General features: G+C 42.0%; 14 protein-coding genes across 38 annotated transcripts; 8 read left to right on the plus strand and 6 right to left on the minus strand.

The window, feature by feature from the left end:
* Positions 1–13,463: 13,463 nt before the first annotated feature.
* LOC124188988 lies at positions 13,464–14,125 on the plus strand. Its single transcript, XM_046582041.1, has 3 exons — positions 13,464–13,713; positions 13,778–13,896; positions 13,961–14,125. The coding sequence occupies exons 1-3, from the start codon at positions 13,572–13,574 to the stop codon at positions 14,066–14,068; spliced, it is 369 nt and encodes a 122-aa protein (XP_046437997.1). The 5' UTR covers positions 13,464–13,571; the 3' UTR covers positions 14,069–14,125.
* A 1,701-nt stretch (positions 14,126–15,826) lies between these two features.
* LOC124203529 (dehydrogenase/reductase SDR family member 12-like) lies at positions 15,827–17,879 on the plus strand. Its single transcript, XM_046600598.1, has 9 exons — positions 15,827–16,104; positions 16,206–16,428; positions 16,497–16,592; positions 16,682–16,806; positions 16,884–17,019; positions 17,080–17,154; positions 17,273–17,368; positions 17,464–17,512; positions 17,623–17,879. The coding sequence occupies exons 1-9, from the start codon at positions 16,049–16,051 to the stop codon at positions 17,736–17,738; spliced, it is 972 nt and encodes a 323-aa protein (XP_046456554.1). The 5' UTR covers positions 15,827–16,048; the 3' UTR covers positions 17,739–17,879.
* LOC124202742 (putative pre-mRNA-splicing factor ATP-dependent RNA helicase PRP1) lies at positions 17,779–21,696 on the minus strand. The gene is made up of 15 exons (XM_046599532.1): positions 21,524–21,696; positions 21,301–21,342; positions 21,080–21,187; positions 20,876–21,016; positions 20,738–20,812; positions 20,572–20,676; positions 20,130–20,508; positions 19,795–20,049; positions 19,472–19,730; positions 19,221–19,412; positions 18,727–18,866; positions 18,490–18,663; positions 18,266–18,428; positions 18,081–18,207; positions 17,779–18,022 (listed from the first exon to the last, which is right to left on the minus strand). Exons 1-14 carry the CDS (start codon positions 21,568–21,570, stop codon positions 18,086–18,088), a joined length of 2,202 nt encoding a protein of 733 aa, XP_046455488.1. The 5' UTR covers positions 21,571–21,696; the 3' UTR covers positions 17,779–18,022; positions 18,081–18,085.
* A 685-nt stretch (positions 21,697–22,381) lies between these two features.
* LOC124188551 (quinone oxidoreductase-like) lies at positions 22,382–25,313 on the plus strand. Of its 4 annotated transcripts, none has more exons than XM_046581277.1 (9): positions 22,382–22,536; positions 23,162–23,260; positions 23,320–23,472; positions 23,592–23,752; positions 23,843–23,931; positions 24,132–24,216; positions 24,391–24,520; positions 24,600–24,695; positions 24,790–25,313. In XM_046581277.1, exons 2-9 carry the CDS (start codon positions 23,171–23,173, stop codon positions 24,955–24,957), a joined length of 972 nt encoding a protein of 323 aa, XP_046437233.1. In that variant the 5' UTR covers positions 22,382–22,536; positions 23,162–23,170; the 3' UTR covers positions 24,958–25,313. The 4 variants fall into 4 exon arrangements, with proteins under 4 accessions (XP_046437233.1, XP_046437242.1, XP_046437230.1 ...); XM_046581286.1 differs by lacking the exon at positions 22,382–22,536 and adding an exon at positions 22,816–22,961; XM_046581274.1 differs by lacking the exon at positions 22,382–22,536 and adding an exon at positions 22,981–23,081.
* Positions 25,314–25,863: 550 nt separating this feature from the next.
* LOC124188525 (laminin subunit gamma-1-like) lies at positions 25,864–41,895 on the plus strand. Of its 2 annotated transcripts, XM_046581218.1 has the most exons (14): positions 25,864–26,249; positions 28,938–29,214; positions 31,915–32,032; positions 32,103–32,286; positions 32,358–32,488; positions 32,644–32,825; positions 36,606–36,791; positions 36,939–39,076; positions 39,150–39,960; positions 40,024–40,223; positions 40,282–40,440; positions 40,510–40,627; positions 40,690–40,802; positions 40,866–41,895. In XM_046581218.1, the coding sequence occupies exons 1-14, from the start codon at positions 26,106–26,108 to the stop codon at positions 40,986–40,988; spliced, it is 4,884 nt and encodes a 1,627-aa protein (XP_046437174.1). In that variant the 5' UTR covers positions 25,864–26,105; the 3' UTR covers positions 40,989–41,895. The 2 variants fall into 2 exon arrangements, with proteins under 2 accessions (XP_046437174.1, XP_046437182.1); XM_046581226.1 differs by lacking the exons at positions 25,864–26,249; positions 28,938–29,214; positions 31,915–32,032; ... (1 more) ...; positions 32,358–32,488; positions 32,644–32,825 and adding an exon at positions 33,495–35,476.
* LOC124188569 (NPC1-like intracellular cholesterol transporter 1) lies at positions 41,678–43,692 on the minus strand. The gene is made up of 3 exons (XM_046581299.1): positions 42,862–43,692; positions 42,183–42,789; positions 41,678–42,097 (listed from the first exon to the last, which is right to left on the minus strand). Exons 2-3 carry the CDS (start codon positions 42,739–42,741, stop codon positions 42,009–42,011), a joined length of 648 nt encoding a protein of 215 aa, XP_046437255.1. The 5' UTR covers positions 42,742–42,789; positions 42,862–43,692; the 3' UTR covers positions 41,678–42,008.
* A 145-nt stretch (positions 43,693–43,837) lies between these two features.
* On the plus strand, positions 43,838–52,789 carry LOC124188536 (uridine phosphorylase 1-like). Of its 3 annotated transcripts, XM_046581240.1 has the most exons (12): positions 43,838–43,950; positions 44,228–44,320; positions 44,404–44,728; positions 44,782–45,005; positions 45,095–45,388; positions 50,160–50,250; positions 50,326–50,358; positions 50,510–50,671; positions 50,743–50,928; positions 50,994–51,132; positions 51,223–51,416; positions 51,496–52,789. In XM_046581240.1, the coding sequence occupies exons 2-12, from the start codon at positions 44,232–44,234 to the stop codon at positions 51,679–51,681; spliced, it is 1,923 nt and encodes a 640-aa protein (XP_046437196.1). In that variant the 5' UTR covers positions 43,838–43,950; positions 44,228–44,231; the 3' UTR covers positions 51,682–52,789. The 3 variants fall into 3 exon arrangements, with proteins under 3 accessions (XP_046437196.1, XP_046437195.1, XP_046437206.1); XM_046581239.1 differs by lacking the exon at positions 43,838–43,950 and having other exon boundaries at positions 44,088–44,320; XM_046581250.1 differs by lacking the exons at positions 43,838–43,950; positions 44,228–44,320; positions 44,404–44,728; positions 44,782–45,005; positions 45,095–45,388 and adding an exon at positions 49,198–50,073.
* Positions 45,118–46,483, minus strand: LOC124188578. Its single transcript, XM_046581310.1, has 5 exons — positions 46,263–46,483; positions 45,919–46,178; positions 45,811–45,824; positions 45,654–45,734; positions 45,118–45,583 (listed from the first exon to the last, which is right to left on the minus strand). The coding sequence occupies exons 1-5, from the start codon at positions 46,303–46,305 to the stop codon at positions 45,475–45,477; spliced, it is 507 nt and encodes a 168-aa protein (XP_046437266.1). The 5' UTR covers positions 46,306–46,483; the 3' UTR covers positions 45,118–45,474.
* Positions 52,790–53,235: 446 nt separating the features above from the next.
* On the minus strand, positions 53,236–56,496 carry LOC124188586 (U-scoloptoxin(01)-Er1a-like). Its single transcript, XM_046581323.1, has 5 exons — positions 56,127–56,496; positions 54,712–54,788; positions 54,506–54,543; positions 54,160–54,383; positions 53,236–54,069 (listed from the first exon to the last, which is right to left on the minus strand). Exons 2-5 carry the CDS (start codon positions 54,749–54,751, stop codon positions 54,012–54,014), a joined length of 360 nt encoding a protein of 119 aa, XP_046437279.1. The 5' UTR covers positions 54,752–54,788; positions 56,127–56,496; the 3' UTR covers positions 53,236–54,011.
* A 20,132-nt stretch (positions 56,497–76,628) lies between these two features.
* On the minus strand, positions 76,629–84,410 carry LOC124198396 (mucin-5AC-like). 10 transcript variants are annotated; one of them, XM_046594229.1, is made up of 9 exons: positions 83,981–84,410; positions 83,840–83,905; positions 81,166–81,409; positions 79,418–79,719; positions 79,196–79,329; positions 78,827–79,121; positions 77,605–78,372; positions 77,218–77,541; positions 76,629–77,140 (listed from the first exon to the last, which is right to left on the minus strand). In XM_046594229.1, exons 3-9 carry the CDS (start codon positions 81,203–81,205, stop codon positions 76,931–76,933), a joined length of 2,073 nt encoding a protein of 690 aa, XP_046450185.1. In that variant the 5' UTR covers positions 81,206–81,409; positions 83,840–83,905; positions 83,981–84,410; the 3' UTR covers positions 76,629–76,930. The 10 variants fall into 10 exon arrangements, with proteins under 10 accessions (XP_046450185.1, XP_046450204.1, XP_046450191.1 ...); XM_046594248.1 differs by having other exon boundaries at positions 81,166–81,406; positions 83,845–83,905; positions 83,981–84,387; XM_046594235.1 differs by having other exon boundaries at positions 83,845–83,905; positions 83,981–84,386.
* A 969-nt stretch (positions 84,411–85,379) lies between these two features.
* Positions 85,380–87,291, minus strand: LOC124188386 (RNA polymerase II degradation factor 1-like). Its single transcript, XM_046580983.1, has 2 exons — positions 87,124–87,291; positions 85,380–86,968 (listed from the first exon to the last, which is right to left on the minus strand). The coding sequence occupies exons 1-2, from the start codon at positions 87,148–87,150 to the stop codon at positions 85,673–85,675; spliced, it is 1,323 nt and encodes a 440-aa protein (XP_046436939.1). The 5' UTR covers positions 87,151–87,291; the 3' UTR covers positions 85,380–85,672.
* A 2,590-nt stretch (positions 87,292–89,881) lies between these two features.
* On the plus strand, positions 89,882–97,048 carry LOC124191400 (putative fatty acyl-CoA reductase CG5065). Of its 10 annotated transcripts, none has more exons than XM_046584706.1 (10): positions 90,200–91,174; positions 91,583–91,780; positions 92,734–93,053; positions 94,198–94,446; positions 94,514–94,659; positions 95,118–95,287; positions 95,365–95,497; positions 95,567–95,810; positions 95,874–96,124; positions 96,196–97,048. In XM_046584706.1, the coding sequence occupies exons 3-10, from the start codon at positions 92,853–92,855 to the stop codon at positions 96,302–96,304; spliced, it is 1,503 nt and encodes a 500-aa protein (XP_046440662.1). In that variant the 5' UTR covers positions 90,200–91,174; positions 91,583–91,780; positions 92,734–92,852; the 3' UTR covers positions 96,305–97,048. The 10 variants fall into 10 exon arrangements, with proteins under 10 accessions (XP_046441005.1, XP_046440662.1, XP_046440815.1 ...); XM_046584859.1 differs by having other exon boundaries at positions 90,217–90,760; XM_046584784.1 differs by having other exon boundaries at positions 90,237–90,760; positions 91,583–91,903.
* A 2,163-nt stretch (positions 97,049–99,211) lies between these two features.
* LOC124196475 (serine/threonine-protein kinase Nek7-like) lies at positions 99,212–103,386 on the plus strand. Its single transcript, XM_046591590.1, has 9 exons — positions 99,212–99,509; positions 99,595–99,717; positions 100,349–100,467; positions 100,728–100,834; positions 101,663–101,744; positions 101,910–101,957; positions 102,062–102,134; positions 102,461–102,574; positions 102,642–103,386. Exons 1-9 carry the CDS (start codon positions 99,357–99,359, stop codon positions 102,801–102,803), a joined length of 981 nt encoding a protein of 326 aa, XP_046447546.1. The 5' UTR covers positions 99,212–99,356; the 3' UTR covers positions 102,804–103,386.
* Positions 103,387–103,904: 518 nt separating this feature from the next.
* On the plus strand, positions 103,905–109,274 carry LOC124196465 (putative fatty acyl-CoA reductase CG5065). The gene is made up of 8 exons (XM_046591578.1): positions 103,905–104,927; positions 105,054–105,302; positions 105,401–105,546; positions 105,692–105,861; positions 107,529–107,661; positions 107,768–108,038; positions 108,201–108,454; positions 108,549–109,274. The coding sequence occupies exons 1-8, from the start codon at positions 104,733–104,735 to the stop codon at positions 108,766–108,768; spliced, it is 1,638 nt and encodes a 545-aa protein (XP_046447534.1). The 5' UTR covers positions 103,905–104,732; the 3' UTR covers positions 108,769–109,274.
* Positions 109,275–111,261: the final 1,987 nt, after the last annotated feature.

The raw sequence follows: 111,261 nt of genomic DNA on the forward strand, positions 1-111,261 counted from the left end.
CCATCGAAGGTTTCTCTTTAGTAGGAATCCTGAGGAGTCAGCACATTTCATAATAAAAACGCAGTTCCAAAAAAATCAAATTTAACTAACTCATCTGAGAATATTGATTCTATGTTGAATAATATTAGCTGATGATTCAACCGTTCATAGCAAATGCTACGAACCACATCTTTGAACTTCGAAGTAGAAGAGAAGGCAAGGCCAAGTTTGTAGTACGTTTCAGACAATGACCTAAACGAACAATAAATATTACAAGGGAAAATGTGGAAAAAATTGTTTTTTTTTGGGAACTTGGTACTACAGACTATATGTATTGGCTTTATCAAGCAACGGGAGTACAAGGGGGGTAAGAACCGGGTTGGAGAGCGTGCAGCAGAGAGCGAGAAGGAGAAGAAACGACGGTTTATATGAGGCGGGTATCGCCGGGTCAGCATATCTTAAGGTCGGTCTGGGCTGTCTTCATGGCCGGTCCGGGCTGGAGTGGCGGCTAGTCTGAGCGTAGGTGCGAGCTACTCTGCTGGAAGAGTGCTGACTCGGGGGTTGCTGAGTCCACTTGCTGTCTGGTGTGACGTCCTTGGTGGCGTCATCCTGATGTGGGATGGGCTACCGCCGGGGCATTACACTTTTGCAAATCTTCTATTGCTAAAGTAAAGTTGTTTGATAGAAGTTTTAATTCAGCCAAACGAATGGGAACGTGGGCAAGTTTTGCCTTAACAGGAAGATCTGTTAAAGCTTTCCTGGAAATATAAAACAATGATGAGTAAAAATTTTTAAGTAATAAAAAATAAAAAAATTACATTTGATAATTTTTTTGGCCTTTTCAAACACTTCCCTTGCCAACAGAAGGATACATCGCACTTAATTGCGTGTTGAGCTGGATCCATGCACCTAAAATTCCACCTGTTGCATAGAAATTGGGTAAATTTTAAGAGGTAGCAAATTGGGAGGTAGTCAGTGTCGGGTAGCCAGTGTCGGGGTAGCCATTGTCGGCTGTATGGGTAGCCAGTGTCGGGTAGCCAGTGTCGAGTTAGCCAGTGTCGATCCCCTGGGTAGCCAGTGTCGAGGATAGCAGGAGTCCCCATATGACACTAACCTTTCTGCGATCTTCATCTGTTTCACTCAAAAATGATACAACAGCTTCTGTATCCAAACCAATTCCTGTAGTTAATGAAGCTGCTTGGTTATGTGCATCGTAAATCCAGTTATAATCACGTTCTCTTTCATACATTTTCTACATAATTTTGTGGTCTACGTTATTCAATCCAAGTCCACCATCTGTGTAGCCTAAGCTAACTTAACAGCGTTAATGGTCTGATTTTCTTTTTGCCTTGGGGCATGCATTTGAATATTGTCACCCATAAATTTACAGGTTATCTAAATCAAAGCGCGCTTTGTAATCAAGGCACATTGCTGGAATATCCGATGGAATACAATGTGCAGCTACTCTTTTTGCATATAGAAAGCGATCTAATTGATCATAAGTTGCATCAGCAGTACTATCTACAGCTCCAATACGTTTTGCCCAAGGTCCTTCAAAAATTGAATCACCAAATAACCAAGGAGGTGAAAATCATGAATAATAACATCGCAAGTAAAATGAACTTTTTTTTAAGAAATTAATGATCTAGTTGGTCCTAAGTCCATATATGGAATGCCAAAGTGTCCGTTGCTCCAATAACTTAAGGCCGTGTCACGTGTCAGCCTTAATCATACTCGATCTTTCTTCTTCTGAAGAAATAATGTCTGAAACTTTTTTAATCTTTAGCCAATAGGCAGATCTGCCTATTACTGTCCGAGTGGCGTTGAATGCGCGAATGAATCGATTAATTCAACATTTTCTATGTCCACCAACAGCACCAACATGTCCTGGTCGTGTTTGTTTTCCATCACAAGGACCGTCTGTTTCCATTGAGTGGTACTGTTGATCGGTCAATATTTAGTCCGCTTTTCGAGAATTTTATTCAACCATTTATTCGCTGCCGTAAATAAAGTTGTTTGCCACTTTGAGGAACTTCATTTTTTGTCACTTTGGTGTTCCATGCCTTTCTTATTGACACATCAATTCAATTAATATTCTCCTTTTTACCTTTAAAAAGGAGGAAACAATATTCAGTGAAGATGGTGTTTTTGACCGGGCAAATAAAAAACCTATACATAGCAAAACAAAATGTACTAGGGGTGAACTGCTTTCACCAGTCATGGCAATGGTTTTAAAACACAGCCTAACAAAGTCTTGTCTTGACGATCTTTTAACAATCCTGAATTATATTACATTTATCCAACAAAGTACTATTTGGATAAACTATTTTTTTACTCTACTGACGACATAGTAATAAAGCATTTCTATTGCCCTGAATATTCTTCTTATTTTGGGGTGTCTCGTGACAACGAATTTTCTAGTTGGATTTGTGATTGGTGTAAAAAAACCAGCGACTTTGGACGACTGCATAGCCACAAATTCTTATTTCCTAGTTCTGCCTGTAGAAAAACAACTTAGGAATTTACTGGAAACCACTAAATTGTTTTCCTTCATCCAAGCAGGAAAAGAAACGCTTTTTCGGTCAATAATGAATTCAGTGACATTATCTCTGGTGAAAGCTATAGCAAAAAAGAGGTTCAAGAATTTCTAATGAGTAAACCTGATATTGCTTCTATGACTTTCAGCACAGATGGTATACAACCCCACAAATCTTCTCCCTTTTCAATTTGGCCAGTTGCCTTGACAATTAACGAATTAGGATATCGTTTAAAACACAAATTTCTCATTTACCACTCGCTTTACGCTGGTAATACCAAACCAACCAAACGCTATGTTAAATCGAGTTGTTATGGAAATGAAAAATCTTTTTACGATTGAATTTTACTGGATGAATAAGACGACAGGATCAATAATGCATTTTAAGGTAGTTTTTCCAATTTGCATAGCTGATGCTCCAGCTCGAGCCATGTTAAAATATTTTAAACAGTTTAATGGCTCTTCTGGATATTGCTTGCATGAAGGAATAAGTATACAGAAGGGATGGGGTTATTCATTGCTTTATCCGATGAAACATCCACTTCCGCAGAAAAGAACTCACTCTGAAAGTTTAAGTAATGCGATTGCCGTTGTTGAGCAAGGTCAATCAGAGATAAATGGGGTGAAAGGTCCTAGTTATCTTTATTTATTTCACTTCTTAATATAATATATGGAATGATTCTATATTCCATGCATTGTGTGTATTTAGGTGTAGTGAAGCAATTTTTAAATCTGTTGACGGAAAGTCCAGTTGGGTGCGAGTATCACATTGATGCTAAATGGAGCGATGCAATTTTACTTACTATCAAACCATCCTCAGATGTTTTACGCCTGATTAGATTAGATCATTTTCTCTCTTTGGAAAATATTGGAAAGCCAGTGAATAGAGGCTATTCACCTCGAAGTTTCGCGAGTCAATTGTTTCGATGTCCGCCATCTTAGGTGGTTGTTTTGGTTGTCTGTGTCGTCTGAAACTATGTTTTCCCAATACAAAGTGCATTTTGTGAATCAGTGTGTTATTTTTTAAAATTTTTGTTTGTGTCAGTTAATTGCTATGTATCTTGTTTAGTACATGTAGCAATTTGTGTCTCCAGATCACATTCTTTGTATTTTTAAAAAAATGTTTTCCCCTGTTGTTTACTTTTTTCGCGACCGAATCTACAGAGAATTGGCCCAAGGGAAGAAAAGGGAGAAAAGGAAAGTATGAAAAAAGGGGGGACCCATACTTCAATGTAGTTGGAGTCAAGTTTGTCCTAGGTTCCGTTTCCAGAGGCATTTCAATTTGAGATATTGGTGTATCCCTTTCTCCGGCTAGTACTTCTTCACCAACACGTCTAGCTGTGTCCAGGACTTACAGGACGAATAACTGGTTCTTCATCTGGTCCACGTATTACTTCATCGGGATCTAAATTTTCAACATACTCTTCTACTCGAGGTCGTTTTTCTTCATATTCTTCCTCTAAATCATCAGTTCTAGAATGTTTTTCACCCTGTCTTCAGGCTCCCACGGCTGACTCGCTATCAACTGTTTGGCGGGTTCCTCTGCTTCTTCCGCAGTTTTATAAGTTTCATATATTTTACGATGTCTAGGAGTAGGATTATCTAATTGTCTAGATGGATCTTCTAATGTGGACAAAAAATCCAAAATCAATAAATTGGCTCCCAATTAATTCCTTCGATTTTATGGTCTCTTGATTCTTTGCTTTTATGAATAGCATATGGAACGTTTGCTTTCGCAAGTTCTGACCACATCATAGTATTTGGATTTCGACCCCATGACCAAAGCATATTGGGTACACGTGCATCATGTATGAAATAAAAAGGCCAGATTTTACCATCTTCTCCGTGGTAATTCATAATAAATGTATCTGCAGATTTTATATATTGAAACATGAACATACCAGGAACCCATTTTTCTATACATGTTTCTCCCTCATACTTTTTAAATTCTTTGAAAGCTAGATGTCTAACATCTCCGTGTTTCCTAGCCTGTTCATTTCACCATTCTCGACGTCATCGAACGTGTATATTACGTCATTCACAGCAACGTTGTCTCTATAGTCTTTTCTATTCAAGCTAATCTTGTCTGTGCAAAGGTTTTATCTATCATATCATTTAAAGATACTAGAGGGCTGTGTTTCACATATCTGAGGTTATGAGACTCAGAAAATTGGGGGTTTTGAATGAACTGTTTGTAATCTATAAAGAAGTCGCGTAACACTGAAGGTAATAGAGCCTTTGTCCATGGGCTTTCACTGCCAACCGCAGCTTTCATTGCAAATATTCTTTGAATTAGAGCTACCATTTTTTGTTTTTCAAAATATGTAGGACCTGTCCATCCATCACTACCGTTTGCTTTTGACCAATTTTTTACCATTAATAGAAATTCTTTATCATCATCTTTTTCTAAAGAGTATGGTTTATTGGCGTGTACCAAGTCATGATATTGACATATTGCATCTAACTAGTTGTTGGTACCCAGTCCAAACTATTTTTTGTTCCACAGAAATTATAACCCGGAAATGTATAGCCGTGTGTTAGAAGAGGAGATATTCTTTTTTATTCATCGTGACGCTGTCCTTTTTATTTGTCTTCATGGCAATTTCTAATCCACTGTGAGTACACTTAAATTGCCGAAGGAGCAATTTCTGTCCAATTTGCATATTGACTTTCTTCCAAGTAAGTTAGAATTAAATTGGTCATTTAGCTCCAGTACATTTAAATCTATTATAGAGTGCTGACTGCGAACCAAAAAGTCTTGGATAATTGACTGTGATTTCTCCAAAACTTTTTGTTCGCCTTTTGTTTGTCAATGACAAATTTTATTCTATTTTACTTGGTTGATTCAAAGCAAATTGTATGAAATTAGCATATCATAATGGGCAGACATATGCAAAAGCCTTAGACTGTTTGTTACAGTCAATAATCAGCCGGCCACAACACACAAGGCCAGGGGAGTATTCTGTTTAAGTACCGTTTTCCAGGGGTAGCAAATCGGGGGTAGCCAGTGTCGGGTAGCCAGTGTCGTCCGTATGGGTAGCCAGTGTGGGGTAGCCAGTGTCGGGGTAGCCAGTGTCGGGGTAGCCAGTGTCGAAGGTAGCAGGTGTCGTTTTCGCCTGCAAATTAAAAAAAAATGTATTTAATGTTGATGTTTTAAAATAAAAGTTATCAAATTTTTACCAATTATAACGAAAGCCAATCTTTAAGGCACACATTTCCGTTTTTTCCTTCCCAACTGAAGTTCCGGGCAATCTTTTTGTTATGGCAAATTGCACAAATTTTGCGAAAAACTTCACCTACGTCTTTACGTCCGATTGAAACAAGGTGGTTTCTATGAAATGTTTAAGTAAAATTAGCGGTCAAATAATTTTGGTTTTTAAAGAAAAATCAGAAAAGAAATCCCCCTTTACCAGTTCTTTACGGCTTGATTTACTTAAAGTTTCCATGTTTGAAATTGGGAAATCTTCCTCCTCCTCCTCATCGGTGTGCATCATCGGCCTCATAGAAATGCAATATATTATTATTATTACTATTATTATCGGTGTCGTTGATTCTTAACGTTATCAATGTCTTCAGCATGTTCTCAAGTTTTTTTTGGAGGGGGGGGCTTGTTCTCAAGAAAGGGTGTTCTTTTGATTATGAACCAGCACATGCACATTTAAATTACATAAAAATATTAGTAGGAGCAGGTGGTAGGTGGTAGGTCTGTAGTTAATGGATGCTATTGTCCATCTGTGACATTCCAACCAAAATCACAAGGTTATTGTTTCCTTTCCATCCTTGAACTTGAAAATACGTTCTTAGACTGTGATACTTCGCAGCTGCAGCAGTGGGTGGGGGTAATTTTTTGGGGTTTACAAATGATTGAACAGTACCTAATTTCTTAAGATAAAAATTACAGCAAAATTTATCCAAATTTACATAATTTTTAAGTTGGAATGACGCTGAAATATCAGCAGAATCTCCACAAAGAAAGAAGTTCCTATTGAAATGAAAACGTGATGGAAAATCCAAAATTTCTTGTTTTTCTTGGTTGACTGAGAAGTAGTTACGTTATTGAAGGATGTTATTTTTTTTTAGTTACCTAAAGAATTTTACGTTTGCCAGAATATAGTTCTTTCTGCATTTACCGTGAACATATTGTCCTTATGAAGTAATAGGAATGCTGTCACCCCTCGTCAATATTGCTGAGTTTAATGAGATTGCACCCTTTTTACTCAGAACACGCAACATAGATAACTGATCAACAAACCATCTTGTTAAATACACGACGCCTTATGGAATGGCACGGGGTGATCCCATAATTATTGAGGGGACAGTATTTCAAGTTATTTTTTAAAATTTTCACGAATAATTGTTTTATTTTATAAATAAAATACAACCTGAAAAAACTAAGCTTTGGGTGTTTTTATTGAAAAATTCATTGGAAAATTCAAAGAAAAGTGCGTAAAAGTGCGACCCGATATTTACCCAGTAAATTTTTACCCGGGTTATTATTTTTATAACCTGCGACAAAAACGCGAAATTTTCTTGTGAACCTGTAGGCCTACACTTGTAATTAAAAGTACTTGAGGCGAAGGTTATGTGGTGTAATAAATGTACCCCAGTATTAATTGTGACATATATTGCCAAATATAAGTATTTGTGACGAAGCTTCTTTTACTAATGACCTGACCAAAGAGAAACATCCCACAACACAGCTGTGATGAAAAGATCTACAAGAACCATTATTTTTTGCCCTCACAGCTAGTGTCGTAGGTAAGCGAGAATTCTTTTTTTCGTTTGTTTTTTAAATACGGTTTTTTATGATAATTAGTGGGATAATTGAAATAATTAGTAAGAAACCATCAATAAGATTTGTGAGAGATCAATGTTAATAGATATGTAGCTTTGTAGCAATACAGATTGGTAGATTTCTTTCGTTTTACCCTTGAACTTTTGAGCGCAAAACTGTCCTGTTGAATTCAGAATATTTTCGAGGTCTTAAGTCAATAAGAACGGTCTTATCAAAGTGTTACCCATAAATGTATTACATATCGACATTCTAACGTAATTGGAAATATTTATGTCGAGGAAAAAAAGGTCAGGTTCCCTTAAAATATTATCCCGTAATATTCGTACTCCTACTTACCAAGTATAGCCAAGTTCCTCTTTTATGTAAACGGTCCGTCGACACTTAAAAATACCACAATTGCAGAGAATCACATCAACACCGAGAACCACCGGCCAATACAGTCGGTTCATTATCGTGTTAGTTAGAAAGAGCGAATAAAGGCCATTTGAAAGCAGGTTGACGAAATGCTTTAAGCTAGGATTATTGCCATGTTCTAGACCCTGGTCGGTACCAGTCACGCTACAAAAAAATGATGAACTACGATTCTGCATTATTGACTATCGATGATTGAATGCGATCGCTGACCTTGATGTGTATCCCCTACCTAGAATACACAACTTTTTTTATCACCTGGGACGAGGAGCAATTGTCTTTATTTGTTTTAGATTTCAAAAGTGGATACTGGCAGATCACGATAAATGACGAGAGTCGACAGAAAACTGCCTTCGTGACGCCGGACGGGTTTTATCAGAGTAAACGTCTACCCTTCGGCCTGTGTAACGGACCTTCTTCGTTCAACGAATTATGAATGAAGTAAAAACCGAGTCAAAGTGGACAGTCTGTCGTGTCTATTTAGATGATTTGGCCATCTGTGTCAAGACGTTCCAGGAACATAAGGACAATTTCGGTAACTGCCAAAGGCATATTACTCCAGATCCAGCCAAAATAGAGGCAAATGTGTACTTCCCATCTCCTGACAAGAGTGAACACAAGCAAAGACTTAATATATACAGTACCTACCAGAAGTTTGGAAACGCCCGAGAGAAGCTTATCTAGACAGTTGATTTTCGCGGCGTTCCCAAAAATCCAATTTTGCAATGGGAACATTTTTTAAGTAGCCATAATGATTGGTTACTTCCTGATTTTTTTCAGATTCTTAAAACTAAGGGGAGGGCAGTTAAAATGCATATAAAAATTTGGAAACATACTGTAGGGGCTTATTACAAATTGGCTACTTTGACGGTCTCTAAATAGGGTACAAATACACTTACAACGACGCGAAAAGTTGTGAAAAAAGAGCTTCGTAATAACACGCGTCGTTGTTTGATTTTTTCAAAACAAATTTAATATAATGAATTTGTAATTGAAAACGGGATTTATTATTTTATCCATTTAAAATCAAATGGATAAAATCAAATTTGTCGGCTGTTTTTGCTTCTTTGATGAGGCGTGAGAAAGTTGAAGTGAAATCTCACCTGCACTTCACGGCACCGCGCCCGACTTTTCCTCGGCCCCCTTTTCGATGATGTTTCCACGCGGAACCAATTTGACTGGCGTTCAATCTCTCCGCCTCGTCAAAAAAATGCATCATAAAAGAGGTAGCTGGGTTAAAGAAAAGGTCTCCGTGATTGAATGAGTCGGAATCGGGTAAAACGGCGGTACGCACACATGCACATTCCCGAGAAAAATTTTCAGCTGTTCATCGATAAATACATCAAAATATCAATGGCGGTGTAATATAAAAGAGGGGTGATGAAATTAAACAAAAGCTTAAGTTGGTATTTTATCTGATGTGGAACCCGCGACAAGCTCAGTCAATATATTTTCAAATGCATATGACAATGTTGGGTGTCTCATAGCAACCGCTTACTTCTCTAGCCAACAATTCGAATTTGAACAATATTTTATTTTATCGCCAGTCAACGAATTAAATTTCGCAGTTCATATTCCAAAACAATTCAATTGCCGTTGTAAAAACACGATTCATTCAAAATTATACGCTCATTCAAAGCAAATGGCCCAATGAAGGATTCCGGCAAACAGATCTCAGCATACAGTTGTAGCTATAGGGCCGTTCGACAACTTTTTTTTACATTTGTTGCCATCGCGGCAACGCAGCATTTTAGTCAAGATTGTCAACAGGCAGATTGTTGCAGGCTGCAATAGCCCGCCGCGCCTTGTCTGACCAATTAACGTAGGTCACATGGCGTCAGATTTTGTCCGACCAATTGTAGCAAACATCATCTTGACTCAAATGCTGCGTTGCCACGATGGCAACAAATGTCAAAACATTTAAATTGAACAGCCCTACATAGCATAGCAGCTGTCCTAGCGGGGATCGAGTGATCGGCTGCTGTGAGATTTAAACTATAAGAGCCTCAGGCATTGCCCCTCGCTTTGTCTGGGTGGATTTTTCAATGGAGGTAGGAATTGGATAGGTGAAGGCCTGAGGGGGGGTCAGAAAAGGTAGGGCGCTAATAATGTTTTATGTTTTGAAAATTATCCACATGTAGTGTTTTCGAGGTGGACTAGAAGTTTTGTTACATCCAATAATTTGCTTTAAGTGATCAATGGATAATTTTTCAATATTTAAATCTCTCAGACAAGGATATTCCGAGAGAACTCCATTTGCCAATTCTAGCTTCTTCTATTGAATTTCGATTAACGATCGATGTACGTACTTGTACGGCTTTCTTCTGCCTGATAGGGTATATACTTTGTCAACTGCTCGGGCCCCCGGTTGTGGGTTCCACTGTAAGTCGGCCAAAATCAAAATTCGATTACCTTCTCCGATTATCAACCTTATATATGAGGTTCAAACCAACTCCACCACAAGACAATTACAAAAGTAGAACCCATGAAGAGTAACTTCTTTTAACATTCTTTTACCAACTAAAACAATAAATATTGCCAGTGGTCCCTTTAGATGGCAGCTAAAATCCTCAACAATGACCACGTCATAGTCAGGGTCAAATGAATAGACCCTAATTTTAGCCACCACACCATCGGGACTGATTTAATCAAAGTGGACCTCTACTTCCACTTCCAGGCAGAGGTACTTTCATGGTTTTAAGTTCATGTAATGTAATTTAAAATATAATTATTCGGATCGGTACACAACATGGGGAGGTCAATAAACTGGAACATAGGAGGCTGTACGCTACTTAACGTTTTCGTGTGGACACATTTGTGACTTAAGTCATAAATCACATGGGGACTATACGCGTCATTAGTCTTAGTCATTAGAAGAAGTTCGTAGGGCTCTGGTCACTGACTATCAATTGGTGTTTTTGTGATTTTGCACTTTCTTTTTCATAGAATTGCGAAAAAATCTCGTTCCAGCATTTATACTAGTGGGTTTGGGTTTTATTAAGTCATAAAATGAAAATTATTTTAAATTTTGAAAACAACCTTTAAGCATTCCGCACAAATAATCGGCTACGGTGGGTTTTCTTGTGATCGTGTGATGCCTTCAACGTCAGTTGAGAGGTAATATAAAATCTTTTTTAAAAGAACATCCCCGGTAAATATGGTGATATTTTTCATTACACCTAATCTATGTTGGATATGGACACCAAAGGCCATGAAAACAACAGATGAAGGTTTTATACCTCCTCTTTGAAGGTGCCTCAAATTGTATACCTTGAATTAAAAATATTAAAAATTCCGTATAAAAATTACATTCCTTAATGCAACTATTTTAATTGGTTTACTGCACGCCGGATTTACCTGCGTTTGCTGAAAGACGAAATTCCCACCCGTTTTACAAGATATTAAGCGTTAAAGTTTGGGTAGTTTGAATTTTATCAGAAATGGGGCGGGTAGGCCTACTTTGCCATCGCTTTTCTGAAAAGTGGGGGACTAATTTTATAGAAAGGTTTATTGCTATCTCAACCACCAAAATCCAAAAGGAATTTTCTTTCTGGATTTTATTGGTTGAAACGTGACTAATTTTTAATTTCCAGGCAGACTCATTCAGTCCCTTTCCCTCTCTGCCTAGCAAAACGTTTTTTAGTTCCGTTTTATTAACATCTACTATTTTTCCCCCTACTGTCCCTTTTGACCCGGTGTCCCGGTATACTCCAGTCTCCCCTAAATGCATTTCGCTGAATTTCGCTTATTGTTGGGGAAAAATTTACAATTTCAGATTTAGCCACGGCAAGGATGCTTAACCAAAGATTCATTGAATTAGATCCTAGTTTATATGGACATGAGAATTCTAGCTACAACATACATATTCTTCAACATTTCATCGAACATGTTGAACGCTGGAGAGCTCCATTGTCCAGTTCATCCTTTATATTTGAACATGTCGGAGGCATGTTAAAAAATGAAATTCACGGTAAAACCTTCGTCAACCATAAAATATTTGGCCGTTTTTTAGCAAGAAGAAATTATAGAAATATTAGTAGAAAATTCATTCCTTTTGCAGCTGATGATCCTGACCCCGAGTTCTTGGAGTTCTTGTAGAGCCTCTAGCGGATAAAGGACTGTACTGCACTGAGGCTACGAAGGGTTTTGCCGACGAAGATTGTTTTCCTTCTGTCTTGGTAAAATTCTTTGCTGGCGTTTAATAGTCTTAGGTAATTTTGCCTTAACATTTTTTATTAAGAAGTCATATTTTATTTTATTTTCACGTTTTCTTATAATTGCAAAAGCAGAGAAATCAATTGAATCATTGCAACTGAATAGAATTAAGTAGAGTGAAGAGATGAAAACGTAGGCTACACTAGAGGGCAGGGCAAGTGATACGGGGTTGGAGAAATCGGAGGAAGGGTAGGACGAATGTTGGCGACAGTTGGCCATGTTAATTCTCTTAGAGAGAATAAACCAGTGGTCTTTATCTGTGCTTTATCTGTGGTTACTGCAGAGGTATGGAGGGGTGGTTCCCAATGACAGTGTTAAATTTCCCATAATGGGATTCGACGGGAAGCTACTTTTTTACTAACGACTTTTACATGGAGCCTCCATGTAAATGCCTCCATGATGGAGGCATAGGGAGGTCTCTTCGACGGTGGCGCCATCTAGGCTCTCGCGGCATATGGACATACCGAGAGACCTTTTAGTAAAAAAAGCGGACAACCCCTTATGGGAAATTTAACATGGAGACTGGAAACCATCGCTCCATGCCCATGGCATGGTGTATGGTGAGGGAACTTATGGTTGGAATCGGCTATCTCGAATGAAGCCAGTTTACGGACAGGAGGTGTGAAGGGCTACGACTGCGCTGTGATTGGTCAGTCGAGTCGCTACCCAAACATGCCCAAAAAATCACCACCAGATGTCTATAGCGTCGCCGTGATGACGAAATCTTCAAGTAAGATACTGACTGGGCAGATTTCCCACGATAAAATCTATTATGGGCAGATGATTAAGCTACAGAAAAGCGAATAGCAAAAGAGTCCGAATTTACGCTAGACCAAAGTTCCCCGGATTTGACCGGGGCTCAGGTTACTCGTTTGAAAATAATTTAAGCTGGAAAAAATTCTTAATTACTGAGGTTGACTCTTTTTTTACGATGTTATAGCTTACACAAGCAATGCGCAATCGGACTTAGAAAATTTTCAAAGCTCATAGGTCATAGCTCATAGTTCACCCAATTGTCCACCAGGCAACGCTGATCAGGTGCGACTACTGGCTTCAGCCGAGATAGCCGATTCCAACCATAAGTTCCCTCACCATAATAATACACTATTCCCATGGTTACTGCAGAGTTATAGATGTATGGTAGAACCATTTATATGGAAAGGCCTTCCATTGCCTTTTCCTCTTGGAAGTGTTCTGGCTGGAGACCTTAGTTACAGAGCCGCAGCGGGTGTGTTGGGAAACACATTTTTTTCCAAGCTTTCTACAAAGTTTCAGTAGATGGCCGCTGTTGGCGCTGACAATTAGGTCTAAATCGATACTTAAGCTCATTTTCCCACTTTCGATTCGCGATATTGGCTGCAACTTTAGAAAAATTTTACAGGCAGTGGTTCTACCATCATCTATAGCTCTGGTTACTGGTTACTGGTTGCTGCCTGGTTAGTGGATAATAAATTAAAGATTTCACGGAAAGAAAATCACCCACACCCCAAATTTGTGGGTGGGAAGGCAACGTTGCAACTCAAAATCTCAAATCAAAATAAATCGTCTGCTAGACTGTCCAAACGAAAAACGATTGATCGAAGTTTTTTTTTTATCTTGTTCCTTTCTAAATATTAATTTAAAAAGTCCCCAGTAATGCCGGCGATGACACCCCGTTTCACCGTTGGAATCGGTAGGGCGTTTGGTCGAAAGCCTTGCAAAGAACCGGTTCCATTTCAAGAAATTTTACCACTTAAATTGAAAGACTCAGTGTCCGGAAAGGGTGAAAAGACATCAGGTAATCAGATTTAGTAAAAATAAAAAAAATTTCTAAGTATTTCATTCTTTGAAAAAAACTACAGATGTTGCTTGCCTTCAAGATATGGCTGTGATGTTAGCTTGCTTCAAGAAACACGATTTTAATCAGGCTTTGTGTTCAAAGGAAATTTCTTCCTTTCAGTCATGTTATTCAAAATTTGTGGTAATTCCCTGTATATTTATACAAAGATAAACAAATTAACAACTATAAATTTGAAATTTTTTAGAATGATCGGGAGCAAGCCAAAAATATGGATAACACCTTGGTTGGTGCCAAATACAGATTGCCATATAAAACCCTAAACAAAATCTTGAAGAAATACCCATCTACTTGAACCATCAAAACTTAATGTAGAAGGCTTTCAGCATTGTAATAAATTCATTAAATTAAATTCATTAAATTGTTACTTCCTAGCTATATATCTTTAAAATAAGATAATTATATTTTCAGGCGAATTAAGGAAAATTAATTTATCTTTATTTAGATTCTCTTGTTAGAGGCTGCCTGCACATAGGCACGGACTGATGGATGTTTATTCTAAACAAAAATTTAGATAAATAGAAATTGAATTCACTTAAAGCTTATTATTTTTGGTAGAATCAGTCTCAATTTCTTGATATCAGAGGGATAGAAGAACTTAGGAAATCGAAAGGGTCTTTAACTCTTCATTGTTAATTTATATGTTCCAATAATTTGTTTTATATTAAAAATTATAATTTATATCATGTTAAGAGGAGATGGTGGAGTGTGGCAAAACTGTACTCACACTCAAATGCAATTAATTAAACTATTTAGGAATATACCCCTGGTTTTGCTTGATTTCGCACTGTGGTCTTTAACTTTGGACTGCAATAGGAAGTAAGAAAAATCTTGAGGTATTTATTCAAAGGTAATTAACAAAATACAGGAAAATGCTTTCGGTTTGGATTATTGGTATGATGATTAGTCTCGTCGGATTATTCGTTATTATTGTCTTAATACGGCTATTAACTAGTAATTGAACTTCACGTGCTATTTTGATTTTTTAAAACGAAACAAAAATTAGGAACAGCCCTATCGCATGCAGGTAGCTCCGTAGCTGACAATTTAAGCGCGTTCGTTCATTCGTTGCGTCTTCTTTGCGTCTTCAAGTGAATTCTTCCAAGATTCTACCGATAGATGGGGGCGTCCCTAAACTGCGAAAGCGAAACGCGAAACGCGAAACGCCTAAAATGCGAAACAGCTGTGCGAAACGGACCAAAATTTTGGGACCCTGTTTCGCATTTTAGTCTTTGGGTCCGTACTAAACTGCGAAATCGGTGTGTGCGAAACGTCGCAGTGTAAACGTCTTGGTAGCAGACGACAATGGACGCCGTCAACAAACAAATTGTTAAGAGTTTCAAATTTTCGAGACTTCGAGTTTCGCGCACCTTATGGCTGGTCCGCTGGTCTATTTGTGTGTTGACCATGAATACGAAATACCTTGAATGCAATATGCAATAGGTGTTTTTAATTAGAAGATTGGTATAAAAAAAATTAATGGAACTTCTCGTTTCCATGTATCAGTATCAATCAGATTAACATTCTTAATTTTAAGGAAAGTTTTAGCTGATTAAATTTTAGCTTGATTTGGAACATGGTAGCTTTGATTTTTAGCTTGATATAAGGCACTCATACTGTTATTGCCGATTCTTTCTTTGTGCACGTACCTACTGGTTGATTTAAATTATTTAATGTAACGTATAATCCCTGGGCCATTACCTAATATTTTATTATTTAAAAATATCACCATAACGTGCTGCTCTATGTCTTTCATTAGTTTAATAATCGTAAAATGCGCATGAAAACATACAGGGGTAGTGGCGAAGAAATCGAATTTGATTGCCCCCCTTCCTCCTTTAATGCCTCATCATAGCGGGAGACAATGAAAAATGGCGGCAATCTCCGTCAATTTGGACCTCTGTGGAGAAAAGGAAAACTTTTTGTTTCGCAAGATGTTTCGCTCTTTAGTATGCCCTCCGGCATTTGGTCCCGCGAAACGGTCCCAAAATTTTGGTCCGTTTCGCACAGCTTTTCCGCATTTTAGGCGTTTCGCGTTTCGCGTTTCGCTTTCGCAGTTTAGGGACGCCCGATAGATGGTAGTCCGCTTGTTTGTTGATATTTTACGTAATGGCATCGAATGCTGTTACGACGACGTGTTATCTTTAGTATGGTTTCAAGTTGTACTTTTGACACTTTACTTACACAATGCTCACAATCTAGACTCATTCTTTAGCAATTAGCTTCAACGGATCTTTACATTTTTCGATTAGCAACGAAAAAGAAACGAGCAGCAATGTCGTTCTACAGAAATATCGTTTGGTTTGCTAGAGGAATGAAGGATTATACCAAGTAAGTCTGTGCTTACTAAATGTGTATTGTAAATTTAACTAACTTAAGTCTTCGTATAATATCAAACTGAACATATGCTGTGAATCCTTCTTAAATTACAGGGGAGGATATGAGTCTGCTAGTAAGCATTTTAACCCAGCTGACCTTGACTTGAATGTTGACTGTTCAGAAAAGTCATACATGATAACAGGCGGCAATAGTGGAATTGGAAAATGTATTGCATTGGACATTGCTAAAAGAGGAGGAACAGTTCACCTTGTATGTCGTAACAAAAAATCAGCCCAAGAAGCTCAAACAGAAATTAAAAAAGCTTCAGGAAACAATGTAAAAATTAACAGTTTTGATCATAGAAAACCTAATCCTCCTTCATAATATTTTTTTTTTTTTTTCAGAATGTCCATGTTCATTCATTGGATCTTTCTGATTCTAAAGGTGTTGTAGAATTTAGTAGAAAGTTTGTTGAGAGTGGAACTCAGCTGAATGTATTAGTAAGTTCAAATCTTTTCAAAAACATTGTGATCTTTCATGAAATGGATTTAAATAATTTTATTTTTGCAAAATTTCTCTTATTAAATAGGTCAACAATGCAGGCTGTATGATAAACAACAGGGAAGTTGATGCCAATGGAAATGAAAAAAACTTTGCTACAAATACATTGGGGACCCATTTGCTTACTACATCTCTTATCCCTGTTTTGTCTAGGTATATAGAACTTCAAAATATTAACAATTCAATTGTGAGTACTTTAAAAATATGATTTTTAAATATCTCTTAATTAGGTCAAGTCAACCCAGAGTTATTATCGTTTCCAGTGGGGGCATGTTAGTTCAAAAGCTAAATGTAGATGATTGGCAATTGGAAAAGGAAAAGAAGTTTGATGGAACCATGGCGTATGCACAAAACAAGAGACAGCAGGTTTGATTAATGAGTGCTGAGGATGGAATAACACCCATAATAATTATGTCAAATCAATAGGTAGTAATGACGGAGCAGTATGCAAAAAAATATCCAAATATCCATTTTTCGGTTATGCACCCTGGATGGGCCGACGTATGTATTTCCTAAATTATTTTAGGCAGACAATAACCCACTCCCATACTAGAAAACTTTAATATTTTAAAGAAAAAATTTAACTCGATTATTTCAAATTAAATTTGTGAACCCGTAGACTCCGGCTGTTCGCTCTTCCATGCCGGAATTTTACGAGAAAATGAAAGACCGCCTTCGCACTGCCGAGCAGGGAGCTGATACAGCTAGTTGGCTGGTAAGCACCAGTTGCTATTTTGTTTTAATTTACATATAAACAAAACATTTAAATAACACATAACATAAATACATAAAAAATATATTTTTTGCTAGGCTATTTCAGAAGCAGCCTTAAAACAATCGTCTGGTTTGTTTTTTGAGGGTACGTCCATTGATGCACCAAACTATTTTGTGTTTAAAACTTATAAAACCTTTTATTAAACCGTCGGGGTTTCTTCAATAGACTACACCTAAACCTTGTCTTTCTTTTAGATCGCCGTTCAGTTTCAACCCACTTACCGTTGGCATGGACTCATTCGACTAAAGAGGAAGAAGCCAAATTCATGGCCAAGTTAGAAGCCCTAGCTGACGAATTCATGAAGAACTAATTTTCGATCATTACAAGTGTACATTGAAATTTCAGCTAAAATTGATGATACTCCATGTATTGTACCATCTCGAAATTTTCAATGTTGGACATTGATGCAACATGTGCACATTTTGTTAAAGATTACAATTGTAATATTCGACTGCTTGATTTCCGATTAAATGTAATATTTGAATAAGCTTTGATGTTTGCGAAAGAAGTCGGAATGTCTTCGCCTCGAATCAATTCATGGAAACTGATGATCGGTCGACTTTACAAAGTAAGTGTAAGAGGTGTTTTTAAGCCCTAAAAAAACAGTTTGACTCCTGATATCGAATAGAAACAAAGGATAACGTCAACTTACCGTTTTCAATTCCGATATTCTCGACTCTCTAGACGGTTGATTATCTGTTCAAGTTGTCTCTTTGCCGGTCCTTCTGGGAAATTGCTCATATCATAATAAGAAGGAGCAACTTTGATAAGCCATTCCGCTACAAAACAGAAGTGTGTTAATTTGGGGGATCAGAAAATCAGATTTTCATATTCTACGTTTGACATCGGTGCAAGTTCTGATGTAGTTTTTAGTGGTCAAAACAAATTCGTTGTAAATAACCCATTCCGGTTTGTGATCCAAGCAAGTCGAAGGGTGAAGTTGTACCACTTGGTTATCTTTAATAGTTTGATAGTGACCCGTTCGTTCTAAATGGGCAACCTGGAAGAACAACGCGAAGATGTACTTAAATACAAAGAGAAGAAATTATTTGTCTCTATACCTGCATAAAGAAACCGCTAATGAGTGCTTTACGAATATTAACATAGTAGTCCTTTGAGGTGAATTCGGTGGATGTGCGTTTTAAATTGAAGCGATCCATAATACGGGAAAGCTGTTGTCGCACATTGTCGGCCGATTTCATTGACCGGTAGTTGACAAAATTGTCATAACACCACTGTTTAAAAAGAAAAATGTGAGATTACCATCAACGAGCTCGTAGAAAAAGACGGGAGCATACCTGAGGATCTTCCATATTTTGTTTAAATGCGTGATAGACGTTCAGCATAGTCAAGTGATCACCGTCAATATGAGCAAAGCGCATCTTGGCCTCGTCAGCAGCCTTTTTGGCTTCCAGTGGACGCATAAAAACTTGTGGGACTGCATTCAGACGTTGCGGAAAAAATGGGAGGAGACAAAAAGAGAAAGAGACGGAAGTGGGGCCCCACATTTTTCAAGGAGACCAAAAAATGGGAAGCCCGCGCGTCCCGCCTTCATGTTTAGTTCTGTTCACCTATTAACAGGATACAATAGAACAGCCTATCGTTTCTACTATGATCTGTGCTCTCAAAGAAAGCACACCTTTTAAACCAGTTGATTAGCCGTTTTGCCATAACAAGTAAGAACTTTTAGATTAAACTACAAAGGCAAAACGTGGCAAATCACCCTAGCTATTTTTCAGATCCCACACAAAGACAACCAAATCAACCGAAATAGAAGTTAGGTGAAGCTTACCGGAAAGCATAGCCGTAATCGAAAGGATCTCATTGGAGCAGTTGAATTCCGTAGAAGCAATCAACATTTTGGCCAATTGAGGATCAAGGGGAAATTCAGCCATAATTGCTCCCAACTCGGTCATGTTACCATCGTCGTCTAAAGCACCGAGATAATTCAGCAACTCTAGAGCTCTCATCAAAGTCTCGGGAGCTGTAAAATAAAAAAAAAAATCAGCATGCGGTTTATTTATTTAAATGTTGATATGGTACCTGGAGGGTCCATGAAATCAAAATGAACAAGGTCGTCGATGCCTAATTTTTTAAGATTAATGACGACTGATCCCAAGTTGGAGCGAAGAATTTCAGGATATGTGTTGTCTTGCATCTCTTGTTTGTAGGCTTTTTCTGTGTAAAGACGAAAACATTTTCCTGGTCGCGTACGCCCGGCACGCCCAGCACGTTGCTGAGCTGATGCTTTGCTGATAGGAGAAACGAGTAAAGACTCGACGCGAATGCGAGGATTGTAAACCTGAAAACAGCAATTCCACAAATTTGAACCATGTAACTCACATTTGAAAATTCCTAAATGTTACCTTTTGTTTGGCAAAACCAGGGTCAATAACAAAAACAACACCATCAATAGTAAGCGAGGTCTCGGCGATGTTGGTACTAATAACCACTTTACGACCGATGGCTCCATTTGGTCTAACTGGGGGAGCAGCCTCAAAAATCCTCTGTTGCAAATTTGGTGGCAATGTGGAGTACAAAGGAATACACTTCATTTCTCCCACTTCAGGACCAAGGTTGTCGATTTCACGTTTCAACCTTTTGCAAGCTTCATCGATTTCCTATGTGTACATGAATAAGATAAACATGTTCAGAGAAATCTGAGAAATTCAATCAAATTTTACAAATATATAAAGCTAACCTCTTGACCAGTGAGGAAGAGAAGAACATCACCGACAATATCTTCACACATGTGAATTTGCATGACTGTGCGTATGGCTGCTTCAAGATAGTCACGCTCGGGTTCTGGGGTGTAAAAGATCTCCACAGGATGCGTCCGACCGGGCACGTTCATCAATGGTGCGTTATCAAAATAAGATTGAAACTTTCCCGCGTCAAGCGTGGCAGACATGATAATTAACTTTAGATCACGCCTTTGCTTAATGACTTCCTTTAAAACACCCATAAGAATGTCAGTAGCAAGTGTACGCTCGTGAGCTTCGTCCAATAAAACTAGCTGATACGAGTCTAACAGTGGATCTGACATGGCTTCACGCAACAACATACCGTCTGTCATGTACCTTTAAAAAATGAAATAGGGAATAGTTTTGATCGAATAAAACGTTTTACTCAAAAGAACATACTTGAGTACGGTTTTGGGGGAAGAACAGTCTTCGAAACGGATACTGTAACCCACTTCTTGACCAAGAACGACGTCCATTTCATCAGCTACACGTTGAGCCACAGACCTTACAAAAAAAAAACGGTTTTATATTAAGAGAAAATTAACTATTTGACTTAAAATATTACATAGCAGCAACTCGACGTGGTTGAGTACAAGCGACTCCTTTTTTAACTCCTAGTTTTCGCGCAAACTCAGCCGACCTGTCACAATAATAGCAAATTATCAACAAACTGCTCTACGATAAACTAAATATATTTCCTAACCATTGAGGAATTTGAGTAGTTTTTCCCGATCCAGTTTCTCCAACTAAAACTATTGCCTGGTTGTTTTCTAGAAGCTCAAAAAATTTCTCCCTGTATTCCCAAACTGGAAGGCCAATGCGCTTTCGATAAATGTCATAGTATCTAAAACAATATAAATGATCATTATCAACGAGTGTTTAAAAAAAAATAATATTTATGATGTACTTTTGTGTATAGGGCAATCCTGTAAGGGGATTTAATGTCAACCCTGGCTTTGATGGTGTTACTGGAATTGATGCAGATGAACCACCAGGTTTAGAATCAGTTACATTTCTGTAAAGTAATAAGACAAAGCATTATTTTAATCTTAAGACACTAATATGGGAATTTGTAAATCAAAAAGTGAAAATGAATTTAGAAAAATATTTATAACAATAGAAGCTTACTTTTCTTTATCTGCTTCACTCCCTTTGTCACCAGTTGCCCGGCTGTAAAGTAAAACAAATTAATTTTATTGCATAATAATTTAAAAAAAGAATGATGGTTTTTTGAAAAATCATTAACAATCTTATCGACCACGACATGTTTCACTACAGCATGCTCATGTGCATTACAAATGACACAATCGCGGGTTTATTTGTCTAATTTGAATAATTGCATTTTACTTACGATTTCTTGCTGAGCTTGTCATCAACTTCTATGCGTCTTTTCGACATAATAAGAGGTGAAAATATCTATTTTACGATATTTAAAAACGAACAGGACGTGGATACACGTTTTCCAACAGCACAGACAGGAACTTCGGCCACCAATTTCCACACTTGCAGACGCTACTTGTGAAATTCAAAGGAAGCACGCGTTTCATTTCAAATCGCTAGATGGCACATAGCCAATAAGCGGCGAACTGCGGAACTACTGGTTTATTGCCACAATTTAAGTTGACAATAACTCGTCTACAGATGCCGTATTTTTATGCGCGGCGCTGATCTATAAATGTATATGGCTTTGCTTCTAATTCGTTTCAGACCCTAGCTATATGGTATTTGCTAATTGAATAGTATAGTAATTATTTTACTGCTCGATCACAATTTCATGGTTGCCTCGTTTTGGTGGTTAGAAAGTTACAAGTTAGCCTAAATGAAAAAGTTGTTGATTTCTCAATTCGGAATATTTCCTCCGTTCAGTACCGTTATGTTTATATATTCCACGAGAATTCAGCATTGACGACGTCCTTATTATAAAAAACTTTGAATTCATTTCAAATAAATTAGTTTGAATATCCAATACGCATTGAAGGACTCAATTTGTCTTATTTCTATTAATCATGTGTTTGGTCTAATGAAATTAGGCCTAGGAAAAAATAGAAAATAAAAATCTATATGGGGAGAAGCTATTGTTTAAATGCATTGATGCTTCCCGGAATAATTCAATTTAAATTGTTCTTTATTAGTAGGGAAGTTGTAGAGAGAAAGTAGAACGCAGAGAACGGGCATGAAATCGTGAACTGAGCGGAACACATAGCAGTAAAGAAAAAAAGAAAGGCTAGGAAATTTGATGTCCTATTTCTTCTTTCTCGGTGCTCCCGACATTCACATCGCTACCTGCCGCCGAGGAATTAACAGGTCTTCCGTCCTACGTCCGTCCAGTTTACGTTTCCCTGTTACAATTCCCTTTGAAAATCCGTAAGACAATTTTTTGTTACCGTTAATTTTATCGCTATAGCTAAAAATCTGTAATATTACTTAACAAAATAATTGGAAATTTCGTGTGTGCTGTTAAATAACTTGATTTCAATGGCCGAAAAAGTGCCCGTACTTCGGGAGAAAATATTTCCAAAGAAACCCGATTTCCGTTACGCGCTCTCAGTATCTAGAGCATCGCATTTTGATTTAATATTTTCCTTCTAAAGAGACCAAAGACTACTTTTTTTATTTGCATTTCTGTTTATGATTTGCAAAAATTGCGATCGGACATTTTTTGAATTGGGAGCCTTCGCCCTCTATGTCGTCTGAACTTGTTGATGTTATTAACAGATATCTTATTGAATAAAACTAGAGGTGCTGCTTGATTAGATAAGAGAAAGCCAGCAAGCAGTTATCCAGTGAAGGTAAACTGTAAATTATCCAGTGAAGGTAAACTGTAAAATGAAAGATGCAACGAACTTTCGACCGAGCCCTTAACTAAATATGTGTCAATGAACTCGAGAAACTTCTTTGTATTAACTAGGGTATACAGAAAAATGGACAAAATCATGTAGAGATTATGAACATTAAAATAATGATTTTTTTATTGTTGTTTTATTTTCAGGGACTGGCAATGAAGGCTGTACGTGTGCACACATTTGGAGGACCAGAAGTCTTGAAAGTAGAGTCTGATGTTCCGATTCCTGTTCATTCTGAAACCCAGGTTTTTTATTTGTTCACTTGCTTCAATTGACACGACTGTTCTAAAGTTGCTATGTTTAGGTTTTGATTAGGGTTGGTTCAGCTGGTGTTAATCCAGTTGACACATACATTAGAATGGGATTATTTGCTCAATTGCCAACTCTGCCTTACATCCCTGGACGTGATGGTTCTGGAACTATTGAAAAAGTTGGCTCCAAAGTTGACACACTCAAGGTTAGTCGTCCTTTTTAAAATAATCTTCCAAAGGAACAGGTTCAATGATTTGAAATCATCCAAATACTCAAGAAATAGTTTGAAGAGAAAGTGCTACAATTTCTTCTTTTCTATTGCAGGAAGGTGATCGCGTTTTCTTTTCCGGAGCCAGCGGCTCTTACGCCGAGTACGTTGCTTGTGAATCGCATTCAGTGTTCCATCTGGCTGATCGCCTCTCCTTCGCCCAAGGGGCCGCTCTAGGTGTTCCTTACTTCACGGCTTATCGCGCTATATTTATCAAGTATATAAAAGACACTCTGCTTTCACATTTCCTTTATTTTCAATTCAATCTAATGGTTTTTATTCTTCTTCCCCCTCTTGTGTTGTGCAGAGGAAAGGCCAAGGCCGGCGATCGTGTTTTGGTTCATGGAGCCAGTGGAGCTGTTGGTTTAGCCGCTTGTCAAATCGCTAAAGCGCACGGTAATTAGCTATAATAAACCATCTTCTGTCGTAATGCTAGACGAAAAGACCACCTACAGCAATATCACTTGTGAAAACGTACTTAAAACAAAATGGCGTCGTTTTACAGCGATAGCACATTCTTCATGTCTAGCGATTTAAAAGTTACAACTTTTTTGTTTCGTTTGGTAATTTCACCCTTTTTTTCTTTTGTCTGTCAGGAATGACCGTCGTTGGAACAGCAGGTTCTCCCCAGGGGATGGAACTGGTGAAAAACAATGGAGCTCATCTGGTATTCAATCACAGGTATATACATGGACAACACTTAAGCATTTCCCTCCCCTATTCTCGACACTTGAATCGACTCATCTCTTGTCGGAACGCGCACCGATACCACTCCCCAATTTCCGGAATGTGCTCTTCCCTGCCCTGTCCTGAGGACCCAGCTTCCAATTCATCATCTTTTGTTTATATTCACAGGGAGAAGGGATATTTGGAACTAGCTGCCGAAGCGGTGGGCGGTGACGGTTTTGATGTTATTATCGAAAACGCATCAGACATCAATCTCGGCTCGGATTTGACCGTCATTGGTCCGGGCGCTCGTGTTGTGGTATAGACGTCATCTGGGGCGGAATTTCTGTTCACACACTTTATCTTTTCTCTTTTTCTCTTTCTCTTTTTTTATCTAGATTGTGGGCAATCGAGGCAACGTCGAAATCAGCCCTCGTTTCCTGATGACAGAGGAGGCCTCTATCGTCGGATGCGCCCTTTTCAGATCCACTCCGGTACATATGGATAAAGCTTCTTCCCCCCTCATATGAATGATGGGGCTCCTTTTCAATGGAAAAAAAATTTCTTAAATGTCTAAATCGTGTGCAGGAGGAGTGGCGTCAAACGGCCGCGTCGGTGGTGGCCGGCGTCGAGATGGGCTTCCTGACGCCGTTCATCGACAGAGAATACCCGATGGAGACGGTTCAAGAGGCTCACGCCCATGTTCTCAGTCACGAAGGAGGATCACGTGGCAAACTGGTCCTGACAATGACGTAGATGTCGTCAGCGAATGAAGACGGAACATACTTTTTTTCCCTCCTATATTTTTTGGTTGCAAGCTCTTTCTTGAATGAACGCTGCATTTTATGGACAGTCTGTCTGAGATTGCCACTGTTCTTCTCTCTTATTCTAAGGTGTAATGGATCTTCCTTATCTCTTTTTATTTTTTTTTCTAAAATGTATGATTCGGTCATGTGTGTGTGTATGAGCGCGTCTGAAGGCTTCGCCAAAGGAATGTCGCAGCGAAAGGAATTCACTACCGTGAATCGTGCAGCCCTTTCTTCCTCCCCCCTTACTACCCCACCTGACCTGCCTTATACGCGCACTCAAAATACATTAGACATTATAAGATATTCATTTTTTGTTGTCATTTCCAACGAATAAGGAGATGACCAAATGTCTTAACATTGACGCACTTTCCATTGTCAAGCCAAGAGAGATTTTCGGACTGTCGAATCAGACAGTTGAATGAGACTTTGGCGGTTTCAGGCTCCGATGGAGATGATAATGTCACGTGACAACGGGAAAAGAATAAAGAAACATAAACAGCACTCACGACCGGGATTAAAACTTTTGCCAGGTGTTTCACACGGACATTTTTTTCTTTTTTTTTTTTACATTTGCGTGATGTTTCGTCTCTTTTCTTCACGAGTGAAAAGACAAATGTTACGCAACATCAAAGAAGACTCGGGTTATAAAATGGCACGAAGTCATTTGTGTGTGTGTGTGTGGGAACAATTTTCAAATCCGATCGCGGGTGGGGGGGAGGAGCCCCCCCAAAAAATCCAAGAGGTTGATGGCCCGCGGGTTTTGAAACCAACGTGAACTAAACCCAGCGGATTGTGACTCGCTGCATGGGGGAGGAGGTAACGAAGAATAGAGAAAAGGGACAGGGACCAAATCGTCCAAGTCTTTCACTGGGCCGGCTAGAGGGCGGTTCAGTTGCTCTCCGACTCTCCGCTCCGACAGGTCTTCCCTTTAAAAATATACGTAAAATAAGATTTGCGTTTGACAAGAAGTTTGTTGTGGTTTTTTTTTAATAATAACTCCGGTCTTCCAGCACCAGCAGTGCGATTTTGTTTTTTTAGTGCGGGAGGAAGACGAATCTCTCCGGCCGCGGCGCACAGTGTTCTGTCGGCGTGAGGATGATGAGTGTCGTTTCTTTGCTGGCCTCGTTGCTCCTCGTGACCAGCCAGGCTGTGACCGCACAGTCTCAGCTGATTGGCAGCGATGACGGAACCAATCAACAATCTGGCAATCGTTGCATCGACGACGAACAGAATCCGCAGGTAAAAAACCAAAATTTAATCTCTCTTCTGTTCATTTTCAACCATTTGTCGATGGCAAACTTTTGTCTCCATGTCTTCTTTGAAGGAGATAACCATTTTCTCTGAACTGTGCTGGTGGGGTAAGAGGGGGGACAAGGGTCTTCATTAGTCGAGTGGCACTTGCACTATCACAGGGTTGGTTTCCCTTTTTTTTTGGAAAAAAAAAGTCTTGTATTTCTTGTCTATCCCCTCTGGTTGTCGCCCTTTTTGGTGGAGGGCATCTCCGCTTTCCTGAAGAAGTCCGCCAAATGCGAAATTGCCTCCCAGCAGCAGCAGCAGTTCAATCCCTCTGTGGGAAACACATGGCACCATTTAAAAGGCTCTCGTATTTTTTTCTTCGGCGACGTCTCTATGCTCAGGGGGTGAGAAAGACTCTAAATATATCTTATAAGAAAAAATTCCCTCCTCAAGTTCAAAGGTCGGAAGTTGTCCCTCTGTTACTACTCCAAATGATTTCCCTCTCCCCCGTCGTTATAGACACGCAAACACAAACCAACCCTCGACTCTCCTATATACTATGCCCAGCCCAAGACCCTGTGCATCGTTGGGTGTATATCTGAAACTCTGTGATGAGTTATTTACACAGATGTCTTCAATTGCGCCGAGGGACCCTATTTTTATGTCTCTTCTTTCTTTTACCCTCACCGTTTTTGTTGTTGTTATAAAAACCTTGTCGACAGTTTTTTTCTTTCTTGGGCTCATCTTCTGCGCCCAGTCCTCACCACCGGGGGTGTCGGTCGTCGTTGTCGTTGCCGGTAAAAATTCTAATCGATTTCCCACATAAATAACTCGGGAGGAAAGCCGCTCTTTTCGTCTATTTTCCACCATTAAAGAAGAAATAGGGGAGAAAGAGCCGGAAAGGTTGCACAGCACACACAAGAATCCCGAGTCAGAAAAAAGCCGCTATTTTATATCCATCGCCGACATGAACTGCGTGTGATCAGTGGAAACCATTTTTATATTTTTCTCTTATTTTTCCACATATAATCTACAAGGAGAAGGAAATATTTGGGGATATCTTTGAGAACTGACCTCTGAACTGGCTGGGTTCTTTTCGTGTTGATGCATCGGCAATCTCTAAAATAACAGCACGAAGACATTCAAGTGTCACTTTGGAGAGTTGAGCAGACGCAGAAGAAAAAAAGGAGGTTCATGTCTGGTTTTGATGAGAAGATCCAGTTACTCACAGAACGGCCTCACCAACGGAAGGGGGTAAATTATACCACACTAAAGATGAACACAAGTAATACCCTCGCCTGTCGACTGCACCAGAAGAGACTGCTGCTTCTTGGGTGGTTCATCACCAACACTTTTTTTATTTCATTCTTTCCCACAGCTATTTTGTAGTTTCCAGGATTTTTTCTTTGTGTGTGTGTGTGTAATTCTCATCTTTTTCTTTCCCCGCTGCTGGCAAAATGATAAACCGAAACCTGTCAGAGTTAACGAGACTCAATTTAACAAAAAGAAAGAAAAAAAAAGAGAGACGGGAGAAAAGAAAAACAAAAACCCACTCAAATAACTATCGAAATCAAGCTTTTATTTCGATTGGAATCCCTAAAAATATTTTACCGGTCTCTTCTAAAGGAGATTTCTCTCTATTGTAGCAGCTCCTTTCAATATTTTGTGCGTGAGCGATCACGAAAGTGGTTCCCGATAAATCAAAAGAAAATGAAGGGAGAAATAAAAAACTTGTTTTCGGATATCTGTATTTTTCACGCGCGCAAGAGCAAACAAATGTATAACGAAACACGCCATGTGTAATGCATTCCGGGAGAAGAGGAAAAAAAAAGAGATTGTTCCCGAAAAAATTATTCCCCCCCCCCCCATCTTACTTGTTTGTTATTTTTGTTATTTTTTTGATCGTGCTGGAGATTTTCCATGTCACGTTCGCCAGCAACTTTTTTCAGTCACGCATTCAGGAAAAGAAAAAAAAAATTTGAAGTCTAGAATTCTTATCAAAAGTCTGGTATACACATGTATAATAAGTACCGTTAGTGTGCGTAATAGCGCTCCAGTGATGTCAAGTTTCATCCGACACGATTTGATTTATAATTCAAATTTGAAAGCGGACGCATTTGGCGAATTGGAAAATGAACGATTATACAAGCCGTTAAAACCACACGATATTTCACATCGTGTTGTTTTTTGTTGTTATCTAACGAACCTAATAAAAAAAAAGGTAAAAAAAAAAAAACAAATTGGCATTTGTGCTGCGGGTTTTTTTGCTGGGTCGGGACGATCCATTCCGGAATTATAAAAGGGGACTCGACGAACAATAACCAGCACACTATATGCAAATGAAAGAGGGCCATCAAACCAAGGCGGCCCTTTCACTTTATTGCGGCGGCGCGAGCGCTGCTCACCATTCCGGGATTTTTTACAGAATTTCTTTTGGCCAAATTCAAATTTGTTTTTTTTTAATCGGACAATGTCCGCGTTGGACTGCAGTTAGCCATGTAGCTACGCCACAGGGTGATTGCATGTCCATCCTTGGACACACCAGCACTTCCCGGGCAGTTTAGACCCGTGATGATGATGTGATCCTTTCCAATATCCTTTTGTATGGAAAATTCTTTCATTTCTTTTTAATAATTTATGTCTTTTTGGTTTTGTTTTGTTTTGTTTTTCATTTCTTGGCGATTGTTGCAGCGATGCATTCCCGATTTCGTGAACGCGGCTTTCAACGGGCGAGTGGAAGCGACCAACACCTGCGGCCTGTACGGGCCGAGCGAGTTCTGCACGCAGACGGGAGCCAAAGGACCGGAGAAATCGTGCGACATTTGCGACGCCCGCGTTTCGCATTTGGCCCATCCGGCCGATTACCTGACCGACTTCAACAACAACGACAACATCACCTGGTGGCAGTCGGACACGATGCTGGAGGGCATCCAGTACCCGACTCAAGTCAACTTGACTCTCAATCTTCGTAAGTTATTATCTCCTATATGGTAATTGATTCGCCAAGACTACCCTCAGCTAATGCGTAATGAGTAACCGTCACTCGTTACGCCGCGCGGTGGTTCGTGCGTGCCTGTGTGTTTGGCTTTTTCTCGTCGGCTAATGAGTTTTTGGCGCCTCCTGGTAAGGGGCTAGAAAAAGACCGCCGACGTGCACACACACACGAGTAAAAAATATGAGAAAATCAACATGAGCGCTGCTGGCGACCTCCAAGAGTGAGCGGCTGACTGCTGCCCCGGCCAAATCAAATTTGCATCTATATGGAACGCAGAAACTCAGAGCTAACTCTATGGTTAGCTCTACAAACATATCAACGATGCTACACGCTCCATTTCTTTTCCCCCCCAAAGCTCCTCCCCGATTCCTTCCGGCTTTTGATATCTGGTCCCAGTCATCGGGTTTTGAAATGAGAACCGCACAAAATTCGATCTTTTTTTCTTCTTCTTCTTCTTCTCCTCAGCTTTTGGGTTGCTTTCTACATTCTCAAGAGCCCTGTGAAAATGGAAAACATTCGAACAATTTTTAACGACCCTCTCTCTAGTGGCGATCCTCCGAGAGCGGCGGGGCTCCGTTGATAGTCAGCAGGTCAAAAGTAATACGATCCGAAACACATGTGGCTCCACTCAACAAGCTATGCCATAGACTTTTATCTTTCCAAACTCCCCTACATATTCATTTTAAATCAGAATATAAGAAAGAAACCCCTTTTCAAGTTTGAAAAATATGAGGTTAATCAACGAAATTTCCGCTTCTTCACACACAGTAGCCTCGTGCGACTAAAACCTAAAACACTTCCGTATTTTTTAATCAAGTCGAGTTTTTTAGATCTCTCTCTCTCCTGCAGTGTTGGTTATATAGCCTTAGCACCCAGAAGAGTTCAAGAACTCGGCGAGAAAGTCTTTAAGGACACGGAGAAGGATGTCCAATAAAATATGCCAGTCCTCCCACTTTGTATGCACGGCGCTTCGTTCGTGCCGAGACGACGGCGGCGACTCCCGCGGTCGTCGTCTTGTCAACTGACACGGGAGGAATTTTTTTTTTCCTTCCCCCCATTCTCCGCCTTCGTAGAGAGCCAGCGAGAGTCATAATTTCCAGCTGCCACCGCTTTTTTTTATTTTTCTGAAAGAAAAGAAAATTATTCGTTTTCTTTTTCCTTTATTCTTTTCGGTGAACAATAACAGAAGTGACAAAGGATTAAAAGAAGCCAAAGGGGAGGGAAAATGACTGGAAAAGAATAGATGGAAAAAAGAACTATTAATTATATACTCGTAACTCTTGTAGGGTCTGCTTGATTAGTGTCGAATCACGACCGTGCACGCTCAAGAATGCGCGGGCATTCGTTTACAGGGCTTCGCGTGTGTCCCCCCTTCTTTGTTTAGCCCCTATATTCAGTTTTACCTTTAACCCTTTGTAGTCCTTCATCCTCATCTTGTTTCTCCCCATACACAAAAAAAGGAGATAACCATTATGAGATGCCAGACAGCCCAGGTGTCTGTCCGTGTGTTCAACATACAACAACAAAAAAATAAGCCGATCGTATAACACTGGAAATTCTTCTTCAACAAATCTCCCTTTTCTCTTTTTTTCTTTTTTTATCTGAAAAAAAAACAAAAGATATACGCCCCATAAAATCGCAAAAAGCAGGTCGTACCGTATAATAACTTCTCTGTTATTATTTTTTCCCCCTTTTTGGGTGGCCAGTTTGATGCCCGGTTCATCTTCTTGAGATTTCTGAGGGCCGTTCATTTTTTTGTTTCTTTCGCGCGTAACACTCGTTGACGAATTAAATGTTGCACGCATGAATTAAATGGCGGTCCCTTCAGCTTTCGAGACAGGAAATCTGCGACCCAGCGATGTGATTAGAACCAAAAGGAAACGATATTCTATATACCAACACATCAAGTGAAAAGGGACCCCGATTTTTTTTTTCTGTCGACGGATTTATTCGGCAGTATGTTTAGACACGAATAAATGTGTGTAATGCGAAAAAAAAAGAAGGAAAATAACAAGTTTTTGTAAAGAAATGCAGAGCCCTGCGGGAAAAACAGATGCTGTGGACGAGCCATAGCAGCAGCAGCAGCAGCAGAGCAAGAGCTGCTGCTCTCTATATGGGGGGGATTTGTTTATTAGTTTAGTCTACGGCCTTCGCCGTCTACTTCCATTAGAAAAATGTTTAGCTTTAAAACTCACTTCCTTGTCTTATCTACTCGGAAAGTCCGAATGTCTATCCGATGGTCAAACGTCTTCGGCTTGTTTTAAACGGAGCCGTAGAAATCGGTCGAGCGCGAGAAAAAACTAGAAAACTTTGACAGTGGGCGATCTGTTGAACATTTCTGAAAGGAGGCCGGCCGAAAACCATAAAAAGAACCCATTTTCGTTCGCCTTTTTTTATTTGTTTTTCTTTTCTAGAGTTGTTGGATGTAATCGACTGTTTGTCTGAGATAATGAGAGGCAGACAGAAATGAAGGGAAATGAAAACAAAAATTTATGGGCGGTGATAGCGATTAGTTGGCTCACAGTACTTGCCGTTAATCGCTCGCTGATAAAAGAGCGGGGCTTCCGGTGTCGCTTAATGTCTTATTTAGTATTCAGCTGTTAACAAATTTTTATTCGATTTTCATGGGACGAAATTGATTTTTTCTGTGACTTTTCATTCTTTTTTCAACAGGAAAGGCATTCGACATCACATACATTCGTGTCAAATTTCAATCTCCCCGCCCAGAGAGTTTCGCCCTCTACAAGCGAACGTCGGAAGATGGTCCTTGGTTGCCCTATCAGTTTTACAGGTTTGTCGCTAGATGGCTCGTCTATTCCCAAAACAAAAGTTTGGATTTGAACTGTTTTCTCTTTTCTCAGTGCTACATGTCGTGACACTTACGGACTGCCTGACAGCAACTTTGTTCGACGTGATGACGAAAAACGTGCCCTGTGCACGTCTGAATTTTCTGATATCTCACCGTTGACTGGAGGCAACGTGGCCTTCTCTACTTTGGAAGGACGACCATCTGCTTATAACTTTGACGAGAGCAAGGAACTCCAGGTATTTCATGAATTATATTTCCCACAAGTGAGTCGTTTAATAGTTTACATCAATATTTTTGTTTGTGACAGGATTTCGTAACTGCCACTGACATCAGGATCACTTTGGATCGTTTAAACACCTTTGGTGATGAAGTCTTTGGTGATCCCAAAGTGCTCAAGTCTTACTTTTACGCCATTTCTGATTTTGCTGTTGGTGGCAGGTAAGATATTATCACCACCTTCTTTCTTTTTGAATGACCGTGATTACTCTTCATTACCAAATGCATTTTTTACTTCACAAAGAGTAGCCGTTTGTGATGGCTGTTTAATAGAAGGTTCTTCATCTCTGTAATGTGTTTTCTCATTCGTCCGACAGATGCAAGTGTAACGGCCACGCCTCCGAGTGCGTGTCGAGTTCGTCGGAAGATGGCAGCTACTCGAACTTGGTGTGCCGTTGCGAGCACAGCACGGCCGGTCGAGACTGCCAAGAATGCCTCCCGTTTTATAATGACCGTCCGTGGGCCCGCGCCACCGCCGACGATGCCAATGAATGCCTTCGTAAGTCAAATGTGTTCATTTATCTCCTCGGCATTATGCGTCCGTCGTCGAAACAGTCTGCCCGTTTAGCATACCGCTTCTTTTATACCCTCACAGTTCCTCAGAGTCCTTAGAAACGGAGCTGCTCATTATACATTCAAAAAGGTTACAGGGGAATGTGGGGGGGGGGGCGTCCTTACAAAGGCTGTGATCACGAGACTGATGATACGTCTTCGTCACCCTTCGATGGAGCTGATTGTAACGGACGTAGCCCCGTGCTCGGAATTGAAAAGATGGGTCAACCATCTCGATAAGACGCATATTTTTTTCTCTCTCTCTCTCTCTCTCTTTCCTCGTAATTTATCCAGGGGAAAGAAACTTAAGTTTCACATCATTAATCCATAAGGCGTTGCCTTTTACAGGGCGTCTTCGCCACAGCCGGTGAAGAACACGAGAAAGAGGAGAGAAAAAGAGACAAGAAGTTGAAAGATTACCGCCGCCGCCAACGCCCATTTCATACGATTCCATTTTTTTTTTCAACCCCCTCCAGATAGGAAATTATATTTATATTATTATTTTTTGTTCCCTTTCGTTACACGTTTCTTGCTTTATATACAGTTTTGTTGATATCTCCCCGACTGCGAGCAGCACTGCTGACTTTATCAGAAGCTCCCGAAAGATTTCCCAGGTAGCCACTGCCGCTGGTTTTTATTTGAACCCTCGTCGAAACAAGTCGAGAGAAAAGGGTCAACATTTTTATGGAAACGATCGATTCTATTTTCCTATACGGTCAGATTCTTTGGAAATCCCAAAGGCAGGCCGACTCTATAAATCCTTCCTATAGGGGCCTCATTAAGTTTATATGATGGCAAACAGCAGCTGCGGTTTGTTTTGAGGGCCAATCTCCTGGACGTCGCTTGTGTGGATATATTTTTCATGCCGCCGACGACGACGACGACGACGCAATGCGACGGCGAAGAAAAGAAATCCCGTTTTGTTTTTTTCTCCTTTTCACGGTGCTGTTTTTGTCGTCTAGGTGTTGGATATATGTCCGTGATATTTCCAGCTATGACCAATTTTGGCGTCAATTGATTGGGTAGTGTTTCTTTTTCTTCGGACGTCGACAAAGTCAAACGACTGAGACTGACTGCGTACGCCTTTTTTCTTTCTTTCTTTCTTCCCGTCGTGGCTTTAAAGAAGCCATCAATTGACCAGCAAGAACTTTCGGGAATTCATACGAAATTGGAAGAGTAACGCTGAGGTCATCCCATTGTTGACTGAGGCATGGGCGGTTGCGTTTGTTTTGTCGTGCGCCGTCCAATAATCAAGACGCCAACTCACAATCAGCCGAGTCATGGGCCAACCTGCTCTTTTCATTTTTAGATTTAAAAAAATCGAGTTTCTGTAAAAAAGAGAGAGAAAACATTCCTGATTTTTATAAAAAGAAAGGTAGCTGTCAAATGAATTGAAATTTTTGCCTTTGACGGAGCGAGAATCTTCCAGCATGTGATGCGGTGGGGGTCAAGCTGCTTTTCTTACCTGACGTTGAAGAAAAGCTATTACGTAGCAATTTCCCGGTGTGCTTTCACTTGGGCGGACCTTGTCCACACTCCACCCGCTCTATGGAGTATAGGAAAGGTGGAAGATGGGCAGGAGGGGGGTTGTGTTGTTGCTGGATGTTTTACGCGACTTTTTAATGGCCATCCCCCCCTACGTCCAACCTCTTGGTACTTGTCAGTGTAAAAAAAGAGAAACCTCAAGGAAGAAGAGATAAGGTAACATTTAAATGTCCTCGGCCAAGAAGCAGCAGATTCCTTTCCTTGTTTTGACTTGTGATTTTGATTGATTCGGACCAATTATCTCAACTAGATCGACGGTAGTTGTGAGTTTCTACCTTTCGGTCTTTGATTATCCATCTCTCTTTGGTCCTCATCAGAACGCTGATGGAATGCTTTCCAGATTTCAAAGTTTGAATGACTGGAGACCACCTGGGGAAAGTGATGAATGGTATCCGGCCCTCCTCCTTTTCCCCCCTAAAAACCGAACAAGAGGAAAGAACTTCTCGTCAACAACAACCCCCCCTCTCAACCTTTTCTCTTTTTTCTTTCATTTCTTCTTTTTTTGAGCGAAACAAAACACGTTTAATGAACCGACTCGAATGACGCCATTGCAATCTGAACGCGCAACTCGTCGCGCAATTCTTTTCATTTCTCGTCCGTTCATCATTCGAGCCGACACTTGGGCTCTTTTTTTGTTTGGTTTGTTTGGAATAATACCCAGTGATCCGTGTGTACCCAAGATTCACCAGGTGGACTTGTATACAACGGTTATAAGTGGAAGCGGCCGGCAAGGTAGCGGCTTCAGTCGGGGACGAGACACCGTACGGGACGGACTTGTGACCATTTTCTTCTTCGACATTTCATTTGTTTGTGCGTTTTCCCCCATAAATTCTATCGAGAATTGCCAGTTTTTGATGGATTCGTGAGTCGTTGTTGTTTCTGCGGCTGAATTTTTCACAAAGGCAAATTACAAAAAAGGAATAAATTATTAATTGACCAAAATGGGCAGGCGCTCTTGTTTGATGGTTGCTGTCTGCTTGTCCGTGAGTTTAGTATTGCAAAGCGCTTCGGCGACATCGTGGGATGGCAAAACGCCATGGTTCACCGGTTCCTGTAAGCTATTATCCCGCCGTTCATTTTTAAAAAAGCTATAGCTGTCTGTCGCTATTTTTTGTTGTTGTTGTTTTTGGTTTTGAGTGCATAAGTAAGGCGCGGGCTCGTCGGGACGATTTTTTCTTGGGAAAGAGGCTCGAAATAAGTTGGCTCCCAATGTTGAATGGAGTCGTTTGTTTTTTCTTTTTCTTTTTTGGAACAGCAGAAGGAGGCTTCCATTTTGCTGTAGATTTTTGAGGCGCATCTTTTTCAAATGTTTGTAGCAGAAAAACCAATCAGAGAACAGTAAAGGGCGACCGTAAAAGCTCGTGTTTTACAGCCTCTTTTACGCCGTGTACACTCTGCAGAAGGGAGGACAGGCCCAAGGGCAGCTTCAATAAACTTTGACTAACCAAAACGACAATCTTCTCTCTCTCCCAAAGAATTTCTAATGGAATTTACACACACACACACACACACAGCCTGGAACAAAAAAAAAAGGAAGAAGAAATGGGCAAAGACAAAGAGAGACCAACTGTTGTTTTCTATTTTCTCCCCTTTTTTCTGCAATTTATTCCGTAGCTAGGGAACAAACAAAGAGTCTCTAAGTAGTTTTTCTATTTAACTATTTGGAAAAAAAAAGAAGAAGGATTTCCTCCGTTTTTCTTTTTTTCTTTGATTACACGCGCCGATGGAAAACAACATGACATATTCTTCTTGTTCGGGAAATCGTGCAAGGCGGAGACCAACAACACCCTACTCTCATTACCGATTCCGAAATGGTGTATTGTCTCCATAGAGCTCACGTTTGGAGAAGGAGGATGTTTCTTCTTGCGTACGCAACATTCGAATTTTTATACGGTCCTAGGGTGTACGTATGTGCGCGTTGAAACGGGCGGGACCCGCCTTGGCACGTCATTTCTTTTGATGGGAATGGTGCGTGTGTTTCGGCTAATTACTGTACTCTATTTCATGCTCCGTAGCCCCTTTTTTAGTATACTCGTCGTGTTGTTGTATAGGGTCGCTTCAATCAATGACATCATCCAGGTGTTGACCTCCGACTGTTTCGAACGAGGGGAAACTAAAATAAAACAAAATGATGTTTCAAATAGTCTACATGCATTGATTTCTCTGTTTGTTACATACTCAGCTTGCAACTGTAACGGATTCTCCAGCCGGTGTTACTTCGATCAGGCCTTGTTCGACGCTACCGGTCACGGCGGCCATTGCCTCGATTGCACGGCCAACCGCGACGGACCCAACTGTGAACGCTGCCGCGAACAGTTTTACCAGCGCGAAGATAATTACTGCGTACCCTGCAATTGTGACGAGACAGGTGAATCAATCATTTTACACTTCATTAGCACACCTTAATCCAATTATAAAACACATTCGGCTTGATCGTTACGAGGTAGCCAAATAAGGAAAAAAAAGGCGGTGTTTAACTTAATTGAGTTTTGGGTTGCTTTCTCCTCGATTAAAGGTTCACGGAGCTTGCAGTGTAACCGCGAAGGTAAATGCTCGTGCAAGCCGGGCGTGACTGGTGACAAATGTGACCGATGCGAAGAGAATTTCTACGATTTCGGACCGCAAGGGTGCCGCCCTTGCGGATGCAATGTGGCCGGCAGTCTGGGTGGGCAACCGCGCTGCGACTCGGAAACGGGCAGTTGCTCGTGCAAAGATCACGTCGAAGGCCAGCGCTGTGACCGCGCCAAGCCCGGCTACTTCAATTTGGACGCTGAAAATCTCTTCGGCGCCACTCCGTGTTTCTGCTACGGCCATTCGTCCGTCTGCAGGTCGGCCACCGGCTACGCCCGTGGATTAATCGAGAGCGTGTTCGCTCGTTCCGATGAGAAATGGTCGGCCCTGGAACAACCTGGAAATCGGCCAATCACGCTGGCCTATAATTCACTGTTGGGAAACATTGGAGTCAGTGCGCCCGGCCGTGACGCCGTCGTCTTCTCAGCCCCCGAACGTTACTTGAACGACCAGCGAACGAGTTACAACCAGCAGTTGCATTTCACGCTGCGAACCAACGAAGCTGGAGCCCGCGCTTCCATCGATGACGTCGTGTTGGAAGGATCCGGACTGACCATCTCGCAGCCCATCTTCGGCCAAGGCAACCAACTGCCATCGGCATCGAACCAAGTCTATTCGTTCAGACTGCACGAACATCCCGATTACGGCTGGAATCCGCGTCTGTCGTCCCGTGATTTCATCAGCGTTTTGGCCAACTTGACCGCCATCAGAATCCGTGGCACCTACACGCCCCGCGGTGCGGGTTACCTGGATGATGTCAAACTGGAGACGGCCCGTCGAGGCGGCAGCGGTTCACCTGCCAACTGGATTGAACGCTGCAATTGCCCTGAAGGTTACGTCGGCCAATTTTGCGAATCCTGCGCTCCGGGATTCCGTCACGAGCCCGCCAACGGCGGTCCGTTTGCCCGCTGCGTCCCTTGCAATTGCAACGGACACGCCGATATTTGCGACGCCGAAAGCGGCCGCTGCATTTGCCAGCACAACACGGCAGGCGACAACTGCGAGCGATGCGCCCGGGGATTTTACGGCAACGCTCTTCAAGGAACGCCCAACGATTGCAATCCTTGCCCGTGTCCCAACGGTGGCGCTTGTATCGAACTGGCCGACGAAACTGTCGTTTGCCTCGAATGTCCGGTCGGTTACGCCGGCCCGAGATGCGAATTGTGCAGCGATGGCTATTTCGGTGATCCCGAGGGCCGTTTCGGTACCCGACGACCTTGCCAGCCTTGCGATTGCAACGGAAATGTCGATCCCAACGCTGTGGGCAATTGCAACCGAACGACGGGCGAATGTCTCAAGTGTATCTACAACACTGCCGGATACCGTTGCGATTCCTGCCTGGCCGGATTCTTTGGCGACGCTCTGGCCCTTAATAAAGGCGATTGCCGGCCTTGTCAGTGCTTCCGCCGTGGAACTCTGCAGCTTCCTTCCGGTACCCTTCAATGTGATCAGGTCAGCGGACAGTGTGAATGTAAACCGAACGTGATGGGCAACAACTGCGACCGCTGCCTGGACGGATTCTTCGACTTGGAGAGCGGAAACGGATGTCAAACTTGCAACTGCGATCCTGTCGGCGCACTAAACAGGACCTGTAACGTTCGAAATGGGCAATGTTTCTGCCGGCCTGGCGTTGTCGGTCTACGATGCGATTCTTGTGCTCCCAACCAATTCGGATTCTCTTACGACGGATGCAAACCTTGCGAATGCGACACCATCGGATCCCTGTCGCTTCAGTGTGACGATCCTGATGGACAGTGTCGATGCCGAGACAATGTCGAAGGCCGTCGCTGCGACCGCTGTAAAGAAAACAAGCACGACCGTGAAGCTGGATGTAAGGATTGCCCGCCTTGTTACAATTTGGTACAGGAGGCCGTCGATCAGCACCGAGCCAAGATGGCCGATCTGGCAACGATTCTGCAACGCATCATCTCCAACCCGACCATCATCGCGGATCTTGATTTTGATAGAAAACTGGCCGAAGTCCAGGACCGTGTCGATCAACTCTGGGTAGACGCCAAGATGCAGAGTGGCGGTGACAAAAGCATAAGCATCCAGCTGGAAGAGTTGAAGAATAGATTAAAGGTTTGTTTGATTTTTTAAACTTGATTTAAAATTTTATTCTTTCGATTGACTAATTCTCAATAAATGATTACAGCAAGTTCAACAAATGACTGGAGAAATTGAAATGCGGACGCAGAGTTCAAGACGCGCCACTGCAGCCGGAGTTGGCAATTTAACCGTGGCCGAAGCCGCAGTGGAACGGGCCAGAGAATCCCTTAAATCTGCTCAACGTTATTTGGAGACGGAAGGATCGGATGCTCTACAACGGGCGATCCAGCGCTCGGAGAAATTTGGCCAACAGAGCGAGCGCATGTCACAAATTGCTCGCGATGCCCGCCAAGCGGCCGACACACTTGACGATGCTGCGGCGCTGATTGAATCCACAGCGCAGGAAGCCCTCAACACATCCAGCAGTGCTTACCAGTTGGCTCGAGAAGCTGTCGATCAGCAGAAGAACAGTACAGAAGAAATCGGTGGACTCCGCAAGGAGTTGACCATTACTGAACAGACCCTTGCCCGCACTCAGGCTATGGCCAAGGAGGCGCTCACTAATGCCCAATCGGCTTACACCGAAGCTCTTAGTCTTCTGGGTGACGCCTACAGTCTGGTGGTTCCCAATGTTGAGTGGCAATTTATGAAACGCCAAGCTGCCCAGCATTCGGAAGAATCGCGTCAAATCAAGGCAGAAGCCGATCAGCTGGCGGCGGAAAACGCCAACATGTTGGATGAAGTTAGTGACCAAATCATTGGCGCTGGTGATGTGTTGGCCAAAGGAGTGGCGCAGCAGCAAATCGCGGATGAATTACTCGCTGACGCCGATGTAGCCTTGGGAAGGTCTCAAGAAGCCGTCTCACTGGGCGAAAAAACCCTTGCCGAGGCCCAAAAGACGCTTGAAACACTCGAAGGTATTTTTTTAATGAAACGGCAATGACATTTCGTATAGGAATTTAAAAATGATTGGATCTTAGGTTTCGACTCGCTGGTGCAGGAAAGTAAAGAAAAAGCTCGCGATGCTCTTGGTCAAGCCGTCGAAATCACAAATTTGATTGAGCAAGCTGAAGAAAGAACGCGAGAAGCGCAAAATGCCCTGGCCGGTGCCGAGTCCGATGCCCGAGTGGCTCGTGATTCTGCAAAACAGGCTCAAGAACACGCGGAACAAGCCTCAAAGGTATTAAAATTAACATTCGTTCAAAAGAATTAGGCAAATCAAACATTTTCATTATAAGGACGCTGTAATGATTCGCCAAGGCGCTTCAGAGACGAGAGATAAAGCCGGTCAATTGAAAGATACGGCCGAAAGTCTCACTGCTAGTGTAGCTGATACGGCTAACCGAATGAGAACTTTGGAAGCTGAAGCTGCTGAAGATCAAGGACTCGCTAAAGAGGTCATTTGAAATTTAAAATGTGTTACTTTTCAGCAATCAAAATGTTTTGTTTTATCAATTCGAAATCAGGCTTTGGAGAAGGCTAATCAAGCCAAGAGCATTTCAGCGGATTCGACTGTTAAAGTCCGTGAAGCCATCAGCTCAGTGAATGAGATTCTCATATCTCTCAATAACATGGGAAATATTGGTATTTATCAAAACATTACCTCAGCCCATTAACGGTTAACTAAATTCTGTGGTGCTTAACAGATACTGCCGCTTTGGATGAACTGGAGCGAAAATTAATCATTGCCGAACGGGACTTTATCGAGTCTGATATCGAACGGCGCATTGAAGAGATGAGGACGGCTCGAGTCACTCAGGTACGACTGAGAAGGTTATTTTATTATCTGAATGTCGCAATTCAATTTTGTTTGTATATTTAGAATCAATGGGTAAGAGATTACGAAGAAGAATTGGCCCGTCTTCGACTAGAGGTCGATAACGTCGAGGCCATCAAGGAGGCTCTACCTGAGGGTTGTTGGAAGAGGCTGAAGTTGGAACCTTAATAACGGATGATTCCATATGTTTTGGGAGTTCCTTGGAACGCTCTTCGCCGTTAAATGAAAAAAAAATGTTTCAAAACCGTAAAAGTTTGACAGAAATCAATTTTCGTAAAGGAAAAAGATTTTAATAGGGGGGGGGGACAAAACTATCGCCTAGCTCGTTACGTATCTAAATCGACTGGGCACTTAGTCATAAAACATCATACAAACTATGTTGATTGAAGTTAAGAAGTTAGAGAGCTTAACACAAAAGTTCTGTTTGCACTACTCTAGTTTTTCTTAGTTGTTCCGACTCCATCACTTTCTTTACATCGACTCCCCCTTTGTTTGGGGTGTGTTATTCCGTTTATTTGTTTAATTCTTTTTTTTTTTCAATCTTTTCACATCACTGTGCCTTCCTCTCCAGAGTGCCGTTGATGTCGCAAGTGCCTGTTTGATACAATTATTTCGTCATGTGCCAAAATGATTCCTCCCTAACCTTTTTTTTCACCTTCCTTCACTGACAAATCAAATTGTGTTTAGACTCTTTTGTGCCCAGGATTTTAAATCGGAATTCTTTATCTGAGATTTTTTCAAAATGAATTAGTTAAAAATTGCATTAAGGGATTCTCTCTGATGAATGCCAAAGACGGACGTGCGTGTGTTTCCCACTCGTCATTTTCTTATAAACGTGACCGTTTGTTGTCGAACGCTGAAACTTCTTGTGGACCGAAAAGAATTCTGAATGGATCGATTATTCTAAATGTTTTTGGGGATAAGAAAAAATTACGTCTTAATTCCCATCTTTTTTTAAGCCCTCTCCCGTTCATGCGTTTCCTCTGAAACAAACTTCCTTTTTGTATAATACCTTTTTTGAAAATCCATGTTTGCACTCACTGCCGCTGTTTTGACTCAATACATGACCATTTAAACAAAGCAGTTTCTTTTATATTATCTATTATCGAAAAATATAGATAAATCGACAACATTTCCCGTCATAAAGTGATCTAGACAGGGTCGGAAGTGGCAGGATTAGTCGAGGAATTACCAACAAGCAGGTCTTTTTTCCTTTTCTTTGTCCTTGAGCTCATGATAAAAACCGTAGACGACCCACCAAAGGTACATACCTAGAGCTGTTATTTTAAGGGTAATACAATCAATTCATTCTCATTAAGTTAAATTTTTTTCTCGAATAATATTTAACTACAATACGCATACTTATCTTATCTGCATGACCATGGCAGTAACATAAAGCACGCCCAACCAGGTCGACGGAGGCCCGTTCGCCGCTTTCGGGAAAGTAGAGCCTCATGGCGTTGAAGTATTCCGACGGGTAAGAGTGTTCGTTCAAGTACCAATTGGGGTCAAAGTTTTGCTCCAGCTGGAAGATGCCCCAAATGTTGACGGAGACCAGGGCCGCTGTCATGATCATCACCAAGACCTTGACGGGCGTCCGCAGCAGAAACGGGCCGTAGAAGCGCTCGAAAAAGAGTTTGAGCAAATCGCGCTGGGAGCACGGGGCCGGCTGCCAGTTTTCCGTTTTAGGCTGGAAGCAGCAGCCGATCCGGTAGCGCTCTTTGCGGCGCTCGTCCAGCACAGTCAGCGCGACGAAGAAAGTCACTTCCAGGACGAAGAGCATCAAAATGCCCGACATGGCGTTGATGCAAAAGGATCGCAGGGCCGGCATGCTGGTCGTTGCTCCAATGGCGAATGCGGCGATGTCAGTGACGGACGTGACCGTGATTGACACTCCGGCGTGTTTCATGGCTCGAGCCATCCGTTCCGGAATCGGTAATTGCTTCTCTTCCTATAAATTATCTAGCGCCTAGCGATTTAAAAAAAGAAACAATACGTTAACTTGATATAACTAGATTAGACATTGAATAATAGGACCCACCTGGATGATGACGAACATGTCGTCAACTCCAATTCCGAGGAGCAAAAACGGAATAATCGGATGAATGGGTCCGTATTGAACGCCCTAGGGGCATAGACAATATTCTTTCAGTTTCGACTTTCGCGCCACGACATCATTTCGTGGCAATAGATCTAACCGCTAGAAAATAACACGAGTCGAAAAAACTGATTATCAAGAGAGCAGACGAAAAAAATATCTGCATTGCTTGGGGAAATATCAGATTTTTGGGGAAATAAATTCTGACATGGCGGAATATTCAAACAGTTTGTTAATTTTTTATTTGTTTTGTGCATCATTGGTACGTCCTAGCGACAAAGTAAGTCCTTAGATAAAGTGAAAAGTCAGTTCCAATAACAAAGGAAGCAATCCATTTTCCTAGCTAAGCCCAATATGATAAAAAAAAATACCAGTTATTGATTTGAGTATTGAACTTTGTGCGAAAATTAACTTTTTAGTAAAGCAGTAAATTACATTAGAACACTGAAACAATTCATGTTCATTTTAGCAATGGTTGCTTGAATAGAAAAAAAAAATGAGAACACGCATCAAAAACATAACCTGATGTGGAGGAGCCAAATACTATTCTGTACTACGCTCTGGTCTAGCTCTTTCTTGTTGGGACAACACCTGATCTTAGTAAACCTGAGGTTCAACTATATTCAGTTACATTGTTCAATCAAGCGGCTTGACTTAATGTCCTGACGATACAAACTTCGTCCGAAGACGAGTCGTCAATTCAACCTATGCCTGACTTCTCTGGCGGGACGCTTCGAATTCGGGAACGGAACGCGGATTGGACATTCACGTCGAATTATCGGAATCACAACGAACTCGTAACACATTGGATTCGAAGTCGCGAGTTATCAGACTTCAACCACTTAGACCATCCACATCAACTTACTTCGGTCGCCACCTGGCGGATTTCAGGAATAATATTATTTATCAAACGGGGAATCGAACTCGGGTCTCAAGATGGCATGCACATCAAGCGACGACTCATCCAACTCACCTACCCATTCCCTATCACAACAGTTTTAATTGGTCTAAATAACTACCAACATTATGAAGGTAAATATTTATGATATGCCAAAACTATTTATTTTGAGACTAATATCTCATGTTTGACACTACAACCTCCATAAAAAAAATGCTAGTAAGAAAGTAGATGCCTAGATGGCACAAATAAGCCAAGCAGACGATGTTGTGTCGTGTACCTGGTTTATTGTGGTATATCATCTAATCATGATTCATGAAGGAGGAATGTATAAGCAGTATAATGTTTTGATGAGCCGGTCTTTTTGGCTTTCCAAGCTTTGATCTAGTTTACTATTTAATTATTTCAAAGGAAAATGGCAAATGCATCACTCTGTGTGGGACTAGTGTGTATTGATATTGTTGCCGAAAGTGAAAGATTTCCTGTAGAAGACACTGATCATAGGTAACTTAACGAAGTAATTTCAATTGCAATAACCTATTTACACAGTTTTTACATTTAAATATTGTAACTGGAATACCAAATAGGATTCCAAACCTTTCGTACAGAAGAGGAGGAAATGCGTCCAACTCATGCTCTGTTTTGTCTCAACTGGGAATGAAAACAGAGTTTTTAGGAACTCTTTCAAACTCAATACAACTGGATTTCATTCGAAGAGATTTTGCAGAACACTCAGTTTCAATTGAACACTGCCCTATTTTCCCTGATTGTGAGTTTCCAACTTCCATTGTGATACTTAATGCCTACAATAGTACCAGAACCATTATGCATCATCCAACAAATTTACAAGAGCTGGGTGTCCAACATTTCACCAATCTTAATCTAAACAATTATTCATGGATTCATTTTGAAGTAATATTCAAATTATTTAAGTAATGTACCAGATTCATTCTTTTTATTACTAGGGAAGGAGTGCTAATGTCGATAACATAAAACAAATGATTAAATTTGTGCGGGAAAATTCTAAATCTATAAAAATATCGGTTGAAATCGAAAAGACACGCACAGTTCTTGGTGAACTCCTCCCACTAGGAGATGTTGTCTTTATTTCGAAAGAATTTTCTCAGTTTTCTGGCTTCCCTACCATGAAAGAAGCAGTAAAAGGATTTATCGGTTTGTCAAGACCAGGGTACGTTTTTTGTTTTTTTTTTTACTAAAAAAAGTAATTTTTATTTAAGCCTTAAATCAACAAATTGCACTGATTTTTTGTGTTCAAAGGTGCATTGTCGTATGTGCCTGGGGGTCAGAAGGAGCGGCTGCAGGACAAAATGTTGATGGGACAGATGTGGTGAAGTGTCAAAGTGCTTCTGCACCTTGTCGTATCATCGATACCCTTGGAGCTGGGGATACATTCAACGCTGCATTCATCTATAGCCAAATTAACCTGTGGGACTGGAAAAAAGGGCTTGAATTCGCCTGCCATATTGCCGGTTGCAAAATTGGTTTAAACGGATTTCTAGGACTCGAACAATTCAAGCAGACCTTTTTATTTGAGGCCTCAGACAATGACAGGTAACGCGTGTTGTTAATGAATCTTTTTTTAGGTTAAATATGAAGCAGGATCTCACTAACTCAACGTGCTTGTTTACAAAGTATTATTATGTCCGAATTCGTTCGTCTAGCCCGTGTTGACCGCGAGTACGAAAGGGACGATATTGCTCGTTGACACTGTAGTCTTGAAGAGCTCGCCGGCAGTCGTAGTTGCGTCTATATTAAAACATCCCGAATTCCCGACCTTTTAACAGATTATTTATTAAAAGTCAACAGTGAATATTACCTATGATCACATGTTAAATATAGTTGATTAAAAATAGTGTGTTCCCCGCAACGGTAATAGTATTGACGTCCACGAGGTGTGCTATTGATTGTTTTAAAAAAGAAAAAAAGAGTTAACAAAAATGTATACCTTTAAGTGTAGAATAAGAATAACCCACCAAGTATAGTAGTTCTGAAATGAAAAGAAAAAATGTCGGTTATTTAAACTGTTTTCGTTAATAGATTTTGAATTGCTTATTAGCGACCACGATTTGGCGTTAAAGTACCTTGCAGTTTGTGGTGACATCAGCGTAGTATCCAGGTATTCGACCGATGCAAGAAAATGGGGCAAACGATGGTTCCGTCAGTCTAGTGGCAGATAGAACACCTCCAACTATTCCGCCAGCAAGGTTGAGAGCCGACACTATGGGAATTCCAAGGACTTGAATCGTAGGCTGAGATTGAGTAGTTGTAAATGGTTGAGGCGGGCGACGTGACCCATGATCATCTCGTTGAGGATCGCCTTCAGCAGTACACATGGACATCGCTGAACGTTTAGTTAAAGATGGGAAAGAACAAGAAATATAGAAATCAGTGGAAATTTTAATTTTTTATCGTGATTCGAAAATACCAATTAGAAACAAGAAGAAAGCGAATACATTCCGGCCATCCATCTTCTAGCCTTCTGGAATTCGATATGCTTTACAATTTATAGCCGAGTCCATCTATCAGCTATTTATATGATAGTGGTTTCCTATACGTAGCTTCTTCACTTTCGCCTTTTATTAGTCAAGGCCATAAATTACAATAAGCAGTTATTGTTGAAATGTTTCCGTAATGCCACAGAGGATATGTTCTGTTTTGTTGCGATTCACAATGTAAGCGTCATTCCCTTTTTTAGAAAAAATTTAGAATGTAGAACAGACTGAAAGGCGGGGTTTCTTTTTTGCAGAAAGATGTATTGTCTGGCGATTTCTCTTTATTTCGAGTAAAAAAGTAGACAGTCAAAGTAGTCAATTGGAACAAACGGTCAGTTTACTCACGTGCTGTATACCTCAAAACGCTGATAAAATACCTTATTGTATCGTCTTTCACTTTAGATTAAACATTTACTTTCTGTCCTCTGAAACTTGATCCCGGCCAACCTAATATTTATAAGCAATATCGTAATAGCTGTTAAGCAGAAACCGTGTTCGACGATTGAACATGATAAGATTTTAATTGTCGTTGGATTTTGAAATTACGAACTCATCTATTCGAGAAGCGTGTGTACACTTCAAACATAGAATAGGTCCAATTGCCTATCTTATCTAAACCGTCCTTTCTAGGTGTTTTTCCAGAACATCACGTTTACGCTTGCGCTGCCCGGCATCAGCCTTATTGTGCCAGCACTATCTAGAAAGCGCCAGGCGACCGAGTCTAGTTTGGAAAGTAGTCGCCGTCAGCCGCACGTTAACAATTTCCAGAGCGCACTCGTTTTTCTCAAGTGAATCATCATTTTTTCATCATGTCTTACCACGACGAATCAGATGAGTACGTTTATTTCAATTAATTATTAAGAAAAATATCATTGCGCGCAATCGTCCTTTGCCGTCCTGCTCATTCTTAAAATGGATTTTTTCTTGAAAATTTTTGGTTCAAACCAATATTCGATTTTTGGAACTGAGCCAGAAGAGGAGTGTTTTTCTTTTTTCATTGAGTTGAGTTTATATTTGCATGTTTCAATTTCTGTCGGGTTTCAAGCTACAAGCTCACGTGCTGAGGGCTATGAACCGCGATGTTATATTGATTTCCAATAGGAATCCAGCGTTGCCGTACATTGTACATGTGGTATACGTCACCCGTTTTTTTTTTTCTATCTCTGCCGTCTTTCCTTTCGCTTCATTTTGACGAGTTCCGCAAGGCAATAAGGAATCTAAAAAAACGCCATCCGATTCACCCGAGTTGCATTTCTTTCTATTTTCTTATGCTAGGATATTTTTTTTATCCCGTGAGGACGACTCCATCTTAAGGTTTTTTTTTTACAGACTTATTCAGCCGTGCTGTAAGGCTCTTTGAGAAAAGCCTTTATTTAGGTGGAATGAGTTATTGTCTGCGTCTGTGCGTCATCTAACTGTCGAACCGTATTGCGGGAAAGTAGATGTGGTCTGACGATGACGGCTAATCTGCCCACTCGTCATGTCCTGAGCGTTTTCTTTTAAAATTATTTTTTATTATTCTCAACTCACGATCAATAGGACGTTTTCGGTTAACAGTTCTGTCCGGGAGATGGCATTAGAACGACACGGTGCAATGACGGGAAACCGGATAATGGTTGGGGGAAAAGTATATACGTGTATGTAAAATGTATAAATCCAGAAAGCCGTTTTGAGATCGACGGGCATCCGCTCTCTTTTACTTTTCAGCGAATGCGTCATGTAGAGTAGGCTACTCTCTGTCGCTCCTAATAGGACACTGAGCACTAAAGTTTCTGTCCTAAACTTTTGATATAGAATACCGAGTCCTTTTAATGCTCTTTTTTTTTAACTACTCTAACGGGGAAGACGTAGTTCGTTCCCCTTCGCAACTCCGCCGGGAAAACACTATTGTCTTAATATCCCAAACAAGGGATCGATTTTTTAAATCTTTTCCAATCCTTTACTTAGAGTATTCCATTTGAAGCTAGCATGCAAAATGAGTATTACTGCGTGTAACTTATTTAGATTCTACGAACCCGACAACACGATAAGGGCTCACCATCACGAACGAGCAAAGAGTCCGAATCAGAAGACGGATCTGCATCCTGATACGGGCTTTAAAAAGTACATATTCTCAATAACGGAAACCAACGGCGATCGATATTCCGCTGAGCGAGAAAGGAAGATATTCCGCTTTACTAATCAAGGCACTTGCAATCTATTATAAAGTAGGTCCTTGTACTTTGGATTGGGGTCATCCAGCAGCGATGAATATTTCGCTGGAAAATTTCCGGAGTTTAGACACAATGTCGAAACGATCCGACCAAGATTTTGAGACGCATCCGCGAACCTAATCTCGAATTCCAATCGGCTTGTTTCACTTACTGTACAAAGCTGGTTCAGCAAGAGAGTGGCCAGGTTTTTGGTTCACAATTTAGGTTGGTTGCAAATTGTTCCACCGGTGCGTTCACAATCCCTTGTAGTACGTACAGTTTGGCAATATATAGGAGTTGCATCAACACTCAGCAACGAGAAAATTTGATTTTCTGCTCCGGTAAAACGATAAGAAAGTTGTAAACGGCTGAAAAAACCATTGCGTAAGAAATAGACAATATCGTATTACGCCCACATTGCACCGCATGCAGCCCGCTAGATTAAACCGTCGAAATAAGTTGCGTTGGCACTAAAAAGCGGTGGTGCAATAAGACTTGGAAGAATGGGAAAAACCTGATATTACTTTTTTTTTGCATCAAGTCGCAACAAGTCCTTGTTCACAAGTAATCAAAAATGTAATTACGGTTTTTTTCTAATTATTATTAAAGAATTTATTTTTGTATGCCAGGTGACCCATTTTATATAGATATATTTAAGAAACCTTCGACAAAGCTTATGTTTACATTTTTCCTTTGGTCACGAGTTGCGGTATTCAATAGAACTTGGGATCAAAAACGAAACACGTGGCAGTGTCCTAAGGGAAAAGGCGTTGTACTCGTCTTACAACTTCCATCTATGATAAGAATTGGATACTGTGAATAATTAATAAGCCGGAGCCGGGTGAAACCCAATTGCGGTTTTGTTTAGCGTGCTCTGAACTGGTGGGCCAGTTTCGCTAAAATAATGGATGATGACAGATTGACCAACGATTGCGGTGTCAGAACTCAGAAATGGCCAAGCTCTTTTCTTTATTGTTAAGTTCCAAGTAAAGGAAACTGCGTAGTAAACCGAGCCCCCTTTTTTGGGCCAATCACAATGAGCCCCACCTTTTTTGACGTCATTCACGGATCATAGCAATATCAGAACCAGTTCAAAACCGCAAAAAAATGCAGAATAAAAGCGGTAGCGGTAAATGATTATCATAGGACCTTGGCTCCCCATAAATTTTTCCTCGTTTCGCCTTGAGAACCGAGTCGTTGTCTGCAAGTTGGTAACATATCGAGGCGTCACTTTACGCTGCGCTCCTGCACCGGACGGACAGATCGTTTTGCATTCCTCGATCGAGTTCTAAAATTCTACCTCGCAAGTAGCTCTTCAGTCAGCGAACCTTTTTAGTAGAAGAACATCGCGTTCATCTCGGATCAGTCTGTCCAAGCGAGTGGTGTCGATCGATCTTCAATCAAAGTATCATTAGACTTGCTGATTGAAAATGCCTTGCAATTCGGAAGATTTTCCCGTCCCCTGCGATCGCTGTATGGATAAATTGCCGGAAGGCGAAACACCGGAAGGCGAAAAGACCAATGCCGAAGTGAAAAGTTGTTGCTATGTCAGGTTGTCATTTTTGTTTGAATTGTGTAAAGTAAAAGTAAATTGGCGAAATCCGTATTCTAACTAAGTGGCATTTATTTTTTGCACAGGTATCCCGATGGGGCTGTTCGCCTTCGTAATCCAAATATTGAGCTGATGGACCAGGACATTCTTTATCATTTGGCATTGGGGAGCGGAAGCGTAAGTTTCTTATTTGGAAAAGAACAAAAGTCTAGACATTCCAATAAGCTTAATTTCGATTATTGTTCTTTGCAGCATGACCTCCAGCAAATGTTTGGCGACGTTAAGGTAAGTCCTCTATTTTCTTGTCTTCCTATACTATCTTTAAGTTTAATCTCGTGCGTCAGTACAGCGATACCTTAGAAGCCCCATGAATTCCGGAGAGGAATCCATACCGAAACTTAAATCCTGCCCTTTTGTTTTTGTTGTTGTCTTTCAGTTTGTGTGCATGGGAGGTACTCCGAAGCGCATGGAGCAGTTTGCTAACTTTATTATGGATGAGATCGGTTACAAATTGCCAGCTGGAACAACTCTGCTGGACATTTCTCAATATTCCTACCGATATTCGATGTACAAAGTCGGACCGGTTCTCTCCATCAGCGTAAGACGATCTAGTGAATTCCGATAGCCGCCCTGTATTTTTATTAACCGTTTTCTGCTCTTTCAATCCAGCATGGAATGGGTATTCCGTCAGTTGGAATTCTACTTCACGAAGTCATTAAACTAATGTACCACGCTCGAGTTAAAGATCCCGTGTTCTTCCGTCTGGGAACATGTGGCGGTATTGGCTTGGATGGCGGACAACTGGTAATCACGGACGAAGCCGTGGATGGCATGATGAGACCATTCCTCGAATTGGTAAATGAGAGTCACTTAAATAATTCAGTTGGAAATTACGCTAATTTTCCTATTACTTTTTCTAGCCAGTTTTAGGGCAATTGGTCCAACGACCATCCAAGCTCGACACAGAACTGGCCAAAGAATTGCAGTCTCTTTCTACTCAAGACGATCCCTTTGAGACGCACGTTGGTCGAACTATGTGCACTTATGATTTCTATGAAGGTATACTAATAGTTTTGTTTTCGACTGCCCATTCAAAAGTGTCCGGCCTTATCATCTTACACTGGGTGATTGACAATTGTTTGTTTGCAGGACAGGGACGTCTAGATGGAGCATTCTGTGACTACACTGAAAAGGAAAAGCTGGAATTCTTGCACAAGGTTCATGACAATAACATTCTCAACATGGAAATGGAATCCTTGGCCTTTGCAGCGCTGACCCACCATGCAGGAATCCGTGCGGCAGTCATCTGTGTCACTCTGCTCAACCGCCTTAATGGTGACCAGGTAGGATTACATTATTTTATAAGCCTTGCCCCACATACTTTCAGTTTCTAAAGAATCCTTTTGAAACTTGTTGAACCAGGTGGCTTCGAGCAAGGAAGTCTTGAACGAGTGGCAAAACAGACCTCAGGCCATCGTCGCTCGATACATCAAAAAGCACATGGGCATGACAGGCCCAGCTCCGCGTCCTCCTCCGCCCGGGCCCAAAACGGTTGTCAACTCAAAGAAACTCAAATTCGTCCGCGAGGAATCTCAAAGCTACGAATAGCATTAGGATTCACAGGGTTCCAAAAAGGAAATTCGGCTCCGCAGTGTCCTGGTAAAGAAAAAAATTGAAATTTACGTCAAGATTCCACCCGAGTATTTTTATCTGACAGCTGCTGTGTGACAGTCGATAGCGTTTGTTTGTTTGTTTTTTTCCTTAAGAGGTAAACACTTGTGTTACGTAGTGAATTCGATCGTCGTTAGAGAGCGTGTTATTTAGTATCACTGGTATTCAACAACAAAAGTTTTCAAACGTGTTTCTTTGTACACAACGAAAGCTCTCTCCCTACTCTGAATGTTGTAGTCCTGTAAATTCTCTTTTTCACTGTTTCATTGGGATCCTTTATTTTATTTATTTTTCACTAATTGCGCACTCGTCATTACCGAGTTTAGTTGTTGTTAAAAAGGCAAAATTATTTGAGCAATATTTGTTCCATACATCCATACAGTAACATTCCAACTTGCGGAACGATCCTTCAGACTCTCCTTTCACGACGACGGAAGTCGTTCCGTTAATGTTTCACTGTTTGATTCCAATTGGTCTTTGGCTATATTAAAGTTCTGGGGCATTGGCGATTTCTTGTAGTTACATATTTACAGAATCTCCTTGTAATTCGTGGTGTCTACTTTCAATTACAAAAGAAAGAAAAAACAAAAACAAATCCTGTAGAGGCAGCCTTCGATGCATATGATACGGCCGACCATTTAGTCGTGCATTACCGTCAAGACGGAACGAGAGGTTTTTTCATCATCGTCTGGATGTTCAGTGTGTTACGTATGTGTGTGTGGGTGGGTGTGGGTTTTGGAGATCTCGTCTTTTCTTCTCCCTTTCTCGGCATTGTTAACGTCTCCAGCTACATCAGCTGTTGACTTTGATAAGTGAAATTTTTTTTTCTTTTCTTTTTCTTTTTCCCAACAAGAAATTATTTTAAAATAGCTAAAAATTCAACCGGAGGAAGCAAGGAACACAACTAACAAATAACAACAACATACTGGTGGGAATGCGAACGTTTTCTTATCTTTATATAAATATTCTTTGCGTGCTTGACGTTGCACAGTGTGTTTCTCAATGGATGTCGGTAATAATACAATAAAATAGACATTCAAATCTATATCGTGACCCACTTTTATTTTTCCAAAAAAATTTATTTTCTTCTCTTCATTCCCCGAGGTGAGATGATGATATCTCCCTGCGTCGAGAGTTTCTCTCTCTCTTGAATTCCGTACATCATTCACGCTGTATTTTGTGTCGTCCCATCGGCTCGACTCACCTACACACCCACTCTCTTCCCTTTACTTTTCCCAAAGCAACACGTATACGTTGCACGCTGCCAGGACGTACACAATAATATACTGCGTGTATATAAATGCTTATATTACTTTGACTGGTCGTGACAGGACACCATCGATCAAACAAGCAGCCGGGCAGAAGATCATGAAGAAGGAATGCGCACACCGCGCATTGTGGGTTTTCCCTTTTTTTCTTTTTTCTTTTCTTTTTCTTTGAATGTTACTTTTCATTGTTATCGCGAGAAGAAGCAAAACAGAGACGAACTAGTTTTCAATCATAAATGTTTGAATGTATTTCGAAAAATTGGGTAATGAGGTGGCTACACTTAATTGTCATGTTTTTATTGGCTGCCTCGTATTTTCTTAATGGTTTTATTATTTTTCTTTTTGTTGTTGTTTTGTGTTGTCGTTTAAGACTTGCTAGAGGTTAGTTGCGCCTGCGCAAGGCAACAATTTAAACGAATTTGATATGAAGGAAATCGAGGAGGAGTATAAGAAAAATGGAGAATTGGAGAGGTGTGAGATAATAGTAGTTGCAGGACGTTGCGGAATGCGGGTGGAAGGAAATTTCGGAAAATATCCGTCGACCGCTCCGTCGAACGTCCAGATTGTTTTGTTTTTTTTCTTCAATGAAAGGAATAAATGCTCCGCAATCTTCTATCGGAGACGTGGGATGTCACAGACATGTCGATGGTCCTTTGTTTTCTCCGGCCCACCGATCGAACAACCACTCCCAAATGGATAAGTGGGACAAAAGAGAGGACAGATGTGCCATTATTACAAGTTGCCATCAGCAGATCGCAACTCCCTCCCTCTATGTAACGGATATGTACAAAAGCGCGTTTTTTTTAAAATGATGAATAATGAGGGGAGGGACTGGCTCTCACGCACGCTAGAAAAGAAAAGAAAAATAAGACATGAAAAGAAAATACGCTGAAGAAGATAACAGATGAAGAAGAAGAAAAGTGCGAAGAAAAGGGCGGAAGACGAAAAAGGAAAAATCAAAAGATTAGCCCCGTTTTTCTCCAGTCGGCAAAATTTCCCTTAAGCTTTGATTTGCTTGGGAGGATCCGTGACGTAAGTCAACTCGTTCAAGTAAAACCTGCGCAACAAATCATTAAAAATCAATATTTTCACAAGTAATCGATAAGAGAGCAGCGTGAGTCAGCGTGATTGATTTTTCCGTTCGTACCACTTGTCAGCTTCCTTGCAGTCGAAGTTGTGGATCCAGTCGCAGATGCGGTACTGCTGGTTGAAGGCGGTTCCAGAGCCGCACATGTAAGGGATACGGCGGCCGTCTTCGTCGCACATGTGGAACAACATGCACTCGAATTCCTGGTCGGCGTAGAATCCAAGTGGTCGGTCGGTGCAGTCGAAAGTGAGTGTCACGTTAGGAAACTCCTCCCAGCGTTTAGCCTGTAAAACAAATTAGAAATTAGTATGTCACTTCACGGTCCGACGTATAATTGTCTGTTCACGGTTGGTGAACACAGACTGTGTGAATGCGCAAAAAAAAAAAAAATGAAAATAAAACTTACGCGGTGAAGGGCCGGCAGGGAGTAGACCAACGAAACGGCTGTGTATGGCGGCGATTGGCAGATAAGTGGACGCACAAGGTGCGAATCAACATAAAAAGAAGAAAAGTCAGAAACGTGTTCAAACTGTATCGCTCTCTTTGATCGATTTCAGATTTGCCGTGTGTTTTTTTTTTTTTTGTTTTTTTTGTGGCTCATGAATAACTTACCGAATGCCACGCAAAGGAGAACTGCAACTTGACGCATCATTTTTCGATGAATGTTGACTTTGGGTATTCCGCTCTGACTGTTTGAATAATTGGAAAAGGCGTTAGAGGACGTTATCATTGTGATTGTTTACTAGGAAATGAAATCTTTACAAAATTTAAATAGAACTCTGTAAATTAAGTTCAGATATTTTGGAGCTAACGAACAAATGTTTTATTCCCAAATACAACGAAACAAGCTCAGTGGTAAAAGGAGGATGTATGAAGCTGATTCTCTCATCTCTCTCTCTCTTTTTTTTTTCTTTCGTGCGCTACTTCAATTTCGGTAGAGAGCGCCGCCTTTTATGTGCCTTAATGCGGACCCCGGAGCTTTGATGAAAGTGGGTTGCATCGTCGCCAAAATGTTACGAAATCACCAACCAAAAAAGTGTTGTTGTTGCTGTTCCGATTCATTCACATCCCAACCCAATCAGCGGATAAAAACGTTAATGTTCCCGACGACCCGCAACATGAACCCGGCTTGTTCACGCAAAAGTCACGTAAGTGGTTGACATGGGAACGCTAAAGAATGGGATCCGCTAAGCGTAACACATTTGGAAGCCAGCACTGCCGCAACAAGAACCCCCCCCCCCCCCTCCTCAAAATAAATACACAAATAAATAAAAGGAGGAAGTATATGAATAGGTGAATCTCGTTTCTCTTTCTCCCGTGTATGTAACTACGCGCTCTCTCACTTTCGGTGCTCCTTGCCAAACGGGTCAACCGCTCTCACCCGGAGCGAGACGGGCCACGCTCACTCTCTCCTCTCTCTCTCTTTTCTTCGCAAACTCCCCCCCCCTCACTGATAGTACAGAATTGTTGTTTTTTTTTTCTCCAGCAAATCTCTTCTATCGTCAATTTCTTTTTCTTTCTATCTTTTTTCTTTTCTTCCACAGTGGCGCGGTAGTCGTTCAAATTCTGGAAGACTTGCAAACACACAGACAGACAGGACAGACAGAGCCGCTAGCATGTCTTACGAGCGCTGGTATCGTCTTACCTAACCATCTTTATTCTCTCCTTTGTCGCGCTACTAATTTATTCGTAAAATTTGCAAAGTGGGTCTTTTTTTTTTTGGTTTGTTTAAGGAGTGGTCAATGTTTTGGGTGTTTGTTGGCGCTTGTTTGGATTTCCTGTGGGCCCAAGGCTAAACAACAACAAAAATGGCGATAGCGCGGAAGCTGTCTGGAGAAATCTAGTCCAATAATTATTTGCTCGTTTTTTTTTTCTAAGTTCCCGAAATCAATTGGCCGCGTTGATATCAAAAGAAAATTGAATCACGACCATCGGCCGCTCTCAATCAAAACGGATTGCGAGATAGAACGGGTCTAATCGAACGATAAATGAAACTGTAATTGAGTGTCAATTGAAGTCCGACTTACTTGAATAACAGACGTCGAAAAGGAACGTGACAAAGATGAGCGAGTGGACGATTTGAACGAGCGGACGGACGGGATTTGATCGGCGGAGTCGGGTATCCAACGGAGCTAGGACTTCGAGTCGATGCTGTTTGAAGTCTGGATGATGACGAGCTAAGGAGCTGGTACTCAGTTTCGGACGAGTGTTGTCGGCGTGAAAGATGCGATGTGAAAGTTCAAGTTGAACGCCGAAGTCAGCGGCTTTTATAGGATCCCACCACACACACGGGGCAGCAGGAGACTAAGCCAATGGAATAGCGCCGGAGCGGGAGAGAGAGAGAGAGAGAGAGAGGGCGAGAGAGAGAGAGTAAAGAAAGAGAGGGTGCTGCTGCAAAAGAGGAAGAAGGAGGTGGAGTTTGAAAGGAGAAGAAGGAAAGAGGTGAGATTGCGGCCGCCCGAGCGCGCCTCACGCTCGCCGGGTCTTTTTTTTTTCTTCTTCTTCTTCTTTCATATGCCCAGGTAATAGTTGAGTCAGTATAGAGGGAGGCACAATAGCTCATCTGGGTTGGAGCTGTTTGCTTGTTGTTTTGTCCCGTGCTCTTTGCTCGTGTCCCTAACCCCCTCTCTCTTTTTCCACCTCATCCACCTTCTTTCTTTGATTTTCGGGAGGCAGGGTGATTTTCTCCCGGCCGCCACCTCCACCCAGAGAATGGAAATGAGCCAGCAACCTCAACTCCTTCATTCTTTTTTTTTTTTTTTTAATTTTAATTTTAATTTTTCACCCTTTAGGTCTCCTCGGCTACCACATATATTATTTGATGCCGTGCCGGGGGTCACGTGATCGCATTATCCAAAACGGCCCGATCTCCTAAATCTAAATCACGACACACACACACACACGGCTCATCGAGAAATAGTTTGTAATAAAACAAGGAGCCAATATGCCAAACATTTTCTCCTGATTCGTTTTTTTTAATGCCGACATTGTTGTGATTTGGAGAATTTGGGAATTTCCCATTATTATAGATGCGGAAATGCAGCTCCTGCGCACCTGCGTCGGTCAGTGTTTCTCTGAATGTGCTATCTGTCTTCTGCGGTTCTTAAAACTGTTTTTCTTCTTTCTCCTTTTGTTTTTCTTATCGCTTGTATTAAAAAAAGAGGAGAAACAAAAAACTTGGACTGTAGAGTCGAACGGGCGGGTCGATCCGTCTCTTTCTCCTGCTGGATCGCCAGCCCGGTGTCGTCGATACGAATCTTATTGCTGGTCATTCACAGGTGTTTTTGGCTGTGGTGGTAGTGTTATATACAGCAGTCTTCTGAGCCAACAAGAGACCAGCCAGCAGCAGACACATCCGAATTCCTCGCATCCATCACGAATTTCCAATTCCGAATTCCTCTAAATTCCTCACCCCCCACTTGTCTTTTTTGCCTCCTTGTTCTTTTTTTTCTTTTTTTTTCTTTTTTTTTTCACTGTGACTGTCCCACTTTTAGCGGGCGCATATTGTCACTCATTGGATTTCCAAAATAGGATCTCGGTATTATATTTTCCTTTGGCATTTCCTATCCCTCTTTCTTTTCGCCCGGCTTTTTCGGTGACCTATTGCGTTCGATTCACTCCGTCAATGTTTCACTTTTTCAGTCTTCTTCTTCTTCTTTTTTGAAAATGGCCGCCATAAAAAGCCGATCGCCCATTCGTCAGATGCGTGAATGCATAAAGGACGGACAGACGAACCAAAAGGTGACTATGGTTGTCAATTCGGTTGTCAATTCCGCGAAAGCGGCGGGACTGCTCGACTCGAATCTGGCGTCGCACGATTCACACATATATATATTATTGCATATAGTGTATATAACGTTTCTTTTTTTTTCTTCTTCTTCTTCTTCTTCTTCTTCTTCTTCTTCTTCTTCTTCTTCTTCAAATCAAATAATCAGGAAAAAAAAAAGAGTTGCCAAGTTTCTTTTCAAAAGATTATTCTCTAATAAAAGATTTCGACTTTTGCCAAGTGACATTCGACGTGTTTTCTCCGACTTTTGCCCACGAGTTTTGCCAGGGAAAAGAGGCGAAAAAAGGACGAGCGAGCGAAAGAAAGGGAGGAAGAAAGAAAGAAAGAATAAATAACGACGAGAAAGTTTAAGGCTATTTAACGCTTCGCATAGAGCGCTGAGGCTGATGGGGGCTATAGCTATGCGGCTCTGCCACGGTATATATACAACAACAAGTTGAGCTATACTCTGTAGACTACGGCCCTGATGTGCAGCACTATAGTGCCACCACCGGAGTCTGGGGCGGATGCATTTGATTCGATGCCGTCGAAGGACGAAAGGAGTTTATGTTTCGCTTCACTTATATGCGTCTGGTGGTGCTAGCTAGCTATAGCTGGGGCCGGGCAGAACCTACTTTGGATGTTTTTGGCTCTCACTCGAGTTGCCTAGGAAAAACGACTATGTACAGGAATTCCTTGTAAATGCAAACTGGTCAACCCAGTCGTTTCATAACAGTCAGATAGATTCGCTCGCGCTCGAAATTCAAGAGAAATTTCCCCCCATTTGATTTATTTTTGTTTGGTTCTTATATGTGTACCAGAACTGATTTTCGATTCAAACGCCGAGATCAGAATTTTCGTTTTCTATTGTTTTTACTTTCGCCATATTCCTGGCGAGCTGGGAACGAGGCAGGTACATACAGGAGAAAGAAAACGAGAGAGAGAGAAAACCTGTATTGTCATTGCCACCGGTTTTCCGTGTTCGTGTTGACGAACATTGGGCAACCAGTGCTGGGCTGTGTCGTTAAACATGATATGGGCGGAAAATCTCCAAACAGATTCCCCCCCAAATTTTTTTACTCTCCTCTTTCTCTTAGTCGACTTCCATTTAAATGAGTTCAATATGGTGGATCAAAGTATCCGATTTCGCTAAGTTCATCTACGTACACGCCAGCACATTGTGGCCTAAACTGTGTACAGCCGTACAGCGTAAGTGCTGTGTGTACGGCAGTGAAACGTGTTGAGTTGGAAGAAGAAGAAGAAGATGAAGGAGGAACAAGATTAGAAAGCTCATAATCTCGTTTTCAGTCAGCCGAAAATGGACGAGTTAAATGGTTTCTCTCTCGTCAGCACAGCGCCGTGTGGATCATCTTTTATTTTCTTCTTCAATTTCATTTCCGCTCTTTTGGGCAATTTCGAGTCGCGTGAGACAATGAGAACATTTGTGACAGACGGCAGCGCAGATCGGCAGTCCTTATATGTCTAACTGTTTCGGTTTGAACTCGTTGCAGGTAGAGAGCAGAGAGAGAGAGAAAGAAAAGTATGTACACATCCTTCACTTGTATACATATTATATAGGTATACCTACATAGCTGCTCATTATTCGTTTGGTTCACTCTCTAATAACGCTCCGGACTATTTCCGCGTCGTTGGTCGTCGCTCCTTTTCAAAATCGTGCCACCGTATATTTGGAAAAAAGAGAAGAAGAAGAGAAGCAACGAGCGCGCCCCCGCCCGTTTTCCCCCCGCGTGTTCTGCCAGGTCGTTACGCCTAATCAAAAGGATATAATCGCCGTTCATTAGAGATGTTCGCTCAACATGTAGTAGATCCACGTAATTTCCGCATCCCCCGCAGAGTTATAGTCTTCGCCTATAACATAACTGCGCCCAACAGTCGTACATGTTGATAACAAGAGATGGAAGAAAAATAAAAGGGGGCTGCTTGCTGGCTATATATACTACAATATTCAACATCCAATCGAAATACACACACACAGGGGTTTATTATCATTTTATTTTATTTTTTCTGTTCCGTTTAAAACACAAGAACTTGGAATAATTGACAAGAGAAAGGAAAAGCACAGACAGTCGTACAAATAACATTACAACCTTGCCTTCGGGAATATAGGCGTTCGTCGTGAATAAAACAAAAAAAAAAACTAAATTGAAACCAAGTAAGAGAGAAAAAAAAGGAATCAACCCGAAAAAAGGGCCAAAGGGGAGAAAACGCGGGAGGAGGAGGACCGTGGCCGAGTTGTTTCCCGCAGCGGCAACAGCAATCGTCGACGTGTGCTGGTTGTATCCACTCAGCGAGTCGCTCGCCGTCCCTGTTGCTGTACACAGAACCAGATGAATGAAAGCAAAAGGGGAAATCTTGTTGATTTCACCGGGTCGTAAAGAAATCATAAATGTAAATAATCATCAAAGACAGCAGCAGAGGAGTTAAGAAAAAAAGGAGCTCGACGAGATGACTAGACGTAGGATTACAAGCCCCTCGAGGAATTGAAAAAGAATTAAAAATCTATTCTTTTTGATTGGGCAGGAAATGGTGGATGGTTCTTCTTATAGACACGTATAAGAAACAAAAAAGTAAAAAACAAGGAACGAACGAGAGACCTGCACGCCGGTGTCTATATATTTTGTAGAGCCAACGGAGAGAGAACTCGGAGAGAGAATAAAAAGTCAGGGAGGGGTCAAAACCTTTCGAAAATGAAGTTGCTCACAAAAACGAATACAAGTCGCAGCCAAGAAAAAAGAAAAAAAGAAAAAGAAAAAAAAAGAGAAGAAAAGACGTGGAGGGATATATATATATATACCAGCAGGTTCTGGTATGATGCAGCTTTCTCCTGGGTTTCTGGCCGTGCAGCAGCAGCAGCAGCAATAGCAACATACACACACATCGTCAGTGTGTCAGGGGTGTATTGCGTGTCTTTGTAGGCACTACGCACGCGCTTCTCTCTCTCCCGCTCTCTTCGTCTATAATATGCTGTGTGTGGATTGAAGCCAATAATAAGAAAAAACCCGTAAGACCGAGAAAAGTTTTGCCTCGTTCCTGATTTTTCCAGACTGGCATGATTAGTGTGATGATGCATCGCTAATGTCTTATCGGGTTACATACTATATCTGCCGATTTCAGTTATATTATACACAACCGGGTCGTGTAAAATTCTAATTATAGCGCATACAACAAACATGGCATCAACCAAAGCAGCCGCGTTCAACTTATCCACAGCAGACGAATTGATAGTTTCTGTGTGTGCTGGAAACGTTCATTGCTACCTTGATGAGGAGGATGGCAAAGACACGCAGACAGACAAAACACCTTGCGGGAATATTGTGAGCAGGAATGTTGTTGGCACCGGAATCGGTCGCGTCCCGTGGTCCCAATTCGAATGATTACACAATAATATACCCAGGAGAAGAAGAAGAAAAAAAAAGAATAATAAAAAAAAGAAGAAAAGAATTTCGGATGGTGTAGTAGTGGGTGTGGGATAGATAAGAATAAGAAAGAAAAAAAAAGAAAGAAAGAATCAACGTGTTTTTTTTCTTCTTCTTTTCTTCGACTGCCTGGGCCTTGTGCTGAGCAGCTTCAGATCCAGCTGCTGCTGATGATGACGCTGCTGCGGCTGCTGGTCGTTGGTTCGCTGGTTGGCTGTGTATGCATCATGACGAGGCTTTCTCCTCTCCGCCGAGCGCTTCCCACTTCTTCATTTGAATAATCTGATATTTATCGGACGGCAGCGGGATACGTATACATATATATGTGTATAGGAGGGGTCTCACTCTTCTTCTTCTTCTCCTTCCTTCTTGTTACTCGGCGCATCCGCAATCGTATTCAAATGGATCTCTGCCGTCGTCTATACTCGGCTGCTGCTGCTCTTGGACAGTGCGTGTACCTGCGTTCGTTTCTCGGCCACGTCTATTACGTACCTGATAACCGGGGTGCGCGCCCAGCATGAAAGACGACGACGAGAATACCCCCGGAAGAAAACTCCCAAATAAGAAACGGGAAAAATTAAAAAAGAACGAATGGAAAAATAATAGAAAATAGAGATACATGAAATTCAAAAGAAAAAGACAAAGAAAAAAGGCGAGGAAAAATTTCTCGTTTGGGTGGTGATGGTGGTGGAGGTTCTGTGGCGTGGCGGACGTGTGTACACGTTTTTCAGCATCAACGGCATCGACAGCCAAACTTGGACGATGAACCAAAGTTTCACTATTGCCGCACGCCCGAATCGAAAAAAAGCAAAAACAAAAACAAAACAAACAACTAAGTGTCTATCTATCTGCTATATTTACATGCACGCATATGTAATAATGGACCGCGTCAGGTGTTGTGTGTGTGCTGCGAGTCTGTTGGCTGGGCGCGCGATCCAGCCGCTAAAACCAGGAGCTGGCCAAACAGGAAGGGGGGAAGAAGAGGACAGGACAAGTCGTCACTGTCTCGAAATATGTTAATAAGCGACGACGACGACGACGACGAATCAGATCGTCTGCTGTGTGCAACGGGACGGAATAATGAGATGCAGGGCAGCAGCGGAGAGGCAGCAGCGGGAGCTACCGAGACGTGCTGGGCACCAGGTGATTCGTGAACTGTCATCTCGATTTCGCCGTACCTATAATCCTCCAGGAAGGCATCCGTGAAATGTTGTTGTTTGGTTTCTTGTCGCAAAAAAAGAAGAAAGAAACGAAACGGGACGACACACGACCGCCAGTTTTGTTTCTTCTGGCAGGACGACAATATAACAAAATGGGCAAACCTCCGAAAGAGTAATAACTATAGCGCTGGCTGGCTGGCCACGAGCGGAATATAGAATAATAGACCCGGCAAAGGGCAGCAGAAAGCAACGAGAGAGAGAGAGAAGCCAACAGGACACTTTTGGGCACACGTATAAGGAGAGATGGTGACATGAAAGAGAGAGAGAAAGAGAAGTTTGGGGTTGAAAATTTGGTCGGGAAAAATCAAGAATGAAGAAGAGGACAGCATTACAGAGGGGCTGGGACGCTGTGCGTTGGGAATCTTCTCATACGCAGGGCGCGGGAATACATCAAGATGATGAATAAAAGGAAAGGCTCTCGCAGACATCGCAGCAGTGCAAGAGGAAGACGAGAGAGGTGGAGGTGGCGCTGGAGGCGAACGCAGCAGCCATCCAGCAGGGAACCTATAACCAACCGAACTTTCTCCAACGTATAGAAAACCGATGCGAACACACGGGGACGACTTATTGGAGGGAAGAAAAAGAAGAAGAAGAAAAAAAACCAACGAACGAACAGATAAGAGTTGAAGCAGCAGCAGCAGCAGCAGCAGAGAGAGAGAGGTCGGCAGTGGCGGGTCGTCGAGGTCGGCAGCATTCCTCTCCATTAGCGAGACTCATATCCTTCTCATCGGAAAGAAAAAGTCTCTTCTTCTTCTTCCTCCTTTCATAAAATATTCGTCCCTTTTCTTTTTTTCTTTTCCTTCCCCCCGTTGGCTTATATATATGTTGTTGATGTTCAACGCAAAACAGTTTTGGGAAGCCATGCCAAAAAACGAAGAAGAAGAACCGCTGCCTATTGTTTGGTCGATTCATCTTTATCGGACCAACATGTCGACTTGACAACCGCGACACGCCCCTAAACGCTCCAGCCTCATTTTCCTTCGGCGGGAGGAGATGCGCTTTTGCGATTCGGGTCTATCATATTACATAACGAGCGCACAGCTTTTTTCCTTCCCTGACTCTTTTTGGTTCTGGCTGTTTTGTGTTATGTGTGTGTCTTTTTTGCGCTTTGTTGGCGCATCATGCAAGAGTGAGCTGCTGTGATTCAGCCGGCGACCGTGAACGAGCAAACTCGGATTTCTATTTGACAGGTCAACAAGAGATCACGAAGCTGACGTCTTTTGTTTTCTCCGGCTCATTCGACATTCGCGTTCGATTCCTGGCAGCGCGGCACCGCCGCCACCGCCGCCGCGGCTTGGCCTATTAGATACTTTACGGTGTATTAGTGTGTTGCAGGATATTGACTGTATAGCCAGAGAGAGAGAGAGACGAGAGAAAGAGACACATATACTATATACTCTATAGAGTGGAAGTGGTTAGATTATGTATTTATTGTGATTGTTTCCCCGTTTTCCTTCTTAGATTCTCCGGCTGGGGATGTGAAAGTTTTCTTCTCCGAGGCGTATTTTTTGTTTTTTGTCTTCTCCTTCTACTCCATTCGCCCATGCCATCCGCATCTCCACACACACACAACGCAGACACAAAGGCTGGGATTTTCCGCTTTTGTAGATGCGCGCGCGCTGGGCTGAGCGTGAATCTCTTGTCTTGGCTGTCCTCACTCTGCGCGCGATAATCGATTGGCCTATCTTATAGCTCGCCAGCTATTATAATCCTTTTTTCTTTTCTTTTTATCTTAACGTCTGATTCTTTTCTGCTGCTGTGGACAGCTGAAGAAAAAGGGAAGAAGGAATGTTGGGTCTGAATGCCGACGTGTTGTATAGAAGCTCCCAGGCGTCAAAGGAGCAGTGGTTTTTTTAGTCGTTTTTTTTTTGTTTTTGGTTTTGTTTTCTTCTTCTTCCACGATATCGATCAAAATAACATTTCGCCGGCTTCAAAATCGAAAGAGAGGGCCGTTAAAATTCAAAAATTGGGCCGATTTCCATCCAGCGTCGGCGCTATCGCCGCCGCCACGATTCTATACAGCGGCTTCGGCACAAAAACTCTTGTATACACAACTATAATACTGTGGGAAAAAAAGAAGTTGTGTGTGTGCGAGTGAAAGTGTTTTCTATATTATAGCTGGTTGCTGCGTTCGGTCGCTAGCAGATTCAACTCGTAGATATTTACGTTTGAGATATACAACAACTTCTATCGCGCGCGGCTACTTTGGAAAAAACAAAAAACAAAAACTTGATTGCCAGCCAGGCGGAATTCGGGAAAAGTTTTTCCTTTTTTCAAAAAGACTATCTCGTCCTCCTCATAACTGTGTGTGTATGTTAAATATATATCTGGTTTGGTTATTATTTTCTATCAGAGCCAAAAGATTTTTCTTTGGCTTTTGATATCGCAGCCATATCTAATGCTGCGATATATCCAGCGCGGGTCCGTTTTCTATGTGGCGTAGCGTGCTGCAAGCCACTTTAAAGGATGACAATGAAGGATTGCCGGATAATAAGGCTGCTTATATTCTTACCACATAGATTCTGTGTACACAATGTATCATAAACCTGTGCGTATAATGTCAAGCGGGCAACCAGGTCGGCGAGAGATTCGAGATCGAGTGTATGTGCACTCACTAGCCAGCGCAGCCCAGCGCCCGCGTGAATATTACAGTGCGGGTGAATAATACGACACTGATGGCGCGTCATGTGCATCAGCATATATACCTACTTACATTTTTGCATTGCAGAGGTTATACTGCTGGTTGCCCATTTAGACTTTGGTGAAGAAGGTAAAAAAAAAAAAAAAAATGAAATTCTGTTGTACGTGTAGTATATATACATGCATATTAGAAATATAGCCTCTAGCTCGTAGACATCTTTGGCCAGCCACTCGGAGCCTTTAGGTTTGTGTGTCAGTGGGGCTGCCGGGCTGCCCAATAGACCGGCATCGGAGGCTGTGCTGACTTGCCGTAAAAGAAGAAAATACCAAAACAATTTTTTTGGGGGGGACTTTAATTCGCCGTAGCGGATCGATGCCGTGTCAAAACTGAAGTCTACAAACACAAAATAGAAAAAAAAAGAGAAAGAAAACGAATCGAATCGAATCAAAATATTTTGAAAACCGGACCGTTTGAATAACCAGAAAGGGAGTGGCCCAGCGGCTATTCCACATCATTTCGTTATAGATTTTGAAACTTAAAATATTTATATTCTGGGCCGAATCATCAAGCCTGAAACGACGGTCGCTATTATATTCCATTCGGCTGGTGAATTGTTTTGCAGGAGGAGGAAATAACGCGCAAAAAGTTTCAAAAAATAACGGACACGGATCTGAAGAAGTCTACAAAGCAAGAGAGAAGAAGAGAATAAGATAGATGAAAGCTGCCACAATGAGCCAGCAAAAGTTGGACACAGCAGCGCAGCAAGGCGCAAAAGTTCTTGCCTTTGATAAATCAAGAGAAGCTAACAGAGCTAACAGAAGCTGACACTGTTAGTTGCAGGCATCGATTCGCGCACACAGGTATACGAGCGGGCGAGAGAGTGTTGTTGTTGTTGTTGTCGTCGTCTTGGCTATTGTTTGTGGGATCACGCTGGGCGATGGCTCGGCCGAGACATTAATAATAGCAAAGTCAGCGCGCACATCCGCTTGTCCTGGTTGCCGTACCACCGTCCGCCCATGTGCTGTGTACAATCAGGCGCCCGCTATATCCACGAGTGTGCACTGGAGAAGCCTCTCGAAGGTTCGTGCTGGGAAAAAAAAATTTCGTGAATATATCGTGAGCAGGCTGACGCAGGGACGGCCTTGGACAAGGACTTGTCCTATTTTCTCTTTCTCTCTCTCTCTTTCCATCTTTTCGTTCTCTCTCGTTTACACTTCCTCCTCCTTTTCTCCAACTTTTCCATCAGAGCGGCCAACACGAGAGCTGAAAACGTGAACACAGGCCAACCATCCGAAAGCAGCCCCATCCAAAGAGCCTTGCCAACCAAGAAGAAGAAGAAGAAGAAGAAGAAAAATCAAATGTAGAACGCCATTTTTTGAAAGTCTCACTTTCGTTTATCATCATAAGCAGCAGCCTAAGCGATACACATATACGAAGAACACATATAATGTGCACACGCAAGTCTACATTTTTTAATGTTGTTCAACAGCAGCAGAAGCAGCTCGAGCGGTCACCGTTTGATACTTAAACAATATAATAAGTCGACCTATTGAGGAGGTTCTGCTCTCAATAGCGCCTTTCTTCTTCTAGCCCATTAGCTCATTACGTGGTGTCCTTATTGGGGGCTTCCTGTTGCTTTGATTAAGGCCAGCGGCCCATCACTGTCGAAAAATCAGCCTAGATATCTACTGAACTACACGTGTAATAGGACGCTTATATATACCGTAGATTCTACGAATTATATTAACTCCGATTGCTCGTGACGTTTGGGGTGGAAATGACGTGAAATGGGTCCCGACATTTCCATTTTTTTGTTCTTTTTGTACGCACAAAAACAAGCAGTGAAACAATGATGAGATTTGACGCGTGATATAACACTCTGATAAGGAATAACGTTGTGTGTTGGGTTAAAAGAAGAAAGAAGAAAAACCAGAGGGTGCGGTGTTTTGTTTTTTTATTTGGCTTGTTTTTTTTTCTGGTTGTGTTCTGTCTGCCGGGATAAGCGCACGCTGCTGTGCGTGAATAATGCTCGTGATATGTTTGTTCATTTCCTTGGAAATCAAAGGGCACTCGGTTATGTGGGCTACCGACGTACCCGCGCGCAAATATATTAGATGAATAGGCAGCTGCTAGTCGAAAGTTTTTTTCACGATTTTTTTTCCCTTTTAACAGACAACAGAAGGAAAAAGAAAAACATAAAATGAGTTTGACAGACGACAAAAGGAAACGAAAAAAAAAATACACACGACGGGAATCAATCTAGCGCGATTTTTGACGTCGATGGACGACTAGAAAACGCTCCTTGCGCAATAACGGGCTTTCAACTTGCACGACATTGTTCCGAGAAAAGATTCCCACCATCAACCCCTCTTCGTCCTCCACCCGAGAAGACTATTTACATACACATTCTTCGTCGAATTTTTTCTTTGATAAACCCCCGAGCTGTTTTTTTTTTAAACACAATCGGATATGTTCATCCGCCGGGATTTTTTGACTTGGCGTTTGTATATTGGCCATTATAAATTGTTATAGGCCTGCATAATAAAAAAAAAGACTAAAAGCTTCTTCCCAAACCTTATCTAACAAATGTTCTGGTAGCTCGACCCCTTTTGATTCCATTCCATCACATCCAGCAGCTATCGGAGAGCTATAAGATTAATTTGAATAATATTTTTTGATGGCTGTAGAGTAGATTTTGTTGCTATCAAGTTCGACGTTTTCCAATGGTCCCGGCACCAAAGGAAATGTAGAAAAATAAATACGAAATAAATTCGAAAAAAAAAAAAAAATAACCTGCCAGGAATTTCACTTTCACTTCAATCACATGAGGCCACATCAACTCTCGACGCCGTCAGTCGGTCACCGTCAACCTCTCTCCTCAGTTTCTCCTTCATTTCACCTTCTTCCTTGTTTTTGTTTTTCAAAGAAAAAGAAGAAGAAGAAAACAAAAAATCTCTGTCATATTCTCGCGTCCCTTTTGGCCTGTTATTTTTCTTCCTAGTTCTTTTACTTTCGTATTGTTCTTCCTGTTTTATAACCGGCCACAACTGGACCAACTGGTATGACATCAGGATAAGAACGAGAGGGGGCCCTTATATGTCGATCGTATATTGACGCGCGTCACAATCGTTCCAACAACCGGAGAACGCACGGGAAAGTTGCACCCAAAAACGCCAAAAGACTCTTATTGTTTTTTTGTTTTTTGTTTTATTCTATTATTATTATTATTTTTATTTCGGTTATTTGGTGATTGTGTTGTTTCTCTTTCGAAATAAATTGCCTCCGTTTAATAACGGTTGACATTTGGACAAGACCGGCTGCAGTGAGACCGCCGTTAAATGGACGCAAATAAACAAAAGCAGTTGCCATACATCTTTCAAACGATTTCAAACGTCTCGAGGCGTTTAGAGTTTGGTGCCACGGCGGCACCGTTTGCGCTATCCTTTATATATAATTCCCATATTAAATATATATGTATACGCGTACCGGTAACACACTCTCGGCTGCCCACCCAGAACAACGGGCCAGCAGCAGCTATCGCTGAAAATGCAGGCGCGGTATATATCTAATGCCGCACGCTGGGCACCTGACGTCCACGACTGACATTCATCGCGTTCTAATATAACGAAAATCTCCCCCCAAAAAAGAATTAACCAAGACCAGCGATGCCGATGCCGCCAAATGCGCCCAATTCCGCTGCCCGGCTGCGCGCTATTGATGATGACTCTATATCGTCGTGATGGGCCATCGTGATTCCTGTCCGATCGTTTGCGTTATACGTGTACGTAATAATAAAAAGAAAACGGAAAGAGGAGAAAAAAAGAGGAAAATGGCACTTTCTTCTCTTCTATCTATTCGACACAATCTGTGTGTGTGACTGTCTCTCTCTCTCCTTGGGTGGGGTGTATGCATAAATTTATGTCGGCGATTAAGTGCACGTATACATTTGCCAGTTTTGACTGGGTGATGATGTCACGTCGGTGTCGCTTTACCACAAAGGAGCCCCAAACGCAAGCAAACTGAATAAAAAGACATCAAACAGAAAGAGAATCATAATAATAAAGAGAGAACCCAGCAACACAAAACGAATAAAAACATTCGACGATTTTTTGGACGTCTATATTTTATCAACTTGTTGGCTATTAGCCGTCCTTTAAAGCGTATAAATACCGATATTACTGAGCGCAGAATATACTGTAATAATATTCAAAAAGAAGAAGGATAATCACCACGGCGTCTTGGTCGTGCGTGCAAAACACTTGAGCAATAGCTTTGAGAGAGAGAGAGAGCTGTGACGAGCCGAGAGAGTCTATACGCTAACTATACGACAGACCACCACTTTCATCGAATCAACAGGTTGGCTGTAAAGCGGCATACCAGAATTTTTATTATGCAAAAAGCCTTGGCCACCACCAGGGACCCAGGGCAGCGGGCCAACTATAAGGCTAACGGTTGACAATGCGATAAGACGACGAGAGAGCAGCCGCTTAAAGCTAGAGAGAGAGAGAAAAGAGACTAACTTTTGTCGTTTTGTTTTATTTTGCCATTTACCGTGTTTCTCATCGGACTCTCTGACCGCTCTTTCTTTTATTGTGTAATACGTTTTTATTATTCAGTTTTTTTGTTTTTTGTTTTTTAAAAGTTTCAATTATGCAGTTCGTTTATTCCTTTCTAATGGCTCATCCAATCAGCGAGCGCTCATTGTTTTCTCTTATATTGAAGTCAATTGCTGATTGGAGTAGACTGAACTAATTTCCTGTTTGAATGTAGAAGAAGATGTAGAGTTGCTGTAGGCGCCTTCCGGACGGATATACATTATTCAACTCCGAGACCGGCACTAGAAGTCTAATTCACACACAGGCTCGATCCATCGACTTCCAACGGGAGTCAAGGTCGGATAGTGGCCGAGAACCGAAAAACCGCTCGCTATGTTCCTCTGATTCGTTTCTCGTGAGAAACGGTATATACACGACGGATGACGTGGCTATAATATACAGCTATAGTTTTCTACCGCGTTGGTATTATATATACAACCGAAAGAGAAAAGAGCTGATTTGTTGGACGTGTCTAATGGTCTCATCAGGATCAAGACATTGCTGGGAGCCATAAACGGCGGTGGCGACGGCTCGGTTGCGAAGCAGCTAGGCAAAAGGCATGTAACTCCCGATGATGAAACCTTTGCCTTATTTGACTTTTGGGAAAAAAAAGTGCGTTGCTGTTCTTCTTCTTTTTCTTCTTCTTCTTTTTCTCGTTCGTCTGTTTTTATTTTTTATGATTTTATTATCACCTGACCGTTGATGGCATTTCGTGAGTTTTCACTCTCTCCCCCTCTTTTCATTTGGCGTCCGTCATTTCGAATTGTCATCGTCCATAAAGAGCGCGCACGCGCATCTTGTGGCGACAGACAGACAGGACCTTGAGGGGAGTCACCACAAACAGAGAGACAGCCGTGTTGTGCACACACACACATAACGCGGTGCTGAATAGCTCTCAACACACAAACGTCCATACGCGTATGTGTGTATATATAGATGATATATAAGTTAAGTCGAAACAGGCGTGATGCGTGGGACGGAAGGATCGAAACAAAAGTAAAAGCCCTCGTCAAAGTGCGTGTCGTACTTGGTCGACTCTGTAAGGGTCGTGTTATTACTTATTCGTCTCTAATTGCCGTGCAGGGCGTTTATGACATTGGCTTTTTATACGCTGGGTTTTTTTTTTTTTTGCGTTTAGGCTATTTGACGTCGGGCGTCGTCGGCAGCGCAGCCGTGAGAGACGGGCGCCAATGTCTCTTCCTTTTTGATGCAATAAAAATATAAAGAAGACGAAAGAAGACGAAGAAGAAGAAGAGGGGAGAAACAAACCCAAAAATAAGGGAAGAAAAACGACGGCCGTGGAGTGAAAGTTTCCAACATCCCGGGCGTGTGATGGGGTCATCGTTGTTGTTAACTTGCGCGCGGGAGAAGCCTATAGCGTTTCCTCATCATCAGATATAGCAGGTGGCAACACAACACACAAGCATCACTAACTCTTTCTCTCATCTCTCATCTTTCTCTCTCTCTCTCTCTTTGGCTTTGGCTTTCTTGCATGATGCACTCTTGCATCTTTACGCGTAACAATATTCGAGAGAAAAAATGAAGAACTTATTCTCTCCTTTTTCTTCTTATCTTTCTCTCTCCAGTCCTTCTACTTCTTCTTCTTCTTTGCAGTAGGGCAGTAGAGCCACTTTTTGACACCAAAATCCATAAGACCTTTTTTTTATTCCATCCCCTTATTGACTGGCTTTTGTGTCGCAACTTTACAGAGAACGAAGATCAAGCCAACTATAACTGTAAATTTCACGAAAAGAAGAGGAGGAAGAAGAAGCTTGCGCCATTTCGTGCGGAACGACTAAAGAGAGCGCGCGGTTTCTATACATATTGGCGCATAGATCGCGCCGACATGCGCAACATCGCACAACAATAAATTATAATAAAATTCCCTTCTTGTGTAGGTTTTTTTTCTTCTTTTTCTTCTTCAAAAGAAAATAAAAATAAATATTTTTTTTTCTTCTTTTTCATTCCTATCCCAACGGCACGCACTACGCTATATACAACAAACGACGACAACTTACCACCTCCGGCCTCGTTTGTGACTGGTTCGGGGCTTTCAGTTTCATATTCTTCTCTATTTTCTTTGGTGTGTCCACCCAAAGGAATAGAGAGAGAGAGAGACACGAAAAAGCAGAGAAGAAGAAGAAAAAAAGACACACACACACAACAGGAAAAGAGAAAAAGAAATCTTTCCAACTTCTTCTTCTTCGCCGGTTCAAAAGGACCAACTTTTACTTTCGCTCTCTACCTTCTTGATATATAGCTTGAAACTTATTGATGTTGTATTAAAAGGCAAGAAGAAAGAAGAAGAAGAAGAAGAAGAAAAAAATTTTTGACTCGACGTCATCCAGCGATGGATTTCCCCTCGACACTCGTATGATCTCAGCTGATGCGCCTTTACAAAATGTGATGCAAAAGGAAAGCAGCAGCAGCCAATAGAGTCCGCAGTCGGCCAGTCAAGTTGTAACGGGAGGACTCTCATCGGGAGTATAGCCTGGGAGAGTCACCAGTCAAAGAGACACATGAGATTATCGTTCTCTCTCTCTCTCTCTCTCTGCCTGGGATGTCTCTTTATGTAACCTTTCACAGTTGTCAAAAGAAATCAATTCAAGCGAAAAAAAGAAACAAACAAAACAAAGCAAGCCAAAATGTTTCCAACAACAAACACAAGAGCGACTTTTCTTTTGGAAAAGGCATCATGAATGTGTGTGTGTGTGTGTGTGTAGTTACTACACGTGCATGTGTAATGTATTTTTCTCTCTCTTTCAAAAAAGGGAGGAGCGCTCTTTGTGGTCATGTTTGGAAAAAGTTAAATATTTACGTAAAGAGCTCAAGTTGCAGCTGCTAAAAAAAACGAGTTTCTCTCCCCGGAAAAAATTCTTCAAATATTTCAATAACGTGCAAAACAGCAACCGCAACCGCATATTTATGTATATTTCAGGGGGGAGGGGAGGGAGGGGGGGTATCAAGACGCACATATATAAAATACTAATAAGGGACAGAGAACTTCCAGTTTTTCTAACGCGGCGCTTCGCGTTATCTTATTCTCCAGCTCTTTTTCTTTTCCTTTTATTTCTTTTTTTTTTTGTTTGAAATAAGTACACGTACGCGGGATTTTCTCTCTCTTATTCGAAGAGAAAAAGCGCCTTTATTTATCGGTCACTAGACAAGTAATTGCGGCTAACGTGTGTCGGCCGTTGTGTGAACTGTTCTCTCAATTTCTGGCCGCGAAATTATATGTTATAGACGTGGCTAATGTTGATTCTTTTTAATTTACTGACACTGTTATTATTTTCTTCGGATGGCTCGCGGCTCGTCATGAATATAGAGTCGGGGAGTCCGTTTTTTTTCGGCACCCATGTCCAGGAGCGAAGTGTGCGTGTCTCGATTATGAGAAGGAAGATAGAAAGAAAGAAAGAAAATAAAAAAAGAAGCTGGAATATCTAGTTAGAAAAGAGAGTGAGAGCAGGGGCGAAATAGAATTCTCTCGCTCGCTCGTCTATATGCTGTAGTGTGCGCTAATATGCATCTGCTGGACGAGCGTTTGCGAGCGCATTCGCTGCTGCCATTGCTCCCGCCGCCACCAGCTAGCGCGACGCCGGTTTGGCTACGCACGAGCGAAAGATAGCCAGAGAAAGTGACAGTTTCATCAGTTAATCTCTGAGATGATTGGAATCTTTTCTTCTCCTTCTTCGAAATCATTATTATTATTATTTGAATTTGTTTTTTGTTTGCCTTTCTTGCGTAACATGCCGTTTCTGCGCTGGTTGTTTTCGTTTAGAAAAACAAAAAAACTGTTTTTGCATTTACACCTCTCGCGATTATATGAGGCATTGCCCCATAGGCCTATATGCCCAAATATGAGCTGTTCAATATTCTTGCCATTGCTCTAATAGCCGCGGGACTCCACACATCATTCGTTTTTTTTTTTCCTCTTCTGCTTTTATAACCGATAACAAGAAATGACTGAGCTCTCCAGTCAGGTGTCGGTGATCATTTTAAAATCTTGTTCTACTTCGTCTCCTACGACGTGATACGATGCCACTCCCAAGATTCTTTGGAAAAAGTTATTCCTACTTGTTCCTCTGTCAGATCGGACCGAGTTTTACAGTCTACTAAAAATAACCCAGAGAGCCCAGAGAGAGAGAGAGAGAAAACAGATAACAAAATAAAAAATAAAAAAATCGAAATGATAATCGTCTGGGTTTGAATAAAAAGAGATGTCGATGACACAAATAGGAAGAATAAAATTCCACAAGCGAGAGGTATCAATAATTTATTTCTATTCTTTGATCCCGGAAACTGGAATCAAAGGAGGCGTGAATGATGAATCGACGCTCAACACAAACACGCAAGTGGTTTCCCTTGCTGGTAAGATTTCAAATGTCATCGCCCGTGTTCATTTGGAAGACCAAAAACAGACAACACAAAGCAACGAACAAAAGTGTTGCATTCACGCTTGATTTAGTGTTTGAATAATTAATTTCTCGCGTATCGAATAACAAAAGACGTGTGTGCATAGATGCGCCGTAGCGATCGGTTCGCCATTTATTTCAAGCGAAGAAAAAAAAAACGACACACTTTCTCTGATGATGATGGGTCGACTGCTGTGAGTGCGGACGTCTCACTGCTTTGACTTTAATAAACGGTTCCGTCTTGTTTTCTAACTTCTTCGTCATTCATTTTTTTCGCGATTCCCAATAGATTTCATTTTTTTTTTTTTTAGAAACTTCTAACTTATATCTGTAGTATGATGTAGCGTTAAAATTAATATGGAAACTTTGTTTGCGGCTTTTGCGGAGGGACATATTCTGACGTGTTGAAATAGTATTTCCATTTGTTAGTCCGTTCTGTCAGTTAACAATTGAATAGAAACGTTAAGGTGCGTATAAATCAGCGGACGGAAGAAGAAACAAACGGCGTGCAAATGTGGCCATCAAGCGCGTGAGGCAAGAGAGAAGAAACAAAGAAGAAGAGAAAGAGTCGCGCGCTCACGACGGCCAAAAAAACCAACAAAGATCACGAACAGACTCGTAAAAAAGAAAAAGAAAAAAAAAGAGCCGAAAGAAAGAAAAGAAAGACAAGATATAATAATGATGAAATTATATAAGAGAAGATCGTGAGGATCAATTCGGTATAACTATATGTGTGGAGAAGAGACTGATATAACAACGGCCGGATCAATCCAGTATGGCGCCTCGTCGTCGTCCAGCAGAGGGCAAGGGCGGGCGCGCAACCGGCGGTGGAACAACTTTCTCGACTATATAGCGCCATCGTGTCGCCCTCCGTTTTCACTTTTACTTCTGACGTTACGGCCAAGTCGAAAACGAGAAGGAAGAAGGAAATTAAAATGAAAAGACGCTGAGACTGCCAACAAAGAGAATAAATTACTATTGCCGTGTAGAAACAAAAACAGCAAACACGCGTTTTGATCTTGATTGCTCTTATATTGTCTCGGTCGCCCGTCGCAATTTTCATAGAAACCCAAAACACTGGCAATTGTGACACAAAGACAAATCGCCATTAAAATTTATATAGACTAAAATCGCCCTTTTTTTTCTTTGGCATCTAAGTAGAGTGATGTACGATTGCGATCATCCGGTTTGTTTCTGTTAAAAAAAAACCTTGATCATTATTTATCTCTTGATTTTTGATTCGGTTGGCACATTACAAACGACGAAGCAACTGGCAGTTTGTTTTTTTATCTAGTCTTTTTTCGCCCGATTGTTATTGTGCGTTTCAAACTGCTGTGTAATCGGAAAAAAAACAGCAAATGAACGTGACGTGCCGATTCCGCTCCATGTTCAATTTTCCCATGTATCGATTGTTGCAATTAGTGGCAAGACAATCGTCATTATTTCTGGGCGAATCGCAAAGGCACAGCACACATCCCAATAATGATGGGAATTATTGCCTTGACTGGCTGTTCTCCAATCAACCGAGGAAGGAGAAACGAAGGCAAAAAGCAATGGAGGGTGAAAGTTTGTTGGTTGGGAATGTGTGTGTGTGTGGGACTTTTCTGGCGGAGAGACTCACTGATGGAAAGCAGGTCCTCCTGGAAAAAACAAAACAGGGAGGAGCCATATAGTAGGTACTACAGTGGTATGGGGAAGTTGCAGAGTTGGGTTTTTCTGCGCTGAAGAAACTTCCAGCCATGTCGGGAGATGGTGTTGAATGCACCTTTGGGTGGTGGGTCATATATTCCCGGTCGGACGCAGCGAAAATAGACGAAGAAGCTAAACGGGAAGAATGTCGCATCATCGTGAATTTGGCTACTTACGCGCAAACCTGAACGCTTTCCAAAAGAGTTTTCTTGAGATCGAATGAAATGATCTAACTCACGCTGACTCGTCAACAGCAATTTTGGCGCCCATTTCAATATATTGAATCCAGGAAGTCGATCTCTATTGTTGTGAAGAGGACTTGTGGTATACGTGCGAAATACCCGGAATTGTATTATTATTGGGCTAAATTCATCGTAACGAGCAGAGAAAGATGCCACGCCGTAATTCGTGGAATTCTTTTTTTTTTTCCTTTTTGCGGGGATCATTAATCAATTCATGTAGAAAGTGTTTCATCTGCGATCTTCAATCTTTTTTTTGATTCCTATAGTTTATTTTCTCACTTCAGACACTTGAACGAAAAATATACGAAGATGAAAAAGGTAAAGACAGCGAATCAATAGCTATAAAAGTGGTGATTGTAAATATCGAATGCGTGAATCAAATCACGAAAATTTTACCAAAAGAATTTCTTGGCTTGGAAAATGAGAACGACACATTGATACAGTCAAGTCCACGGATGACCCCGCGTTAATCGTAACGCGAGTGCTCGTAGGACATGCAGCAGGGGGTAATATAAAATAATGAATCATTTATAATTATATTTAAGTGTATTGTTGCATTATTTAAACATTTGCGCTTTCGTGTTCGTGTTCATGCGTGTGTTTTCAATGTGGCGTTCACGTGAGGGAGATGAGGCACGTGATTCCCCGATTTTTGAACAAATTTTTTTATTTTTCGTTTTTTTTTTTCAGTTTTTTTTCTTTCAATCCCCAAAAGGATCTCACACTTGTTCAATTGTTTGTTGGTTTTACTTTACGTCGTGGCGTTTCGTTTTTATCGTTCGTGGCGAATCATGGGTTCTATTTGGGGAGGGGCACATTCAAAATCAAATCACGCGCGCTGTGGGAACACACGCGAAAATAAATGAATTAGGGACCACTGGCTCTCGCCATGATCTTCATCGAAATTCGTTGACTCTTCCAGCATGATTCGGGAAGTTTCAGGCACTTGAGCCAACTCTCTTCCTTGCCGGCTGTTTTCTTCCGGTACAATGGCATCCGTTTGGGCGTCTAGTTCAACTTCGGAAACTGGTTGAGGGCCCTTTCAGAATGAAACAACAAATTTATTAAATCGACATTATCAAAGAAGAACAAACAAATCTATAATGTAATTTTTACTCGTCTTTGAGAGCCTCTCCTGACAACTGGTGCGGCCGTAGAGACACTTTCCTCTTCCGCAGCCGGGGTGGTTTGCGGCCTGGAACGCAATCGTGATCGAACAGCCGGTCGGGCAGTTGGAGCTTCCTCCGACACAGGGGCGGCAGGTTCGACCGTGTCAACGGATGGAGCTGGAGTCACTGGAGCTTCTTCTTCGACGGCAGGGGCTTCCGTGGTGGATCGAGTTCGGGACGAAATTGCGGGCCTTGGAGGTCTCGCTTTGGTGGTACGTCTGGTTGGAGCTGGTGTTGTTGTTGTTGTGGTCGTTGCTTTCGCTGTTGTAGTCTAGTTCAAATTGCATTTATACTTTTATAATCGTCAATTGTATCAATCTTAAGGGGCACTTACCTCCACAACGGCTGGAGCTTGATCGACAGCAGGGTCTTCTTCTACCAATTCATCGTATTCGTTAAAAATTTCCTGCGGTGGCGCAGTGGTCGTGGATCCTCCTCTCCTCTTCAGGATGTTGACGACGGCCGTCCTGCGATTGAAAAGGGAAGGACTGGGTCTGGAAGGCAATTCAATGGGTTCTTCCTCGGCAACAGGCACCACTGTGGAGGTCGTCGTTGAAGTGGTGCTTGTGGTGGTGCTGGATCGTGCGGGCCTTGTGCCAGTGGCTCTCAGGGCTGCGTTTGGTCTTCTGGGACGAGGTGCGGCCGTCGTTACCGGTTCAACAACTTCCTCCTCAAACGCGGCGTCGTCGACAAACTCTTCCTCCACGAGCGGGGCAGATGTCGTCGTCGTCGATGTAGTCGACATCTTGGGTCGTCGGAAACGTCTCCTCGGTGGTGGTGGTGGGGTTGTTGTTGTGGTGGTCGTTGTTGTGGCAACAACTTCCTCGCCCAATGGTACTTCGCCATCGACATAGTCGACGTACTCGAATTCCTCCTCGGCCGGCAGAGCGGTCGTTGTCGTCGGGGTTGTAGTTTTCACGGGTTGTTTTTTGTTGCCTTCGCTATTGGGGACGGGAGGACGGATTCTGGGTGGAGGTCGGTTGTTGTTGAAAATGTTGAGCTTGTTTCCTTGTCCGGAACCCGGTTTATTCTGTTGTTGCTGTTGTTGTTGTTGTCTTCCGCCACCCACTTTGACCGGTTTGGCAGGCGGAGCTGCTCCCTCCTACATACAGAATAACGAGACAAAGAGTTATATGTAGAAGGCCCGTTAATGGTCATTGAAATGTTATCGTCATTATAAGGTTGACTCTTCTGAAGATGGGTATTTTTTTTCTCTCTCTCGCTCTCATTGTCCTACATGACTCCAAGTAAAATTTCAAACCGGAATGATGAGTTTCTAATTGATGTCGAGTTTCTAATCGAGATTAAAAGACACAATTGCGCATTAAAACATATTTTAGAAAAGAAAACTATTCGGCTATCTGGCCGTTTCAATTCCTAGAAAACCGTGTTAATAAATGGTGTTACGGCGACCGAATTCCGGCCTCCTACTTACCAACTATCAACACCAGTTATTCAACTGCCAACTATTTAGGTGACTCTAGAAATTTTGATTTGATTTCACGCGAAGAATTTTTCTCTTTCCCCCGCTCAATCCTTGAGACTCGATTCCTCACCTCTTGTTGGGGTTTGGCCGGTTTGTTGGCGGTGGTAGTTCCGTTTCCTGCCGACGCCGGATCTTCTTCTTCGTTAGCCGGAGCGTCGTAGTATTCTTGGTAATCGTAATCGTAATAGTCGTCATAGTAGACGGGACGGCGTTTGCCTTGCGGACGGCGGAATCGCCCACCTTGTGAGCGAGGTGGTGCTACCTCGCGCCCTGACTCATCCACGAAACGGGTTCGTACCACAACGACCTGAGGCGCCGGCGTCGGTGCCGGTGTTGTGGATGCCTCTTTGTATAAAGCCTCGTTCCTGTGGCATTAGCAATCAGAGAAATCAATTTGGTTATCAATAGGATATTTTCTAAATGTTATTATTATTAATACCTGTCGTAGAACAAGGGGGAATTATCACAATCGACTTCGTTGGCGAACTGGCAATTGAAAATCTTTTGATCGAAAGCCGTGAAATTTGCGCACATAAAGTCGTAGCGTGTGCCGAACAAACATTGATGATAAACCTGGGAAATTTGAATGGGCGGAGACCAAAGGATTTGTTACTGATTTCTTTATTTGATTTCACGAATAAATTATCTGATATGAAATTACCTGGCATTTGTGAAGGACGCTGGCGTAAAAGCCGTCGAGACGGTTCTCGCATTCGAAATTCATTTCATCACGGCCGGGCATTTTATAGTAGAAAGGATAGGAGCTCAGATTGTAGCCATTAAGTGCGGGCGGGAGATTAGGGTCCCAGATGTAATCAATTTGCGGGATGCCCGTCAACGGCGGCCGAGTGGATCCCTCGACTCCGTTGACCAAGTTTGAAGCTTCCTCGGCTCCATCAGGTTTCACCTCTTCGGCGCCGAGTTTCACCTCTTGGCACGAGACCATCAACGCCAGTCCTAAAACTGTGTAGTTGTTTTTTTTTAAAACAAAAATGAGGTTACACGTTTCTGTTTTGTTCTGCAAGAGAGGGAACAGAGATTGCCCACAATTTTGGGTTCATTTCGCCTTTGCGAAAGTGTTCCACTAAAAGTCGATGTAATCAGGGACATCAGGCTGCTGCTATGTAATAATACGTGATGTGTCTGATGGAAAGTTGATTTTATTTTCATTTCTGTTTTCTATCTGTGACGTCATGTTATTCTACTTATTCGACGATTTTATGAAATATCTTTTTGCAACAAGTCCCAAAACATGGAAAATACATATATAGGTCAGTGTGATGGGCATTTCTAATCCGCGTTTGTGGCCTTTTTCCCCATTTTTCCCATCATTCCCTCTCTTTTTATTCTTTTTATCACGAGCTAGCTTTTTTGGGATTTATATGTTGCTGTTGTTGTTGAGTTTGGTGGTAACCTGTCGGGATTCACGAACGAGAACAAAGAGTATTTACGACTGTTCGAGTTGTAGTAGCCGGTCAGTAACTCGCGACCGATCGAGTCATTTATTTTCTCTTTCTCGACCCGTTTGTCTAAGTTAGCTGCTGACTCATCTGCAGCGGGGCCCAATGAATGGCAAAGAACTGAAATATTGACATAAGACGCGCGTGCTATATAAGCTATATAGCTGGGGCCGACAGACTATAGTCAACACGCAACAATGGTCGGAGAATATAAGGAAAAGCGGATGGCTCCGTTCCCGGATAGCCAATTTTATCGCGGGTCATGGGGAGGGAAACGATACTTTTAGACCCCGGACATTATGGTCTCCAATGAAAAGGCTGATAAAATATTGGCGATTGTGCCACGACCTGTATGGGTCGGCAAGCTAATCGAGGTCAGAGTCTCGGGCGCAGGTTCGCTGCTGGGATTTCCAATTCTCACAACAACGAAGCCCGCTTAATTCTGTTGACTAGTACGTGCGTTTGGGTCGGTGACTTTCACTAGCAAACTGGGATGGAAAACGAGTCTTTTCGGGTCTGTCGGTCGATTTCACGTTTCTGGGCTTCGCTCGCCGTCCTTACAGAGCAAAGAGAGAAGGGAGAGATTTTTTTTTTTGCCTTCAAAGATGGAGTTTCAAAGAAGAGAGAGGGCAGCTTTTTACGGATGCAGCTCGGGTATTTTGAAAGGGTAAATAAAACCCCATGTGTTTGTCGCGCATCGAATGAATTCGTAATAATAATCCGGAAAACGGAATCCCTAGCTGCTTTCGAGAGAGAAAGTCTCTTTTAATTCTTTACATTTCGGCAGGATTTGCGCTTCATCGATGAAGAAGGACGTTCTACACATATTTAGACGTATACTCGTGGTCAACTGTTCGTTTTGTGCCGTTCGGTTGTCGAGGGAAAGCCCAAATTAAAAAAAAAGCGAAAGAAAGTGCTGTACGCTGCAAATTTATTTAATTGCACTCACCCATCATAACGGCCGGCGTGAAAGAGAAGGTGAACGCCATTTTTCCTTATTTTTTTTCCCTAGACTTCACTGCACACACACACACACAGCTGCTGTGTTTTTTTTCTTACAGGATACAGCAAAAGCGAGTTGAATTTGTTTTTCTTCAATGAATAGAATCGGCCGAAACCAACTGGATCGGGTTGATCGCGCTTCGGCGGCTGCAGCAAACCAAGAAACACGGCACACCACCAATGCGGACCTGCTGTTTGAGGCAGACGGTAAACATAGAAAGAGAGAGAGAGGGAAAAGAAAGAGATATAACACTCGTATAATAAACACAAACACACAATGGGGAAAGTGGTGCCGGGTAAGGTACGTCCCACTCTAAAGAACATACTAGAACTGTGAAAAACCAACACGAACGAATAACCACCGAATGGAACTCGACTGCGAGCAAACTGGAACCGAAAAAGCGAAAGAACTACACCGTTGCATTAGTAACAGAGCAGAGAGAAAGAAAGAGAGATAGTAGATGGATTGAAAGTTAAAAAATGACAACGACTTTAGTGCCAACCATCACACCTTTCTATTGATTTGATTGTGAGTGTCTCACGAGTTGGGTATATGACCCACTTTTCACGACGATGGCGACGATACGATCGACAGCCGTGTAATTGGAATGGTCGTCGATCTTTTGGCGATCGCCCAAAGGAAACCACAACCCGGATGGAAGAGCCCGACGAACGGCTGTCTAATCTCAGATAATGGCATGGAACGCAACCAGCTGAATGAAGCAGAACGTGAGAGTACTAGAACTAGAGGAACAAGTAGTCAAACTACACAAACCGAATGGGGAAACAAAAATTTAAAGGCACCACGAAATGACGATAGGAGCGGACTCGTTGCCGAGGATGGACTTACTGGACTAGCCGGGCGCCCTCCTCTCATAAATTGTCTGAGAGAAAGTGAAACGGGTTCTCTTTCGTCGCTCTTTGGTTTTGTTTGTGCTGAGTGTGTTTCTCTCTCTTTTATCTTTACCTTTATCTTCTTCTTCTCACAGATTCAGGCCTCGAAACTAGAGCCACTTGAGGGGGGAGCACAATAGACTACACCTCCGCTATAGGCGAAACTAGCGACAAGGTTACCCATTTTTTTTTTCCTTTTTCTTAGTGATTGTTCTTTCTCTCTTTCACAATTTCTTTTTTTTTTCTTTTTTTTTTTGATCGATCGATGCCTTTGAATTCTTTTTGTTTCCCAAATAAATGTTATTTCTTATATTCTTTTTTTTCTTAAATAACCCGACAAATTGATCTTTTTTTATCATGTTTTTCCTTTGAAAAGATTGAAAAATGAAGTTTTCTGTGGATGTGTACAACATGTGCGCTCCCCGCTGCGCTGGCCTACAGCTAGCAGGAATGAAATTCATCGACACACTTTTTATGATTGTTGTGTGCTTTTCCCCAAGTCTCTCTTTCTTTGTAAAAAGATGGCCGTCAAAAGGTCGGATTGGTAAACACAAAAGAAGTCGACGGAAAACTAGGTTCCGCTGTCTGACACATTGCCCTTATACGCAAAGTTGCCCCGCCGACAACCCCATCTCATCATCAACGAAACGATCGATTATTTTATTCATTCATTCATCTTATATGTGCGTGTGATTGTATTTTGGTTGTTTTTTTTTTTTTTTGTTTTGTTTTTCTATTTTTGTTGTTGAGTTACAACCGAAGAAAGCGGTACGCCCGAAATGCTCACTGCCGGTCGGCCTCACCGTACTCGTACGTATATGCGCCCGTTTGTGTGTGCGCCGGTGCGTGAGTGCGTGCGTGCAGCGAGCAGGGCCGGTAATAGCTCTAAGACTCCACAAGTGAGTGTACAACAACAAGAACGGTGAAATGGAAGAGAAATCCTACCCAATCATCCTGTCGGTATATAACTTGTGTCTCAACCGTGTTACTCCGTCCCCACCCATATTATAGTCGGCATGAACAACACACTCTCTCTCTAAAAGTCTCCCCGGAAAAAAAAAGAAAAACTGCGCTGTTCATCTCTTATCTTGCATTTCCCCTTGGCGATAATACCGAGAACGACTCTCAAAAGAAGCAGGAAATGCCTTGAGTTTCTTTCAAAAGATCTGATTAGGATATGTTTATAGCTATACTCTAAAGGGAAGTCAGGAAAAGACACGACACAAACTTGATGGCCACAAGGACGATTTGATTCTAATAAGGCTCGGCGGAATTGTTCAAATTCCAAAAGTTTGTTAGTCTGTTGTTAGTCCTCGAGTATCATGTACGAGCAGGTTATTGGGTGGGGTCGAAAGGAGTGCGAGACGACCTCGAAATTTTTCCCGCTGAATGAATAATTTTTTACTTGGAATGAAAGGCGCGTCAAAAGTAAATAGAAAGGCTGTGGACTTGTGGAGCCAGTGCGCTATCTGCCTATCTGGACATTGATGGAAGAAAAATGCGCTTTCGCGAATGAGTCACAAGGCCATGCAGTAATATAAGAATGCGACAGGAGAGAAGAATGATTAGCCTGTACGTACACCCAATTAAACTCGTTGGTTCCTTTCCTATGTAATCAAGTAATCAACTACCAATTTGCTACGCCAAACACGCCAAGAATGAAAACAATTCAAAACACGATTGCATTTTATGAAAGAGAAAAAAACCCAAAATATTTATGGACTTACCTTACACTAATGAAGGGTATGCAGCAGTGGTGCGGAGGCAAATCCAACAGAGTAGAGTGTATAGGTCTGATCAGAAAATCAATCAAAACAGATGAACCAAATAAGTGGATAGATGGACTACTATAGAACGAAGAGACCAACCGATGGAAAAGGTGTAGCCTGGATGGTATAAAGATTTGTCCTGCCGGGTCGGAACGGCTGACCGATGACTTGTGAGAGCCCCTTTTGGTCAGTACCGCGGGATCGAGTGGCAAGTTGGTGACTGGGGCAACAGGTGAGTGAGATTTACAAAAGAACCCCCAAACTGCTCTGCGATTCCTTTCTCTCTGACTTGCAGCTATTCCCGTCGTACAGTCTTCGTCTAGAACACACAAGAGTAGCCAGCAGCCAGGTCAGCGATAATGCAATAGAACAAGTCGACTATAGTCACCGCCACACCACCGACAAGTGGCAACAACAAAACAAAATAGAAGGGAGTCCCTGGTTGCCTAAGAAGGGAGAGGTGAACGTAGAACGGCCCTAGTACGGCCGGTTGATGGTGGCGTTTGAAGCCACTGGGTTTTTTCTCTTCAGTATTAAGAAGAAGAAAAACGAAGAAGAAGAAATAGAAAAAGGAAAAACAAAAAAAGGTGGTGGTGATGGTGGTGGCGGTGGATGGATGGATGGATGGAGAGGGGGAGCGAAGTCGAACGCACCGGAGATCCCAGCCAATAACCGAACGGTGCCAAAGTGAAAGGCACAACTCCGACATGGCCACCTCCGACGAACAAGGGGGGAAACTCGAAAAAAAGGACGGCGAAGCAGAAGAAGAAGGAGAAAGAAGAAGAAGAAAACGAAATGGAAAAAGAAAAGGAAAACCTAGTGAAGAAAGAAGTAGGAGACGGAGGAGAAGACGGAATCTCTCTCCGAATCGAGTTATATACGTGACTTGCTCACGCACGTATTTACTCATTATAGACACTGGTGGAAAAAAAAAGCAGAAGATGTGTATAGAACGACAAGGGGGAAAAGAAAAGAAGAGCCACAAAAAGCAGGAATGAGAGAGAAAAGTCTAATTTAATTGGTGAAAGAAGAGCTTCCACTATACACAGCGGGAGATGTTTTGTACTATTACTGAAAAGAAGAAAGAAAAAAGAGAGACGGCTATTATAAAAACAACCACCTAGAATGACGGGCTTCAAGGGAAAACGGGTCACACACATAGACGCCGGATTTAAGGGGAAAAGGCTACACAAAAAATGGCAACCCCACCCAGTTTTGAAGAATCTGTGACTGTACACCAGCAGGTGCCAGCTTGAAAGCGATATGCATTTTTATCGTTTTGAGTCATGAACCAGACAGACCGCACGTTAATATTTCGTGAAAATCAACGGTTGGCCGGCTTATTGAGTCTTATTGTAGGTTGCGTAACGTCTCAATTAGCCTTCACAGAACCCCTCAGAGGTATAAGTCATTCGATTGTTGTTCGCCAGTATTTCAATTTCGTTGATTGATCAATGGATATGGGTAATAATGCATATCTCTCTTGCTCTACATTTTTTAAAGATCAATATCTGTATTTAGCAACTTAAATACTTTCTGGTTGTAATATAAGCCAAATTGGACAAGGAAATTGAAGGCGAATTATAGCTCGAAGGTTATAATAGTGCGTCAATAAAACAAAACAAAAACTTGAATTTTTTTTTCGAAATGAAAGGCCAGCCATTTATTTCTAGTATATTGTCACGGTCACGAAGAGAGAGAGAGAGAAAGAGAAAAGTAAATAAATCAGATGTTAAGATATTATAGATAAAAAGATTCGGTTTTATGCACGACGGTGAGATGGTATTGGAATTAGACCGGCGATGCGGTAATAGCTACTGGCGGAGACAGCAGTTGTGGCAAAGATGAAATCGGGAACATTTTAGTGGGAGTTCCATTACCCCCCAGGAAGAAGACGGGTCTCCCGTTGCTGCCAAACAATGGATTGCTGATTAAAGTCATCACGGCGGGTGCTGCTGTCTTTTGGACTCCTGGTTTCGCAGTGCTGGTCGATACCCTCGCTGGAAACTGAGGACGGTTCTGAAGCATCTGTTGGAATTGTTGTTGCTGGAAGACCGGATTCCGCATCATCATTTGCTGCATCACGGCAGGATTTTGCATCATCATTTGCTGCTGCGTGGCGGATTGGGCCGCACTGAGCATCGTCGGCATCATCGGTGGCTGCATCTTAGCCGGATTCTGCATCACCGGCTGCTGCTGCTGCTGAGTGGAGATTGGGACTGCCATTGGAGCGAAATTTGGTTGCTGCTGTTGCTGACGTGGTGCTGTTGCTGCGCTGCTGGCGGCTGTCTGCACCAGATTGGTCGGTTGTTGCTGGATTGAAGCCGCACCGCTGACCGCCATCTGCTGCTGTTGCGGCTGATTAAGTACAGCAACCGGCTGACGCTGAACGGCCGGCACGGCTTGCTGTTTGATTGAGCTTGAAACGGCGGGCTGTGCGGTTTGAATGGCGGGCGTTTGTTGCGCCAGAGTTGCTGGATCGGGAATCAATTTCTTTTGCGAAACATTTGAAATGGGCGGCATGGCGGTCGTTTGGGCCACAAATGTCGGCTTTGTTAAAGGCTCGATTTCATTCAACGGGGCAGGTTTGTTTGTCTTTTGTAATTTCTCAACAAAAGGCAGCGGGGTAGCAACAACTGGAGCCAGTGTTTCCAGCTTCGGAACCAAGGCTTCAGCAACAGAAGGAGCGGCCGTGGTGGGTTTTCCAGTCGTCATCACAATTGTCGGCGCAACGCTAGGAAGGAACTTGGCAGTGGCCACTTCAAAGGCCTTGGTAATACCAGAAGTAGAAGGGCTTTTGTCAGTTGTAGGAGCGATAGTTGTCTTGATCGTCGTCGATGGCGATAGAGTCGACGGCGTTGTGACTACGGATTTCTTGGTAGATGTCGCCACGGTTGGCGTTGTAGTGCTCAGACGGAGAAAATCGGTCACCGTATCGTGATAGTCGCTGTCAGCAAAGTCGTTCAATTGGCCGAGATCGTCCATTTTTTTCAAAACAGGATTGAGCGCGCCATCGTTCGTATTGTTGTCCTTTTCGGGCACCGGATGGCACCAGAGTCCAACTACGCACACGGCCAAAATTACCATCTGTGGAAAGAGCGAAAAAGAAACAGACGTTTACATCATAACAGCGCTTTGCACGCACATTTACGAGCACATCAATAATATGGCGTGGTAAAAAAAAATCAACAGATGAGAGACAAGAGAATAAGAAAAATGTAGGAAACAAAAAAGAAACTTACCAAACGAGAACTGACGAGTGGCGACATGTTGATATGACCAGTAAGAGATGGTTAAATGAAATGTTCTATTCACTTGATCAGATATTACCTCTTAAATAATAAAACTCCGGAATGTTCTTGACCTCGTCAAATAAGGACCGCCAATAGGAAACGTTTTGGCGAGAAGACCATCCAGTTCTGGGCGGATTGAAGCAGTTGTATACAAGGTCCCGTGGTGGTTCATAACCTTTACAGTGATTACATACCCACTTTTAATCCCGCAATTAAGGTAAATTCGTAGTATCTGTATATTCGCACAGTAGATCTTCTCTTTGTCCTTTTTAATTCGTGGTACAAAATCGACTCAGTTTTGTAATCGGATTAAGGAGGAGGAATAACCAACCAAGGGTAAAGTAGTTGATGTGCGTACCCATAGCGATCACAAGAAACGTTTTTCCCCATTCATTAGCGAGCAATGAATGACCATCAACCAGTCTACTAAAACGGAGAAAGCCTTAACTATGTACAACATCAGAAATAAAATCCAATTCTGAAAACACATTTAGGAAATTTCATGTTTTCCATTTACCGCATTTCAATTGAATAATGAGAATTTAATTTTCCGTAAACGGAAATCTTTTTTGCGTATGTCCCCCATTTTACTGCGAGAGGTTACTTAACAGTCGCGCAACATCCCGTTTGAGTTCCACGAAGTCCAAACTGTTATCGCTTGCCCAATTTCCACAAGTAGTAGTTTCATCTGCATTTGAATCACTTCCACAACTATCACCAAGATAGTCATGACGAAGGATGCGCGCACATTCTTTTTAAATCACTATAGACTGCTGCTGTTCTCTTTCCTCTGTAGTTATTTCCAAAGCCATCTGGCTGCTACAAACCGTTGTTTCGTTTATATCTTGTCCAATGGTTAGTACTAAGAGGACTCAAATGCGCATACAAGTGAAATAACCGAGTTAAGATCCGACCAAAAATTTTAGAAACGACTATTTGAATTCGGTTAGCAACCGCGGATGTGGTCAAACCACCCATCGCATTCTATTTACTCTTATTAATAATTTTAACGGACATTTCGTAGGGGTTCTGGTTAGAAACCATACAGCATTCGAGCGAATCAAATATATAGTTTATATGTATTTGTTGTGCGGCAGACAGCCAACCACCGCAGATGTGCGTGTCGGACCTAGTCGACCTAGAAGATGTTTCACGGCCGGCTGATGCACGTGTAAAACAGATGAGCGATAACCTCTTTCTTCGTTTCTTCCCTTGTCAATTAGGTTGCGCTTAAGTAATAGTTACGTTTTTTGAATTTATTGTTCTATTATTTATTTTTTGGGGTCTATATCGCTATTTATGTGATTACATTCTTTAACATTTTATTTGCACTGCCTTTAGGTATCTTACGAATTGTGTAATTGTAGACTAGTGTGCAATGCACCAAAGGCGAAACAACTCTGAAAGGCTTTCAAGTATTTATATTGGCTCTTTCGATCTAAGCAGGTGTTATCTGGGCTGACGCAACACTGAAAGGTCTTCGGGGGACAATATTCACGAACCGATTCACCATGGTCGTCAGACAGTTCTCTGATCAGATAAGAAAAGAAAAGGAGGAGAAAGAAGTAGAGGAGACAGCGAAGGAGACGCAGTAAGGTGTTAAATGTCTGGCTCCTCCAGCAGCCAGTCCTCGCATTCATCGCGCATTGATTTCGTGTGCAGTTATATCTATTACATTTTCTATTTACTGTGAAAACATAGAATGTCCCAAGCTTGTAATTGAGATATTTCTCACGTAAATAAACGTAATGGGATTTTTAGTATTTGAACACGGAGAGAGATATTCCGTCCATTTGTTTAGTCAGGTGAGCACGGTTTTCTCGCTCCCACTTGGAGATGAAATTCAGAGAAACACTGCACCCTATAAGATCTCGTTAGAAAATTAGTATATATTTTCCTTCTTTCTTTATCGTCGACTTGTGGTCCGTTGTTTTGGAAAGAGGGCATGAAAAAGAAAGAAAGTGGAAGGAGAAATGTTGGCGGGGGCACCAACATCGATACGGTGCCACGACAAAAAGCTATCGGCAGGCAATAATTTTCCACAATGTGATTTATCTTGTCGTGTCATCGTTGTCGATCCTTTTCACGTTGAGATTCTCTTGGCTTTTCTTTTCTCTTATTTTTACCTTCCTTGCGGTTTTAGCGCGTGTGTTATATGTGCCAACCAAATGCGGAAGAAGAAGAAATGAACGACGAAATAGAAAATGGTAAAATTGAAAACATTGTCGTTGGGGAAAAAAAACGAAGAAGAATTCGGACGAAGCCAGGAGAGAGAAAGGTGAGAAGCCTCAGGGCTATCTGCCTACTCTAGAGGCGAAGGTAAAAATAATTTTAAAGAGAAGAGAGAAGAGAGAAAGAAAAAAAGAGAAAACGAACCAATCTCCAACCTGGACTTAAAGAGAAAATATGTTTTGATGAAGAAAAATAAAAAAAGAAGAGAAAGGCCGAAAGGAAAGAAGAAGACGCTAAGAAGATAAAAACGAAGGGAAAGAAAGAATTCATATGCCCCCCTTTTCTCTCTCTCTCTCTCGCTCTTCCTCTGTCTGTTTCGAGCACAGGTATTTGATTTTCTCTCTTCTTTTTTTCTTATTCTTTCGACGTATAGCGCACAAATGCGGCGCCACTGCACCAGGCACTTTATAGGAGACGTACGGTACATTGGGCGTGTGAGGTGATGGGAGCGCTAGGCTTCCTCCCTGTGCAGATATATCCGAGAGCGCAATAAGCGCGTTCGCGTATAGGATTTTTTTTTTCTTGAGTTGTTTGGTTCTTTTTTTCCGCTTTTGGTATCTTGAACGATACGTGTGTGTGCCAAACTTTCCTTCTTTCACTTGCTGTCTGACTGTCTATGTATACAATATATCTTTCTTTGCTTTTTTTCTTTTTCTTGTCGAGTCCTCTTCGGCTAAAATTGGCTATTCAACGTTCTCCTTTTTAGCTTTTATTCCCCTTTGCTTTGGCATCACGTTTTCTCATTCTTCTCTTTTGGTTCCATGTCTTGTTTTTTTTAAATAGCTTTTGTCGGTTCTCGGTTGGCGTGAGCCGCTCGGCCACAGCAGTCGAGATCCAGCCCGGACCGTCGACGGTCACGGTTCATTGCCAATTGTTGTTGTGTTGGTTTCGTAAAAATCAGTAGAAAAAAGAACGAAAATTAACAACAATAAGAAATTCTGTTTTTAGCCAAATCAACAGGTTTTAATCGGTGCTACTGAAGTCAAGTGAAATTTTGCGTCGTTCATCAATCACGATTTTGATCATTCCTGTATGTTAGCAGGCGATTACGTAACAAGGTCGTCCGCTAATTGCAGATTGAGACACGACTGGATTTTCTGGATTTTTTAGTTTTGAGCGTTTGCCCATTCGGCGGTCCCCCGAAGGGAAGTGAAAACCAGACCACAGAACAAAACTAAAAGTAAATAAATACACGGATAGTGGCTTGACGGGACATCGCCTGACCAACGAGCGAGCGAGCCATCCGCCACCCATCTCGTGATGCGGCCCGAGTGTCAGCAAAAGATTCAGGCCCAAGAATCCAGCTGATCGATTCCCCCCGACGGCCCGACCCACCAACTTCTCTTTTTCAACCGTAAGAAGAAGAAAAAACAAAATTATAAAACCTAAAAAAACTTTTCACCCATCCCCTTAAAACCTGGTCCTGCCCCTCCCTGCTTTCTTCCTCCTCCCTTCCCCACTCCTCCTCCCCCCTGGAAAAAGAGGAACTGGGACAAGAACCGTGCGCCGCGCATTCAGACGACCGAGCGCTGCTGACCGAATAGCGCGCACACACAGCGTACCCCCGTCACGCCCGTTGCTACCGTCACACTACTACTACTACGCCACCTTCATTCAACGTTCGTTCACTTCACCAGATCCATGGCCATTGGATCTCTCGGCGGCATAGGATAGCTTGATTAGATTTTTCTCCTGCAGTTGGAAAAGTTGAGACGGCGAACTATAGGAAGCGAGTGAAAACAAGCGGCCATCAAACCACCAAGTAAAGGTAGCTAGACACAAAAAATTTTCAAACGAAGAGGAGAAGGAAGAAAACGTAGAAGAAAGAGAGCAATTCCAGGTTCGCTCCGGTTCGGATCGCACCTCCTCACCCCCTATATACCTACCTACCTACCAATTTCCAAGTTTTTTTTCTCTCTTATATACTCCCATTCCTTATAGTTTCTCCTTCTTTCTCCCTTTTTCTACCTTCTTTTTCTTCTTCTCGAAATTGAAGAAAAACTTACCTTCCGAATAACCTGCCCAGGTGGTGCCTACACACTGCCCACTACTTGGATACTATACCCCCGGACCCTCTTGTCTCATTTCTCTTTCTCTCATTCTCTCTGGTTCTTTCTTCGACTTCACAGATGGTATTAATGGTCTTTCAAAAGCTTCAGTTTATTTCTCTCTGCAGAAAAGAGACTCACGGTGCAGACGCGGCTCTAGTGGTGGACTAGACGCACTCACAGCAGACTCGGCGTACCATCTTGCGACATTCCAGTCCACAGATTTATGACGACAACCAGTCGGGACCAGTAAAAAAAAGAAAGAAAGACGGTTGAAGCTGCTGCTTACATCCGTTTTGTGTCGTCCAGCCGGCGTAGGACGTGTAGTACGTCTCATTTCTTTCTAAAGCCGTGTCCGTCCCGCGTGTATGTGTTCTCGAGTGCTTGGTGTCAGTTTCGTGAGTGCTTCAACTAGCAGTGTTCCTTCGTGCGAGTCACTCCTTATAGTAGTAATTATCATACGTTTTCACACCATTATTCCATCAGCCAGTTGATAGTCTCAGATTCGATTCAATGAAGTAAAGAATCGCTTAAAAAGAAAACCCAATATCATGAACATTGATATACTTTTACTCTTTTAGTAGTTTTCATTGGCTACACCTGATGAAACGTGCGAGGTTGCCTGTTGCAGACGGCATTAAGACTCGAATACGAACAGAAAACGCCCATCATAGGACATTTTCTTTTGCTCTGAATTCTCCTATTTCGTGTCTTTGTTGTTAATTCAGCTAAAGAAGAAAGGCACAGGCGATAAAATTTAAATTTCGAAAATCGACGAGAAAATAGTTTACTCCCACCGAAAGAGAAAGAATAATTGAAACCCTCTATTTTTAGTTTGTCCTAGTTTGCATCTGGTTTATTCACTCGTTTCTGCCATGTGAAGGCAAATTATTCGCATTTGTATTCTGCATCTATTCTATTTAAGGACCCTATTTTGTTCGCTGCCATCTTCCTCTATGCTCTTCATCTACGACTTGTTTCCTACGTGACTAACTTTTCAATATTTAAAGATGGAATAGTTGTAATATCCCGTTAGAAATGACACGGCAACAGAATAAGGGATAACGTAATCGTGATTTTTAATTTCTGACCTGCGTCTACATGTTTCGCTTTCACTGCGGGAACCCCCATGGTTCAGTGAATAGGCTAGATCTATTACTTATTCCACGTATATGATTCCTTCCAATTTGTTTAGCATGGCTTTTGTTTGTTCGATGGTTCATATCACAGAACTTTGCAATTAATTTTCTTTGTTTTGTTTGCGTCTGATCGTGCATAGGATTCCAAACAAGTGGTGGGCGGTGTCGGCTTTTTGTAAAAGGCGGACATTGTGCGGACAGTGCGTCATCATTACCCATTGCAATATCCAGCCGGCCAGCCAGCCAGCCAGTCGCCGCCATGGACAGCGAGTTATCCAATTTGGTGGAGTTTTACAGAGGCAGGAGCGTGTTCGTTACGGGCGGCACGGGATTCTTGGGCAAAGTGCTAGTGGAGAAATTGCTGCGTTCCTGTCCGGATATCAAGGCCGTTTATTTGCTCATCCGGCCGAAAAAGGGCCAGGAAGTCCGCAGCCGGATTGAGGAATTCAACCAACACATCGTAAGGATTTTATGCTAAATAAGAAATAGTGAAAGGCTTCATTGTGAAACCGAAATTATCTCGGTGGGATAGTGTGTGTGTGTGTACTGTACAGTGTGCACCGGGAATGTAGGACTAGACTGTACATTGCAGACAGACGGATCTGATCACGCAATATCCGCTTGGCATGGGTGCAGAGCAATATTAGGCCAACCGATTTCGGTAAAGGTGGGAACGACTACATGGGAAGCTCAAAGAGAAAGTTTGTTGAAGGGTACAGCACTGGAAAAGAAAGGGAAACACACACAAATGTGATGCAACAAATCCACATAACATTTTTTACTGGTCGTCTGGGTTTTTGTGTTTTTGTGGCTCGAACCTGCTTATCCGTTCTGTGTGGTGTGTTGTTACTATTGAGAAAATCAGTCGAGTTATTTGGCTCATCCATTTGCGCGTTCTTTCCCATTCTGTGCGGTGAAACAATGCTGTTGCCATATGCACGTATTTTCACGCTCATGCTTTGTAGTGCACACGAACCCGCGCTGTCGGAAGTGAGACGAGATGCCCGATGGCGAAAGGGAAGGTATGGACGGGACCTGTGGAGAGGGGGACACATACGCGTGTACAAGACACGAGCTCGGGGGAGAAGTTTGCCTCAAGTTTCGACTCGACTCAACCGTGGAGCGGAGCCCCCATTCCGAGAGAATGGCGTCATACGTGTCGGGTTGTGCCGCGAACGGCTTCGGTCATGGCCGCATGCAAAGACCGAATTATGGTTTGGTGTTGCTCAGCACCAGGCTCGGTCGATCCCGGTGGCTATATGAACGCGGCCTGCCTGCCGCAATAGGTAGAGAGAGAGAATTGGCCTAGTGCACGGTACGAGGAGATGGGAGGAGAAGGTGTGTGTGTATGTGTAGACGATGGGAAAGGCCAGCCAACCAGATAGAATTCAAAAACTCACGGTGACTCAGCTAAAAAAATAAATATTGTACGCACTAAATCATGTGGGCGCTAAAATTCACGGTGGAAAAATATTTTTCATTCAGAAATCACCGCATGCTGGAACTTAACTTGATTTACCTGAACTACCGGTTTACTGTTTTTTTTTGTTTTAGCAAAACAACAACTAATTTACACCCAAACTCTCAATGAATTTTACAAACAGGTTTTCGAGAATTTACGCCGTGACCGACCCCAGGCCATGGATAAAGTGATCCCTGTGGCCGGAGATGTGACTCTGGAAGGCTTTGGAATTTCGCCAGAGGATTTGAAACTTCTCTGTGATGAAGTTTCTATCGTCTTTAATTCAGCGGCCACCGTCCGCTTCGACGAGGATTTGCGGACAGCCGTTGACCTCAACGTCAAAGGCCCACAACGGCTCATGAACGTCTGTCATCAAATGAAGCGTCTGGAGGTAGCCACAAGTTTTATGCGTTTTTCTTTCACATTGTCTGAAATCATGTTTCGTTTGTTTTTTTCAGGCTCTCGTCCACGTTTCTACGGCTTACAACAATCTGGACAAGGAGAGCATTGAGGAAGTCATTTACCCGACGCCTATTACGCCTCGCAAGCTGCTTGAAATCGTCGACTGTCTGGACGCCGACATGCTGACGAGCATTACTAGCCAGTAAATAAAAACCAAAAACGTCAAAATAATTTACTGACTGAAAGATGCCAAGTTCTAATGTGCACGCAAAAATGACCAGAGGCTTTCCTCGCGGTTTTGATCGTCCTTCTTGCTGCTCATATCATCACATGTTTATACCTGTTGGGTTGTGTTTAGCAACTGACGCAAAGCAGCTGTCGCGGCTTTCGCCATGTTACAGTGTATAGTAGAAAGAGCATTGTCATACCATTAACTAGTCGGTAGTAGCGACCTAATTGTTGCGACATTTCAGCGAAGGAAAATGGGTCTTGGCTCTTTTTTTCCCCCGTCTGACGTGTAAAAATAGTACCAGATGGTGAAATGAACTTTTTATTTATGTAACTTGACTATTTGCGCACATGGCAAGCTGTTTCATTGGTACCAAGTGGCCGATACTTTTAAGCTAACAGTTATCATTTTGGTTGTTTTTACTTTTAAAGGCTTGTTGGCAAATGTCCTAATACGTACGCTTATACCAAAGCCATCGCCGAACAGTTGCTGCGTGAAGAACACGGTGACATTCCGCTGGCGATTGTCAGACCATCGACCGTAACGGCCGCTCTGTTTGAGCCCATGCCCGGTTGGATAGATAACATCAATGGCCCAACTGGTTCGTCAACATTTTTCGATTTCTCTCTTTGCATTCATCGCATTTTGATTCATTCGGTTGTGCATTGACATCACCAGGCATCATCGCTGGAGTTGGCAAGGGTTTCCTGCGAGTCGTTCGATCCCAACCGGAACTAGTTGGCGATTTGATCCCCGTGGAATTCCCTATTCATTTGATGCTAGCCGTGGCTTGGTACACAGCCACTCACAAGTATGCCCGACATCTTATAGCAAATTGTTTTACCCAAGTTCTAATTCTTTACTCAATTCCTTCGTGTAGGTCGAAGGAAGTAAAAGTCTACAATTGCTCAACGGGTGACCATAACCCACTGACCTGGGGAGATTTCCGAACAATTGCATTCGAAGCATGGATGAAAGACCCAGGCGGTGATATCATGTGGTATCCTAGTATCAGCTTTATCAGTAACGAGTGGAATTACCTCATCGCAGCCTACATCTTCCACTACATTCCGGCATACATAATCGACTGCCTCGGTCGACTGCTCGGCAAACAGCCGAAACTTGTACGCAATGTTCAACTTGCAGTTCATCAGAGAAATGGTTTTTGAATTTTCCTTTTTAATTAGGTTCGCTTTTACAGCAAAGCCGACAAGGCGATGGCTTGCCTCAATTTTTACACGATCCGACAGTGGCGATTCATCAGCGATAATGCCATCCGCCTGCTGGAGAAGATGTCACCAGCGGATCGTGAGACTTTCTACTTTGACGTGCGTGATATCAACTGGAAACAGTACATCACCAACTACGTTGCAGGCACCAAAAAGTACATTCTTAAGGATTACACACCTACAGAAAAGGCGAAAGTCATCATCAAAAGGTTGAATCTGAATTGGTTTTTCAGTCGATAGTTTAGTGCTTTGATACCAAGATTTTATTTTGTCCAAAAAGGTTCTATTGGCTGCAGAAGGCGACTCATGGAATCCTTTTGCTCATCGTGGTCTTTATTGGCTTGCGTTTGTTCAGTTGGATATTTGGCGGCGCACTGCTGGCCACGTAGCCGCTCATCGCAATCATTCAGCGCTTTCCGCAGCTACCATGATCAACTCCGACTATCATTTATATAAATATTTTTTTTGTCTTGTCATTTAATCTTTTTGATCTTGTAGAAAGTAGAACCTCTTCACCAATTGATGAAAAAAGTGAAAAAAAAAAAATGAAAAAGAAAAATGAGAAAATTAAAAAAAAAAATAATTGTAACAATTTAAAAAAAACAGTAGTGGCAAAGAAGGAAATTTATAGTTCAAGTGCGAAAGCAAATTACAGAGCAATGGAAACCAATATGTGCAAGTATATATGTGATGACATTGTATGTGTGTATTTTGTTTCTCGAATGCCTGTTTTCTTTTTATTCTCTCAGTTTTGGCTCGTGTGGATGGAGAAAAATCAAGACAAACAACAAAATATTGTAATGCCGAACGAGTTCTATATTTGTTATTCAATTTTTTTTTTTTTTTAATATTTGAATTTGAATTTCGGCCGTTTCTGCTAAGTGTCAGGAATCCGTCTAATTGCTTAGCGGTATTCTCCCATGTTCCATATGCACAACAATCTCGCATGATTACATCTTCTACCTTTATTCCTCTCGCAGCTCGTGTCTTAAGAAGGCGGCTGCCATTGCAAAACAAAAACAAACCGCAATAAAATATTCATATTATTCATTAATTAATATGCACCTCCGTCTGCTCATCCACAATAAATAAACGACAAACATTCTTGTCTAGTACTGCAGTACTAATACTCACTCTCATTTTTGTTGTCTCATTTTTGGAACATTTCGTGGTGAGCGCCAGTGTTTGATTTTAGATGAGCGTGGTTTCTATTCATGCAACTGCTCGGCAGATGGCGACGAACGGTTCTAACGTGTGTTAAGTTATGTAACACACGGCAAAAAGCAAAATCTTACTGCTCGAAAATTGTTTTGAAGGAGATTGAAATAATAAGACGATATATGTATGTTAGTACCAACTTTGAAAATTGATTTATGACTTTCTTTTATTTCTAACTCAATGGCCTTGGTGAGTACCATTAATTAAGGTTCGTGCGTTCAGGGTTGTCCATTATACATCGGCCTTTGATATATTCGCAGTTTTTAAATCATATAAGGCACGATGAGATGGCAGAAAAATCGAAAAACACCTTGGATTGACAGCCATTATGGACGTAAAAAAATGCTTGCTAACCGTGGTCATGATTATACCAAGGTCTTCTCCTTAGAAACAGGACCATCGTTAGTCGACACTATTAACAAACGCGCAATAGCAGATGACCAAGAAAAAATGTTGCGTTTTCATGGAAAAGACCACGGATGTCACTGCTATTTCAAATTATTCGAACCACTATCAGATGGCTGGGAATTCAAATCCTGCAACATTATACAATTTCGGTGATTCCCCTAGGTTTTTCCCCGCCGTCCGGTAGAGATCATTAGTCCTTGTCTGCAAGATCGCATGAGTTTTTTCTCCCGAATCCCAATAAGAAAAAAGTCAGCAAGCCGTTCACCAAGAATATCAGATATCGTGCCATAACAACTGCATGCCGAGGATTGATCACATGTCGTCACGTGTGAGTCAGACTTGGTTTTTCCTTTAATCCACATTAACAATTCGAATGTGCTGATGGCCAAACCCAACGAGGCGAGGCAATCCGCAATGATGTGCAAGCGAAATGGATAGTGAAATTATGTTCGAATAGATCAACAAGAATAGCGTGGCCCAAGAGAGTTTCACGAATAACAACAATAGCATAGTAGCTATAGTTGTGCACGCATTGTACCGCTAGGCAACGCGGTGGTGGCTGTGGTGACGTACCGTAGCGCGATCGCATGGGTTAGTTCGTACATTTTTAAGCGGCCTTTTCTCCTGGCCGAAAGTGGATGAAAACAGAAGACGAAACTTAAAAAATGTAATTACGTATGAGAACGCCCCGATATTATTCCCAGTGTATATGGGAAAGCCCGAGGGATATTGTAAAGAGTTTCCATTCTCTCTTTTTTGTAATTTTCGTCTTTTCCTTTTTGTTTTGTTTTTTTAATAGTTTGACTTTCGTTTTGTTCGGTTCACTTCTTCTTTCGTTGGCCTTGCTGCTCTGCCTCCGCATGCGTTCCACCAATCCCCGCAGTTGCAATCGGCAGCATACAGTATAGAGACGGATACGTAACCCGTTTATGGGAGCTAAGCCTCAATTGGACTTGAACGTGAAACAGGCTAATAGGCCCATTCTTCTCTCTCTCTTTCTTTTTTCAGACTCCGGCTCGTTGCCGTTGCATCAACAAAGGAAAGTGAATTGGAAGAAAAAAAGCGACTCTGAGGAATTGAGGTCATGGCGCACCAAATCCGCGTTTACTATTGCGACACGATGCGGAATCTCCTACGGCGACGTATACAACCACACGCAATGAGATACGCTCTTCTCCGTCATTAATTTTACATCCATAAAAAAGAGTTAAGATAAGACAAAGGAAATACTTCTTCTAGTCCGATGAATTCACATGGAGGGCTCAGTCAAATCTGCTGTACTTATTTTTCCATTAGCGAAGAAACGAACAAAAAAGTGATTGATGCGTTAATAATAACAGGTTGGCGCAATTACGGGCGATTTGCGGAAATCCTCGCAGCATACTGTAACCTTGATAAAACCGCAATAAAATGAGAGAATTATTATTTCGTTTTATTGATTTTATCACGATATAAATTTAATATTTATTGAGATTGTTTTTGGAAAAAACCCCAACAGATCATTATTTCAAGCAAGCGGCTGAAGGAAGTTCTGCGCCTGTATATGACGTCACAATAAAATTTTCCTTGGATACGTGGGCTTACCTTTAGGGCATATTTGGGCACCTGACGAGTGTCGAGTTGTCAATTTTGTGACGTCACAACCGCAAAAGGTGTCATCAGGGGTAACGAACGAGACGCGTGGGCCAGAAAATTCCGATCGAGGTTGACATCGGTCACCATTTTGGCTTTTGTGCCACGTCATTATTCGTTGGCGTTGATTTCTTTGCCAGCCATAAGGAAGTGTTTGTGTTTCTAGAATTTTCGTGTGCAATCATGGAGAAGACATCGCATTTGAGCGGCCTGTCTTGTGACGTCACTGAAGCCATTCAAGTCAACGAGACTAACGACGACGCCTTTCTGGGAGACACGCTGTCATTGTCTCAGTTCAATGTGGGTCGCGAAATAGGCAAAGGACAATTTTCTCAGGTATACATCACGACATTCCCTCGTTGCCTCGTTGCCCTTGCTCATTCATGTATTCGCCATTTTGTTTGTTGTTGGAAATAATAAGGTTTACTCGGCTACGTTTCTGCCATGCCCGTCCCGTAGAGTCGCCATCAAACGTGTCGAACTGCTAGAAATGGTGGACTCAAAAGCCCGGGCCGACTGCGTCAAGGAGATCCAGCTGCTCAAGGTGTGCTGCGTTATTAAACACATTTGAACGTCTCTCCATATATATCCGTATATGTCGACGCCCTGAGTCAGCCTCACTAAAACGTGTTATTTGGCCTAACGGGATATTGACACACACTCGCTACGCATTATAGTCGCAAGCCTAGACGCTTGTGCCAGGCCGAGCAAGGGTTTTCAGACGGCGTTACGCAAAGTCTGACTGGTTTTTTTGGGTGTGTGTGTGTGTGTGGCCTTCAAATTGTTAAATTGTTACTATTTCCCCAATTCCTGTTTCCAAATTTATTCGAGATCCGGGTGTGTTTCGAAAATTCCACTGGATCAGTTTTTAAAATAGCCGCTAGAAACTTGTCAGACCAAAAATGATATCTGTTCCGCATATGAATTTGAAACACCTGTCTGCTCCTACTTATCTTATATAACTATAATGAATCATTTTAAGTATGGATATGAATATTCGTATGATGAGTTAGTTTTCGATTTCGTGGGGGGGAAAGTGGCTTTGCATTTCACGCACTGATTCGGGTGACAACTCGATCCATTTTTGTGAGTTTCTTCATCATTTTTCATTTTCATTTTTTCCCCTGCCTTTCTCTATTTTAAAATTCCCAAAACAACTTTCGGTGGTGTAATAGCAATTGAAACATCCCAATGTGGTGCGCTATCTGGGCTCCTTCGAAGAAAACCAATCCGGCCAACTGTTGATCGTTTTGGAGCTAGCAGGTGCTGGAGATCTAGCGAAATTTCTCTTCAGGTTTGTCTGAGATATTTTTTCCCTTTTTTCACTCCTTCATTACCATGGAAAACGTATGTACCGGGCTATTATTAAATGATGTTATACCTTTTTATGGGATCCGATTTGTGTGTGAAACCAGTTTTGAATTGGAACGAGGGCATCGATGGTCCTCCGCGTATTGCGGCACCTTTTTTGGGGGATTTTGTCTTTTGTGCTTTGTCATCATTCTTTTTACTTTTTGACGCTGTTTCCCCCTGGCCGAAATTTTCAATCAGCAGCTGTCAACGTAACGCGAGACTTATGACAGAGCAAGCGATTTGGCGGATCTTCGTTCAAATTGCATCGGCACTGGAACACATCCACTCGAGGCGAATTGTACATCGCGGTAAAATTAAAATTAATTGCCGTAATATGGTCAGTGATGTGCACGTCATACGGTGACTTATTCGAAAATTTGACGTTACGTCGTACGTTACGTCAATTTTCCTTGTTTTTGAAGTTTACGGTGACTTCTACGTAAGTGAAAAAAAATACTGACTTTTTACGTATACTTTTGACGTGTAAAAAAGTCCAGTTATGAGTTATTACCGTAAAAGTCAAGAAACAATTTTAAAAATTTGGCAACATTTGCTTTGCGAAAATTCGTCTGCCATTTGAAAATTTATGACACTTGTTCTAACTGTTAGAAGGAACAAACTGTCTGATAGTTTTCTTGAAATTTGAATTCTTCTAAAAATAGCCCTCCATGTTTAATTTTCATTCTTATTTTTTCCAAATGCAATCTGTGTATATTATGGGCAATAGCAATAAATAATGTAATGATGTATATGTGACGTAACGTCATACGTTTGAAGTATGAAAAAAATTACGTTACGTTGACGTTTTTTTTTTACTTATTACGTAGTACTTTTAAAATACGTATGACTTCTACGTTTTTTTGATACGTCAACAAATCCCGTTGACGTGCACATCACTGAATATGGTAGACTATAATCATTCTAAAAATAACGTTGACCAAAACATCTGCAACAATAGAAGACGTACCGTTTGCTATTTTCTAGATAATTTTTTCCCAACTAATTGTACGAGAATATTTTCAAATAGTGCTGCTGCAGCACATGCAATCATGCATGTATGTGTTGTATAATTTGTTTTAGCTTGGAGGTTTTTTTTTGGCTAGCTAACCTACACGTGTGCTTTCATTGCCTTGCAGACATTAAGCCAGCCAACGTCTTCTTGACATCAGACTTGACCGTGAAACTGGGAGACCTGGGCCTTGGACGTTTCTTCAGCAGGTACGTTTGGTAGCAATTATATTACGTACGCCTCGGTTTTCCCATTTTTTCCCCCTTAGCCGGAATATAGAAGTCCTTCATATCCACACCAATTTTTTTTTTAAGTTTCGGGTTTTTCCTATTCACGATATTCATCTAAATTCACCATGTTTCATGTTTCAACAGTAAAACATTCGCGGCGCATTCACTCGTTGGAACTCCATACTATATGAGGCAAATAACATTTTTCCGTCCAATATTTTTTAAGAAAATCATAAAATGTTCTACCCTTGTTGTTGTTTTTGTACGCGCAACACCTGCGAATGAATCAACAACAGCCCTGAGCGACTCAATCAATGCGGTTACGATTTTTCCTCGGATATTTGGTCGCTGGGGTGTCTCCTTTATGAGGTTGTATATAGTTTTATTAAATAATTGCAGTGCACTGTTTACACCTGGGTCAATGATGATCAAGTGTTACCTTTTCATTGAAATGTGCTAAAAAAATGACATTGAGAAATTTTAATGGGAGATTGCTCTTCTTGCAGTGGTTGTAAACGGATTATATTGGTTCAGTTTTCGCCTTTCTTTTATTTATGGCCAATAATAACTTTCAGCTGAAAATAACATCTAAGGTTACATGTGACGGCGCTTTTGCTTTCGTAGAAAACTAGACATGAGTTGACTTGAAAAAAAAAATGGTTTCAATGTCGTTGATGACAATGCTATTTCTTTAGATGGCGGCGCTCCAACCTCCTTTCAATTGCTTCAAGTCAAACTGGAACGCGCTCCGCCAAAATATCGAACGCTGCGAATATCCACCACTGCCGTCCGATCGCTACAGCGTTGATGTAAGTCAATAATGAATCGCTGTCGCTTCTTTTCTTTTCGTACTAAAATCAATTTGTGAGTTATTAGATGCGGCACTTGGTAGGATCTTGTTTACAACGCGCTCCGACTGAACGCCCGAATGCCCAGCAAGTTTTCTGCATAGCCAAAACATTGCACGTTCGATCGATGGTGGCCAAATTTCCAGCGACCGATCCTTCATTATCCCGTCGCCACACATTCACGGATTGAGCGAGAGCGATCCTTCTTTATTATTGGAGATTATATTTTTGCCATTAATGTTGTGTCAGTGTATATACTAGGGGCTGTGCGGGGGAGAAGAAGCTATAGGATTTATGATGTAGAATTTTAAAAGTAGATCATCACATTCAGAAGTATAGATCCCTTTTCTGTGAAACAACAACAACAACAGCCGGCGTTATACCGACGCTTTCTTGATGCGGTGACTGGAAATTAGGTGAAAGCTCGGACGATTTGGTCACTGTGAGTAAGTTTCGGTCTGTGTGTCTCTGTATATCTGAATATCTCTTGCGTCGGTGAATGGGTTCCGAACCGCACGATTACTGGATTTACGATCCTTGTCGGTTTTTTTTTCTTTCCTACATAATTTATTTTATTTTTGTGTCTTCCGATGTCATTTTTGTTTTTTCTTATTCCTGGTCGTAACGAACTTTTTGTGTCATTTTACGTGAAGGAAAAATGTAATAATCTTTTGGATGTACAATATAGCAGAGTTTTTGTCTGTAATATTAAATTATATGATCTTCGTGTGTTGGTGTTCACGTGGCCATCCAACCAAATGAGAAACGAGCGACTGTCCTACTATGTCGGGCATTAATGACAACACACATTTCCGGCCGGGGATTGCATCTGCACTTCAAAAGGGGAATTTTTTTGTATTTTTGGTGATAGGACTCACGCACCTGGTCTTGATCCCTCCTCTTTTTCTTGCTCCCCCGCAAACGCACGCATGCGAACGAAACTTATATGCGCCGGTGTGATGACGGTTGGTCGTGATGATGACAATAATGGTCAAGAAAAATTAGAAGACTGAAAGCATTTCTCCGGGTGTAGATTACATGTCAATCCATGGTTCCATAGCTCCTTCTCGATTTATTTAGTATAAGCCGTAAATAGTATTTTATATGATTTAGCTGGATTTATTTTTCCTTCTCGATAGAACTTTGCTCCCCTGTTTTGGAACAAGAGATACGAGTCAACAAGAAAAAGCCATACGGGAAAAATATAATACTTTCCTCCCTGGGGCCCTGTTAGCCGTTGCGGTGAAATTCCAGAAGAACATGAAGAAGAAGAAGAAGAAGAAGAAGAAGAATAAAGAAGAAGAGGAGGAAGAGATGGAAGGTTCCAAGGGGCGGCTCCGGTGGTTAGGGACCTCTCTCTCTCTCTTAGTCTCTCTTATTTCGATTTTCTCATATAGGTAGATATATATTGAGTGTGTATATCTATGTGTATGCATGTATACCTTATGTTATCTTTCCTTTCGAATTTCGAGTGACCCTCAGGTTTTCCATTTTTCACTCCCCCCCCCCCCCAACCCCCCGCGCTGCCTTATAGCCATTTCTCTCTCTCTCCTTACGGTTTTGTGGTACTCACTGGAGGATCAGCCAGCCCTACTGGGTTAGGGCGTGTGTGTGTCGTGTGTGTTGAATGAGAGAGAGAGAGAGAGAGACGATGTACCACGGCAACGTTATAAGTAGGTGGGGACGAACTGGTTACTATCCCAGACAAGTCGGGAACTCTCCGCTGATCGCACGCACGCTCCTTAAGCTCTCCCGAAGGAAGAGAATATCCACACACACAACTGTCTGCTCATCGGTGTCCATACGCAGTCCTGCATCCACAACGTCTATTTTTGTCAGGCGGTGATTGCACACGCAACAGTGAGTTGACCAGTGAGTTACACAAGGCTCGTGATGTGAAGTGTTTCATGTTGATTCTTCTTGTAGAACCAACCATCATTTTTACATTTTAAAAAAGGACTTGATTTCAACCGACTGTGCGTTCAAGTGTTGACCGTTAAACAAAGTTAACCCCTTTCCCCATATTTCCCCCCCCCCTGCGCACTTCTTACGTCATCATTTTGTAACGCAGTCAGCTGTCTGCGAGTTAAAAAAAAGAACAAACAAAAAATAAAATAAAATGGAAGAGTCGAGTATCGTTGAGTTTTATAACGGTAAAACGGTGTTCATCACCGGTGCGACGGGATTCATGGGCAAAGTGCTCGTCGAGAAGCTGTTGCGCTCGTGTCCCGGTGTTGACCAACTCTACTTGCTCATGAGGCCGTCCAAGGGCAAGGACGTCAGTTCCCGCCTCAAAGAATTCATTGAAAACCAGGTACTGATAGTAGAAAAGAAAACACCCGAAATTCACGCTTTCTCTTTGCTCACTCCCATTGAGCAAGAGAGTTCGTGCAGAAAAATGCACACTTCATACGGTCTACAATCTCTACTATTTGTACAGGTTTTTGAAAGTCTACGGAACGAACATCCGGACCAGATGAACAAGATCGTTGCCGTCGCTGGTGATGTCACATTTCCTGGTTTCGGTCTTTCACCCGAAGATTTGCAGCTCATTCACGACAACGTATCGGTCGTCTTCAATTCAGCCGCCACCGTCAAATTCGACGAAGAACTTAAAACGGCCGTTCAGCTCAACGTCAAAGGTCCACGTGAATTGCTGGCTATTTGTCGCAAAATGAAAAAGTTACAGGTAAAACAATTTCGAAATCAATTATGGATCTTCTTTTTAAAAACAAAAAAAAATAACCAACTGAATAATAAATTTATTCGTATGATTGGAATTAACAGGCGGTCGTTCATGTCTCAACGGCATTCAACAATCTCGACCGCGAGGAACTGGACGAAGTGATTTATCCCGCCCCGATCGACCCGATCAAATTGATTGAATTGATTGACTGTCTGGATGATGGACTCGTCCGAGCGATCACAAAAGAGTAAGAAACTTTTAAGTATGATTTAATTGATTTAGAGGATCTAGTGATCGAAGTCAATTCAGCGTATAAAACTGTTACCACACCATTGAAGAAGGTGCTGTAAATGCATAAATAAAACTAACCGGTTGGTTTCGTGTGTGTTTAGGTTGGTTGGCCAGTGTCCCAACACTTATACTTACACTAAAGCACTTGCCGAACAGCTTCTAGAGAGGGAATGCGGTGACATTCCGCTGGCAATCGTCCGTCCATCGATCGTCACAGCAGCCGAGCATGAGCCTCTTCCGGGCTGGGTCGACAATCTGAACGGACCGACAGGTAAGGTTCGTTTCTCTTTGCCAGTAGTGTCAGAGAGTTCACTGTCCCTTAACCCCTAGCACGTACAGTTCAACGTGCAGTGCTCAATGGTATCATCTTCTTCTTTATCCCTCTTGTGCTTCTTCGACTTCTTCTAGAGCCTTCCGTTTCTTTTTCTCTTTGTCTCCATTCCCTTCTTTCCTACACCACCGTTTCACCACACATTCAAGAGAGTAGGGGGAACGCGCCATGGTGGTGGGGGGGTTTATCGGTGAAGACCATCTCCCAGTTAAAAAAAAAGAAAAGCCCCAGGTCCGGGATGCCAATCAAGACCGGAGAGGTTATTGTAACCAACGGAGCCCCTTTTTTACTCATCCCCCCTTCAAAAAAACAACAACGGACCAACGGACCAACGGATTGATTCCGTTGTTTGACGGTCCGGCATTCGAAATTGTTGTAAAAATAAATAGAAAAAAAAAGGTTCACCGTGAGCTGTGCGCTCTATCACAACCCGCAAACTTCACGGAAGCGCGGACCGCCGGAGAACCTGAAATGGGAACGGTGTAAAAGGCCGCCCATCTCGCTTTTTCCACCCGTCAGGCAAAGAGGCCGCATTTGCCCTGAAGGAATTTTCTTGTATTTTTGTTATTTTTCTCCTTCTTCTTCCTTTATTTCTTTCCTTCTTTCTCTTTTTTTCCCATTTGGTGTTGTTTTTAATTCCAACTAGAACTTATTCGGATTCCAAAGTTCGTCTCCCGTGTGAGCATATGCACGTATTGTTTTTTTGGGCTGGTTGGAAACTTTCTAGTCTGGAGAGTCTAAATTAAGCAATTCCTGACGTATTCGGTGCGCGACTCACGATTGTTGGTCCCGACCCGCGTGCATCCGCGAATGAATATCGGAGTGATTTGTTGTATTTTCATTCCCCCCCCTCCCCCTAACAAAAACAAAAAAACTCTGGTTAGATTTTTATAAGTGTACGTACTTAACTTCTAGAAGAGAAATTTTCATTGGTGGTAGTATCCATTGTCGGGATTTCAAGTTTGAAACCGAGTAGTACAAGCAGAAAGGGATTTTGCACTATGGGGAGATGAACGGCGGGCACTACATAAGTGGGAACATCCATCCTCTCTAGGCTATAGCGGAACCGACAAACATTATTACGCTGATGATAACCATAATTCTGTCTGTACTTAGAGACAAACAGTTGGGAATAATTTCCGAAACCGACAGTTGTGAAAAGCGAAACTAAAACATTGTATGGATGTATTGTTTGCTCAAGCGTTTTTCGAGCTGCTTGACTTTCACTCGTTCCCGTCAATTGATATACGCTCCGGCGCTCCTCTTCGGGAATGCCCGTCGAAATTGCGCATAACTAACAAAACAGCTGATTATGGGCTCACTCCAGCAGTAATGTTACAGAATACAGATAGGAAATGTGTTTCAGACTTTTCCTGCCATAATATTAGAGGCAGTTATTGGCAAGAGAAAAATTGGATCCCAACACGGCACGCCTCTTTCTCGTCCCAGCTATTATGTATTTCAACTTTCTCCTTCTCTTTATATCTTTTCTTATTTTTGTTGTGCCTCCCATCTTTTTTACACTTTCGCTTGCGGTCGTTATGGCCATTTCATCGATCCAAAGCGTTCCGTATGATAATGATTCGGACCTTTCTATTTTTCCATAGGATTCGTCTCTGGAGTTGGCAAAGGTTTCATCCGCACTTTCAAAATCAACTCACAACTCGTTGGCGACATCGTTCCCGTCGACTACCCCATTAATCTTATGATTGCCGTCGGTTGGCATACGGCCATTCAAAAGTGAGATCCGTCAGTCAGAACGAATATGCACGGAATTCTTTCCGATGAATCGAAATTCTGTATACCAAACTCTCTGTTTCTTTTCGCTTTCGTTTTGTTCCCATAGTCGGCGTATGACTAAGGTCGAAGGGATCCCCAAGAAGATCGAAGTCTACAATTGCTCAACTGGACAGAAAAACCCGCTGACTTGGGAGAGATTTCGATCCATCGGCTTCAACTATTGGCTGCAGAACCCGACAGTTGAAATGATGTGGTATCCCAACTGCAGTTTCACCAGAAACAAAACGGTGCACAAGATCGATCAGGCGATATCCCACTATCTGCCCGCCTACGCTTTAGATCTTGTGGCTCGTCTAACCGGCAAGCGCGTCAAATGGGTACGTGACCTTATTTTATTGGATTCCCCTTGGCTATATAGTGTGTGTGTGTGAGTAGTGGTTTGGTTGGTTTTAAGGGGGCTTTGAACGGCTTGGAATTTGACGGCTTTTGACTTGTTTATTTATTTTTGATTTGCGTTCGTTATTTGATTTGCCAATTAGGTGCGGCTGTATGATCGTGCTCATCACGCCATTTCCTGTCTGGATTTCTTCATGACTCACCAGTGGCGATTCGTGAGCGAGAACCCGATCCGCCTCCTCGACTACCTTTCGGAGGCTGACAGAAACATCTTCTATTTCGACGTTCGCCAGATCAATTGGAATACCTACATAGGGACCTATGTTGCCGGGGCTCGGCGTTACATTTTAAAAGACGATCCTAGCACATTGCCAGCCGCCAGGAGAAACCTGAAAAAGTACGTATATAACGCTTGTTTTGATGACCCGTTAGAATAACCAACCAGTTTTACCGCATTTTTTCATTCCATATTTGTATTACCTATTCAACAGGTTGTACGTGGCGAAGATGCTGCTCCGTCTGATAATGCTGAGCATCTTCTTTTTAGTCATGTCGTACCTGTGGCAGCAAGTGTCTTCTTGGGGAACCAGCACCCCCAGCGAGTATTTCACCAGCGATAACATCACCTTTTTGCATCTGCAGAGCGAAGTGGAGAAGGAAACGGGCAATCAAGCCATCAATCCTTATCTTACCAGTGGAATCAAGTCCTAGTTATCTATACCCTATTTGATTTATATATTTTTTTTTGTTTGGGAACATTTTTCTTTTTGAGGCTTGATTTCGTACTACTTTGGCGTCTTTCCATCGAAAGAAATCTCGACAAAAGAGCACATCATTGTTACATACTTTATATCCGAGAGAGTGCCACAGCGGCAGGTTCTTCCCTCTAGCGAATTGAATACGGAGACGGGAAACTTGACGTCAAAAGCGCTGTTTTTATTATTATTTTTCACGGACCGTCGACATAGCCAGAGCCAGCTCTAGTATCCCTGTGCAGACCACGTGACTCGCCGTGCAAGAATACCAAAATTCATAGAGTCGTAACTCGTAAAAGGGAACAAGAAATACTTTTTGAAAAATAACACTTAACCACGGCTAAAGCTGATATGAACACCCGCTGTATTATTATTATTAATCTTTACTATTCATGTAGACTCGCTGATTGTTTCTTTTTTTTCTGTAAGAAGACATCCTACAATACAATAATTTTTTTATTACGTCACGGTTTATTGAATTGGATCGCTATTAATAATAATATAATAAAATTTATAATATCACAAATAATAAGATAATATTAGTAATAATCGTAATAATCTCCCATGTGTCATATCGTAACTAAAGATTTATCGATCAAGCCTGTATTCTGTGTACAGTGAGGTAGCTGGTAGCTAGTTGGTAGATGAATAAAATTGTTTTGAATAATAGATTCGCTGCAGCGTCGCGTCCGTGTGTGCCCTCACCGTGAAATAACTCAACGTCTGAGCGCCCGCCTTCGTCCTCGTCTGGCCCCCGCCCGTCTCTCAATTCGGGCTCACTTTTCCTTTAAACGCGCAGGTGGTAAATAGAAACAAACGTAATTTAAATGCGGCGAGTAGGAGCTTAAGTTTTGCAATTACTTTCTCCCAGCCGTAGCCCAAACTGGTATGGTGCTTTCGGCGAGAATCGTGAAGCGAATTTCTAATGAGAGTTGGCCCAACGAATCAAGAGAAAGAGAGAGCCCTTTCGCATTGGTACTTTGCCAGACTCTGAATTATTATTCAGTTGGCAGGTGGGTTAACTATAAAAACCCAAATAGAAAATAGAAGAAGCTTATTGGTGAAGCGTGGCTCAGGCTCATCACACCTTTGCCATATCGAGTATGTTTGTCCGGACGTCTCGGATACCACGACCCACTGACCTCCGTTTCTCAGAAGAGAAAAGTCCCTCATACGAATCCCGTTACGTTCCTAGAATAACGACACCAACGGCAGTTGTTGCTGCTGCTGCTGCCACTCAACTTTGAATGGTGGCAAAACTCTAACATTACAGAATGAGTGACGGAGATATAACCAGAAATGATTCCGGTTCGCCCTAAAAAATTGTAGACCCATCAGTCTGGTTAGCCAGAAAATGATAGCATTAGAGATTTTATTATTTCTTTCAATGTGGAGCCATTGAAGAAAATGCCAAGCGAGGAACAATTTTCTTCAAATGATTTATAAATGCGGTGATGAAAAATTCAGTTGATAACTAGAAAAATAAAAAAGCAGCTCGTTTAAGCTACATTCTACTGCACACGCAAGAGGCACGGAACCTTTGTCTACCGCCCTAAATGGCCAAGAAATCATCAATTATTGATCACTTGTCTGCCTCTGGACGGAGATGGCCAGACAAAATGTCGGAAAAAAGAAGGTGATTAAACGGCCGTGCACGAAACAGTTGAATGCGGCCAAACGTTGACGACACGACTCGCACGAAAGCATATAGATAAGTCGAAATTCTCCTCCCAGTTCAATCCAACCCAAAGTCTCCTTCCTTCCTTTTCAGATTGGGCTTGAGGGTCCAATGTCCAAAGACAGCGACGAATATGTCGGCAGGCACTACGTAAATGGGCTAGACAAGTCTTAAAATCCAAAAAAAAAACGTCACAGACTTGTAAAGCGCTTGAAATTGGGAATGAAAAGCGGAGTCAAAATGTACAATTTTAACGAGCAATTTCGATGTGGCCAAGGATTAGAAATTCATACGACTCAGTCTAAAATTAAACGCGGCATCTAAGAATTTTCTGCCCATTAATTCACGGTGAGAAACAAATAGGAAAAGTAAAGCTTGAAATTGGACTACTTTTCGATAAAAATTGCGTCATTCGGTTGGGACAAGACAATGTGTCGAAAGCGGACATGTCCATAATCATCCATCGAATCCCAGAGGAATGCAACACACGCTCGCATAATATGGGCCGATGGCGCTCCGCTTGCTGCACGGCGCATAAACGCAGCACAATAAATTAGTCGGAATAGGTCAAAGTGAAAGTTGAAGGACACACTTTCTCCTGTTGGTTTTCAACGGCGCAGAAAGGGCTTCACGATAGCGGCCGTTTTTACGCGTTGCTTTTCCGCGATTCGGGTTAATGGAATTGGCCTACATTTTTTTTTTATGTGCGAAGAAGCTGCCTGCGGTTTCTGGCGCCACTTTTTAAACTTTCCATCCGGTCCTACCACCTAC

Source organism: Daphnia pulex, chromosome 1 (genome assembly GCF_021134715.1).
Source record: "Daphnia pulex isolate KAP4 chromosome 1, ASM2113471v1".
NCBI classification, from domain to species: domain Eukaryota; kingdom Metazoa; phylum Arthropoda; class Branchiopoda; order Diplostraca; family Daphniidae; genus Daphnia; species Daphnia pulex.

Bases quoted from the DNA above. Each gene is read 5' to 3' on its own strand.
- LOC124202742 (XM_046599532.1), bottom strand. From the start codon at position 21,570: ATGTCGAAAAGACGCATAGAAGTTGATGACAAGCTCAGCAAGAAATC. The intron at 21,188-21,300 runs GTAAGCTTCTAT...ATTACTTTACAG, and splicing joins AGTGAAGCAGATAAAGAAAA to AAATGTAACTGATTCTAAAC. The intron at 18,664-18,726 runs GTATGCTCCCGT...CTTTTTAAACAG, and splicing joins AAAATATGGAAGATCCTCAG to TGGTGTTATGACAATTTTGT.
- LOC124188386 (XM_046580983.1), bottom strand. From the start codon at position 87,150: ATGTCGCCACTCGTCAGTTCTCGTTTG. The intron at 86,969-87,123 runs GTAAGTTTCTTT...CTCTTTCCACAG, and splicing joins CACTCGTCAGTTCTCGTTTG to ATGGTAATTTTGGCCGTGTG.
- LOC124188569 (XM_046581299.1), bottom strand. From the start codon at position 42,741: ATGGCTCGAGCCATGAAACACGCCGGAGTGTCAATCACGGTCACGTCC. The intron at 42,098-42,182 runs GTATGCGTATTG...TTAAAATAACAG, and splicing joins TGGTCATGCAGATAAGATAA to CTCTAGGTATGTACCTTTGG.
- LOC124196465 (XM_046591578.1), top strand. From the start codon at position 104,733: ATGGAAGAGTCGAGTATCGTTGAGTTTTATAACGGTAAAACGGTGTTC. The intron at 108,039-108,200 runs GTACGTGACCTT...TTTGCCAATTAG, and splicing joins CCGGCAAGCGCGTCAAATGG to GTGCGGCTGTATGATCGTGC. The intron at 108,455-108,548 runs GTACGTATATAA...CCTATTCAACAG, and splicing joins GCCAGGAGAAACCTGAAAAA to GTTGTACGTGGCGAAGATGC.
- LOC124188551 (XM_046581264.1), top strand. From the start codon at position 23,049: ATGAACTCGAGAAACTTCTTTGTATTAACTAGG. The intron at 23,261-23,319 runs GTTTTTTATTTG...TGCTATGTTTAG, and splicing joins CTGTTCATTCTGAAACCCAG to GTTTTGATTAGGGTTGGTTC. The intron at 24,696-24,789 runs GTACATATGGAT...AATCGTGTGCAG, and splicing joins CCCTTTTCAGATCCACTCCG to GAGGAGTGGCGTCAAACGGC.
- LOC124188988 (XM_046582041.1), top strand. From the start codon at position 13,572: ATGCCGGCGATGACACCCCGTTTCACCGTTGGAATCGGTAGGGCGTTT. The intron at 13,714-13,777 runs GTAATCAGATTT...AAAAAACTACAG, and splicing joins AAAGGGTGAAAAGACATCAG to ATGTTGCTTGCCTTCAAGAT. The intron at 13,897-13,960 runs GTAATTCCCTGT...GAAATTTTTTAG, and splicing joins CATGTTATTCAAAATTTGTG to AATGATCGGGAGCAAGCCAA.
- LOC124188578 (XM_046581310.1), bottom strand. From the start codon at position 46,305: ATGGATGGCCGGAATGTATTCGCTTTCTTCTTGTTTCTAATTG. The intron at 46,179-46,262 runs GTATTTTCGAAT...CTAAACGTTCAG, and splicing joins TTTCTTCTTGTTTCTAATTG to CGATGTCCATGTGTACTGCT. The intron at 45,584-45,653 runs GTAATATTCACT...GTTTTAATATAG, and splicing joins TATTTAACATGTGATCATAG to ACGCAACTACGACTGCCGGC.
- LOC124188586 (XM_046581323.1), bottom strand. From the start codon at position 54,751: ATGATGCGTCAAGTTGCAGTTCTCCTTTGCGTGGCATTCG. The intron at 54,544-54,711 runs GTAAGTTATTCA...CGCCATACACAG, and splicing joins TCTCCTTTGCGTGGCATTCG to CCGTTTCGTTGGTCTACTCC. The intron at 54,070-54,159 runs GTACGAACGGAA...TTTGTTGCGCAG, and splicing joins TGCAAGGAAGCTGACAAGTG to GTTTTACTTGAACGAGTTGA.
- LOC124203529 (XM_046600598.1), top strand. From the start codon at position 16,049: ATGTCGTTCTACAGAAATATCGTTTGGTTTGCTAGAGGAATGAAGGAT. The intron at 16,593-16,681 runs GTAAGTTCAAAT...CTTATTAAATAG, and splicing joins GAACTCAGCTGAATGTATTA to GTCAACAATGCAGGCTGTAT. The intron at 17,513-17,622 runs GTACGTCCATTG...TCTTTCTTTTAG, and splicing joins GTCTGGTTTGTTTTTTGAGG to ATCGCCGTTCAGTTTCAACC.
- LOC124188525 (XM_046581218.1), top strand. From the start codon at position 26,106: ATGATGAGTGTCGTTTCTTTGCTGGCCTCGTTGCTCCTCGTGACCAGC. The intron at 26,250-28,937 runs GTAAAAAACCAA...CGATTGTTGCAG, and splicing joins ACGACGAACAGAATCCGCAG to CGATGCATTCCCGATTTCGT. The intron at 36,792-36,938 runs GTGAATCAATCA...CCTCGATTAAAG, and splicing joins CTGCAATTGTGACGAGACAG to GTTCACGGAGCTTGCAGTGT.
- LOC124198396 (XM_046594229.1), bottom strand. From the start codon at position 81,205: ATGGCGTTCACCTTCTCTTTCACGCCGGCCGTTATGATGG. The intron at 78,373-78,826 runs GTGAGGAATCGA...TTCTGTATGTAG, and splicing joins CGGCCAAACCCCAACAAGAG to GAGGGAGCAGCTCCGCCTGC. The intron at 77,542-77,604 runs GTAAGTGCCCCT...AATTTGAACTAG, and splicing joins AAGCTCCAGCCGTTGTGGAG to ACTACAACAGCGAAAGCAAC.
- LOC124196475 (XM_046591590.1), top strand. From the start codon at position 99,357: ATGGAGAAGACATCGCATTTGAGCGGCCTGTCTTGTGACGTCACTGAA. The intron at 101,958-102,061 runs GCAAATAACATT...AATCAACAACAG, and splicing joins GGAACTCCATACTATATGAG to CCCTGAGCGACTCAATCAAT. The intron at 102,575-102,641 runs GTAAGTCAATAA...GTGAGTTATTAG, and splicing joins CCGATCGCTACAGCGTTGAT to ATGCGGCACTTGGTAGGATC.
- LOC124191400 (XM_046585049.1), top strand. From the start codon at position 92,853: ATGGACAGCGAGTTATCCAATTTGGTGGAGTTTTACAGAGGCAGGAGC. The intron at 95,288-95,364 runs GTTCGTCAACAT...TGACATCACCAG, and splicing joins TAACATCAATGGCCCAACTG to GCATCATCGCTGGAGTTGGC. The intron at 96,125-96,195 runs GTTGAATCTGAA...TTGTCCAAAAAG, and splicing joins GCGAAAGTCATCATCAAAAG to GTTCTATTGGCTGCAGAAGG.
- LOC124188536 (XM_046581240.1), top strand. From the start codon at position 44,232: ATGGCAAATGCATCACTCTGTGTGGGACTAGTGTGTATTGATATTGTT. The intron at 44,321-44,403 runs GTAACTTAACGA...AATACCAAATAG, and splicing joins GTAGAAGACACTGATCATAG to GATTCCAAACCTTTCGTACA. The intron at 45,389-50,159 runs GTAACGCGTGTT...TTTTTTGCACAG, and splicing joins GAGGCCTCAGACAATGACAG to GTATCCCGATGGGGCTGTTC.